General features: G+C 39.8%; 4 protein-coding genes and 1 long non-coding RNA gene across 5 annotated transcripts; 1 reads left to right on the plus strand and 4 right to left on the minus strand.

Annotated features, from left to right (window-relative positions):
* The first annotated feature begins 7,920 nt into the window (after positions 1 to 7,920).
* On the plus strand, positions 7,921 to 10,960 carry LOC115920346. The gene is made up of 3 exons (XR_004062357.1): positions 7,921 to 8,387; positions 9,431 to 9,721; positions 9,973 to 10,960. It is a non-coding gene; the product is annotated as an uncharacterized LOC115920346 (long non-coding RNA).
* A 17,912-nt stretch (positions 10,961 to 28,872) lies between these two features.
* Positions 28,873 to 61,040, minus strand: LOC105436448 (NFX1-type zinc finger-containing protein 1-like). Its single transcript, XM_030975675.1, has 7 exons — positions 60,565 to 61,040; positions 52,788 to 56,271; positions 51,107 to 51,192; positions 43,181 to 43,540; positions 30,918 to 35,225; positions 30,561 to 30,669; positions 28,873 to 30,178 (listed from the first exon to the last, which is right to left on the minus strand). Exons 1-7 carry the CDS (start codon positions 61,038 to 61,040, stop codon positions 29,225 to 29,227), a joined length of 9,777 nt encoding a protein of 3,258 aa, XP_030831535.1. The 3' UTR covers positions 28,873 to 29,224.
* Positions 61,041 to 85,282: 24,242 nt separating this feature from the next.
* Positions 85,283 to 93,185, minus strand: LOC115920261 (NFX1-type zinc finger-containing protein 1-like). Its single transcript, XM_030975677.1, has 4 exons — positions 92,770 to 93,185; positions 87,046 to 91,755; positions 86,523 to 86,631; positions 85,283 to 86,188 (listed from the first exon to the last, which is right to left on the minus strand). Exons 1-4 carry the CDS (start codon positions 93,183 to 93,185, stop codon positions 85,283 to 85,285), a joined length of 6,141 nt encoding a protein of 2,046 aa, XP_030831537.1.
* A 21,420-nt stretch (positions 93,186 to 114,605) lies between these two features.
* LOC105443121 (NFX1-type zinc finger-containing protein 1-like) lies at positions 114,606 to 123,869 on the minus strand. The gene is made up of 4 exons (XM_030975678.1): positions 123,391 to 123,869; positions 118,232 to 122,935; positions 117,701 to 117,809; positions 114,606 to 117,420 (listed from the first exon to the last, which is right to left on the minus strand). Exons 1-4 carry the CDS (start codon positions 123,867 to 123,869, stop codon positions 116,524 to 116,526), a joined length of 6,189 nt encoding a protein of 2,062 aa, XP_030831538.1. The 3' UTR covers positions 114,606 to 116,523.
* A 10,862-nt stretch (positions 123,870 to 134,731) lies between these two features.
* LOC753001 (NFX1-type zinc finger-containing protein 1-like) lies at positions 134,732 to 144,161 on the minus strand. The gene is made up of 4 exons (XM_030976008.1): positions 143,797 to 144,161; positions 136,780 to 141,090; positions 136,427 to 136,535; positions 134,732 to 136,037 (listed from the first exon to the last, which is right to left on the minus strand). Exons 2-4 carry the CDS (start codon positions 140,841 to 140,843, stop codon positions 135,093 to 135,095), a joined length of 5,118 nt encoding a protein of 1,705 aa, XP_030831868.1. The 5' UTR covers positions 140,844 to 141,090; positions 143,797 to 144,161; the 3' UTR covers positions 134,732 to 135,092.
* Positions 144,162 to 144,179: the final 18 nt, after the last annotated feature.

Below are 144,179 nucleotides of genomic sequence, written 5' to 3' on the forward strand. Positions count from 1 at the left end.
TATGAGCTGCGCACGGAGGGCCGGGCTTCAGGATAAAAAATAAATAAAACGAACTTGATTATTTCTTCATACAATAATATCAATTCAATGGTTTGCACACACAAAAATAGTCAACTTGCAATAGTTTTGCACAACCTCAAACATTTCCCATCTCATTAAAATATGGTATTCTACAAAAAACAGTCAATATTGAGATGACGAAAAAGACAAAAAGACGTTATTATTATTTTTTTTTTTTAAGTGAATACCATACAGTAGGCTTTCGATGAAGTGAATACTAGTTATCGATTTTTAACTATATAATCAACAAATCTCCAGTGACTTCCTTAACACCATCGAGACAGTACATCAGACAGAAGGAGAACAAGTAAAGTGCATACAGTGGCGGATCCAGGGGGAGGCCCCGGGGCCCGACACCCCCCCCCCCCCCCCTCGCGGAAAAAAAGGTAAAAACACGTTAGTTTTACCTTTTTTTGGAGATGGGCCCCCCCCCCCCCCGACGCCCAAGGGGGGGATGGGTGCGATTTTTCAAATTTTCGAGGGCCGAAAAAAAAATAGCGCTCACTGTCTCCCCCCCCCCCCCCCTCCACTGAGCGAATTATCAACCGCCTTATTTTCAAATTTCTGCACACTAAATTTCAAATTGATTTCAAATATGGGCACCCCCCCCCCCTAAGAAATCCTGGATCCGCGCCTGACATAATCCCGAGTATCAATTTTTTGAATAACCGGTTATGTTGGTTGATTTGGGGTTGATTGTGAATGGGTCATTAATAATGTTTCCGGTTGGGATTCACACATCCATGAAATCCTATCATAATATGTTGTTATAGTGATTCTAGGGGGCGTTACTAGGATAACCGACACCCACACTCCTCCGTTTAAAATGTAAAAGTACATATTGACTGTGTGCGCAAGATATACTCTGTAAACACTGAAGGTTGTGTTAATGATTAAAAACCGAGAAAAGCAAATGGTTCCAAAACAAATTGCTTCATATGCCACCCCTTCAAATGGCTAAATCAGAATCAGAAAGAGAGAGTTAGTGATAGTGATGGTGATTTTTTTACCTGACTGCTTAGAAAGCATGAATGCTTGTTAGTAAGCAACCAGACGGCCGACGGCTTTAGGTCCTCTCCGAGGGACCTGGTAATGAGGATTAATGCCTTATCAAAGGGCACTAGCGCATCGACTTGGTTTCGAACCCGGGTCACCGGATTACGAGACCATTGTTCTACGGATTGAGCTATCGCGCCTCCTCAGAGATGGTAAAAAGAGGGTGAATGGAACATGAAAAAGAGACGGCAAAGAACCCCATATCCTCCGTTTAATCAATGGCCTTGGATTCCGCATTTCATCCATCAATATGATATTTAGCAGTTTTCCCTACTAACCTTGACTTTTTAACAGACAAAGAAACTTTTTATGAAAATTCAGACAATGATAAAGAGTCGAAAACGATAAAATGGAATCGTCTTCTTTCTCTAAAAATTCAATGAACCGCCCCCCCCCCCTAAAATAAAATCCTAGCCACGCGCCTGATAGTTCGTAGGAAATATAATTTAGCCCCCGCCACCGGGTTTATAGGGTTAAATTTGTAGACATTGGGACATTGGCATTAATATAGGTGTCGGTAATTGGTGGCTAGTTTTGTCGGCAATCGGTAGGCTCTACATCCCCCCCCCCCACTGGAAGAGGTCTAGCGACGCCCCTGCTCATCAGTACTGCTAAAAAAAATCATAGTATTACCCAGTACATTTCGCTCCAGTATTTGTTTTTGTTTTGTTAATTCCTTCACACTTTTCCTCAATAATATTCGAGAATACAGTTGATTACTGATTAAAATCTGTTCCGTTCATTTAGCAAATCGGTCTTAATCCTTAGAGAAAAATATTAAAAGCAATATTATTATACGCTCTCGGGAAGGTTACAATTGGGCTATTGCCCTCGGCATGCCTCGGGCAATAGCACAATTGTAACCTTCCCTTGAGCGAAAGAACTATTTCTCTCAAAGCAGTCATTAATACTATACTATCATACTCACCAATCACCAATACTCTGATGACATCAGGAGTATGCTCCCTTCTGATTCCACACTGGCATCAGGGGGAATATCGAGCATCAGTTCAAGCGGCGATTTCCGTAGCCCCGTGATTCACAGTTAGGGCTATAACTCTAAAAACCGATGTTACTCGCTCCTTATATAACAGCTTTTTCGGTCAAACGAATATTCTGTAGTCATTAAATTAAAGATATTAGAAGCCTACAGTTAATCAGAGTAGGTGAGTTATACGTACTGTTGGACATATGGACGAAGTGGTGTGACATGAGAATAGGAGTGTAACCGTTTGTCTGATCTGTGCCGTGTCTAGCGTATCAAAGACACGCTTTATTATTAGACTTGGGGAATTCCACGTCTCAAGTCCCCGGTGTATGTAGGCCTATGTCAATACCAGTAGTCATCACGAAATAATCTTTAAGCATAAAGGCTGTTCACAATAAAAATTTCACATAATATCATGTCAGTATGTCTAAATATAGTTTGGTCTTGTCAATTCCACTTGCAATTAATCAAATATGACTAACACAAATAATGATAAAATAAGTAATGAATGAGAATAACAAAGAAGAGGATTTTTTTTTTTAATATTGTACCCATTTACCCCTAGGTTTAAGAGTGGCATGTGTGGATTAATATCTAGCCAAAGGACGTTAGTGCTGGGCTGGGATTCGAACCCTAGGACTGAGAGCCGAGTGAATGAACCATTATACCACAACACCTCCACAGTATATGGAGGTGACGTAATTTAAAAAGAAATGATAGTAGCCTATAAAGATCAATTCAATAGGCCAAACATGATTTATATATTATGAATGATGTAATAACTTCTTTGTCACCCCAACTTCTCTTTGTTCTTGAAAGTGTACTTATTCTACTTTTGCGTTTTCAAAGGTTTTACTTTTGTATTGATATTTCTTTATTTTAAATGCAATACAGATGTGTATACATTCCGCTTAGTATTTACTGTTATGAAATTTGTATTTTCTTGGAAATGAACATAACTGAATGAATTGAATATGAAATTATGTACCACTAGTGAAGCAAAGACGTAACTTAATTTACATAATGCATATGTTTTTATTTTGATTTGTTCCAAACACCGTGAGGTCCTTCTGTTTCCACCGTCCGAGAAATCTTTTAATCTTGCTTAAAATCTCCTAATAATTCAACTCCTCTCTTATTCTGACGTCAAACGCAAAATGCACTGCCAAAGTCTTAATTTCTTTAACCAAATTCTCGAAGGGCATTTTTATGCCTCCGCCACCGAAGGTGGTGCCGGAGGCATCATGTTTTCGGGTTGTCCGTCCGTACGTCCGTCCGTCCGTACGTCCCGTTTGACCGTTATCACAATATCTCAAGAACCATTTAAGATTTAAACTTAAGACTCGGGAATAGTATTTATCACCATAGGAAGACGATCTGATTAGATTTTGGAGTACGTAGGTCAAAGGTCACAGGTCACAGAGGTCAACTTATGAAATTCCTTGTATTGAGTTTGTTAGCGCGATATCTCAACAACCATTTGAGATTTAAACTTCAAACTTAAGGATAGTATGTATCACCATAGGAAAACGATCTGAATAGATTTTGGAGCACGTATGTCAAAGGTAAAGGGTCACAGAGGTCAACTTATGAAATTCCATACATTGAGATTGTTATCATGATATCTCAAGAACCACTGGAGATTTAGACTTCAAACTTAGTGATAGTGTGTATCACTATAGGAAAACAATCTGATTACATTTTGGAGCACGTAGGTCAAAGGTCAAAGGTCACAGGGCTCATTATATATGCAAAAACAGCTTGTGATCGCATTATCATTAGAACCGATTGATGGATTCCTGCCAAACTTTGGTCATGTATGTATCTTGCAGAGCTGATGAACTGATTAGATTTTGGGGTCACGAGGTCAAAGGTCAAAGGTCACAGGGCTCATTATGTATGCAAAAACAGCTTGTGATCGCGTTATCTGAAGAACCGATTGATGGATTCCTGCCAAATTTTGGTCATGTATGTATCTTGCAAAGCCAATGAACTGATTAGATTTTGGGGTCACGAGGTCAAAGGTCACAGCGCACATTGTGTATGCAAAAACAGCTCGTGATCGCCTTATCTCAAGAACCGATTGATGGATTCCTGCCAAACTTAGGTCATGTATGTTACTTGCAGAGCTGATGAACTGATTAGATTTTGGGGTCATGAGGTAAAGGTCAAGGTCATGCGGCTCATTATGTATGCAAAAATAGCTTGTGATCGTATTATCATTAGAACAGATTGATGGATTCCTGCCAAACTTAGATCATTTATGTATCTTGCAGAGCCAATGAATGGTTCATAAGATCAAAGGTCATGGGCTCATTATGTATGCAAAAATAGCTTGTGGACGCATTCTCATTAGAACTGACAGATGGATTACTATTAAACTCATGAAATCTTGCAGAGCCAATGAACTGAGTAGATTTTAGGGTCATGAGGTCAAAGATCAAAGGGTCATATATGTATATGAGAAATTGCTTGTAATCACGATATTCTGAGAACATGTTAATGGATTACATTTGAACTTGAATTTGAAAAATTTCTTCCGTTTCGGTTTGTAAAATTGCTCTATGACGGAGGCATCATTTTCGACTGCGCGCAGTCGAATTCCATCTAGTTTCTGATTAGTCTCTGTTTTGCCCAGTTTCATGATATTAGTTTTTTTCGCATTATCCCGTAAACCACTTATTTTCTTGAATAACATAAAAATGTCATTTTACTCATTCTACAGATTCTTCCCTTACAAAAAAAATCTATGATATTCCTATGGTACGGCTCTATGGTGAATGGTATTTCTATGATATATTATATGGTAGAATATATTTCTATGGTATACCACACAATTTCTGAATGGTGGAGTTCTATGGTCAATGGTATATCATTGATGCCGTCCTATGGTGTATGGTATTTCTATGATATATTTTATGGTAGACTATATTTCTATGGTATTTCTGTTGAATGGTATCCCTATGGTGGAGGATATTTCAGTGGTAGCTCTATGGTGGATGATGACTTTATGGTATATCTATGGTGGTTATGTGACTCTATGGTGGCTCTAAAGTGAATGGTAGATCTATGATAGCTCTATGGTGGCTGTATGGTGTATGGTATTTCTACGGTATGTTATATGGTAGAATATATTTCTATGGTATTTCTGTTGAATGGTATCCCTATGGTGGAGGATATTTCAGTGGTAGCTCTATGGTGGATGATGACTTTATGGTATATCTATGGTGGTTATGTGACTCTATGGTAGCTCTAAAGTGAATGGTAGATCTATGGTAGCTCTATGGTGGCTGTATGGTGTATGGTATTTCTACGGTATGTTATATGGTAGAATATATTTCTATGGTATTTCTGTTGAATGGTATCCCTATGGTGGAGGATATTTCAGTGGTAGCTCTATGGTGGATGATGACTTTATGGTATATCTATGGTAGTTATGTGACTCTATGTCAGCTCTAAAGTGAATGGTAGATCTATGGTAGCTCTATGGTGGCTGTATGGTGTATGGTATTTCTACGGTATGTTATATGGTAGAATATATTTCTATGGTATTTCTGTTGAATGGTATCCCTATGGTGGAGGATATTTCAGTGGTAGCTCTATGGTGGATGATGACTTTATGGTATATCTATGGTGGTTATGTGACTCTATGGTGGCTCTAAAGTGAATGGTAGATCTATGGTAGCTCTATGGTGGCTGTATGGTGTATGGTATTTCTACGGTATGTTATATGGTTGAATATATTTCTATGGTATTTCTGTTGAATAGTATCCCTATGGTGGAGGATATTTCATTGGTAGCTCTATGGTGGATGATGACTTTATGGTATATTAATGGTGGTTAGTGACTCTATGGTGGCTCTAAAGTGAATGGTAGATCTATGGTAGCTCTATGGTGGCTGTATGGTGCCCGGCCCCCACTCAGGGGTCGGAATGACCGCATGCGTGTTGCCAAAATGTCCGGTAAAGGGGTACTTTTCGTGCGACAAAGTCCGGCCCGAGAATAGTAAAAAAAAGTGGTGTATTTGACTTTTCACCCGGAGATTTCTTTAAAAAGGGGGTGTTTTTTCTTTTTTTCTCTTATCTCTTTGGACTCCTGAGAAATTATTCCGAATTTAGGGGGGTACTTTGAGCATTTTTCCTGATTTAGGGGGGTCTCCAAGGCAGGAAAAGCCCGCGAAAAGCCCGCGAAAAGCCCGCGAAAAGCCCGCGAAAGGGGGGTTCGAAAATGTTGGCAGTCCTCAGATAGGGGGTGCTTTCAAAAAGAGGGAACGAGCATATGCGTACCCTAAATAACACTGAGTGGGGGGGGGGGCCGGGTATGGTGTATGGTATTTCTACGGCATGATATATGGTAGAGTATATTATATGGTATTTCTGTTGAATGGTATATCCCTGTGGTGTAAGATATTTTAGCAGTAGCTCTATGGTGGATGATGATTTTATGATATATTTCTAGTGGTTAGTGACTCCATGATGGCTCTAGCGTGGCACTTTTTACATAAAAAGGGCCCCTTTACTTTAAAAAGTGCCCCTTTTATTTTTTTTAAAGTGCCCCTTTTCCTTCGATAAGTTCCGGTTTTCCTTTGCAATAAGTGTCCATTTTCCATTCTCATAAGTGCCCTTTTTCCATCTCTAGTAAGTGCCCCTTTTCAGATACGAGAAGTGCCCCTTTTCACTTTTGATAAGTGCCCCATTCACCTCTGATAATTTCCCTATTCAAATCTGAGAGGGGCCTTTCCCCTTTTAATAACTACCCCTTGTTTAACTCGGATAAGCGCACCTTATATTTTCACATGTGCCCCCTTTCCTTTCTAACAAGTGCCCCCATTTAAAAGAGAGCCCCTTCCCTTTATCATAAATGCCCCCTTTTCATCTATGAAAACAGTTACTTTTCATTCTTAAGTCCCTCTTCATTCTCATAGTCCCGTTCCATCTCTGGTAAATGACCCTATTAAATTCTGAGAGGTACTCGTTTTATTTTGACAAGTGTCCCTTTTCCTCCTGATAAGTGCTCTTTTCATCTTCAATAACTGCCCCTTTTATTTTGCCCCATTTAAAAGAGAGCCCCTTCCCTTTATCATAAATGCCCCCTTTCCTTCCTAATAAATGCTCTTTTTCCTACTTTTAATGCCCCATCCCCTTCCCATAATTACCCCCTTTTCATCTCTCATAAGTGCCCCGTTTATCTTGACATGTGCCTCTTTTCTTTTTAATAATAGCCTGCACTTCCCCCTTCTCATAAATCCCCCCTTCCCCTCGTATTAAATGCCCCTATTAAAAACTGATCATAAGTGCCCCTTTTCTTTTCACCTCGGATAATTACCCTTTAACAATGATACGTGCCCCATTTTCACCTTCTGATAATTATCCGTTGTAATTTGACATGTGCTCCTTTTTTTTCTTCTAATAAGTGTCACCCTTTTCGATAAGTGTCCCCTTTTCCTCTCATCACGTGCCCCTAATTTCCAGCTACTAAGAGCAATATCACCCAAAGCACACTCGCATTTCTAGATGTTATAATTATGGTACTTATCAAAGGTCTTTTCAGTCTTCTGTTATGATAATGTAATAAACCCATCAGGATTGGTTTTTTCTTCTTTATAATTGATGTAATTTTTCGCACTGCGACCTCACAAATCTTATTTATAAAGATTAAAAAAATAGTGAAATCATCCCTGATAATGTAATCACAATATAGGGGGTATATACAATTTTTTTTTTTTTTAAATATATATTTTCGCTTTGAGATTTCCCTTTGTAGGTGCCCTATTTATTTTCTCCAGAAAGTGCCCTTTTTTGTTGGTGCCCCCCCCCCCCACTTTGGAAGTCGCTCCACTGCCTCTGTTTGCACTCAATTAGTCTCAATCAATTAAAGAAATCATTAAATAAAAAATTCTAAACCAAATTGTAACAAGTAATGTATATCAGCAGAAAGTAGATAACAAGGGCTGTTTGCTGCCACCTTGTGCCCAAGATTTGAATAACTCTTCTAGCCGTTGGTCTCCAATTTCTACTCACTGAAAATGCTTCGCAAAACTCCAAAATATGTGAGGAAGAGGAAGGTGTTCAAAGGAGATCAATACCAGATATTACAGAAGAGTAACATGAATGCTGGAGAGGTGCCAGAAGAACTAACAGCTAATTCAGAGATCGAGGAAGCTTTCCCTGAATAAGTGTTAGGACAGCCCTATTTTTGGCCCTGGTCCCACATGTGAAGATCCGCGTCATTAGTGGCCCACAACTTGCAGCTGCTTTGCAAAAGGCTCACGTGTGTCTGGGAGGTATGTACTTACTATCAGACAATATTTTTAGTTTGCAAACTGTTACTTTGAGATTGTATTGCATGCTCAAGGGGTGAATGGCTTAAAAAGCCAAATCAAATGATTAAGAATAGAGTAAAGGAGGGGGTAATCGACCATCACCAATTTTCGGCCGATCCGTTGGATGCATGGTAAAAATCCCTTTAAAATCCATCGCATAACAGCATATCATATATCCCACACATATACCATACCATGCCAGAGTCACTGAAGAACCACATTTGCAATGGAAAATATATCCTAAAATATCACATTTTAGCGATGTAATTGGCGGTCCCGCTCCCCGAATCTGAAAAATTAAGTATTCTTATGCGTGTAAGAAATATGGGTACCATAAAATGAGCTTTATTTCAAGTATTTTTCAGATTTAGAGTCCGATTTTGTGTGAGTCGCAAGCTCAAAAGTATCTCATCGCATGTATTTAATCAATGCAGCCGGATACCGCAGCGCACACACGATATCTCTGTCCGATTCAGATTCCAATTTCTGATCACCGCAGAGGTAGTTTTCGGCACGGGAAGCTCCGGCTTGGGATACCTGCTCCGGCCGCTAGTGCTATAGATCAGTGGGGAAACGCATGACGCGCTTGCTTGCTTCCTATTGACTTTGTAAATGCGGCCGAAAACTGCCTCGCTAGGCCGAAAACTACCTCCGAAACAGTGAAAATGGAAATGAATGTTGTCATGGCAATTCATGATTTTTTTTCTGGGATTCTTTCTTTGTTTAAATAATAGTATTTGCTTCATGATTTGAACAAGGAATGATACTAAATAGAAAGTAAAGAGTCCAAAAAATAGGATTTTGTCTTAAGTGGCCGAAAAACCCCTCCTTTACTCTATGGTGAATCGAAGTGGGGGCATCGGAATTGTCGTGAAATCTGTGAAAATGTGTATTTGTGTAATATACTACATGTATGTCATAACTAGCACTTTGTTATTATTTGGGGATTGTGCTTTTCCAAATATTTTCCCTGTTCCATAAAGTGTTTTGGATATCTTTTACAGGGCATCTCATTCCTCTGGAGAATTTGTCAAAGAGGAATGGGTTGAACTGCGCCATGGTCCTTGGTTGCTTCATTTGCAAGAAGGAGAAGGACATTCTCTTCATCAGAAAATGAATGCGAAGGACGTGGAAAGTCTGCAGAAAAAAACCGCAGAGCTACTCTGGCAGCAACGGAGGTTGGTTTGGCACGGGATAGCTTGTGCGACTTGCTGACCATCCTCGGAACAGCCCCACTAGTCGAAGCCCCTAGCTACAACAGGCACATAGCCACTTTATCTTCCTTATCCCAAGAGGTTAGTCACCAGCCTTGTGTTTTCTTCATTACATTATCTTAGCTGTACGTACATTTAATCCAAACATATTTTTATTTCTTAGTTATGGTCGATAGACAGTATAATACATGTACATCAATATCCCTTCTTATCAAATCGAGGGATGAAAATTAATCAAATCTAAATATTTGTAATAGGGTCTAATAAGTAAGGGGCCTGAGGGAACTTGAAATTTACTTGTTATCTATTACAAACTCTTTTTTTTTCTGCAGACCAGTAAGGATCAGAAGAAGAAGGTGGCAGCATGCCTACGTCAAAGGGCCATGGACAAGGATCTGACCATCAGGGAAAATTATGTGGACGTGGCAGTGCCCTACGATGAAACATGGCATAGACGAGGTTACACATCGAATCATGGGGTGGGGGTAGTGATACCGATCGATACAGGGGAGATTGTTTTACACAGAGGGTCTATCAAAATCATGTAAACAGTTTGAGTATAGAAAGGGTTGGGTCTTCAGTGTTCTCAGCCAGAGGGACCTTGATCGCCTTCAGAGACTCCAAAAATGAGCAGCAAGGCTTGTCTTTTCTGCTCCTCTTCGAACTCACATACAACCTCTTTGACTTGAACTTCATTGTACATGTTTATACAATGTTTTAGAACATTTCTGTGCTGCAACTCAGTGCCTTAGTTTTTATTGTACATGTTTATATATTTTTAACTTGCCTTTCATTTTAGTCATGTTTACATACACACTATATATGACATTTTAGATATTTAGAGGAACTAGGGTGATATATATGTGGGTATTTATTACACCTTAGTAGAATAAGTCCAAGTAATATGTGTTGCAATTATGAACTTGCCTTTCATTTGAGTTTTTATTGTACATGTTTATACAATGTTTTAGAACAATCCTGTGCTGCAACTCAGTGCCTTAGTTTTTATTGTACATGTTTATATATTTTCAACTTGCCTTTCATTTTAGTCATGTTTACGTACACACTGTATATGACATATTAGTTGTTTCTTTTTAACTTGCCGATTATTTAGAGGAACTAGGGTGATATATATGTGGGTATTTATTACATCTTAGTAGAATAAGTCCAAGTAATATGTGTTGCAATTACGAACTTGCCTTTCATTTTAGTTTGTAGTATGTGATATATTTTTTACTTGCCTTTTATTTTAGTTTTTAGCATATGTACATGCATACAACTTTTGATATAAACCAAATACATCCTGCCACTTTCATTCAATTCATTTTTTTAATAAGCATCATGTGTGTATTGTAAGTTAACATTTAAGTTTAGATTTCTCAAAAATTCAATATATTATAGTCACCATTCTGTGTACTATAGAACGCACTACAGCCACCATTCTGCTTAAACCATAGATCAAGATCCAAACTACCATTCTGAATATACCATTTCAAAATGCTACAATTAAGCGTAACATTTTGTTGCATATTTTGAATGGTAGTGAATGGTAAATGAATGGTGGCTCTATGGTAGATGAATGGTGGCTCTATGGTAGATGAATGGTGGCTCTATGGTAGATGAATGGTGGCTCTATGGTAGATAAATGGTGGCTCTATGGTAGATGAATGGTGACTCTATGGTAGATGAATGGTGGCTCTATGGTAGATGAATGGTGGCTCTATGGTAGATGAATGGTGGCTCTATGGTAGATGAATGGTGGCTCTATGGTAGATGAATGGTGGCTCTATGGTAGATGAATGGTGGCTCTATGGTAGATGAATGGTGGCTCTATGGTAGATGAGTGGTGACTCTATGGTAGATGAATGGTGGCTCTATGGTAGATAAATGGTGGCTCTATGGTAGATGAATGGTGACTCTATGGTAGATGAATGGTGGCTCTATGGTAGATGAATGATGGCTCTATGGTAGATGAATGGTGGCTCTATGGTAGATGAATGGTGGCTCTGTGGTAGATGAATGGTGGTTCTATGGTAGATGAATGGTGGCTCTATGGTAGATGAATGATGGCTCTATGGTAGATGAATGATGACTCTATGGTGGCTCTATAGTATATGAATGGTGGCTCTATGGTAGAATATGTAGGTGTGGCCTAATTTGAATAAATGAATAAATTTGTCCCAATTATTTTAATTAGTTCTATGGTAAATGAATGGTAGATCTATGGTAGATTTGCTATGGTGTTTGTATGGTAATCTATGGTAGATTTGCTATGGTGTTTGTATGGTGTACCATAGAGATTTTTTTTTTGTAAGGGTTTATTTCTATCAAATATTTTCAAATCATCTTCATATAAAACTTGTTTGACTTCAATTCCTCCAATATTAAATATACTATGTCCCTTTAAGCAGCCAACATCAAATTCTGTAGAACTGTGCATGAATTATGAATATGTCATGTATGTCCTATCTGTGAATTTAAATGTTAGCAGTGTCCTGATATTCAAATTATGCAAGGAAACCCGTTTACTTGTTAGACTACTGTCAGACACTATTGAGTGACTGACTGGCTTTTGTCTTCTTTGGTAATAACATACATAAAATGAGCATTAAAGGGTACATGAGCATTTGTCTACATCAATAACATGAGAGTAATTTTAATAGTTTCATACTATTAATTAAATGTATTGTTAACTGTAACTGTATAATTGTTTTAAATGGGGGCACGCTACAAGAGTCCTATCTCGCACCCCGGGGCAACGTGTCTGACACGGCCGGTTGTAGCAACTACTCCGAAGATCAAGATTACAGTAATCTTGATCTAAGGAGACACGAACGAACGAATAACCCACTTCTTGTACTGACCAAAATTAAACTGATTGAATCTTTGCGCAGCTCAAAACGTAGGACCTTTCGGTACAATGAAAATCAGACTATTACTTACTGGCTCTTATGTCGATTCGACAACAAATAGTCGTTATTTTCCCACTTAAAGACACTTTCAAGCCCCCTTTTTTTACGGAAGTTCTAAATTAGTATATCTTTCAAATGCCGTTGGAATTTAACGTTTCCTTCTTTTTTTGGCCTGCAAATGGGACATAGTACCTTTAACGCCTTTAATAACCTCATCATTCCTCACTACTGTTGCTATTTTAATAGCGAGAAAAAATAGGGCGAGAGTGGATCTTCTTGCCTCAAAACCTCGCTTAATATCAAAATAACCTGTAGCAAAACCCCCATTCATGACACAATTGCTTATGCCTAGGTCATATTTGCCGCGGCGGCCGTGCGGTCTTAAATATCTACAGTCTATAGCAATTATAGGGCCGACACAGCATTCCCACGGTCACATATGTAAGGGTAGCCGCACGGCCTTAGGGCGTCCCTGCGGCAGCCGTAGGTTTTTGACAAATGATAAGGCAGACGCAAGGTACCCGCAAGGTACCCGCAAGCCGGCCGAATGGGGACCATACGGCCAGACTGATGCTACTGCTTCACCCCTTGCAGGCGCGTACAAAGGGGGGGGGGGGTTGAACCCCCCCCCCCTTTGGTATTTTTCTGTGTGTATTTTTAGGAAAACCCCCCTAAACCTGCCCCCCCCCCCCCAACGAAGAAAAATTTCAAATTTCAAATTTCGAGACCCCCCCCCCCCCCAAAAAAAAGGGACCTCTTACCCCCCCCCCTTCCCCCCCCCCCCCCCCCCCCCCCCCCCCCCTTATTCAGCGGCTGACTGAGTCGTTGCGAAATTTTCGGCCCGATTTCAAAATGTTAAACCCCCCCCCCCCCCTTGAAAAAATCATGCGTACGCTACTGACCCCTTGAGTATATAAAACGAAGGCCACCGTACGCTCGACGTACGGTCGCCGTGGGACCGCTTTATGGCATGGCTTCGGCGTGTCTAATCGCTACGGAGAACCTAGAAATGAAAATAATAATAATAATAAACAATATTTATAAGGCGCTTAATACTGGTGTCTCTAAGCGCACCATATTCTGACTAAACAATTATTTACCAAAACGTATAATAAACACACAACTTATACATCTGTTCTTTATTCAATAAATCATGCATATATAATAATAAAAAATAAGATAAGAGTGAGATCAAACATACATACAAGAGGTCAAACATAGGATCAAACATAGGATCGAACAAACAAAAAATAAGACGGTGTGCACCTCCTTTAACCGACTCACAACTGCAGAATATTATTTATGAATTAAAAAGGTGCGTTTTCAGCAAGGACTTGAATTGGTCGAGAGAATGAATATTATGAAAGTGCGCTGGTAATTTGTTCCAAAGGATAGGGGCATTTACTGAGAAAGCTCGATCGCCATATTTTGTAACGGTACGAGGTCCGAGGGTTAGGCGCCTTGGATCAATTCGAGTGGCAGTCATCACGCGGCTTTATGCAACGCGGCCTAGTTTGCGTGAAAGCCACAACTGTCCGAAACTCTCTATTGAGAAGACGCCATGCGAAATTCCGCACAAAAGGGCGTACGGTCCAACGACTTTAGAACAGTGTGCGACGTTCTCATATTGCTTCCAACTCATACCAGTCGACCGCCCTCTATAGGCCATGTAACTCTCAAACTATGCAGGGGCCGCGGAGGCGGGTGGCTGAGTTTTTTTTTTTTAGTAGACACGTTTCATAAAAGCTCCGAAAAAGGGGTTTATAGATTGTTCGCATGCTCAGACCTCCCCCCCCCCCCCTACTCTCAAAAACGCTCCGCGGTCCCTGTTATTTATGGTCAGAATTCAGATTCGTTTCCTCAAAGGGATAACTTATTAAGAAAAATTATTTATCACACATTTATACAAGTCATACATTAATGCTTTTTCTTCCTTTAATATGTTTCGCTTTGTTATAGCTTCATTTGTCTCGTTTTCGTTTCCAAACTTCATTAATCTGTGTTGGGTTATCTTAAACAATATTTGACTTCTGGAACATTTATAAACTTATGGGCAATACGCTTGACTAATCATGAAAAGATTGTTTAATAGTTATAAATGAATGGCGCAAAATGAAAGCGCCGTAAAAAAAAGTAACAACAACAACAGCAGCAGCCTTCATTTTTTCTTTTATCCTCAAGCGAGGTTTTTATTTCCATCATTTCAATACATATTTACATTATTAACTCAATGATTGAGTGAAACGAGTGAAAAATAACATAAACATTAAAGTATATACAACAATTCTACCAGCTTAGTATTATTTTCTTTGATTGCACAATCATGCCTAAAAAAACTCTTACCAACGACCCAGACTAGACAATCGTTTTAACGTAACATTTTATCAACGAAGAAAATGGATATTACATTTAGAGTTCAGAAATAAACAATATGAAATGAAACAATAGGAGTGATCGAGAGGAAGGAAAAAGAGAGGTACTGAGGAGATGAATTAAGACAAAACAATAGAAAAAAAATCGTGGGAGAGAATTCAATAACACAATCAAAGGCTTGTCCCCAGGTATATGAAATGAAAAGAATCTAACACAGTAACACGGGTAATAAACAAATTAAAAATAAGTGGTGAAGTGTGACGTCGTCAATAATCTATGTTTTGAATTTCTCAATTTTTTCTTTATTTTTCGAAGGAGCATCAAAAATAATGTCCTAATATTGATAACAATTGAATATGTGAAGTATTGGCTAAGATATGACCATCTGAATAAATATATTTCCTATAGGAACTCAGTGTTATTTGCTCTGGCTCCTAATGACTTTATCTTGGACATTCAACTTTGCCCAACTCCGCGCATTAAACAGTAGTTTATTGATCGGATGTCACGAACAATACACGGGTTGACGCTTCCCTTTTGTTCCTAGACCCCCCCCCCCCCTTCCCTTCCCCTCTCCCCTCTCTATCAAACTCACCGTGAAAGGAGAGACAACATAGCATAATAATAAATAAATACAGTACAGACTATATACCGATGCGCCCAACTTTCCCTCCCTCTCTCTCTCTCTGTCTGTCTGTCTGTCTGTCTTCCTCTCTCTGTCTCTCTCTTGTTTTGTTCTTCTTTCTCCTCCGCATCTTTTCTTTATTCTTCTCACTCTTATTTCCCCTTCTTTTTCTTCTTCTTCTTGTTCTTCTTCTTGCTGTTCTTCTTCGTCTTCTCCCTCTTCTTCTTCTTCATCTCTTTTTATTTAGATACTCAATTTTATGGGAAAAATACACAATATATAAAATGTAAAAGATTTGTATGTAAATCTCTGTTGCATCAAATTAATATGAAATAGTTTATCAGCCTAAATTGACGGTTATAATATATGTCGGACATGAAACTAAAGAAGAATCCAGAACGGGGGGGGGGGGGGTGAAAGGAGAGACAAAATAGCATAATACTGTACAGACTATACGATGCACCCAACTTTCTCTCTCTCTCTCTCTCTATATATATATATATATATATGTGTGTCTATCTGTCTGTCTTTCTCTGTCTTTCTCTCTCTTTCTCTCTATTTCGCTCTCTAAAAAGATGATATAGGGAAAACGAAATAGTTTGTAAGTATTGCTTGGAGAGCAAAATAATTAGTTTTTTTTAATTTACTAATGTAAAAAGCGTTTTGAGCATGCTTATGTAAAGGTGCTATTTGAATATATTGCCAAGTTTTGACAATTATAGTTTTTAAGTATATGTATTGACAAAGTACATACACATAAAACCGACACAGAAATGTCTGCAAGTATTTGGGACCTATATAGAATATGCGAAAAGAGCTATGTCTTTGTCTTCGGCCCATGATCCCACAGCTTAGTTACGTAAGAGGAACAATTAAAGTTGTGGAGGTAGGTCGTTGTCATGGTCGTTATCAACTCCTACAATAGAAGAGCGGAAGTAAGGTAAGGGTATAATTGAATGACAATGAACTGATCCTTGTATGTACTACATGTATGACCCTGTTCTCTTTTTGAGGGGGGGGGGGTAGGGGATCTTGTTGTTTTTGCAGTTGTCGTTGCTGTTTTTTAAATTTGTTAATGGGATCACGTTCCGACATACTCATAAATATCTGAAACAATCATTCAAAGACAACAATCATGCACGATAAAGGAATGGACAAGAATATGTAATAAGATAGAATTTCACAGACAAATAGATAATTATAAGAAATGATTTTTCTCTCTATTTATGTGTGTGTGTGTGTGTCTCTCTCTCTCCTCTCCCTCTACCTCTCGCTCGGTTGCTTTCTCTGTATGTCTGTCTCTCTGTCTATCTTCCAATGTTGTTCCACCATTTGCTTGTTTGCCGGCACCATTCCTTCTTTGAGATAAATTATCATAACATAATGATGATGTACACAATTTATGAAACCTTATATTTATTATAGGGAGCGAAATAGAAAACGAGCGGCTGACAATGTCGAAATGCGAAGAATATTTATACTGTACAATCATTATATTTACAAAGTAAAACTTTTTAATGAAAATCTCTGTTGCATCAAATTAATATAAAAAATGTTTATTATGCTATATTGACAATGCTATTATATGTCGGACATTATAATTCAGCAAAAAGATATCTATTTAAAAAAAGGACAGACTAAAGGGGGGAATCAGAGCTGGGGGGGGGGGGGGTGATCGGAGAGACAAATATATAAATAAATATAGGACGGACTACGTCCAACTTTCTATCTCTCCCGCCCCCCCCCCCCCATCACTCTCTCTCTCTCTCTCTCTCCCTCTTTCTCTCTTTCTCTCTCTCTTTCCCTCTCTCTCTCTCTCTATCTCTGTCACTCTATCTGGCAATGTCGTTTTCCATCTTCACCTTTTTTGATAATGTTTTCTATTCCGCCATTTGCTTGTACACCGGCAGCATCTCTTCCTTGAGATTAATTATTATAGGATTTTCCGGCGAAATTCGCTAGTTTGTCATTTGAATTCATTTACTTTGCATTTAAGTTAGCTCAGATCGGCTTTGCCATGCCAATTATCATTCAATTTTCCCGTTTTGGTATTCAATTTAGAATTTTGGTCGAAGGGTTTGATAGATCTGTCATTCAATTTAGAAACTGCTCAACTAGCATTCAAATTAATCGTCACTTGTCGAGACGTCATTTTTATCATTCAAATTAGCACCTGTCATTCGTATTCGAATTATGTTTATTCAAATTAGGAATGTTAGGGGGAAGAAATGCAACACACGTTTACAGTTTGAAGAAGGGTCTTTTCTGTTAGGCCAAATAAAAAACGGTTTCGTTTTTTCCGAAAAATAGGACGGAGGAGGCCCCTTTTTATTTATTTTTTCCTTCAAAATGGCCGCTTAAAATGGCCGCTCGGTACATTTTCCCTGACAGTCGGGCTATTTTTCAAGATCGCCAACGACATTTTTTATTTTTATTTTTTTAAATCACTGAGATATAGATCCATTTTAGCAGTGTTTTTATGTTTTTTTTCTTGAAAAAAAAAATAGGAGGCGACCCCCAAAAAGGAAGCGGGCGGGGACCTTAGCCCAAAGATATAAACAAACAAAACAACAAAATGGAAAGAAAAAATCTGAGCTGGGGGGGGGGGGGGAGTCAGTCAGAAAAATATGATAATATAGGATTTCCCGCGGGCCAAATTCGCGAGTTTGTCATTCAAATTAATTTGTCTTGCGTTCAAATTCGACGGTTTTAGTGCAGTCAAGTATATCTCGGGTTTATATTCCCTTTTCTAGTTTTCAAATCTATGGAATTTTCGTTAGAATCTACGTATGTTTCATTCAAATTAATGAACAATGTGCTTCTTTCGCTATTTGGTCGTTCGATTTGGCGCAACACGATTTTCTGACAACGCGACGGTGTACTTTTAGCATTCTAATTCATAATTTGTAGCATTCAAATTAGCACTTTGTGCACCTAAATTGATGGTCAATATACATTTCTCGTTTATTACACACTTTTTATAGCTCATTCTTTTTCTTTCAAGATTGTTTTTTCATGTGTATTTCATCATATTTCATTTTCTTGCATTTATACACTTATACTTATTAGATTTGTCTGATATTCATCAGCATTTAAGTTTGATTGTTAAGAAGAAAAAAACGACTTGCATCTACGGACCTGATGGTCTCAGTATATTTGTAAATGTTCATGTAAGGAAGTTGTTTGTCTTTTGTTTCATCATAAATTTATCATACTTTCATCATAATTAAATTATGGAAGAAGGGTACAATATTGTGACTGGGGTAGGAACTAGAGTCAAGAATTGGAACATGATTCATTATTTAGCCATGTCTTTAGCCATCGATCTGATTGCGGGCAAGTAAACTATGAAACTCTTTAAGAAAAACAGAGGGGTGTGCTGGGTATAAGAGACGATGTGAATTACTTTTGTAAAATTCTGAGTCTGTAGTAAAAAGGGGCGATAGAGGGTACCCCCTTTCCCGGGTATATGAACATGTCCGTGCAGAAATGCCATATCCCTTGATTTCGCCCCTTCTTTACTTAATGTCTGACTACACCCATCTGCATTGTCCTGAAAATAAATAAATGGAATAACAGCTAATAGACCCCAATGGCAAAGCATGCATTTTAACTGCATTATTTAAAAACTATAAAAGTTTGTTGCAATTATTCCCCCTAACATTCCTAACTTGACTAACAATATTACGAATACGAATGACAGGTGTTAATTTGAATAATAAAAATTACGCTTCGACAAGTGAATATTAATTTGAATGCTAGTTGAGCAGTTTCTAAATTGAATGACAGATCTATGAAACCCTTCGACCAAAATCCTAAATCAAATACAAAAACTGGAAAATTGAATGATAATTGGCATGGCAAAGCCGATCTGCGCTAACTTAAATGCAAAGTAAATGAATTCGAATGACAAACACGCGAATTTGACCGGAAAATCCTATAATAAGAACAGTACAGACTACGTCCAACTTTCTATCTCCTCCCCCCCCCCCCCTCTCTCTCTCTCTCTCTCTCTGTCCATCTGTCTCTCTGTCTATGTCGTTTTCCATCATCTTTCATAATGTTGTCTATTCCGCCATTTGTTTGTATGCCGACACCATCCCTTCCTTGAGATTAATTATTATAACATAAACTTGACGTTATACTTTAGCAAAAAGATATAATCAAACAAAAAAGAGACAAACTAAAGAAAGAATCAGAGCTGGGGGGGGGATACTATCTTACATAGATAAAGAGCAGTTATAAGCAAAGAATTGAGAACTAATTTGTGCAACCAACTATCATGAAAATCAAAAAGCTGTACTCAATAGTAAAACTCCGACACTTTATAGCACGATAAGTAAATAAAGCCGACAATCTTGAATTGAAACAATGGGATGGACTATATCGAGACTAGCTAATCTCCTCAATAATAGGCCGACCTGGTACCCTGTATACGTACGCATGAGTGACCTGAGCTGAGAGCGCTAGGTCGAGCGAGACTCTACTATATACTATATAAGCTTTTCAATAATAGGCCCGTTCCATGAATAGGCGTCAATGACCATATAAGGTCAAGGCTCATGCATCGTACGGTGTACCCGCGCGTGCCGTGTACAAAGGTTTTAAATGAGATCACAATTCGACGTACTCCTAAATAAAAATAAAAATCTCTGTTGCATCAAAATAAAATTATACGTTCATTGTATGTTATTGACAGAAGTAATATACATCGGACATTATACTAAAGCACAACAGGGTTATCTATAGAAGAAGGTGGACAACATTATAAGAGAAAGAATAACAATTTCTCTTTTATTTATACAAAAATTAACAGCATAAATACCCTTACAAAAACAGAAGAAATCTTGAAGAGAGAGAGACAAGAAAAATGTGAAAAGGACCCAACAAATAAAAAATAAATAAATGATAGGATTCTAGAGCGGAAGATGATAGGGTAAACGTAATAGTTTATTAGTATTAGCAAATTTGACAATAATAGTTTGTAAGTAAATTGACAAAGTATATACAAACAAAAACGACACAAAATATTTGAAAGCATTTTAGAACTACCGGTATATAGAATGAATATACGAAAAGAGTTATGTCTGAGGCCTATCTAGATCTATGTTACGTAAGAGGAACAATGAACTTGGCCAAAGGTAGAGTTCGTTGTCATGGTTATAAACTCGAACAATAGAAGGGCGGATTATGAGGTACTAGGGTGCCTGCCGTCATGTGATTTCTTCAGGGCGAGCGCGGATTACGCTGCTCCCAATGAAGTACCATTAGTATCAGAATTTCATGTGAAAGAAAAATGGACATGCTTATGAAGAACAAAAAAACGATTATAAGGAATAATATGAAAGTACAACAAACAGGAGCAATTGAGAATGTTAGTTTATATTTTGCACGATTGGAGAAATAAAGTATCATAAATCGTAATCTTGAATCTTGTGCAAGAGTATTGATTTATCTTGATTTTTTTTGTGATGTGAGCAAAATAAACGCAAATTTCTAAACGAATGTCAATCAATGATTTGTTACCTTCCTTCCATTACCCCCACCTAACAAACAAACAAAAGGCAGGAGACACATTACTATACTTGGGGGAGGGAGGAAGACAAAAAATGTATAATAAGTGCAGTTTTCACATTTTAATGAGATTTATTGAATGGAAGAGTAAAATCAACCCAAATTTTTAAACGATTATAAACGAATTTTTATTAATTGCTTTCCTTTCATTATTCATCACCCTCCCCATCTAAATAATGATAATATTAATAATATGATGATGATTATAATGATAATAATAAGCCGGAGAAACACTATCGTACGGGGGAGGGGGGGGGGGCACGGGGCAGAATGCGGATAGGGAGGCAGACTGCACCCATAATGGGTGGCCAGTGAAGAAACAAAAGAGAGAGTGGGGAGAAGAGAGGGAGGAAAAGAGATGAACAGGAACAAGAAAAAATGTTTTCTTTGGAGAGGGCTTTATACCAAGTTCAAAGAAAAAATAATATTTAAAAACTTTCGTAAAATGTGTTTTGCATCTATGAGTTACATGACAATGGAATAGCATAGTCTCCAAACAAGAATTCATGAATCGACACATTGGCTTTATGGCGAGCACGCAATTGTTTATACCGGCGAGAGAGAAAAAAAACACTAGTCTTTATTTCCATTAATGGCTGGAGAATTAAATTTGAATGGGGCTCCCATAATGTGTCTAGATTGACACCTCCAAGTTACCTCCCCGAAAAAAATCTACTTTTTAAAAATTCATTCGGTTATATATACACAGATAAAACGTAATTGTTTAAAATGCTAACAGTTCATTACAATACAACAGCTTGTTGAATTTTTTAAATAGGTCTTATTACTTGTAAACAACCCTTTTAAACGGTGTTCTTATTGTGCATAATGATCCATTCCAAACATACAGAGTACAGTGTTAATTAGACACGAACTCAAGCTAAGCTAAATAACTAAGTTTAGCCGCAGAGGGAGCTAAACAAGTATTACGAATCTTTCAATGGGTTGACAATTTTCTGGCTTGAAAAGGACGTCACGGTGTTCGGACACACACAATGCGTCTTCTCGTGGGCAAATCGTGCATCCGGGATTAACTCCGACAGCTTTGATGCATGCGCTCTCAGGTTAATATGCCGCGTGTTTACTGCCACTCGAATTAATCCAAGGCGCCTTAATTGCAAGGTTGATGATGATCGAAGAGGTCTTAAAGAACTAGAAGAACGTAAGGAAATCAAATCTGAAAGATATTTAGGGGCTTGGCCATGGAGAATTTGTATGTAAGAAGAAGAACTTTAAATGTTATACGATGGTGTATGGGAAGCCAATGAAGAGAACGCAATATTGGGGTTATGTGCTCAAACTTTCTCGAGAGAGTAACAAGCCTTGCAGCAGTATTCTGAATTCTTTGAAGTGGAAGTAGGGACGAATGCGGAAGACCAGAAAAAATTGAATTACAATAATCAAGGTGGGAGGATACAAATGCATGGGTTAATTTTGCAGTTGTGGGCCGGTCAAGTAGTTTCCTAATTTTCCCAATTTTGAAGATTCCAAAAGATGCCGATTTACATACGTTTTTAATGTGCTGTTGAAATGTAAGATTTTTGTCGATTAAAACACCCAGGTCTCGAACGTATTCACTACCCTTCAGTGAACCATCTCCGGTAACCAAGTCGGGGAAGGAATCGGTGTTTCTGAATTTGGAAGTAATGTGGATGATCATTTCAGATTTTCGTTCATTAAGGCAAAGTTTATTGTTAGAAGACCAGAACCTAATGTCTTCAAGGCAACTGCTGAGTTTCCGAGTCGCATCATCCTTCCCGTTAGGCTTAAGAGTTATATAAATCTGAGTGTCGTCAGCGTACATCGCATGTTGAATCCCCTGGTGAGAGTTAATGACCTTAGACAGTGGGCTGGTGTAGAGAACGAAGAGAAGTGGGCCGATTACGGAACCTTGAGGAACGCCGCAGATCAGTGGAAATGTTGCAGAAGGCGTGTCGTTGATGATCACACGTTGACTGCGATTGTGGAGATATGAGCGTATCCAATCAAGCACAGTTCCGGTGATGAAAAAGTCATTTTCCAGGCGATGAAGTAACAGGGTATGGTCGATGGTGTCAAATGCAGCCGTATAATCCAGGAGGATGAGCACGGCTTCATTACCCTTGTCTATGGCCAGGAGAAGATCGTTCAGGACTTTAACCGTAGCAGTTTCTGTTGAATGGTGGTTCCTGTAAGCAGATTGATGAACAGGAAGCATGCCAAATCTCTCGAGGTGGGCCTTCAGCTGAGCAGCCACAATCCTCTCCAAGACCTTATCTAGGAAGGGTAGATTTGCAATGGGCCTGTAGTTGTTCAGTCCATTTGGATCAAGGTTCGGCTTCTTGAGAAGAGGAAGGAGTAGGGATGTTTTAAATGATCCTGGGACATGACCAGAAGACAAGGAGAGATTAAACATCTTGGTGATAACAGGGAGGAGTTCGTCAAGGGTGTCCTTCAAGAGCCACGTGGGAATTGGATCCAATTTACAGTGTTTAGATGGTAGTGATTTGATGAGCTTCCTGACTTCCGAATCAGATACAAGACAGAATTGGGAAAGTTCATGATCAGACGACGGAGCGCAATATGTGACTGCTGGCACCAGAACTGAGTCAGTGAAGGAAGATACCAAATTGGATACCTTCTCGCTGAAGAACCTAGCAAACCTGTTGGCAAGTTCACTGTCAGATGAGTGATCCGGAATAATTGATGATTGATTTGGTGATGAGAGTGACTTTATGCTGAACAGTTGTTTGGTGTCAGCATCTGCAATAAGATTCTTGAGATACGTTGACCTAGCACTGTAGATGCATTCGTAGTAAGAATCGCATTCTCGACGATACAGTTCCCTGTCAACACAAAGCCCTGACTTGATCATACAGCGTTCCGCCCGGCGCCTTCGTCTCTTTGCCTCCCGCACGTCTTCGGTAAACCAAGGCGCTTTAGGTCTAATTGTGACGGTTTTGACTTGAAGAGGAGCATGCCTATCAATCAAAGTACCCCAAAAGTGGATGGAAGATCAGTTTAATGTCGTTGCGTAGAGAGTCCATATTGATGCTTCGAAATTTTCTGAAGCTCACTTCCTTCTTCGGGTTCTGGGGCCTGGTGAGGCTAACTGTAGCAACTAGTGCACAATGATCGGAAGGGAGTGAAGACAACAGCTTCACATGGTCGATGTCGTCTGAATCTCTGGTGAATAATAGGTTAAGGGTATGGCCTGCTCGATGAGTAGGTTCATGGACATGCTGCTTAAACCCAAGAGAATCAACTCCGCCCATGAAGGATTTTGCAAAATTATCATTGGGATCGTCAACATGTACGTTAAAATCACCTAAGAGTAGAGGGAAGTGATCGGTTACAGCAGCACCTTCAAGAAGGGTTAAAAATTCCTCCCGAAAGGTGCTGTTAGAGACATTGTTACTTGTGGAGGGAGGACGATAAATAAAGTACAATCTAGCAGCAGAAGATGGGGTAAGGTTGATTATTAAATCAAGTAATTCAAAGGAAGAAAAATCATTATTGGAATTTACAGTACAACGAGCTGTGGATCTATAAAGTACAAAAATGCCACCACCCCGAGAAGACTTACGGGGTCGGTGAGTAAAATCATGAATAAAAACAGTTATAACTCCGCGTTATAATCACATGGCGACCCGTACGGGCTGTTAAAGATAAACTTTAGTACTGGTAATGCGATTGCATTGTGAAAGAAAAAGTGTGGAAAGGATCAGAAGCAGTTGATCATGTAGCATGTAAGTATTGGTGTGCACTGCAAGGTTCTGGAGTCATCAAAATCATAATAAATTTGACCGAGTCTTGGTAAAGTAACAAGCACATACACAGAAAGCTATGTATGGGACAACACGCATGGTGTCGGGGTTGGTACTACCTTGATTCCTTGTCTTTCTATGCTCATTACTCAGCCAGTATACATTTTCTTCCAAAATTGTTTGGCACATGTCATTTATTTGTAATCTTGAACATTCAGTGTAAGTTTCGTTTGATTCTGTGAGAAATAATTTTCTTTTTTTTACCAGTACTCAAGTTTATCTTTAAGATAGGGATACGCCCTAGGGTGACCCTGAGGCCACCGTAGATTCTCTACGGCCGCCGCAAATATCTCTCGATTTCGGGGGCGTACGGCCGCCGTCTCCTAGCCGTAGAGCAAATGTGACCTAAGCATTATATTAGTTATTACTGTAAATAGTTTTTACCCATGAACACACGCACAGCTCTTATTTCTCTCTCTCTCTCTCTCTCATTTACACAAATCTTCTCTCTATCTCTCACACATACAAACACTCATATTAAATTCCTAGATTTACACTTGAACAGATACACATATTATGCCTATCACTGTTTTTTAATGACATGCACCTGCACACTGTTGCCCATGATCTCTTGATCTCTTTTTTAATGAAATAATTCTGAAAATATGATTTATTATTTATAGATGAAGATAAAGTTTACATATTCTCAAAGTTTTAAAGATCGTAGAGATTAAGCAGATATAAATTTTATCAAGAGAAAAATTTCATAATTATTTTTAATGAAAGGAGGTAAAAGCAAAATCTTCCAAACTTATCGGCAACGTTGTATGCATTACTAAAAAAAAATCGTTCCAATGCATCTTCATCTCTATATCTCTCCCTCTTTTCTGTGTTGCCTTCCTGTGACTATCATTAAGGGAAATAATACATGAATATATAATAGTGGTTTATCAAAAGGTAATTTTATGATAATAATGACACAAAAACGATAATAGTTTTAAACTATTGATTGATAAGACGCAACCGTGTGACATACTTTTTGAGTAAATGGAACATACTCGATCACTGTGCAATGAATTTTGTTAATCTTTGATTTCCAACTTTAATTCAGACATACAATACAATACAACGTATTCTTGTTTTAATTTCAAAGTCAACCAAGCTATTTCCCGTTCACAGCTTTCATATCCATTCAAGCAATGCAGTGTGATAGATTTCACATCTTTGCATGTACATGAACGATGACCTCAGGATTTAAGACTAACAATACAATAACTACAATAAAGTCTACAAATTGGTTTTGAAATGACTTAATTATTTGATAAGTGATAAGTATAACGTCTCTATTATGACAACGGAAAGCTGTGATGCACTATATATAAAGTGATGTCATATTTTATCTAGCAGTTGGCAAACAATTAACAAATCTTGTTCACAATCATTTGCAAACACTTGCTTGCATTCCGATGTGTAAGATATTACCTCCTGATCTTTAATAGGAGTACGATCAAACATATCAGTAATATTTATGCGATGGTCGCCGAAATTATACCCCAAGAAAAATATATCACACGTACAATAATTGCAGTTTACTAACTGATAATCAATAATATACTTTTTTATTTATTTACTCGTTAAATATATCTATAATGCACTTATAGTTAACGCAATAGTATTATACATTTGACCCAACCCCGCCCCGGTTCGATTGGCAGCAAATGCGAAATTTGACCCAATATGGGCGGTTTTCTGCTCTTATAACATACAATGAATGAGTTATATGAAATGTAAAATTTACAGCATTTTCCATAAGAGTGGTAACATAATACAATACACGATCAAAACGGGAAAAAAATACTCGCAGCTAATCCAATGCAACGATTTCAGTAGCTTATAACAGTTATTGTAACTTTTAATAAGCTCAATAACACGGATGTGACGTGGGGATGACGTATGGCTCTATTGAATGTGTAAATACCTTCGGTTCAAAGTTGGTTCTCATTGTCTTGTTTGTTTATAGTTCGATAAACTATAAGGTTATTCCATGCATTGTGTTCCTTTCGACTTTGAACATTTATCCAATTATTTCTTTTACAAATAAAAATATCTTAATATGACTTTTGACCATTAGCTCTTTCTGGTATCATCACGTTTATGAAATGGTCATATCTGGATGTTTTTTTAATTTTTGAATGAAATTAAATGGGAAAGGGCATTTAGGAGACACACTATTTAAAAAAAGGTTTTCATTGGTCAATTCTAGATTATTTACTAATTCATTCATCAAATCGCAGAAAGTTATTTAATATTAAACATAAACTCTAACTTACATGTGAAGCGGTATACTACATATACACAAAATTATTCCAAGAATAAGTATGTCTGAATGATACAAGTTCTATCGATGAATGTACAAAAAAAAGTCCCGTATATATACATTTTTTTTTACTGCTTGATCGTTTTGTACGTTGAAGCAACAATGGTTTATTTTCTCAATTTAACAGTTAGGCCTACTGTATTTTGGATTCTTGATTAGGATAATCGAGGACGAATTCAAACACAAACTAGATGGATCTTCGACTGCGATGCCTCCACCACGAAACAATTTTACAAACCAAAACAGAAGCAATTTTAAAAATTTGATTTGATTGTAATCCATTAAAGGTACTATGTCCCTTTTGCAGCCAACCTCAAATGCTGTAGAACTTTGCAGGAATTATGAATATGTCATGTACGTCCTATCTGTGAAATTTAAACGTTAGCAGTGTCCTCATATTCAAATTATGCAAGGAAACCCGTTTACTTCCTAGTCTTCACTGTCAGACACACTGAGTGACTGACTGGCTTTTTTTCTTCTTTGGTAATAACATACATGAAAAGAGTTGTAAAGGGTACATGAGCATTTGTCTACATCAATAACCCACTTCTTGTGATGGTCAAGATTAAACTGATTGAATCTTTGCGCAGCATAAAACGTATGACCATTCGGTACAATTGTCTGAAAATCAAGACTATTACTTTTGGGCTCTATAGCCCTAAAGTCGATTTGACAACTAATAGTCGTTATTTTCCCACTTGAAGACATTTTTAAAGGTAAAGACCAGTATTGGAAACGCCCCAATTTCAAAAAATGAAATGGAAGTCTCATTACCAATCATGTGAAAGAATATGTTTTGACTAATACATGATGATAAAAAATTTGCTGGGGAAATCGCCTACTAATTCATATATTTGGTAAATGTGTTTCTCTCATGGTCTGTGAGAGATATAGGGTAGTCCCATATACATCTTTCTGTGTATAGTGCTTGTACCTTTACGAAGAATGGGCCAAATTTCTTATCATTTTGATGATTCCAGAACCTTGCAGATGCTAGATGCTAGATGATCAACCTTTTCTGATCGATTCCACAACGTTTCTTTCACAATGCAATCGCATGACCATAACTGGTCTTTACCTTTAAGCCCCAACTTTTTAGGGAAGTTCTAAATTAGTATTATCTTTCAAATGCAGTTGGAATTTAACTTTTTCATTTTTTGGCCTGTAAATGGGACATAGTACCTTTAACAGGTTCTCAGAATATCATGATTACAATTGTTCACATACATGTTTGACCCTTTGACCTTAGACCTTTGACACTAAATTCTAAACAGTTCATTGTCTCTACAAGATACATACATGTCCTATTGAAAATTGACAAGTTTTGTATAAATGAGCCCCTCAAGACCTTTGACCTTTGACCTAATGACCCCAAAATCCAATCAGTTCATTGAATCTGCAAGATACATACATGACACAAGTTTGGCGGTAATCCATCAATCGGTTCTTGAGATAACGCGATCACGAGCTTTTTTTGCATACATAATGAGCCCTGTGACATTCGACCTTTGACCTCGTGACCCCAAAATCTAATCAGCTCATTGGCTCTGCAAGATACATACACGACCTAAGTTTGGCGGGAATCAATCAATCAGTTCTTGGGATAACGCGATTACGAGAACGGGACGTACGGAAGGACGGACAACCCAAACACAAAATGCCTTCAGCTACTTTGTAGCGAAGGCATCACAAATTAAATGATTTCAAATAATTAAATTTACAATGTGTGTTTCTTTCTGATAACATCAGCACGGCATCTCTATTGAAAATATCATGAGAAATTACGTCAAGAGAAGGTGTAGTTGATTTCTACTTCATATAATGTTCGACGGTATACATGTCGACAGTTGGTAATGAAATGCCGAACATCTTAAATATGAAAAGTGAATGAAAGGACTACCGGAGAAGGGAAATAAAGTTGTCTGCGATAATATTAGGACAGCCTGTATGCTCACCAAATGCTATCAAGTTTCAATTCTAATGCAAATCATTCAGGTTGAAATTCGCCATGTTATTAGCTTCTTCCGACCATGCTGCATATCGCGCCCCGTCCATCTCTGAAGCAACCCTATTGCCATCTGTCAGACGGTGATTGGTGCCCCCAATTCCTTGACCACAGTCAGGGCACTTGCCCGTCTGTGAGGCCCCACCGCATCCCCCAATGGCGTACAAATGCCCGTTGGGGCATTTAAACCAATGACCTTTGGCCAGACCCATGGCGGCGACTATATCCTTCCTCTCTTTCTCGCTAATTCCCAACCCACCGGACTTGGAAACGATCATCTTGAGTAGACTTTTGACCTCATCTGCACGCTGGGCAGTCATGGCCTTCCCGTCAAAGAGTTGAAGCTCGGCGGCCTTTACCTGTTGGCTGGCTTTGTCATGAGCAGCTGGTTTCTGGACCAGGATCCGGAAGAAATTCAGGGCTAGGTGGAGCCTCTTTGCTTCTCTGTTGGCGTCATCGGTCTGCTGCTGGGACATCCTGTTGATGGGTTCTTGGCACAACCAAGTCTGCAGGACAACTATCTCACTCTTCATCTGATTAACGTACTGCTGATTTAGGGATGGAGATCGCAGCGATCGCAATGCTTCAGCCACGTCTCTCATTTCCTCCAGAAAACGGACTCTATTTTTCAAAGCGGTGATTTGTCCATGGCTCAACGCAGACGTCGAACTGACCATGCCGTGGAATCGGCGGGCATCCATCGTTTGAAGGAACAGTTTCTCATCGCTTGCGATGGCGAAAAAATCCATGTTCTCCTCAACTTCTCGAAGTTTTTCTTGTAGGTTTCGACGGAGATAGTGGATTGTGTTTTCGTCGCCGAAGATATTTCTTTTAACAGCATTTATATCATTCAGTGCTTGTTTGATGAGGTTTCCGAATCGCAGATTACGTCTGATCGGCGTTGTGCACCATGGACACTCTTTTAGCTTCCAAATGAAACAAAAAGATTAAGATTTTTTTTAGTATGATAAAGCATTGTCGTTTCAATTCCTCTTAAATGTAGCATTTACTTGCGTTTTGAAAAATAAGTCGGGATAGACATTGTCATCTACTTGTGCTTCTTTCTTTTTCTGTTTTTATTGAAGCAATGAAACCAAGATTAATTAGATTACGTGAAAATATCTTAGGCTAAAGATGCAAACTCTAATTATTTTTAAATTGTGCAAATACAAAATAGAAAGTCGTCAAAAATTTCCTTTAATCAAAATTATTTTCCAAAGTGTTCTCAGTGTAAATGTATACAGATGACATGAGTCTTCGAAGGAGCTGAAGAAAGAAGTTATTAAACGACAAACACTTCTTGGCTACCTTAATGGAGGTCGCCTCTGACGTTTCCTTGCTTCCACTATCCGTCTTCATCCATTGGTCCAGGGCATTCGCTTCAATCACGTGTTTACAGTCCTCTAACTCCACAAACCTAAACAGGAGAGATGATATGGACGAACCGTCTTATTTACGTGACTGATGTATTTCAATTCATTTGTCACCACTAAAAAAACAAATTGTGTTAAATCATTGAAATCTGTAAATTGATAGCACACGTAACTAAAGAGTAAAGGTTAGATTTGTGTATTATACGTGTGTTGTCGTTAGTTATCATCATTCTCTCTTTTTTATCTTTTTTGTTGCTTATCGACAAAGCAAGCATTTGCAAGTAAATCTCACCGAGCATTATCGTCGTCTTCGTCGCCAAAGAGGATCATAGTAACTTCCTCCTTATCACAGATTCTGCACTTCTTGGGGCATGGTTCACCACAGAGTCCGATGCAAGGGTGACCACACTTCAGCAGGAGTGTACAAGGGTCATTACAAGCACGTCTGTCGCATGGTTTTCCACATTGTGCCCCACAGCGAAAATGTTGACATCGCCAGATGCACCTCTCTGCACACGGGACACAAGGTTCTCCACAATTTTTCTTGCATTTGCTATGTTGACATCTGTTCTCGCACTTCCTTGAGCACGGTGGACAATCCGCAGCACATGTCGACCGGCAAGGGTGACCACAGATGAGTGTACGACCACATTTTTCTCGGCAGAATGCATGAAGACGTCCTTGGTGGCACTTGCCGCATGAGCCCTTGCATGGATGTTCACAGCTCAGAATCTTATCACATGGTTCCGAACAGGACTCGGGGCCAGCAGAGCATTTGACGAGGACATTATGGCCACAAGGAAAGTCAGATCGACGAATTCTTTCTTCGCAAAACATTGTACAGCTCTTTCCACAGGGCTCCTTGCATTCATGCCCGCAATCCAGTCTCCTGCTGCATGGAGATTCACAAATTACTTCTGAGCTGCTGTTGTAGCAAGGCACTTTCTGAAGGTGACCACAAGGCAGTGTCTTATCGACAGATTTTTTGCACTGCGTGTCACAAGGCTGGTAGCACTGTTTCATGCATCGATGACCTAAGGGGCAAATTGTCCGAGTACACTTTTGACGGCACTTGTGGTTCTCATGTTTCATGTCAGTAGTGTGGCATGGCATTCGGCAAACATGACCACATGTAAGACGTGCCTCACATGGTAAGGAACAACCTCCTTCTGGGACTTTTGAGAAATCCGCCTCACTTGATACCTCATTTTGTGTCCCAATGTGATTTCTGCACTGAAGCACAAGGGATTTTCCGATGGTACCATAGATGTTAGCGTCCTTCACGATTTCCCTCCACAAGTTTGGCCCACTTGGGTTTTGTTGTGCGAGTAGTTTGAAATTTCCGATGCAGTAGAGACCCTTTTTTGCTCTCGAGAGCGCTACGCAGATTCTGTTGTCGATCTTTAAGAAACCAATACTTCCCTCCTTGTTGCTGCGAACGAGAGAGAGTAGAATTATGTCGTTTTCCTCTCCCTGGAAGTTATCAACTGTTGCAACTCGGACACCTTCAAAGTCACTCTTTTTCATCCTACTCTTGAAGGCAAAGAGTTGACCGGAATAGGTAGTCAAGATGGTGATCTGCTCTGGAAGGTAGCCCTGCTGCAAGAAGTACCTACAAAGTCCTACCAAGAACTTGGCCTCGTGAATGTTGGAGTGACTCTTAATTTCATCCACAAAGTCTTCTGCTATTTCATGATGAATGAAGAAGATGTTCTTCATAACCCCATGGATATCATCAAACACCCTCACAGAGTCATCATCTTGGAGATATGGGTACAATCTTTCCATCCTCATGAGTCGAGAAATTTCAGGCCTCATCCTATGCTGTATGATCAAGCGCTGATGAGGAACCCCATTGTTGATCATACGTTCAAACAGAGATATGTCCAGGTTATACTGCGTAGCTAATTTGAAGACCGTAGGACTTGGCCGAAGTTGTTGGTGATCTCCGATCAATATCAGATGTTGACATGACTCAGTCAATGCAGTCACAATATGGGCTTCTAAGACCTCTGCAGCTTCCTCGACCACCACAATTCTCGGCTGGATTCTCTGAAGTAGCATATGGAACTTTGCAGCTCCAGTCGTTGTCATTCCAACGACCGAGGCATTTTTGAGGATCTCAAAATCTTCTTGACTGCGTGCCTCGCGTAGCTCCTGACAAACATTTGTGAATTGCCGTTGCATATCCACGAGCTGACGATGAGACTCCTGGCGATGTAAATGAGCCCAATATCTGTATAATCTCCATCGCTTATCTTCTCCAAGACCCCAGACGTCCCTAACGGTGTTTGCCTCTTTGTCGGACATTCTTTCATTACTCCTGAGCTTTCTTTCCAAGTTGTGCTTCCTATTGCTGAGCTCCCGTTTGTCTTGGTGCCACCCTCCGACATCCAAGTTGTCAAGATCGTCAAGTCGAAAAGCCAAAGTGTCATCATCGGAATTAGCATTCGCATCGCCTGTGAATAGTCTATCTCGTGTGTAGTCAACGTCCAGGCGTCTTATCTCGTCAAGAACATCCGCCTCCTCTAAGATATTGAGCTCTCCTTCTCCTTCGTTTTTTTCTTCTTCATTTGGTGGTTCGTTATCTTCAGGTACATCAAGCTCCTCAGATGGAAATGTCATCTGAATATCACCGAGGAGCCAATGGACAAGGAATGATTTGCCACCTTCTTCAAAGATGTTTCCTTGGTTAAGGCTGGTTTCTTGTGCGTCAGTCATGTGCTTCATAAGTACTCTTTCATGAAGTAGGCCCTTCTTCGTATGGTTAAGCTTGTTCTGAAGGCCTTTGACTTCTCTCCCAAGACTTTCGATTTCTCCATGAACCTCCCCAATTCTACGTCTCACGTGTCGAGGTGTCTCTTCTCGAAGCTTTGAGCTCCTGAGTGAATTGAGGTTGAACCGCTTCAGAACCTCGCTAGAAATTCGGCCACCAACTCTCACGATACCTTCACTGTTATAATCTGCAACTCCTTCCAGAAACTGATCTAAAGCATGGTTTGTATAGCAGACGAGTAGGATTGGTTTGTTTGAACGGTCTGCGTGTCCGGCCAGTCCTAGAACTTGAGCTTCTTTCCAAATGCGCTTGTTTTCGAGAAGAGTGTGAACTATCTTCAACCCGATGTAGGTTTTTCCAGTGCCAGGTGGGCCTTGTATGACCGTCATCTCTTGAGTAAGTGCTGCTTTCACGGCGCTAAGCTGGGACTCGTCAAGACCAGTGTTCCCTAGTCTCGTCCATTCACGATCATCGAGAATTCTCACGGTCTTTATACGCATTGCAGTTTGCTTTGCGTTTGGAACATCACCAGAGACGATGGGTGATAGGTCATATTCAACGGAGCGATCGTTCCGGATGTAGGCAGGTGGACGAATATTTGGTGAAGCAGAGATGATGTAGTCAGCTAGGGGCATTGATTGCTCAGTGACATGTTGTATGCGGCTCAGGACATGTCGGTAAGCTTCGAAGTATGCTGAAGACTCTGCCATGATGAATGTCTTTTCAGTGAAGATCTCTGCAATTTCTTCGTCCCTCTCGAGCTTGATTTCAATGAAGCCTTTGGCCAAATCATCAAGCTTTCGGTTTGCAACTGTGCCGAAGACGAGGGTCTTGAAATCATCAGGTGACAAGATGACGAGTGAACCATAGATCAGTCGCTTCGACGATTGCCAACGAACGCCTTTGAGTTTAGACTCATCGAAGTGAATCCTGAAAGTAACTCCACTTTGTGAGTACAGTGGTTCATCCAGTGTTACATCATAATATATACGAACGTCTTCGTAGCGTTTGTCGTGCTTTCCTGGTCGAGCTGTTGATATATATTCACTAATGCCTTTTCTAAGTGGGCGGACAAAGTCTTCTCGAAGAAGTCGAAATTGGACGTCAAGATAATGTTCGACACTTTCATACTTTCCCTTTTTAATGTTTGCTCGAAGGTAAGGACGAAAGGAATCTGTCAGTTCATTGGAGTTTGGAAACACACTATGCTCACGGAAATTATCTGGAGGAGGTGGTGTGGGTTCGATGTCCGCATAAGGCTTCTTCAGCATTTCCTGTTGGATTGTCTCATGAAATTTCACAAGTTGGCGTACCTCTTCTTGAATTGTCTCATTGACAAGTATTTTTCTTTTCTCTGCGTATCTGACAGCATCTTTTAGGAGTGTCGCAGCAACTTCAACATCTGTCAAGTACCTTGGAAGGCGTTGCTGTAGCTGTGACAGGACATTTGCGATGTCATGAATGCATCTAGGCATAACCCGCAGTCTTGTGTCGCTTCTCTCGGTCCTCATCGCAATGAGATGGAGGGTGAGATGCCTGCTGATGAAGTGGTTCCTTCCGAGCATACCTAACAGCATGTTGATAGTTTCATTAGACACCTGCGCCTGGCAGACATGGTGAAAAACCTGAAACAATAGCGAGATCAGGTCATAGCGTATATCCGTCATTTCTAGAAGCTTGCCCAGACCTTGCTTGAGAGAACCTAACTCTTGTACTGCGTCGTCGGGGTCTTTTGAAAGGAGCTGTTCCAGTGTTTTATAGCCTAGAGGACGAACCACACGAGGGCCCCTTGCTTGGTTGTGGTGAGGTTCGCCGCGTCGATTCCTACATATTTGAAAATTTAATAAAGAGCAAACACAAGTAATCACCAACGTTTATATTCTACGTATTTAGAAGAATGAAAAGTCAATTGTATATTCTCTCCAGAAAATATTGGTTAATGAGAAAATATCAGATTTTTATTGACATTTCAATTCCATGCGAAATGAAAATTTCTCACTACTTGTGTCATAATTTTGCTATTCTTTGAACTTAGCTTCATGTTCTTATTCTTTGTTTCCCGCTCCTGAGTCTGATACGGGTTGTTCCCAAACAAATGCGAGGAGATATTAATTGGTAACATATCAAAATAACACTACCATCCTCAATTAAATTTCGTAGACCATGATGTAGAAGTGTTTCATGAACTAGATGTGGATTTCACAACGTTTTATGCTACAACTGCACAGTTATGACTGTTTTGGTAAGATATACGAATGGAAAACCAGACAAAATAAACCGTAAAACAATAATTGGAGACTATGTAGACGGAGGTCTGAGAATGATACATTTACCCTCAATTAATTCAGGCTTAACTCTTTATGCGCCACTTAAAAAACCCCCCTGTGCCACATTCTTTTAGGGTCACACATTTCGAGGGAATCTTTATTGACTCTGCTGAATCAAGAGGCTATAACTCTTCACTGGATGATCATGATGAAAAATATTGTGCAGCAAAGTTGTAGACCGGAAAACGTGCTTTTCGATGAACCGTCATTTGTTATATTTTGAATTATCATTTTTATAATAATCATAATTATATAATGTTTAATTTTTCTTATTTACGGCAGTTTTTTATCCCTCTAGAATTTCTTATTTAGCAATGATAAGACATCTTCAAATCGAATCTATTAGAAAGGTGGACTTCTTACCTTTCTTTACATACCTTGCTCAAGTATTCTAACAATTCAGAAGGTTAGTATTTAGGTTGTTGAAGAAAAGAAGTTCAATAGGGAGAGACTTGAAAGTACCCCGCTCAGCCACCCTTGACAATGGGCTAATCTGCCCATTGAAATCCCTATTACCCCAGGTTATTGTCAATGTCCGGTTTAGCGGGGCATGAAAAGGGACGTCGTGGGGATGTTTTTCTTTGTTGTGCCATGATAAGTCAATAAGAAATAAGAGAATGTTATTGATTTTGCCCACTGGTATGAGCATGTAAAAATGGTATAGGCATAATATATTATATGTGATATACATGACATAATCAGCATCTTATTGAAATGTCTCATTATGAATGTTCACCGCATCTGTTCTCTCACCTTCTTTACCCCTCAATAAAATTGATTTCAAGTACATTTATCACAGCCATAGATATACAAAGAAAGAATGAATCAATCTTAAAATATAAACTATATTGCATTGTTTTCCATTTACTTTATTGTGAGAGAGCTTATTATCAGAAATGATTGACGAGTGGAGTATGCAATGAATAAAATATGGAGAACGGACGTGAGAGACATTATGAGAGAGAAATAGTGATATGAAATGAAAGGACTTTACTGTGAATAAAGATTATAAGAGAAAGAGATAAAGATGACGGCAAGACAGGATACATATTGATACGAAAATAACAATAATAATGAGATAGAGATGACGGAAAGAAAGAGAGTAAACACTGATAGCATAAGAATGAATAAAGATAATAAGAGAAAGATATAGAGATGACGGCAAGACATAGGGTACATATAGATAGGAAAATGATAATAATAATAAGATAGAGATGACGGAAAGAAAGAGAGTAAACACTGATAGCATAAGAATGAATAAAGATAATAAGAGAAAGATATAGAGATGACGGCAAGACATAGGGTACATATAGATAGGAAAATGATAATAATAAAAAGATAGAGATGACGGAAAGAAAGAGAGTAAACACTGATAGCACAAGAATGAATAAAGATAATAAGAGAAATATATAGAGATGACGGCAAGACATAGGATACATATTGATAGGAAAATAATAATAATAATAAGATAGAGATGACGGCAAGAAAGAGAGTAAACACTGATAGCATAAGAATGAATAAAGATAATAAGAGAAAGATATACAGATGACGGCAAGACATAGGGTACATATAGATAGGAAAATGATAATAATAATAAGATAGAGATGACGGCAAGAAAGAGAGTAAACACTGATAGCATAAGAATGAATAAAGATAATAAGAGAAAGATATACAGATGACGGCAAGACATAGGGTACATATAGATAGGAAAATGATAATAATAATAAGATAGAGATGACGGCAAGAAAGAGAGTAAACACTGATAGCATAAGAATGAATAAAGATAATAAGAGAAAGATATAGAGATGACGGCAAGACATAGGGTACATAATTATAGATAGGAAAAGGATAATAATAATAAGATAGAGATGACGGAAAGAAAGAGAGTAAACACTGATAGCATAAGAATGAATAAAGATAATAAGAGAAAGATATAGAGATGACGGCAAGACATAGGGTACATATAGATAGGAAAATGATAATAATAATGAGATAGAGATGACGGCAAGAAAGAGAGTATTACACTCATAGCATAATAATGAATAAAGATAATAAGAAAAAGATATACAGATGACGGCAAGACATAGGGTACATATAGATAGGAAAATGATAATAATAATAAGATAGAGATGACGGAAAGAAAGAGAGTAAACACTGATAGCATAAGAATGAATAAAGATAATAAAAGAAAGATATAAAGATGACGGCAAGACAGGATACATCTTTCTTTCATTAGTTTTATTCATTCTTATTCTATCACTGTCTACTCTCTTTCTTGCTGTCATCTCTAGCTCTTTCATTAATTTTTATTCATTCTTATTCTATCAGTCTACTCTCTTTCTTGCTGTCATCTCTATCTCTTTCTTTCATTATTTTTATTCATTCTTATTCTATCACTGTCTACTCTCTTTCTTGCTGTCATCTCTATCTCCTTCTTTCATTTTTTTTATTCATTCTTATTCTATCAGTCTACTCTCTTTCTTGCTGTCATCTCTAGCTCTTTCATTAATTTTTATTCATTCTTATTCTATCAGTCTACTCTCAGGGAACACTTTTATCACTAGAGTCTTCGTCACTGCTCGATTCGTCGGAATCAGAGTCCATGCTCCATGCTTCCATAGTAACAAGATCTCGAGCCTCCTCTACACTAAACACACGTTGACGTTTTCCAGCAGGTGCCATCGTAACATCAGTAAAAAAAATCCAAAGAAAACAGCTAAATACACGGTAATTTCGAATGTAACACTATGAAGAAAAACATTTTACTGGAAAGTGTGCGATGTATACAATGTAAACAATAGTAAACGCAACGCGTGGCTACACACTGTGAGCGGTATTATGAATGTCTAATTGACTCGTATACATCTGTGCAAAAATGCGAAGTTGGCACGCCTACGTCCGTGCAAATCGGCGAACAAAGCAAACAAAGAGTTAAGGATTGCCTGGGTAAAACGTCTGCTTGACGATAGTAATGTTGGGCAATGGAAATGTTTTTATGAAGTTTGTTTGGCTCCATTTGGAGGAAATCTTTGTTGGTATAGTAATATTAATAAAAACGATTCTAGCATATTGTCGATAAAAAACATTTTTATTCGGGAAGTTGCCCAGTCATGGGCCACTTTAACACTCGATACGGAAATCGATCCTTCCCATATCAGACGAAAAAATATATGGAACAAAACTATGATTCGTGGAATCCCAAAAGTATTATTCATAAAGTCATGGTATGACAAAGGTATAATTAAATTATCGGATCTTCTTGACGAAAATGGTAATATTTTTACCTTCTTTCAATTTAGAAACAAATATAAGTTTGAATACAATGTTGTAGAATTTTATTCTGTGAAAACGGCTATTCCCCATAATTAGAAAAATAATATCCCTAAAGGTTCAGAGGCAGACCTAATAGCTCAAGAAGAAATGATTAAAAATATAATGAAGGTAACGAAGATATGTCGCTATATTCATAATTTAATTGTTCAACAGGTTTTAATCCCCCTAAATCAATAGATAAATGGAATTCTCTGTTTAATATACCAAACATAGACTGGGATAAAATTTTCTTAGTTCCTTTTAGGTCATGTTTATCTTCACGGATCCGTTATTTTCAGTTTAAGATAATACATCGTATACTTGGTGTTAATAAATATCTTAAATTATTAAATATTTCGCAGTCAGACCTATGTTCATTTTGTCGTATCAGGACAATTACCCTCTGGGCAATCACCCCCCGGGCAATTACCCCCCGGAAAACTACCCCCGTAGGACGATTACCCCCCGGAAAATAACCCCCCGGAAAATTACCCCCCGATGAAAATTACCCCCCGCGGACAATTACCCCCCGCGGACAATTACCCCCCGAGGACAACTACCCCCGAGGACAATTAACCCCCGAGTACAATTACCCCCAAGGACAACTACCCCCCGAGGACAATTACCCCCCATGGACACTACTGGGCATGGTGGCTCAGTGGTTAGAGCGCCCGCCTCATGAACGGGAGGTCGTGAGTTCGAACCCCGGCCGAGTCATACCAAAGACTTATAACAATGGGACCTTCTGCCTTCTACCTAGGCGCTCAGCATTTTAGATTGGAGAAGGGTAGTAATAACATATTATGTTATGCAGGGCCCGCTGGAAGAGCATTTTCATAACTGAAGTGGCTACCCTGGGTAAATAAAACGTTATTATTATTATTTTTATTATTATAACCCTTTGAGGACCACTATCCCCCAGGAAAACTACCCCCGAGGACGATTACCCCCGAGGACAACTACCCCTCCCCCCCCCCTTCGAGGACAATAACCCCTGGAGGACAACTACCCCCAATGACAATCACCCCTGAGGAATTAATAACACTGTGACGTAGAACGCAAGCTTCTCTCCAAATTGCTATTTACAGAAAATTACATAAACCTTCATTTTCTTTGTAATTTATGAAGTTCATTTCAGTCTTTTCAAATTATTCAATTCGATATGGGGGGTGGAGGTTGCCCAATTCCCCTGTAGTTTTGCTACCGAGTAAAGAACAGAAGTTTCATTTCTGAAAAATTGAACAATAACATTGCGCGCAGATGAGTACGCGTTACAGCTTCCCTCACCATCAATGGCACAATAAAGAAATTAGGATGTAAGATTTCCTTTATGCATCCTCTGTAACTTTTTTAATCAGCTGATCGTGTATTTGTCTCTGTATGTATAATGGGCCCTCATCCATGCCATGATCCATAATTAAGGTTTTCTTCACGTCATCTATTATTTCTGTTGACATGCTGAAGTGTAATATGTTTTCGTGTACGTTAAATTATTTTGAAATAGAAATTGCCTTCAAGTTATATGTACGGTGCCATGTCAAAAGAAAATAAATATCCGCTCACTGGTAATTTATCTCGTTTGATTTTGTAACGCCAGCACAGCGTTTTTCAACCGGGGTGCCGCAAGAGAATGATTTGGAAAACATTGATTTTGTAAAAATCATCGAATACCAGAACCGGTTAAAATATGTAATTGCATGAGAAAATGAAATTGTTGAAGATACTAAAGTGTCTTCCTTCCTTGCTCGGTGACAATATTTTGACAGCAAGCTAAATAAGGGCAACAAGTGGCCCGAATATCCTCAAATTCGTGTATCAAGATCATAACCGAATATGTCACTTTTTATTTATGTACATTTGGCGGCAAAGTGCCCGCATACAGTATTTTAAATAGTTTCTAGTGTGTGGATTACAAACTAATTTTTTACCAATTTGAAAATGCCTTCTCCTTTTTATTCTTAAATGTGCATAGCACTTGACGAGAGCCAGAGTCATGCAATATTTATAATCTGTGAAGACTTTGGGATTTGGGAGCAACTTTTTAAAAGAGGGTACCGTGACTAACAAAAAGTTAAAATAACGCTGCTCCAGAGAAATGTATTTCTATACATTTTGAAAAGCGCTGGACAATTACCTAACACTTACATCCTTCGTGGAAATTAACAACCGCACTGGCGTTGCATAAATTATAATAAAAGGGAAATGTGTAGTAATGAGGAAGACAACGTGATATAGTATTTGAAAGAATATGGGTTCATGCAGGGGATCTTATGGGCTCGTAGCCATCTCTCAATGTGTCAGATCGTCTTTTGCTATTGAATCCTGATTGTCCACGGGGGTAGTTGTCCTCGGGGGTAATTATCCTCGGGGGTTATTGTCCTCGGGGGTAATTGTCCTCGGGGTAATTGTCTTAGGGTGTAATTGTCCTGGGGGGGTTTGTCCTCGGGGGGTAATTGTCCTCGGGGGGTAATTCCCCGGGGGTAATTCCCCGGGGGGGGGGTAATTTTCCGGTGGGGGGGGGGGTAATTGTCCTTGGGGGGTAGTTGTCCTCGGGGGGTGATTCTCCGGGGGGTAATATTCCAGGGGGTAATTGTCCTTTGGGAGTAGTTTTCCGGGGGGTAAAGTTACTTTTAATGAAATTAATTTCATATTTGGGTTTTATGGAAACGTTGGAGTTCAATTTAATTTTGTTATTTTATATGCCAAATACTATATATCTTCCAACTAATGCAAAAATATCGTACTCTCACTAAATTCTTTTAAATTTATGTTAAGGTATTATCGTTCTCTTCAACAATACATTTATGTTAAAAATAACAAATTTGTATCATTTGATAATAGGTGGAAAAACAATGTGTAGCTTTCAAAAAAAAATTATCTTGTATAATCAGCTATATTCTTGTTGTTGATTCTATTGGTTATATTATGTATGTATATTCATATATGTTCTGTTATGTTTTGTAAAGTTGAAAGCAATATTGAATAAAGATGATGTTATTAAACCGACCGGTGACCGAGGGAAATCGACAGGTCACCACCCAGGCATCGCTTGGGCTCTACAGCCTGCTCGACTTCTCCAAAAAAAAAAAATCGCTGGGCGATGCCTAAATTCCAGCGGCGACCAAGCAGGCTACTAATCTGGCGGTCGCCGCTCTGACTTGTGACCATAGCTTAAAGGTACTATGTCCCATTTGCAGGCCAACAAAAATAAAATTCCAACTGCATTTGAAAGATAATACTAATTTAGAACTTCCCTAAAAAAAGTGGGGCTTGAAAATGTCTTCAAGTGGGAAAATAACGACTATTAGTTGTCAAATCGACTTTAGGGCTATAGAGCCCAAAAGTAATAGTCTTGATTTTCAGACAATTGTACCGAATGGTCATACGTTTTATGCTGCGCAAAGATTCAATCAGTTTAATCTTGGCCATCACAAGAAGTGGGTTATTGATGTAGACAAATGCTCATGTACCCTTTACGGCTCTTTTCATGTATGTTATTACCAAAGAAGAAAAAAGCCAGTCAGTCACTCAATAGTGTATGACAGTAAAGTCTAGCAAGTAAACGGGTTTCCTTGCATAATTTGAATATGAGGACACTGCTAACGTTTAAATTTCACAGATAGGACATACATGACATATTCATAATTCCTGCAAAGTTCTACAGCATTTGAGGTTGGCTGCAAAAGGGACATAGTACCTTTAAGGGTGCAACATTCATTCAATTATCCCTTGTAAGGTCTATATTTTCTATAAACATTTAATCATTTCAGATAAAGGAACACCACCAAGAAAAAGTCAATAATATGCTTTGATTGCACAAAGCCTCGCAAACTTTAAGTTTAATTCTGCGACGGGGGAATAACAATGTCGTCAATTGTCCCAAAAGTTATTTATGAAATAAACGTCACTTTCATAAAGGTCTGTAGCCATTTTCAGGAAATACATTTTGCGTTTTATGATTCATGTATACCTCAGTCATACTGTCCGCAAACGACATCAACAAATAAATTCTTGACCATTCAGTGTAAAATGCTTTCTATACATGCGTCTACCGTAATTTCTTTGTGTTCTATTGTCCTTCTGGAGTCGGTCTTGTCAGTGTGACTGAGGTAACAGAGGTCATTTCAATTCGCGGCTTACCCATTTCCCTGAGCTCCAGCATCGTCATGTTCCTGTTCTTCTCCTCTGGGGCGGTTGCCTATTCCTCCTTCCCTTGCTCCCTGTTCGCCTCTTCTCCGATGGGGATCTTTTCCGTCTTCCTCCTTATCCCTTCTCCATCCCCCCGCTCCACAGTCACCTGCTTTGGCATCCCTTCCGTCTCTCCATCTTCCTGTTTCTTCCACTCTCCTATCTCGACGTCCTCCGCCTTCGTCCCTGTCTCTCCTCCATCCTGCCCTGTCATCTCCTCGCCCCCCTCTTTCTTTGCCACCTTGGTAGCCGACCCGATGTCCACCTCTCCCATGTTCTATCCTCCAAGGTGTGTTCTTTATTTTACGTCTTCTAGAACAGAACATAAACAACAGTATGATTTACCGAGAGAACAATGACCACTTGGTATATATATATATATGTATGGTTTTATATAAATAATTGCATTATATTCATTGCACATCCGTTGTCTTGCAGAACACCCTATTTCATCAACAAAGCAAGTCTCGGTTAACACCTAATGTTTACGATTCAATGTTAATGATTCGTAATACTCTATTAGGCCTTCCCAATAAATCCAGAGACGGTGGTAATGATGGAGTTTCCAATCAGTCGTTAGGCTCGACTAGCTAAGGTGTTTGGGTTCCATGAAACATACTTCGGCCCCAAGGGCTCCTCGGTCAACTTCTTACAACAACCAAACTCGTAGCTTCAACCATGTCCCTAACACTATGCCTAACCCGACACCTAACGCTAAATATTATCTTGGATAAAATAAGAATCTGGAGCAAAGGTTGCCGGAGCACTACCGGGATAATCTTGTATCTGGAATTTATCAAATGGAATCATTATTGTCCAAGGAAGCTTATATTTTTAGAGACGATGATGTTTTAGGGGTCGTTGTCCGATGTTACTTGTCCAGCTAAAGGCGGCTGATCTCCGATAGTTATGTGAGGAGGCTGAAGGATGCAATTTTTGCCTCCGGTTTGAATTTATGTTTCATTTGGCGGTTCATTACAGAGCATAAACTATACATACTTATCGACATTTTCTCGTTAGTACGCCTATTATTTATTTAGTCCGCTGTTTTTCTTTCCCTTTACAAGACTAATCAGCGGAACACTCACTGCAACACCCATCAGCAACCTGCCAATATTATCTGGCATACCACCAGCTCAGCTCAGGCGAGATGCGCAGTACACTAAGCTTGCCCAAAAGCATGACAGAGATAAATGCCTTGTTCCTAACCCTCTGCCTTTGAAGGACAGCGTCTCCCTAGAAGACACTTTGCAACACAGGCTGCTGAGCTGCGGCCTGAGAAGCCCCACTCCACCTTAGCCACTTGGATAGCAAAACACTGGTCAGACCAGTGGAATTCGTCCACTACTAACCTGAAGGAGTTCATCCCAAAGCCCTGTGCAAAACCAAGTGGCAGCGACTTCCCAAGAAAAGCCTGGGTCAACCTAAACCGTATCAGAACTGGAGTTAACCGTACGCAATATTTCCTACCTAAAATTGGAGCTGAATCATCACCAAACTGCGCCTGTGGAGAGATCCAAACTATGGATCATGTCATTGATGTTTTTCCGATCTACAAATCCCCCCACGGCGCTTCCGGACTTCGTGAGCTCAATGATGAGACAATCTGTTGGCTTAATAAGGATCTTCCTATCTAGATGATGTACTCCCTGATATTCTTTGCACGAACGAACGAAGCGTAAAAAAAGCCGTTTGTTATATATTTAGTGAGTGCACGGCACACAAGAAACCCGCGTTTAATTACCAATGATTGGCATAGACCAGACAAAATTTATTAATTATTGAATATAAATTCGGTATTTGTACTTTGTTCAAAATAATATTACTTCCGAACGCTCATATTTTACTATGCATTCTGGGATGAAATTTCTATATTGCATGAAATTGACATCATATATAAACTGTGGTATAAAAGGCGAAGGCAGCTGTAGCACCCACCCCCCCCCCCCCCCTCCAGCGGCTTCCCATGTTCGCATCATCATATAAACTAAATACTTACACAGTTAAAAACATTTAAAACAAACATATTTTTTTGTTTAAATGGAAACCTATTTATTACTCGATATCAACAAATCATATATTCACGATATTCAGAATAAGCAATAGTAATATAATGATTGACGAAAGTCGGTACAAGAAAATAACGCTAATAGATATGATATGCCGCCTTTTGTAAAACTGACGTAGAGAATGAAATACACTTCCTAATAAAATATTTACTCACTTAAAATATTCCAGATATTACAAAAAAATGCTCTTAACTCATTACAATAAAGTTTCAGACTTTCAAAACCTAAACAACTACAAGAAATTCAAACTAATAATGTCTCATGACAAAACCGACATAAAATAAGCGAATAGCCCCACTGAAAAAGAATTAATCTGTATAAACTAAACACCCCCCCCCCCCCCCGTTAAAAAAAAATAACCGAAAAAAGATATATCCGTCCTATTTCTCTAATCCAATTGGTCTTATGTATGTCAAGCGGAACGTATTTCAAGTTCAAGTCTGATCCCGTTTTTTCTTTCCTTTGCTCATTTACATTGCTTTTTTTTCCTATTAATATATTTTGACTTTGCATTATCAACTCTTTTATAAGATAGAGGTACCACCATTTAATAAATCAATATATTATTGTTTGTTTTGTTGGTGTTGTAGTTGGGGGGCTCCATTCATATGAAATATCAACTATTATTATATTATTAATCTTGCTGAAATTTAGTATTGTAAAAAGTATTGTAGAAAAGGATTAATTTATCGTCATCCCATGTTCACTGTTTCATCTCGTGTGAAGGGGTTGGGGAGGGAGAACAAACAGTGTTTCATGCTGGTTTGTATGCAACGATGTATTATATTCCTGAAAAGGCCCGTGGTCGTACGTTTATTTTCTGGGCCATTTCTGTTTATTGTAATTTGATACTTGTACTATAACATGTTTGTTAACTATATTGATAAAATATACCTTTGATTGTCATTATCGTTCGTTGAAATAATATCGAGAATGACCCTACACGCTTGGATCTTAAGGAACAAAATGGAATTCGAATTTGAATTTGAAGACACACTCACACACGAATATATAGATATGTGTGCGTGTGTGGGTTGTGTGTGTAATCAAATGTTATTGATTATAATCCAAACGAATTGGATCATCCTCATTTTTTGTTTAATATCAATGGATAACTAAAGTCAAAAGTATAATGTAACAAAGATAATCGGGTGCAAATGTCAAAATTACAATAACAGAGGAATATCAAAATTAACGTAATTCCACATGTCTTTTTGAGAATAATTTTTGTTTCCTTCATTCCATCCCATTTTTCTCTTTTCCCCCTTATTTGTAAAGCGAGAAAGAGAAAGAAAAGAAAAAAAAAGAAAAAAGACCCCACACACAATTTGACAGTAAAACACTATATAGTGTTGGTCTTGTAGGCAGTCGGACTGCTGTAGCGGCATAGACGCCCTGTTTTACAAAATTATGAGATTGGTATGAATCATCTTTTTTTTGTTTTCTTTCTTTGAGCGGGAGGTGAGGATCTTCTCACATACATCAGCATGTTACTGCCGTATCAGCCTCTTTTCATAGTCATACAAAGACTACTATACGAGTGACTTCGCGAGGCATGTGTCATACAACCTCGCAGTGGCGTATCCAGACATTGATAAAAAGATGTAGGAAATTTACGTCAGTTTCCCAAATGTCCATTGTCTGAAGACAGGTTCCCAAAAGAAAAGTGAAATATATTTATGTGCACTTCTGTCCGTTGTTTTTAGACGTCCACTGACATCAAGATTGGATTGGGTTTTTATAAATGATTTCTGAGCCTCAAAACGGGGCGGCGTATCGAATCCAACACCCTCGTTTCCATGATTATAAATAATCAAATATTTGATTTTTGTATTGCTTTATACTCAAAATACTCGCAGGATTGTCTGGGGTGCAAGGTCCACCAGCTCCATATATGATGTATTTGTTATTTTGCGGATAATTCAACTTTCCTTTCCGTTCTACCATTCATCTTCAACAATAGAATGTTTCAGCACCGCGGGTCTTTGGTAATTCCTATCCAGTTCTCATGCATGTTCAATCAATATTGCGCAATGTCACCATGCAGGTGTGACGTGTCGGGATGGTCTTGCACAATCCGCTAACATTCTTCATCATGCAATATGCTGTTAATGTGGGGCACTGTCATTATTTGAGGCCAGTGGTCTTATTTGGTGGCTGGCATGCGAATAGACCACTTCGTAGTTAGCACATGGGTCAAATGACCCCAACATTTCCACAGATCTTTTACTCATGGAGAAGTCCCACTTTATGTATTTTAGAATAATCAATGCTAAAGTCATGTATGTGCTTAATGAAAAACTTTCGTTTGCCCTCTTGTATCATAGAATGTACCGTAGGTGCACACATTAATAATAGGGACTTTTAGATTGAGTGGACGAGAACACGACGAACGCCGACTGATCATGCGTGTCAACGTACTTAACTGCCCATGTTGACTACAATTAGAAATCTTTTAGATTGCACTTGACGATATACATGCATGCAGGAAGTAACACGATGAACATCACGGACAAAGAAAGTTCATCATTCTACCCTCAACAAAAGAACATCCCTTCACTGCTATTATGTAAAAAAAAAAAAAATGTGTAGAACGGGTGAATATGCATGTGACACCTGTTCTACACATTTTTACATAATAGCAGGGAAGGGATGTTCCTTTGTCTACCTGAGGAACTGTATATTTTACGCGTAAAGGCGTAAAGGCGCTACATAAATACCAAAATGTATGTATGTACTAGATTTACGAAAATCAAGGTTGACGCATTCTCGATCGCCGACTGAGACGACGTAACGCATGCGCAATGCCTTAAAATGACGTCACACGTTGCAGTCAAAGCTGTCGACGTGCAAATCTAAAAGTCCCTAATGATTATATAACATGAGCACGTATTCCTGTCGGTGGGTTTTACAATTTTATCAGAAATTACCTTTATCTGCCCATGCGCAGATAGTATTTACGAAATCGCACCCGCCCCTTTCGCTCTCTCTCTCTCTCTCTCTCTCCCTCTCTCTCTCCCTCTCTCTCTCTCTCTTTATTTCCTCTAAGATTCGACTGAGGAACCCCCCCCCCCGTAGACTTATAAAGACTACGCAAACAAATGAGTACCCGGAACCCCATACACTGATTCTTTGATTCATCACCTCTCAAGTTTTGACTGAAAGTAAACTCAATGCAAATTATATCCACGATGTTTGACAGCAGCACCCCGATTCCACATCCCCCAAAACCCAACCTACACATTAACCATTGAATCCCTTTTTTCATTAATTACTAGTTCTGCCTTTGTGTTTTTATCTTTATTGTTATACCTCTGTCATTATTTTCATTATCACACCTATCACAACTTATTTATCATAAAGATATTAATTATCATGTCAGATCAATAGCACATTGTAGATTTGTTCTGAAAGGTACAATTGGTTATCCATGATGAGAATGAGAAAAAGACTACCTCACATCGTGAATATGAGGTGATAATTGACAGAATATTTGGTAGTTGGACACACACATACTGACAAACACATTAATTGTCTCGTATGTATGATGGATACTATTATAGATGGATCGACGCCCCTGCAAATGAGGGAAACCACTGACTCGATACACAGTACAAATACCACTGTGGTAAAAGTAGAACAAAGTTCGGAGATAAGCTTCATCAGTTTATTCTGATTCGTTCGAAACGATCAAAATAAAAATAAATTGGATCAATATTGTTGAAAATCACAAGCACCGCAAACGAAAAGGAGATCATTGGACTCCACACACATATGGCATAAAAGGTTGGTCCAAACGAAAAAAGGGAGATTTGTTTCGCTGTTCTGTTTCATTAACACGTGTGAGTTTAATCCTAGGTTGAATAAATCTCCGTTATAAAATTGTATACCTGTGATTCATGCAATTATAATAAACGACCGTGAGGATACAAAATCAATATTATACTATAATGTCAACCTTTCTTCCCGGATTCTGATAAAAAGAGTAATTTCTCAATATTTTAGTACTTGTCATCAGCAAATATTCTTCAATTTGGAAGTATATTCTTTCATCGGCTTTCATCTAATACACTGCTCTTCTTTTTTTTTAACCTCAACAACGTTAATAGTAGATCACCGGTATTAGATGATAGAAATTTATTCTACATGTAATGAAGAATTTCACAAACCTTTAATGAAAATCTTGATATCTATACAATCAATACGCTACACAAAATAACCTTCATGCACATCAATTTTCTATTTACATCTTGGGGGATATAATGGGTAAATCGTGATTTTTAACAATGCTTCATTTTCTTAGGAGGATTGTGGTTCATGTAATTCCAACCAAGAGACAAAATTCACATGTAAATCCTTATAATTCACCTTTCACAGACACCGTTAAGAGTAGCCTACTGTTAATTGCACAGCATCATCTCACGGTCAACTTGCCAACACTGTACAACAAAATAATGGATTTCCACTTTGCTGCGAGAACCAACGACACCATACTGCTACAGTTGACTTGACATGGCACTAGAAGGGATATTGCGGTAGGGCTTCTAGTAAAATATGGCACTAAAACAACTTTGAATCGTTTGGAAACGATCAATATTTTTTAAAAGTTCAATTTTTGTCCGATTGTGATACTCTAATCCTGCTTGATGTCTTAAAAAGACATATATCTGTCCGTGTTCTTCTATTCTATATGGTACTATTCAAGTATCAAACAGGGAAAAGGCGCGTTAAAAAAAAAACACATATCTTTCTGCGCCGGTATAGGATTGAAAAAATCCGCACCTAAAAAGTACAAATTGTGTGATAGCATGGATAGCGGAGGAATATAATTTTTTCATAAAGTCGAGTGATTTTTTAGTATTCGGAGGGCAGCAAAGCCAAGTGTTATAGAGCAAATGATCCACTTGAAATAAAAACAGAAAATATAAATAATATTTACATAGGTTATGAAACGACTAAGTATACATCACAAAGCGCATGCAATAATGATGGTTGACATGTACTTTGATGCTGTCTCTTAAACTAGCATTTCTCTGCTCAGGCCAATGTTATGCCCCTTAAGAGTAGCCATTGCTCACTTGGTCAATACCAATTGTTTCGGTTTCTTACAATTGTAATCCTTTAAATGACACATAAAATACTTGTTCTTGTTGTTGTGCATATTGTAGTCTAGTAGGTCTTGCATATCTTCCAAAAGCCCTTAAAGACCGTCAATACTACTGGGCCAGAAGGGATTAGAACACAAAGCGAGGTCACTGACAGGTGGTTATCTCATTAACTCAGCTCTTAACTAAAGAGGATCATGGGTGACCAACAGGCACCGATTGGGAAAGTTTTCTAAATAGAGGGAGCAAGTAGCTACACGTAGGACAGTGGGGCTTTAAAACAAATAATGAAAGTTAATTCCAATGAAGGATACTGAAACCGAAATATTATAAACAGATTAAAAAGACCTTGGCCAATCAGTGTACTACGAATTCGTTATCAATTTATTCCTAACGCGTTATACATCTCAATAAACTCAATAACAGCTTAAATAAATCAATTACAATCTTTCAATGCAGCACATCTGGGTAACATCAAAGTTACGAAGGTCAGTAGAATTCATAAACCGTGTTTTATATTGAATGTAAACATATTCCTGCAAAATGTCTAGCAATATTTGATGTACGAAGATTCTGATCGCATATTCAGGCATGAAACGGGACATAGACTCGTTGGTGGACTCCTCTGCGACCACCCCTTCTACCTCGACCTCTTCTTCCACGTCCTCGTCCCCTCCCCCGCTAGTGTTGCTGACCACCTATACCTCGCTGACCAGGCAGAAGTCTCTGAGCGGGCTCTCTCCTGCTCAGCCTTCTCTAAGTCGCAGTCCTCGCACGGGCCCTTCTTCAGCTGATGATTCGAAACAGGATGTCCTTTGGCACAAGTAAACCACATGGTTACGTCGAAGGAAAGACGCGGAGGGCGTTTAAAAGTCAGTAGGCCACTGCCAGTATGGCTGATCCCATTAGCACTGCTAATTCCTTTGAGGATGACATGCTAATGTCATATTCCTATCCCGGCCTATATGGAGAAGTCTGGTTACTTCTTTTGATTCTGTTGCTCCTCCCCTCAGTACTTCGGCCAAATCAAACATGAGCGTCACTCGATTCATCTCAATCCAGAGGTCTTTCGCGCGCTGATTTACGAGTGCATTCAGTGAAAACATGCTTTGTCTGTGCAGTTCCTCTGTTGATGCCTGGAGTAGTTCATGAAGTTTGTCCAAAAGAATTATAAGTTCTCCCAATGCCCCAAAGTAAAACAGCGTTGATTAAATCTCTGTTGTTGATTATAGTGGCAAAAGCCGAATGGTTTCCCTTGCCAACATGACGGATGAGTTGACTCTAATCAGGAGGTGCTCGTTCTCAATTCTATTGCGAGCATATTGTAGCTTTTCCACGATTCGCGGCTTATTCGCTTAAGATTCTGTCAAGAGATTATTGTAGCGATGAATCGACTGGATTGGTTTTTGCATCCTGGGCAAGTTTTTACCTTGAAAAAGATTTTTTTTTTTACAGGAAATACATGGTGCACCATGGCAGGGCGCATTCGTGGCCGCACACCAGTTTTGTCTGACAAGTCTCAATGCAGGGGTGATGGAAACGACCTTGTGAGCATTTTCCACAGATCCATTTGCACTTGTGCCCACATATCAAGATCTTCTCACAAGCAATGTAGCATGCGTCGCTTTCATCGCAGCATTTAACGATTACCTCATGACCACATGGCCAGTCATTTCTTGAGATCATCTCTGTGCAGTTCTCAGTGCAATCCACCCCGCACCATTCCTTGCAAATGTGGCCACATGGAAGCTGCTTACTGCACCTTGCTTTGCATACTACTGTTTCTACTTCGATCGAACAAATTATCTTCATTCTGTGACCGCAAGGCAAGGTTTTCTCTACAAGTTCGGAACATTTACTTTTGTGACAGCACTTTTCTATTACTTCGTGTCCACATGAACGATTTTTTATTGTAATAGTGTTGCACAGAAGATTGACAATACTTGTGGAACAAAGAAGAGTATGTGTATGTCCACATGGCAGGGTTTTCTCAACGTTTTCCTTGCATCTGATGTTCTTTGGATCTCTATGGCACGCTGCTTGGCAGGTATGGTTACATCCCAGAACTTTCGAGATTATCTCATCACATCGTCCACTTCCGTTACATTTCTCCGTCTTTCTGTGGCCGCACTGCAGTTCCTTGTTGATGATGACCTCGCACTTTTTTTCAAGTCCCGCCGTTGACATGTGGCAAGGAACAGATTGGAAATGTGAGCAACTTAAAGTTTTTTCTATCTTTTCCTCGCACATGATGGACTGAATGTCGGTCTTACACTCCGTTTTACAGACATGACGGCAGGGCAGAATCTTTTCCACAATGACTGAACAAAAGGGGCAAGGATCTGAGCAGAGCATTGGACATTTGTGGTTTCTCTCACAGATAACCTTGGAGCAAGGATCCTTGCACTTGTAGATGAGATGCTTTAGATCCGTTGGGTGACACTTTAATCGACAAGCGTGTCCACAGTCAAGCATGGTATCACAGTCTCTACTACATCCTCCTAATGGTACCTTCTTGAAGTCATCGTCAGTTTTCACCGCTGTCCCCTCTTCTGGATGATTGGTGCATTGCAGCGTAAGGGAATCTCCGATAGATCGCATTGCTTCTAGATCTTTTACTATGCCCTTCCATAGCTCACTCTTTTCTGCAAAGAGGGTGAAGTTTCCAACGCAGTAGAGCCCTATCTTCGCTCTTGACAAGGAGACACAGACTCGGTTCGAAATCCCCAAGAATCCAATTTGACCATGACTGTTGCTCCTCACATAGGACAGAATAATGATATCATTCTCTTCTCCTTGGTAGTTGTCTATTGAATTAACGTTGACTCCCTCAAACTGGCTACGATCCATCATCTGCTTGATTTTCAGTAGCTGACCTGTATAAGCTGTGAGGATTGTAACCTTATCAGGTTCATACCCCTGCTGCAGGAAGTAGTAACACAACGCTACTACGAGTCTGGCCTCATGGAGATTGTAGTGGCTCTGAGTATCTTCCATGTCATCTTCTGGTTCCGCGTGATCTAGAAAGAAGATATCGTTTTTAACTGCTTTCACACTTTCGTATCGCTTCACCGTGTCATGATCATGAAGGCTGTCGTAGAAGTTCCTTCTCATCAGATCCGACAGCTCGATACGCATCCGATATTGCAGCTTAAGTTTTGAGTAAGGAAATTCATTTTTGATTAGTCTTTCAAACAATGAAACGTCCAGATGATACTTCTTGGCCAGGTAGTACACGTTCGGTTTCGGTCGAAGTTGTTGATGATCACCGATGAGAATGAGCTGTTGACATGATGCATTTAATGCCGTGATGATGTGTGCCTCCAGGACCTCAGCTGCTTCCTCTACTACTACGATCTTTGGGCGGACTCTATGCAAAACCTTCTGGTGATTGGCTGCTCCAGTTGTAGTCATACCGATTATAGTTGCCTGTCGAAGGACTTGGTATTTCTGTACGTGTTTTGCTTCATCTAACTGACCACAAAGTTGCTTGAATTTAAGCACATTTGCTGGAAGTTTCCCTTTCAACTGTTGCAGATAGTTGTGCAACCAAACATGGTAAAGTGCCCATCGATCATTTGGACGCATACTCCAGACATCCATTAATTGAAGAGCACGTGGATCGATGACATCTTTGCCAGACATCTTCCTTTGGACGAACCTCCGCAAGTTACCGTCCTCTGCTTTGTTCAGATCATCTAAGTTAAGGCCAAGGAAAGGGTAGCCTTCGTTTTCCTCTTCATCAGAACCTTCCTCACCATATTCGTCATCAAACATTCTGTCAGACTCGATGGCACTTCGTTCATATTCTACCTCGACTGTTGCTCTGTTTGCCACAGGATAATGCTTTGTGATTTTTCCACTCTCTTCTTCTTGCTGATTATTTCTCTGTTCTAGTGTATCCTGTTTTGCTTTCTGGTTCCAATCCCTGTCATATTGACATTCACAGAGAAGCCACTCTACGAGCCAGGAGTTTAACTGTTTCAAATGGGAAAAACGCAGGAGGCTGTTGTAATGCTGCCGTGACATGAAAGGGTCTAGTTCGTACTCGCTGATGATCCCATTTCTTGCACCCTCTATCCTGGCTTGCGTTCTCTCCACACGCCTTTTTGCGGCGCCAACTTCTTTCTTGACATGACGAATCCTTCGTTGAACGTACTCTTCATCGTGTATTCCCCACCGACCAACCATCCGATTAAGGTTGAAGGACTGCAACTTCTCACTCTTGCTACGGCTTCCAACTCGTACGATGCCAGTGGGATGGAATGTTAAGATCCCCTCCAGAAACTGATCTAGCGCATGATTTGTGTAGCACACGAGTAAGATAGGGCTTGGGTTTTCTTTACTTGACCAGACTTCTCTGTTAAGGAGAAGAGTCTCTATGATCTTCAGACCTATGTGCGTCTTGCCGGTACCTGGTGGACCCTGTATGACAGAGAGTTCTTTGGTGAGAGCTGTCTTGGCAGCTTCATATTGTGATTGGTCGAGCTGTACATCGTCGATATCGGGCCAAGCACCATCGTCAAGCACGTCAATTGTTGGAGAGCATCCTTCTATGTCTTTCAGCAAAGGTGAGATATCGATACTACATGAATTGATGAACATTTCACCGTCTTCAGTTACCGTCCGATCTTGGAGATACCTGGGTGGCTTTACATCATGACACATGCTCAAAGTGTATTGGGAAAACGGCAAGCATGGACCAGACATTCGCTGGAGACCCAGGAGAACTGGGCGATAAGCTTCAAAGAAGACAGATGACTCTGCAATCACAAAACTTTTATTCAGTAGACATGATTCATCTTCATCTTCTCGGTCGACCAATGCTATGGCTACCATTCCCTTTTCTAGATCTTCTACGTCCCGATTGGCCACTGTAGCAAATATGAAAGACTTGAAATCATCCGTTGATAGGATGAGCAATGATCCGTACATGAGTCGTTTTGTCGAATGCCATCGGACATGGGGTAACTTCTTGAAAGCCATGTAATGTGAAATTCCGGAGAAATCAAGGACAGATTTTATGTAGTGAGCTTCCTCGTAGATTCGGACATCCTGAAGTTTGGCCCTTCTGTCAGGGTTGGCCTTCTTAAAAGTTAAGTACTCTGATATCCCATTGCGAAGAGGATAGCTGAAGTCTTCCTTCAGGAGTCTGAACTGAACATCCAGGTAGTGATCTGCATCGGCATATACACCCCTAGTCAGATGAGGGCGGAGAAACGGCTGATATCCGGGTTGCAATTCCTTGACAGTGGGAAGAATGTCTTGCTGGCGGAAGTCGTCAGGGGGTGGGTTCTTAGAAATGCGGTCCATCTGTCTTTTTGTATCCCTTTCTTTTTCAATGTCCTCAATGTGATTACTCACAGACTTAATTGACTTCATGATGTCATCACGTTTGTCGTCTTTATCCATGTCTGATACAGCATCGGACATGAGAGTAACAGCAACTTTGAGATCTGAAGCACGGCTTGGTAAACTTTGCATGGCTGAGAGGAAGACAATGGTGACATTCTTCAAAAGGTTTAACCGCCTTTCGTCGATTTTCTCTTCTGGACGCCTGACTTTGGTCAAAAACGTGAGTAAATGCTGACGACAGAGTTTGGAATCCATGGTCATTGTCAGCAGCATGATCACTGTTTGTTCTGCACCTAGAGCTCCGCACATAAATGCTAGAGCATCCCAAAAGAGATGTTGTCGTACCTCATCCATCGAGTCTTCATTGAGACCGGCTTGAAGGTTTCCTTTCAGGGACCCAAGTTCTGTAGCGGCCTCAGAAGGGTCTTTCTCAAGTATTTCGATGAGCAGTCTGGAACTTAGTGGTCCGAAGTTACCTTGGTTCTTACGGTATCTTCCTTGGGTCTGTCCATATCTGAAATGGTAGAATTGAAATGAGGTGCACCCGATACCAATACAGTCACAGTAAAAAATGATACAGTAATAACTAAGCCATATTATTAATCTGAAAAACAGATTACAAAGGTGCAACAGTAATGTACTGTAACTATTTGTCAGCTGTGTTATAGCTAAGTCACAGTGTTTTACTGTGCGTAATTTGTCGTAATTTTGCGCATTGGCAGGACAATGGTCTGTCACAGTGGCGGATCCAGGAATTTTTTACCGGGGGGGGGGCACAAAATTGCATGGGGTGAAATCAGTAGCGTACACATGATTTTTTTCAAGGGGGGGGGGGTAACAATTTTAAATCGGGGAGAAAATTTCGCAACTACTCAGCCAGCCGCTGAATAAGTGGTGGGGGGGGGGGGAGACATTTATATTTATTTTTTGGGGCCCCAAAAAAATTGCAGGGGGGGAGGGGGGGTAAGAGCACATTTTTTTTTTTTTTTTTTTTGGCCGGGGGGACGTGCCCCCTAGATCCGCCCCTGTGTTAGTTTTCTCTAAACCAGACTACATTTTGTCTTTATTTTTACAAATCTCGTTTTCTGTTTCTTTTTAATTCCCTAACCCTATGCCCCTATCTTTTTGTATCCCTTCTCCATTACTACTCACCATAGATGCTATCCCCTCCCCGTCTCCAATCTTTGACCGTAGTCCATTCCCCTCTCCCATCCTTTTCTCTACCTGTCCTATCGCAGCTTCGTCTGCCTCTACTTCGTTCCTCCCTCCACCCAATTCTCCCAAACATTTCCATTCCCCTCTCCCTCTCACATTCCCTCTCACATTCCCTCTCACAGCTCCCCACATCTCTCTTTCTCTACCATCCGTTTTCTGATTCCCTGCATTTTCCTTTCCTCCATTCCCTCCTTTCTTCCCTACTCCCCCTCTCCACACCCCTATCTACTCTCCTTTTTGTCCCTCCCTTCCCCCTCTTCCCTCCCTCTCCCTCCCTTTCCCTCTTCTCTGTATTCCTTATCCCCGCTCCCTGCCACCCCTCTCCTAACTCATTAATTCTGTATTTCCTCCGACATTGTCTCCACATTTCCTTCACTAGAACTCCTCCTTTCTCCCCTTCTCCACTTTCTCCCTACTCCACCCGTCTCTACTTCCCCTTCCTTCCCTCCTTGCCCCTTGTCCCCTCCCTTTACCCTCGATTGTCCTCCCTGTATTCTACTCTCTCCTCCTCGCATCTCCCCCTATGTCTTTCCCATCACGTCTCTCTCTCTCTCTCTCTCCATCACCTCTCTCTCTCTCCCTTCTTAATAACAATAATAATAATAATAATATTAATAATATATGAGACAAGCAGGACCCGCGAAAATCCACGGGATTCTAGGGGGGATATAAATAGATATATAAATTGAAACCATCAAGAACTTCATTTGCCATTCTGAGGACACCATAAGTTCCCAATCTAGCTTTCGTTGGTATTCACATTGATTTCTCACGATTTCAAGGGTAAATCATGATTAGAACAGGACCCACGGAAAATCCGCGGGATTCTAGGGGGGGGGGGGGGGTTGAAATAGATATAGAGACTTTCTAAATTAAAATCATCAGCAATAACTGTATTTGCAAATTAGAGCAAACCATAAGTTCCACACCCAACTTTATTTGCCATTTAAAGGACACCATAAGTTCCCGATCCAACTCTAGTTATTCTTTAAGCCCCGTATTAATGACAACAATTGTTGCTTCGGCGTAGTTCCTGGGTAAGTTATGAATAGGCAGGCATACGATGGCAAATTACTGTGCATATAGGCACCACGTACCTACAGCGTATGCAATTGGCGTACCTAAGCATACGATTGCGTATAACAGGCGTAGGTTTGCGTACGTTTACGTAGGCCTGCTGTACAGGTTTGCTTACGGTTGCTCACTGTGTGCACAATTAAAGCTTTTACTGCTTCGTCGATCTGGCGTAGGGTAGCGTACTGTTGCGTAGGCATGGCGTACAGTAGAGTTGCGTAAAAAAGGCATACTTTCTGCGTCAAGTGTTTACGCCGAAAGTACGCGAAAAAATTAAGCATGTTTAATTTTTTGCGTCCATCTCGCGTACCCCTTTGCGTCCCTCAGCATATAGTAACGTAGGCCAGCGTAGGGCAGTGTACGCTCAGCGTAGTCGGTACGCAACACTACGCAACTCTACGTATGGACCCCATGCCATTTAGTAACCTGCCAGTGTCTATGCTGGCTGGAAAAAGAAGTGGATTTCAGCTGCAATCATATTAATATGTTGGTAGACCTCCAACCAGACATTTCCCCCTCAGAGTGTAAATTGATGAAAATGTCTGGAAGAAATTGAGTTATAACAGATCCCTAACTGTTTCACACCATAACTCTGAATGGAAAATATATTTGAGTCTATACGTGCTGTAATTTAGAATAATACTTTGAAAAAATCTTCCATCTAATTGACACAAAGCATTCTATTCATGCAATTGATTTTAACAAGAAATCAATCTTCTTCGTCGTTTTACCCTAGAAGGACCCGTTGTCTTTATACAAAAATTAATCGCTATTTACGATCAAATAAAGATGTTTCAAGCCAATTTGAGAGGAAGTCTTTTTATTTTCCATCAAACTAAGCGAGAAGCAAACTCAAAAATATCTTTCATTTGAGAATTACGACACACAAAATGTGGGGTCCGTCTTGCCAGGCGTGTAGCTCCCCCTCCCCCCCCAAAAAAAAAAAAGCACAAGAAGAAAAAAAAAAGAGATGGAAAAAGTGGGGAAAGAGATAATTTTTATGAGTTTAAGGAGAAAGGAAAACATGAAAGAGAATTAAACAACGATAGAAGAGAGGTGCATACATTCGAGATAATTTTGCAAGTACTACTGGTGAAGTACCAGACCCCCGTCGTTGTGCTTTGTGCAGCAATGAAGCGTATACAACGTCTCGCGACGTGACAGATCACTTTTCTCTAACTTCTTACCAATTAGAAGGCCTCGTTTTTTTTTCTCCATGAAGTACCGGTGGACATTAATGCGCCAAATGTGGTTCTCAAATTGCAAAAGATCTCAGTGGCGCATCTACGGGGGGATTTAGGGGGTTTACCCCCCCCCCTCCCCCCCCCCCCCTCCCCCCCCCCCCTTGGGGCTGCTAAGTGAAAATGTGATGTTCATAGAAAACGCCATCATGTGTCCAGACCCACACAGTATCCGCATTGTCATTGGGTCATACCCCACCTAAACTCTTACTTGATTTAAAAGACGTTATCACGCACTGCTTTTTATGGTCTCCATTGTGTTAGTATACAGATGCCAAGAAAAACATCACTTTACGGGGGTTCAAAATAGCAAAAAAATATTGCCTCGTCGCTACGCGGCTCGTGGATGAAGCTCGGCATCGTCATTGGGTCAGCCCCCCCCCCAACCTTAATTGATTAAAAAGACGTTATCATGCAATGCTTTTTATGGTCTCCATTTAGTTGATGCCAGGAAAACATCAATTACGGAGGTTCAAAATAGCAACAACAATAAAATCGCCTCGCCGCTTCTCTGTATCGTCATTGGGTCAAATCCCCCCCCCCCCCCTCCTTAGCAAAAAGGTAATTCCGCCCCTGGATCCCTACTCTTTGAGGGGGAAGAAGAAAGCAATTTTACGTCATAATTATTACTCCAGGAACTGCCTGAAAATGCGCCTAATATGGTTCTAAAATTGCAAATGCTTCCTACTCACGGAGGGGGTTCCGCACCAGAATTCCACGGTGTGACGACGAAATATACAGTAGCGAAGTAGCGCGGGCGCGCGCGACGGATGACATTTTGTTCATTAGATTACTGTGGCCTACTAATAACCTAGATGACAAATAGAAACAGTATGATACTCATGGGATCTTATAACCTGGATGATAAGAATATTATCTGGTACAGAAACTACTGGGCACTTTTAAGTAATTTTCTACATTAGGTTAGCGTGTCGATATTTAGAATCAGGTGTGAAGTGAATCTATTTATATTGATTCATATTCATGTCATAAAAATCTTTTATTCAATTTTACCTATTCCCTTTCATAAATTTAAAGACTGATACAAACCTATTTTTAACTCAACGTTATACAAATGTGTCGCCATTTAAAAATATATATATTGACTTATTTAGCTGTTACAGATATATTCATATTTCAACGCATTATCATGCCTAAGAGAATAGCGGTTCAAATAGGCCTATGGAAAGAAAACATGCAAAGCAGTCTTTATTGAAGAAAGGTAGTGTATCCCTTTTCAGCAACGGTACTCACTCCTTCACGATTTTGTACTATACCTATTATTTTCCTGTGTCCGATAGTCCTCTCTTCTAGATCTAGCTGCGTTCTGATCCACGTGGTCCCCTCTTTGGCAGCGGCCTCTAGCCCGAGCGCCTCGCTGTCCGTCGTGTTGCCTGTTGTAGCGCTGGCGGAATGGGCCTCCTCTGGTACCGTCTCTCTCGTCTCTAACTTCCCTTTGAGCTCCCCTATCTCCATCATTCCCCCCTTTTCTCTCAACTTCTGTGTCACTTCCTCGTCTTTGGAGGTTTTCTCCCCTAAATCTTTTAGCCATCATGGGGTCTCCTCTATCATGACTTCCTTCCCTCTTCTGTCTTCTCCATATAACGTTGTCTCGACACGTTGCAGCTCCTCTTCCTTGTCCTCTGGTCCCATCCCTTCGAAATTCTCTTCGTCTACCCCTCCCAAGGTCATCTCCCGAGTAAGGACGAGACGCAAAACGGCCTCCGTTGTCATCACCATCATCACCCCACATCTTTGTCAACTTCTAGATATCTGGAGTATACAGAGAAACATATGATTCTATAAGAACATATGGATTAGGTTTTATAACATATTTGATTTTATTTGAATTGAATTAATCTACTGGCTTATATATTAATTCAAACAAACATACCCATGCCCATTATTATGACATTGATACTACTTGTTTGGGCGTCCTCTGCGGAGATGGCATGATGTGTGTTAAAGAGTGAGTGGAGCCGCTCTTTAAAAATTGACTAAAATTGGCCTAAAATACTTCTTTTGATTTCAAGTTGACACTATATTATTTATAGTATAGTATACAAGTATATACAAACCATCATGTGTGGATTTTTAGAGACATAGACAATCCAATTCTCGCTACCCCAAATAGCGATTCTGCCGAGATCCGGGAAAATCCTGAAAACGCGCGTTGCATTATGGGATAGCTTTTCGACATTACAGCTTCCTGTGCCGTCCTCCACAACAACACAGCGTCGCTTTCGCTCGGAAAGTTCGTGATCACAACCCTCTCTTTCACGGTAGAGTTTAACGGCCTTTTGTGCTAAAGTCACTAATTCTGCCTGAAGCTTTCCATTGCATGGTATTCCTCTGTCCGTTAAGATTTTTTTAAGTTCCGAAACTGTTTTTTTATCCATTTTGTGGTCGACGAGAAATACATGAACTGAGTGTTGTCTCTACACTGTTTACTGTATCGTCTGCTCGTGATTGTGACGCTGGTCGCTACATGCACAATTTTACGACAATTATTTTTTTTTACTTTTAGATTAACAGAAAAAAAACATTGAATAAAAATAAAATCTTTCCTGTAAACTATTTTTTGCTTTTTATTGTATATTCAAATTGAATAAAAACAAACTAAATTTAATGCATATATTATAATCTGTACAAATTACACTGATTGGCATCGATTTTAGCGTGCGTGAAAACTCTGCACAGCGAACACAGGCGCTAGTGCCAGCGGGATGGGACTCTATACCGGAAGTTGTAGTGACGACCCGAGAGAGTGAAAATTACCTCGTCTCGCGAATTTCGAGATTTTCGTACCTATTTAGGGTAGCGAGAATTCGGAAGACATTCCAGAAATTGATCCATCAAGTGGAGCATATAGCCACTTCCTACATGAAACTCATGAGTTACGTTCAATCATGTCAGATAACATTGAATCTATGTTACTTGACATGTTTAGTACAATTGCAGTGCTTGATGCTATATGTGCAAGAAAGTATACATCTTTACTGAGAAAATTATAAAAATTGAATCAAAGCTCGAATGTCTGGATACAAAGCATTCGGATCCTGAGAATGGAACTGGTTTTCTAGAAACAGACATCAGTCAGAGGTTGAGAATGTAAAAGCAACTAAAGCAGATTATTGATATGTAAATGAGCTGAGAAAGAACACCGCCGATCTAGTAAATAGAACTAAGCATAACAAAGTCATCATTCACGGCATACCAGCAGGATTAGAAGATTCCGTATAAACCAAAGATCGCGCACAATAAATGAGTCCATGGTTTTTTGACCAGAACCATCCACGTAGAGCGCTTCGCTTCACTGATCCCGCGTCAATACTAAAGGGGCTTTCACACCGGGCCTTGCGTAGAGTTGCGTAGTGTTGAGTACCGACTACGCCGATCGTATGCAACCCTACGCCGATCCTACGCAACCATACGCCGGCCTACGTAACTGTACGCGGAAGGACGCAAATGGGTACGCGAGCTGGACGTACAAAAATTAACATGTTTAATTTTTTTTCGCGTACCTTCGGCGTTGACACTATACGCAGAAAGTACGCAGAAAGTACGCAAGTCTACGCAACGCTACGCTACTGTACGCCATCCCTACGCAACACTACGCTACCCTACGCCAGTCCGACCACAGCACACAAGTGAATGCTGATGGTGAATGATAATATGGGTTTATATGAACTGTGAATCATAAGAAATTTTTAATCGGTGTTTCAGGGTGATGAAATACTGTTATTGTTGCTGTGATTTTTAATGTATGATAACATGCATCTTGTGATTATGTTCATGTATAATAACATGTCAAAGTCCTGTTAAATTACACACTTTAATTTTCAGAGTGTCAGCAGGAGTTTATTGTTAATTTTTAGACTGTTTTTATCATTATGGTAATCATTACTTCGTGATTCAGAAGAACTAATGTAATTTGTGTTGGTTATTTCCATTTAAACTTCACGGTTTAAATTTCACAGTGTTATAGCAGGAGTTTAAAAGTCAGATTTTTTTTTCCCGACAGTCATTATTACTGAAATTATAACTTAATTCACGATCAAGTTATCTGGTAATTATGTTCATGTCTAATAACATGTAAACGTCTTTTAAATGTCACAATTGTCTAACTGATTTTATTAAAGCATTCATTACCTCATGATAAAATTATCGTTGCGTAACAATATGCAAACGTTTTTGTAAATCCAGAGTGTCAGCAGGAATGTGCTTGATACACTTCTTGTTATACAAAACTGTACATTAGTGAATTCAAGTTGTAGTATTTACAAGAATATCAGTCATGTTAATTTCTTCCACATCTAGGTGAAATTTTATTTGATCGATTTCTTTTTCTGTTTACAAATAATCTCGCCCTTTTAGTAATTTGGTTTTGAAATCAGCATCAATATTTTGTAATACTTGAATGTTTAATATTTTTGTTTACATGTGTGCGTTCTCACATTTATTTTTTTCATCAAGAAAAGGTGTTTCTTTGACTTTATTTTGTATTCTTAATATTAAAAGGTATTTCTGCCTGACATGTTTTGCTTTGTTATGGTTTATTCAATTTGTGATTTTTATATCTCAAGGGGGGGAGATAAGATTCACAAACGGATGCCTCACGCGAAATGTTATTATGTTTTGTGAAAATCTGTATGTATTTGTGTGGGTTCATTTGCTCGTGTGTACGTTTGTGGAACTGTTATTATGTTTGTAATATAATTTTGTTTGATTGTGGGGACTACACCGAAGCATCATTATATTCATGAATACGCAGCCTAACTTCGGCGTAGTCGGTACGCAACACTACGCAACTATACGCAGATCCGATGTACAAGGGGCTTAATGCCCGTGTCACACTATACCGAAGTTGACATAAGATGGACACACGATGAAGGAACATTCTAAATTCGGCTCTGATCGTAAACACATCGGGCCATATCGGGCCATTCGTGAGGGCATCAGAGGCAATCGTATCACTGCCGGTCGATTTGTCAGGCTCCGGCAGCAGCTTCGTGAGCGGTGGCAAAATCTTTGGCGTGCCAATATTCGTGTTGTATTCGTGAGTCCGTGTTGCCCTTCGTAGGGTCATCGTGAGGGCATCTTGTCAAATCGTGTCATCTTCGTAATTACTTCGTGTGATCATCGGTGTCATCGGGCTCTTATCGCCTCACGAAGACAATACGAAGGAAACAAGAACCTGCCCGAATGTCTTCGGAAGGCAACACGACTACGTGAAACCCTCGCATTGCCATCTTGAAGCCATCGTATTATAGTACGATGACATCCAGATGGGACAACGGTGTCGCCGAAGACACCGAATTTAAGTAGCTCAAGCGTTTCCCATGTGTCATGGTAACGTGGACATATGTTGCAATAAGCTATAATTCTCGTATCTATACTGATTTGTTTTTCAGATTCAATATAGCATGTTATGCAATGTTTTATATTACATTATGTGTTTTTAATTTTGCTTGTAAACTTTTGTTATTCGGCTAAACGTCGCGATGAAAGCTTTATTTGAAATAAACCATTTTGAATGAATGAATAAATGAATATAAAAAGCCAGCCTCATAGCCAGAGGCTTTTTCAAGTACCCCAAAAGTGCCCTTTCTTACGTAGGAAAGTGCCCCTATAACTTCACAAGAAGTGCCATTTTTTACAGAGCAAAAGGGCCCATTTTACCAATAAAAAGTGCCCATTTCACTTTTGACAAGTGCCCCTTTACACCTCTGATAATTACCCTGTTCAAAGTTGAGAGGTGCCCCTTTTACTTTGACCAATGCTTCTTTTCCTTTGTAGGAAGTGCCTCTTCCCATTTTAATAACTACCCACTTTAACTACCATATAGCACAGCTTTTATTTTCACGTGTGCCCCTTTTCCAATCTAATAAGTGACATCTTTTCCGTATGATAAGTACCCCCATTAAAACAAAAGAGCTCTTTCCCCTTCTCATAAATGCCCCCCTTTTAACCTAATAAAAGTGTCCCTTTTCATTCTCATAAGTACCCCCTTTCCATATCTAGTCAGTGCCTCTTTTTAGGGGCCATAAATGCGCCTTTACACCTCTGACAATTTCCTTTTTAACAATGATACGTGCTCTTTTTCCTTTCTAATATAAGTGGCCTATCCCCTTTTCATTAATTCCTATCTTCAACTCTTATGAATGCCTCTATCAAAATCTGATGGGTGCCCCAATTCAGTCGACAAATTCCCATTTACCATTCTCAAGTGCCTTTTTAATGGTTCCATGACATTTGCTCCGCGAAATTTCCTCCGACGTCAAATGCTCTGCCGACACTTGCTCCGCCAACAATTTTTTTATCACGGGTTATTTTGGTTTCTTTTTTTCTTCATTTTCTGAATGCATTTCATGAAATAATGTAGATGAAATGAAATGAATGAATGTTGATGATGTGGGAAGAAAAAGGAGTTACCTAAAAGGAATTTCGAATATACTGAAATAACTTTCCATTTATCACTTAACGTCCCATATAATGTACACTCACACTCATTACATGTCGTGGGAAGTTTTTAAAAAAAGTGGAGCAGCAAGCCACATTCCCCAATACGCGCATACCTCCTAGTTAATTTCAAACAGCTCATCAATATGTAAAGGCCCGGTCACACAGGGGGGACGCATGGGGAACGCATGGCCAGCGCATTGGAAATTTGCAATTTTGGCCAGTGCGTTGTCGTGCGCCCAACTTTTGTCGAAGCTACAGCGAGCTGACACCAAATGCATAGCGTGTTGCTAGCGCGCTGAGCGCATACAGGGCGCATACAGTGTGCCTACAGATCGTACACAGAGCGCACATGATAACAACTTCCACGAATGCACAGCGTGTTGCTAGCGCGCTGGACGAATGGTCCACGAATGCACCGCGTCTCAACAGAGGTGGTCACACATAGACGACGCACGGCCCGCGCATTGGAAATCGGAAAAGGCCGTGTGCCTAAGTTTTGTCATGATTTTGGAAAAGCTAGCGAGCTGACACAAAATGCACAGCGTGTAGCTAGCGCGCTGTGCGCATACAGGGCGTGTGCTCCGCGTATGTCTGGCGCTGGTCTAGCGCGCTCCACGCATGTCTGGCGTGCCTTTGGCGTGTACATTCATGCGTCGAGATCCGCGCACACTTTTGAGCATGCTAAAAAAAATCCCGACGCACACAACGAATGACGACGAATGCATAGCGTGGGTCCAGCACGCTCGACGAACGAGTAACGAATGATGACGCACGCCTAGCGAACGACAACGCACTGGCCCAAATTGCAAATTTCCAATGCGCTGGCCGTGCGTCCCCCATGCGTCCCCTCTGTGTGACCGGGCCTTAAGACCTGACCTCAATGTAAGCAAACACATGCAACTTACTAGGTAAGTAAAGCATTATACAATGTACTAGGTCATCATAGAAGTTCTAGAAAACAACAGGGGAGGGATCAAAATAAGCTTTGAAGGGTACTTATACGTAAAGAAGAGAACTCATTCAGACGGGAAAATTTGATGGCAGCCTCTCTGCTTATTCCATTTTATACAAATCATTTTGTTGCAGTTTGATGTTAGTTCTTCATGATAAGCCAATTGCTCTTCTTCCGGTAGTTCCGTGAGTCCCTTAAAGTCAGTGAAAACAAAGTACTCGAATGAGATGGGGTGTTTTACACACTAATATATATATATATATATATAGTAAAGCACTTAACTGAAGGAAAGGAACCTATAGAAAACGGACTGGATATTATTGAAAATACTATTCTAAACAAAAATGTACTTCATGTACTACATTACGTTACAATTTCACGAGAGAAATAGAACTCGAGAGGGGGAGAAGAGAAGAAGTGATGAAAATGAAAGAAGACTAATAGCATGAAAGGAAAGAAAAGAGCTAAGAAGACAAGAAAAGGGTGTGAAAAGGAAAAGGAGGATCAAGAGAGAGAGAAAGATAGCCTTGAAGCTTTGGATCAGCTAATGAGTAATACTTGAAACAGATTTTAAGCGGAGTAATTATCTTTCGCCGGAGAACTTGCTTAAACGTGCCCCTAATTCAAAGTGATTATTAGGGCGATTTCTCCCAAAGCTCGCTCGCTACACTCACTCCCATTGATTTCATAGATTATATAATTATGTTACTTATAAGGTCTTTTCAATCTTCCGTTATGAGAATGTGAGTATAACCCCATCAGTATTGGATTTAGTTCTCTTTATAAGATGTAATTTTTTGCACTACGACCTCACAAATCTTAACATCTTTCCTCGCTCTCATATGAATATTCAGACCATCATACCCAACTGCAAAATAGGATGCTTAAACAATATCTTGTATGATGAACAAAGAGAAATATATATTGAAAGCATCCCTGTCAATGTAACCACAATGTATAGGGGTGCATACCAATGTCTAACAAATTGTATATTTACGATTTGAGATTTCCCTTTGTAGGTGCCCTTTTTTGTTGATCCCATCCCCCAATTTGGAAGTCGCTCCGACGCCCCTGCTCTGAGCATCATTAATTTCCGATCAGCAATTGAATTTCCCACCGTCGGTCGGAGATTTTATACCATCGGGGGGTCACATGACGCCTTCGTGACCTAGTTGGAACGCATCGTACTCTCAATACGACGTCGTGTAGCCATTGTGTGGCCTTCGTGTGGCCTGCGGGTACACTTCTTATTACAAATTCACATCTTCGTGCTGCCTTCGTGAGTGCATCGGGTGCCATCGTGTGACTTTCTGTAGGCATCGTACTTGTTTCGGATTTAGGTTGGCTGTTGACCAAGTTCGGGGCCATCTTCGTGCGAAGTTTATATTTTCTTCATCGTGTGTCCATTTTATGTCAATTTCAGGACAGTGTGACGTGGGCATTGTACAGCCCGGCACTAAAAATGTTCGAATCCGTTGTGTAAAGGTGGGAATCAGCGACGATGTTAAACCAGATACGTGAAATACACACAAACGGCTAATAACGAAAGTCAGGCAATTACGAGATGAAAATAAGTTTACGTTCATCCTAAACCCTGCACCGAGGGTGATTAGTTTTAAAATTGTCCCCAAAGATGCCCCACGATCCCTAAAAACGCTCTGATCTTTAAATCTTCTTACCAATGGCAAAGAAGATGACACTAATGAATGTTAACATGTTGAAACAATAACTTCACCAAAAATATGAACTCGGCAATCGTCAACGAAATTTGTCTTTACTTTGGTACAAAGAAATGGGGCAGGGGCGACCGAGAATTGTCGAAAAATATATTTTGACTGTTGTTTACTTTGTTCTGTTTCGTGTCACCTTAGCTACGATCCGTGTACTTGTGTTTATTTAAGGCCTAATATGTGTAGTTAAGATTGCTCCAATTATACTCTGACTAACGACATTAGACAGACAATCCAAGAAAGGGGTTGTTCATGTTGTCCACTGAGCGAAAATAAGTATTAAGTATTAAGTATTTCGTGACAACCTCATAATGACCTTGGAACTCATAATACGAAAATGCATATTCTAACGTATAATTAAATTATCGGATCTTCTTGACGAAAATGGTAATATCTTTTAACCTTCTTTCAATTTAGAAACAAATATAAGTTTGAATACAAGTTTGTAGAATTTTATTCTGTGAAAACGGCTATTCCCCATATCCCTAAAGGTTCAGAGGCAGACCTAACAGCTCAAGAGGAAATGATTAAAAATATAATGAAGGTAGCGAAGATATTTCGCTATATTCATAATTTAATTGTTCAACAGGTTTTAATCCCCCTAAATCAATAGATAAATGGAATTCTCTGTTTAATATCCCAGACATGGACTGATCTTTTTAAAAAATAGTTCCTGTTAGGTCATGTTTATCTACACGGATCCGTTATTTTCAGCTTAAGATAATACATCGTATAGTTGGTGTTAATAAATATCTTAAATTATTAAATATAGTTGATGTTAATAAATATCTTGAATTATTAAATATTTCGCAGTCAGACTTATGTTCATTTCGTTATAGCTCCGTGGAATCTATAGAACATTTATTTTGGTTTTGCCCAATCATTAGAAGGTTTATTGCGGATGTTCAATATTTCATTTTAGAGGATAAAGTTACTTTGAATAAAATTAATTTCCTTTTTTGGTTTTATGGAAACGTTGTAGTTCAATTTAATTTTATTATTTTGTATGCCAAATACTATATATTTTCCAACAAGTGCAAAAATAGCGTACTCTTACTTGAACACTACATTTTTGTCAAAAATAAAAAAATTGTATCATTTTATAATAGGTGGAAAAACATTGTGTTGCTTTAGGAAAAAAAATGTACCACGTCTTGTATAATTCAGCTATATTCTTGTTGATTCTATCGGTTATATTATGTATGTATATTCATATATGTTTTATTATGTTTTGCAAAGTCGAAAGCAATATTGAATAAAGATGATTTTATTAAAGAAAAACAAATATTCTGACGTCAGCATATTATGGAAAATGGTAAATGTTGATTGATTTTCTTCCAAATATGATATGTTGTAGCTTTGACAAATTTCTCCAAACTTAGTGATCACTATTTGCAATGACGAATATCGTCATTGCCTTGTTTTCGTTCACATTCTGCCCCATTAATATTCTTCTTCTCCATGTTTTCCGTGTTGTTTTCGTCAGGAAATCACATTCGTTTTGCACGTAGTGATTGTTATCACTAGTTATGCCCTTTTCTCATGTCCGTTTCCTTTCAAATTTTGTAGGCATATTTTCTAGCAACTCATCCAGGTCACTACATTCTTCGATTTACGAAATCACTCATGCATAAGCGTCCAGGCGCCATTTTGTCCGTTTCTGGCCCGTTTTAAGGTCTTTCTTTCTTCCTTCATATCTCCATTATCCTAGATCCTACAGAGTTCTAACAAATTCCTTTAAATAGTCTATGATATGTTCTTTCATCTGCGACGCATAACCTGACCTTCAAAATGCCATCTTTGCTCTGCAAACTCAAATCCGAAACCGACTCCGTGAAAAATCTCATAAAAAATAGGAAAATTGCCATAACTTTCTCATACCATTTCCGTTTCGTCTCATTTTCTAGCAGTATCTTTATATCATAATTACACAAAGCCATGCTGAATATAACGCTTCAATAAATATGCAGAAAATAAATAGCGGCCTCTAAAGTTCTTGGAATTGGCGTTCATTCTTTGGCCGTATCTCCATCGTTTCTGGCCAAACCCGTACCCTTTTTTGGATTTTGATACTTGAAGATATGCCCTTTCCAGCCAAGTTCAAAATTAAATACCCTTACGCTGACCAAATTTGAGAAAATTGCCCTCCAATTATGCAGTTTTCAGGAAAATTACGAAATAACTTCAACTTGCTCTAAAATGACGATCAATATACCTACATCAATGGGCGGCTGTTAGTGCCACAGCACGCGTCACCACATGTTCACCATGCACTAAATCCCATTGGTTTTGCACGCAGTGCTTGCGAGCCCTTTCTAGGTCCCTTCCTCTATTCCAATTCCCTCCAAACTTCGTAGGCATAGTCTCTAGCATCCTTTCAAGGTCACTGTATTCTTCGTTCTCAAGAATCCCTCATGCGTTACCGTCCAATCGCCATTTTTTCCGTTTCGGGCCGTTTTAGTGGTCTTTCTTTCGCCCTATCTCCACTATCACAGAAGCTACATACTTACAAATTGCTCTGGGTATTTCGAGAGAAGCTCTTTCGTTTGAACCGTAGAAACACGTGCGTCATTACACGCGCATCGTTGTGACACGATTGCATGTCTAGATTTCATTTTGATCATAGTGAACATTTCAATGTCAGAATGTTCTTAATTTGCGTGTTATGCCTATGGAAGGTGAATTCGTTTACATCATGAATCTATATGACATTGTTCTTTCAGCAGTATTTCCCTTATTTTTGCTTTTTTTTCTCCCAAATTTGAGTATGTTATAGCTCAGACTATGCGCTATCGCAAATCTGCCTTTTTAGATGTTGCGATCATGTCGAAATTTTCAATTGAAAGTTGAAATTGCGACTATGCCAAGGCTGTTTGTCAGCTTTGCATATACTGTCTATGAGACATATTTTGGTATATTGGTTAAAGCACTCGACTCCTATTCCGGTGACCCAGGTTTGATTCCTGGTGGGTCAATTTTGCCTTCATTTTTTTTTTTTTTGCTTTCATTTTATGTTTGATTGTATCATCGTCTTCGACTACTATAACATATCATATATAATCACAAACAATGTGATAAAATGCCTTAGTTTGGTACAACCCTATGGGTACGGCCATGCATTATGGGCGCACAGATGATTTTTTTTTCTGTTGGGGACCGGGGGGAATTTAATTAATTATTGATAATTCATTGCATGTTTTTTGTTTTTTTTATTTGTAGGAACTGCCCCCTATCCTAGCCCCCGCTACGTACAGTCATGGTTCAGTGGCAAAGCAATGGCCTAGTAACTGTGAGGCCCCAGGATCAAAACCATGCCCTTTTGTGGAGCATTAATCCTCATTACTGTCATTTATGACTTAAGGGCGTAGGTCCCCTAGTTGAGAAGCATAGTAGCAATACACATGCTTAAGCAGTGACGCAAAACAAACACTGGCAAATTATTATTCAATACAATTTGAGAATGTATACTATTGAATCCATGACACATGCTCCGCCGACGATTGCTCCGCCGATAAATGCTCCGCAAAAAGCGACAATTCCTCCGCGACATTTGCTCCGACGTCAAATGCTCCGCCGACATTTGCTCCGCCGACAATTGCTCCGCCGACATTTGCTCCGCCGACATTTGCTCTGCCGACAATTGCTCCGCCGACAATTGCTCCGCCGACATTTGCTCCGCCGACATTTGCTCCGCCGACAATTGCTCCGCCGACAATATTGCTCCTCCGACAGCTCCGCCAAAAAATTGCCCTGTAAAATTCAAATGCTCCAACAATGCTCCTTCCTCAAAGTACCCCGTTGAAGACAAATGCTCCGCCGCCGTAGCAGAAGTGCTCCGTAAAAGACAAATGCTCCCTTTTGTAGCGAAAAAAAAGATAGGAAGAACGGAAAAGAAAAGAAAAGAAAAGGACAAGAAAACATGGAAAAGAAATGGTTAAGAAAAGAAAAGGCTAAAGACAAGCAAAAAGGGACACAAAATAGATAGAGGAAGATTTAATTTCAATAGTTTTGCATTGGCCAACAACTTTGTGTCGGAACGGTGTCGGTATAATATAAAATGACGGTGAATTCTGCCGGCACGACGTCGCGACACGTCTGGGAAAATGATAAATAAAATGGTGTATGAAATATAGGCCTACATACTCGTGAAATAATCATTGATTAAGAAAAGGGGCGGTAGGCAGGCAGATGGTTTTCAGTTATTTTGAAAAGGATAAAATTCTCTTGCTTGCTATGAAGCTAATATGTTCGTATTACATTTTGTACATCAGTGATTTAAAAGCGATGCTATTTCAATCACTATTTGTTGAAAAAAGGTCGAATCAAGGTTGACAAAAGTTTATACATTACTTAAAAGCTTCTGCACCTCCAACCCCCCCCCCCCCCCGAAAAAAAGGATTGCGTCTTTCGTAAAGGTTTATCATTTTTTCCAATCAGTGTCTCCTGATTGGGGAATTAAAATGCACCCCCATCTCAAAATGCTTTCTACGACCCTGAATAACAACAACAAAATAAAAACAATAACACATGAAAGAAATATTGTCGGCAGAGCAAATATCGGCGGAGCAATTGTCGGCGGAGAAAATGTCGGCGGAGCAATTGTCTGCGGAGCAAATGTCGGTGGAGCAATTATCGTCGGAGCAAATGTCGTCGGAGCAAATGTCGGCGGAGCAATTGTCGGCGGAGCTGCCGGAGCAACTGTCGGCGGATTAATTGTCGCTTTTTGCGGAGCATTTGTCAGCGGAGTAATCGTCGCCGGAGCAGGTGTCGGGTTACCATACTATTATCTAGATCTATTAGTAAAAAATCATTGTCAAAATAATTCCATAAATTGGGGTAAAAAAAATATTCCAACTTTACGTGCAACAGTGTATATCTATATTTTTGTTTTCATAGGTTTTTATTCATATCTCTCAAAGAAAAATTGTACATTTATAACATTGGATACAAAATAACAAAATAATTTAAAGGTAAAGACCAGTTATGGTCATGCGATTGCATTGTGAAAGAAACGTTGTGGAATCGATCAGAAAAGGTTGATCATCTAGCATCTAGCATCTGCAAGGTTCTGGAATCATCAAAATGATAAGAAATTTGGCCCATTCTTTGTAAAGTTACAAGCACTATACACAGAAAGATGTATATGGGACTACCCTATATCTCTCACAGACCATGAGAGAAACAAATTTACCAAATATATCAATTAGTAGGCGGTTTCCCGGCAAATTTTTTATCATCATGTATTAGTCAAAACATATTCTTTCACATGATTGGTAATGAGAGCTTCCATTTCATTTTTTGAAATTGGGGCGTTTCCAATACTGGTCTTTACCTTTAACATAGGTCTTTATAAATTTACCAATGATCTTTTACATTTACATACAAAAGTTACACCTATTCATTTTCCTTTGGAGACAACAAAATTATATATATATATATATATATATATATAAAAAAAAGAGAAAAAGCTACAAAACACCTACTACCCCCCCCCCCCCCCCCACACAACATTTAAACACATAACATGTACAACAGTATACAAAACACACACTAACATAGAACGAACAAACAAACAAAAGTAGAGGGAAAAAAAAAGAGAGAGAAGAGAGGAGGGTCAGGAAGTTGTATATTGAGAAAAAAAAAACTGAAAACATTTATTCTAAACTTTCCAAAGCTTCCCATTTCCTTAAATGAATTGAAAGTGTGTCTCTTTCCATTGAAAGTTTTTTCTCTTCATTTCTATTTTCCAACAATCTATATTCTATTTCTTTTGCTTTTGGAGGGTTTCCCTTCTCTCTACTGTGGAAAATCTATATGGTTGATGTCCAAAGTCTGCTACAATATCAAATCGTCCCATTTCTATGACGCTAGTCTCCTTCCAAGACGTTTATATTTGTCCCATCATTCAGCCCAGGTATGTGCAATGTTTACGTTTCTCCCAAAGACCAGGGATCTCCCTGCACAGACATAAAACTGTTTACACGTATATACAGTGCGTCCCAGGAAAAACGAAACCGAGAATTATCGATGTTTTATCATAACTTAATCGCAATTATAATTAATAAATGACACATATTTGTAAAACTTAGATCCTCCTTTTTCATTTGATGCAACTCACATGATGCATATTTCATGAATGAGTAATTGAAATCGATTTGTACAGAGGAAACCAAAAAGTCATTTGGCGGGCGGTATCTGAATTTCAAAGGGAAAATCACATTTCTAGAAAGTTCAATTTTTGCCCTTTCATATGACACCTCAATCAGGAAAAATGAGCTAGGACTAACAAAGTTCTGCTTGTTTAAATTAATGCTTGCGTTTCCATAATTTGATCAAACGAGTTCCTTTTCACTGGCTGCCTGCCGTAGCAACAAACAGAGTCGACAAAAGACTTAACTCCGTTTCGTTGACGATCAGCCATGCATCAAGTCTTTCGTCTCCTTTTTGGGGGGACGCACTGTATAACTTTTGTCTTTCTCTATACAGTGCGTGCCAGAAAAACGAAACCGAGGATTAGCGATGTTTTATCAATCAAAAATATAATTAATAAATTACACACATTTGTAAAGCTTAGATCCTCTTCTTTCGGTTGATGCGACTCATAATGTTGACGATCAGCCATGCACAAAGAAGACGAAAGACTGGATGCATGGCTCATCGTCAACAAAACGGAGTTAAGTCTTTTGTCAACTCTGTTTGTTGCGACGGCAAATGAAAACGAATTCGTTAAATCAAATTATGGAAATGCAAGCATTACTTTAATTCAACAGAACTTTGTTATTCCTGGCTCATTTTTCCTGATTGAGGTTTCATATGAAAGAGCAGAAAATGAACTTTTTAGAATGTGATTTTCTTTAAAATTTCAAAATTTGTTTTACATATATTTCCAAATTCCATATTTAAAAAAAATGGAACGTTTGTGAGAAGGGAGAGAGGCCAACTGCTATTTGAATGCCTGGTATGCGGCTACGTATCAGTCGCCCTTTTTCTCTCCCTCTCTCCCTCTCTCTCTCTCTCTCTCTCTCTCTCTCTCTTTTAAGTGTATTAGAACAGATGTTTATTTGAAAAACTGATGAGCCATTTCCGAAACTACTAGGATAAAGTGCATAAATAGTACTTTATGGGGTTAAAATCCGCAAAAAATATCGTTGCTTTGCTCCCGGGCAGTTTAGTATCAACATGATTAGAGGTGGGGGAGTTTTCCAAGTGCATCATGATCTCATCGGCTCTTGGTCGTGTAGGCAGACGGACTTGAGAGCTAAAGCTGGCATATATTAGTGCCATGGTTACAGAATAGTTATATTCCATTGATATGAATTATATTATTTTGGAGGGCGTGGGGGAATCTTCCCACGTGCATCAGTATTTTACTGCCGCATACAGCCTCTTTTCATCGTCATACATAAACGAGTTTCAGTGATTAATCAAATATGTTATTATTGTATTCCTTTACTTTCAAAATTATCAAACGATTGTCTGGATTGCAAGGTGCCTCACCCCCCCCCCCCCTACCTGCCCCATATGCTGTAAGTGTTATTTTGCGGATAACACCACTTTCCGTTCTAACATTCATCTTTAAAGGGACTATGTCCCATTTGCAGGCCCAAAAAATGAAAAAGTTAAATTCCAACTGCATTGAAAGATAATACTAATTTAGAACTTCCCTAAAAAAGGTGGGGCTTAAAAATGTCTTTAAGTGGGAAAATAACGACTATTAGTTGTCAAATCGACTTTAGGGCTATAGAGCCCAAAAGTAATAGTCTCGATTTTCAGACAATTGTACCAAATGGTCATACGCTTTATGCTGCGCTAAGATTCAATCAGTTTAATCTTGGCCATCACAAGAAGTGAGTTATTGATGTAGACATATACTCATGTACCCTTTACAGCTATTTTCATGTATGTTATTACCAAAGAAGAAAAAAAAGCCAGTCAGTCACTCAATAGTGTCTGACAGTGGAGTCCAGCAAGTAAACGGTTTTCCTTGCATAATTTGAATATGAGGACACTGCTAACGTTTAAATTTCACAGATAGGACAAACATGACATATTCATAATTCCTGCAAAGTTCTACAGCATTTGAGGTTGGCTGCAAAAGGGACATAGTACCTTTAAGAATATAATGTGTCATCACCGTAGGTTTTTGGTATTAATCCATATCCTGTTCTCATGCATGTTCAGTAGGTATTGCGCAATGTCACCATCAGATGTGACGTGTCGGGATGGTCTTGCGCAATCAGCTTACATTCTGCATCACTTAGTGAACATATTGCAATTTTACGTTAATGTGGGCACTCATGTTAAATGTAGATGAGACTAAAAACATTTTTTTTAATGTGGCGTTGCTAATCTTAAAAGAAAAAGTTCCTTAGTGAGTGAGATACTCAACTCATATTAGGTACTGTCAATCCAGTAGTCAAAAGAGAAGAGGTGGTTGAGTTTAGTGGGGTGTTAAAAATATAATGGGTGGCTTCAGAATTTGGTAAAAGGGGGGTAGGGGCAATTACGAAATAATTGTGACAAGCATATCAATTATAAAACAAACACACAATGGTCCTCTTCAGCCAAGCTTAAAAGTGGGGTAGAGATGCCTGTGACTCACCCATCCTACCTCCCCCTTTCGGAATTTGCTCTTGCTTTGGTCCAGTAAATAAGGGGCACTCCCATAATTTTGGAGCCAACGATCTTACTTGGTGGATGGAATACGAATTAAAACGTGTAACAAATGGTAAAGGGTGTCGAGAAGTGTCATATCATCTTCTTTTCACCGAACACCCCCCCCCTCTCTCTCTTTGTCTCTCTCTCTCTTCATTGTCTATGCTATTCGACTGGGATAATGCCCCCCTCCTCCGTATACTCCTAAAGACTACTGCACCTGTTGAGTTCTTTGTTGCGCCCTCGCCCACATTATGGAACCCATTACAATAATACTATGATTTATAATGTCTCAAGATTTGAAAAAAAATAAAACTCAATACAAATTCGACAGGAGCCCCCCCCCCCCCCCCTCAAGGAAAAAAGAAAAAATTGTATGTACAGAGCAAATTGGATAGAAGCTCGCGAGATATGTCACAGTGTGGCCATTTTTTGTTTGATTGATCGAAAATTCACATATTCATAACTTGATCATTTTTAATCGGAATTTGCTCAACCTTTCACTGCCCTGTTCCTTAATTTTCTGTTTCTATAAAAATAAAATTAATATCAGGAAGGACTGCCCCTTTAGTAATAGCTTCGCGTCATTTCAATTAAAGTACCGTTGTGCTGTTGAAAGTTGTTCCCTAAAACTTGAATTTCAAACATGATAACGCTAAATTTTCCCTACCCTGGGAAGGAGGAGACAAGGGATTAGGGATTTACAGTGGGTATGAGAATACCATGGTTTTAGCACAAGTAATACACAGAAGCAGTAGTGAAGTTATAGATAACCAAAGTTGCATAATAGTAACAAATAAAATCAGTCAAAACTTGGCCAGGCATTCAGAGAAATCATTTGTATGATTTTTTAAGCAAAGGTCCCCATTTGCATAGTTACTCAAAGATTGTTTTGAATAAAGGGAAGAAAAGAGAGGGGGAAATGGTGCATGCAGGCCAACAAATGTCTCGTCAAAGAATAGACCAGACTCGTGAATACATAAAAGTATTACTTCACATGCAGTATGCATACCTTATCTAGGATTCCCAAATCTGCCAACGTAGTTCAAAATGCATTCCCACTGCAATTTAGCCGGGATGTTGATTGAACATTTCAATTTCAACAGTAGTAATTTGTATGCATATACCTTGTTCAAGATGTTAGTATGTAACGAAAACGAAAGAAGTCACAATCTCGGCAATCACACTTGATAATTATTGACTTTTAACAGTCAGGTTATGACACGATCACGAAATCACTTTAAAATGTAACATGGGCTTGACATACAGAGTTGACTTAGTATCGTTCCCGCGCATGCGCAATAGCAAGCTGGGAATTCCAAAGATTTAAGGGCTTGTTTTCAGAGATTCACTCATTGAAATACGTCATAGATATTAAACATATTCAACGTGGTGGGTGGGGGAGGGGAGGGGCAGTCACGAACACCCCCTCCCCTTTCGAAACAGAGCACCGTCGACCCTCCCCGCTCATTGTGTAGTATTCAATCTTTTGCATTCTACATAATTTCCTGATGATATTTGATTAGCATATCTTTCAAAATGTCTGTATTTCAAATTAAAATTGAACATCTGGGAGAGGGGAGAGAGGCTAACCTCTTTTTTAATGCCTAGTAGGCCCCCTCTCGCTCTCGCTCTCTCTCTCTCTCTCTCTCTCTCTCTCTCTTACTATTACTACTAATACTACTAGAATAAAGTGCATGAATAGCATTTTATTGGGTTGAAATCCGAAGAAAAAAATCTTGTTGCTTTGCTCCCAAGCTTATAAGTTTCAACATGATCTCATCGGCTCTTCGTCTTGTGGGTAGACTGGCTCGAGAGCTATAGCTGGCATAGATGCCATGTCTTACAACATAATTATATGCGATAGGTACAAATTTATCATATTTTTCTTATTTTTTAGGAGGATGGGGGTGTCTTCTCACGTGCATCGGTTTGTTACTGCCGCATTTAGCCTCTTGTCACCGTCATACAAAGACCACTATACGAGTGACTTCCTGAGGTATTACACCCTCGCAGTGGCGTATCCAGACATTGATTACAATTGCCCATGCTTCAGGAAGAAAAGTGAAATATGTGCACCATTGTCCTCCGTTTGTCCACTGCTTCCTATATATTGGGGGTGTTTCCGTGATGAATCAAATATTGTGTTATTGTCTTGCTTTACACTCAAAATTACCATAGGATCGTCTGGGGTGCAAGGTGTCTCCCCCCCCCCCCCCCCGCCATGCTCCATATATATGTTTAGTGTTATTTTGCGGAAGATACCGCTTTCCGTTCTAACATTCATCTTCAACAATAGAATGTGTCAGCACCGTAGGTCTTTGGTAATTCATTTCCTGTGTTCATGCATGTTCAATAAGTATTGCGCAATGTCACCATGCAGATGTGACGAATCGGATTGGTCTTGCGCAATCCGCTTACATTCTGCATCAAATACAGAACATATTGCAATATTTTGTTAATATAATGTGGAGTAATCATGTAACAGATAAATGACAAATAAAGTAAAAGCATTTAAGGCGTTGCTGATCTAAAAACAAAATGTTCTTTAGTGAGTAAGTTTCTCAACTCGTAATAGGTACTGTCAATCCAGTAGTCAAACTATAATAGGTGGTTAAGTTTAGTGGCGTGTTGAAGGTGGAATGGGCGGCTCCAGAATTTGTAAAAGAGGGGGAGGGGCAATTAAGATATATGTATAATTGTGATAGCCAAATAAATGTTAAAAACACCCAGTGGTCCACTTTAGCCAAGCCGAAAAGTGGAGTACAGACGTATCCGGGTTGTCCCTCTTTCTCCCCAGAATTCGACCCTGGATGGGTCTATTAAATAAGGGGTACTGTCATTTTTCTGGGCCAGTGGCCAATAGCAACTGAGAAAGGGTGTGGAGAAGTGTGATATCACATTCCAAGTTCACCCAATCCATCCCCCTTTTCTCTCTGTCTCTCTTTATGTTCACTAACACTTGACTGGGTAAATCCCTCGTACACTTCTAAAAACTACCTGATATGCCCTTTTTCCTTTAATTGCTAGTACTGCATTTTTTTTGCATTTTTTTTTTGTAGGCCTAATACATTTGTCATTATTTTCATCATCACGCCTATCACAACTTATTTACCGTACAGATATTAATAATCATGTCAGATCAGGGGGTGTTTCACAAAGACTACATTGCCTTTAAGTTGGACTTAACTTTGGCAGGCTGTTCTTGCCATTGTTTTCTCTCATCGTTATAGATATATCACCTTTAGATGTTATATTTTCCTTTTATAATAATGAATTATTAAAAAAATGTAATTTCTGTAGATTGTGACCATGATTTGTATGTCCTTAAATGAAACCAATGCCAGTTAATGGTGATAGCATACTGTGGCATGAATGGGCTGCCAAAGTTACGTCCAACTTAAAGTCGATCTATTTGTTCTGCAAGGTAGAATTGGTAATCCATGATGCAAATGAGAAAGAGTCTACCTCGCTTCGTGAATATAAGATGACAGTTGACAGAATATTTGGAAGTTTTCATGTTGGAATGAGGTGAGGCCTCTAAGATTCCCTCCCCCAATCACACACACACACATACACGCACATACAGATAAAGTCATGTATTGCCTCCTATGTATAATGTCCCCCCCCCCCACCCCCCTACTGTACATGGATCAACGCCCCTGCAAATGAGGACAACCACTGACTCGATGAAACAGTACAGATACCATGTGGTAAAACAATGTTCGGAGATAATAAGCGTAACAAGTTTATTTATATTGTGATTCGTTACATGGTTCTGAACAACAACAAACTTGAGTTCTGTAGTCATGTTATACCATTCTATCGTATTGTGAATAAAACCTGAAATGATTATGTAGCACATATGACTTGATATATGCTGTGAGGTTTGAAACGATCAAAATGTGACTAAATATTGTTGAAAATCACAAGAACCGCGTACGAAAATGAGTACATGACACTGCACACATATCTGGCATGAAAGTTAGGTCCAAACGAAAAGTAGTAAACATAACGAATTTTAAAAAGACATTTGTTTTCATTGTTCTATTTCATGACCATTGGTGAGTTTCCACCTAAATTGAATCAATCTCCATCATAAAATTGAACACCAATTATACATGCTATTATAATAAAGGACCGTGAGGATATAAAGTCAGTATTATAATATAATGTCAACCTTTCTTCCCGAATTCTGACAAGAGTAATTTCTCCATAATTAAGTACATGTCACTTATAAATATTATTCAATTCGGAAGTACATTATTTGATCGACTTTCATCTAATACACTGCTCTTCCTCTTCAAACCGTAACAACGTTACTAGTAGATTATTGGTATTTTATGATGAAAATTGATACATGTAATGAAGAATTCCACAAAACCTTTAACGGAAATCGTGATATTTATACATAATAAAAAATATTGATATTGTTTACATTTTGTAGCGCTTATATCAACCAATAAAAGTGCTAAAATTACTACCTATGTGTCCCGATTCTATATCATATTTGAATAGATACGAAATATATTTTTCACTAACTGGATGACCTAGAGTATATATATTTATTTGTTTGTATCTTTATTTTTTATTTTTCCCCTCCCATTGGGTTCCTTTATCAAATGATATCATTCATTTTTGTATACAAGAAGAGATATATACATGCATGTAGAATTTCTAAATGATATTCTTGGCCATTTAAAATATGATAAAGAACAAACATTTATAGATATCAGTTAATGCAAATTGCAATTCATTTTTTTAAATATCATCGATTTACTTGGCAACAAAATTTAGAAAAAAATAAACAATCAGAAACACTTTGTAAAAGGGAACTACTTTTACATAAATTTCTTTTCTTTTCAGATCTATACTTTTCCATATCATAATAACTCTTTATCGCTGATATTATGTGTTCAAAAACTGGCAAACACTGTTTGCATTTGGCTGCAACAATTGCTTTCCTTACTTTAATCACAATACAGTTGAGGGCACTGTTGTTATTTCCATGAAACTCAAACAATTTAATTTGATTTTTAAACGTAATATGTACATAATTTGAGACAGCCAATGCTCAAGTTTTAACCTTATTTCGTTTGAATAAATACCGTAACAAAATATTTGTATAGGGTAAGTGTAGGGGATTGGAGACCATCAAGCTTGAACCCATCACTGTCTGTCCGTGTTTGCTTCAATATTGCTATAGAGCCATCTATGGCCTTTAACCCGTTGACTACTGAATTCTCTCATTGCCATAGGCTTAATACAGGGACCACCCGGTTCCAGTAGGCAATGGGTTAACACTACTGCATAATATATCCAATTCATTTCGAAGACTAAAATGCGTTCTTTCTCCGAGAAAATTGGCAAAATTGACCAGGGTAAGCAATTTTGATCGTAAAATTTTGCTCTGATATAAAAACACAATTTTCACTGAATTGTGGTGTAAGCAGATATTTAGAGGTGGCACTTACAAATTAGTTTTAAAAGGAAGCTTATGAAGTGTGCCAACCATGACAGAAAACTTATGGCCATTGTGTGTTGTGAATGGGTGTTGCAATGCACATTATGAATGGTGTCTGATCAGAAATATGTGCAGGCAATGGGGGATACCAGGTCCAAGATGGGGATCGTTTGTTGTGAATGTCGAGTATGCCGTGGACAGTCAATGACCCGATGCTGGTTGGTTAAATGTCCATGTACAGAAATATTTTGGACCACATTTGATTTATTTATTTTTGTTTGGTTTTCTTTTTCTTTTGCATTTTCACAAATATATAACAAACAAAACATTGCAAATTTTACACATTTCAAAAGAATATGATGTGGAATACAGTAACTAATCGAAAACATCAAACAGGAGGGTTGACAAAGTAAGCAAAGCTTGATAGCATTACTACTCTCAATGGATACATAATAATACGAATATGGTGAAAAAAAATATTGGTAAAAGGGGAAAGAGAGAGAGGGAAAAAAAGAGGGGGTGTACATCAAGATTCACAGATGTATGTGGTACAAAGTAGTTGGATTTCAATTTGATATATGAAGATAAAAAAAGAAGATGCACATTTGAATATTGGGTGGCCAACTATAGATGTATTATAGAATGAGAAGACTCATGAGGTTTCTGGACAATATGAATAAAAAAAATGTGAGATCTGCGAGCTGGTTTATATAGACTGTAAACCTTTGTGTGTATACAAAACAGGTTTTGGGAGTATCCCAAGTAGGCCACATTGTTTTAAAATCGTTTCAAAATTACAGTAAGTTCATTGGCTGCATGTATCTCTTTCAAAAAGTGTTTGAACTAACTATAACAACCCCATTTCCATTCAAATTGTACTTAAGATGTATTGATTTGTAACTGTCCCTTATTACCTACACATGTAGGTAATGAGAGACCTTTGGTGATGACGTCATTAATAATTGTTATCTTATTAATCAGTTACATCATGACCACAATTTTGTTACCAAATAAAGAGAAGAAGTTTCTTAAGAGAATACAAAACTTTCTGTATGTGTAACATTTGTCATGTTTATGTAATTTATGCAAATGTGCTTAAGGGTCTCCAATTCCCTACACCTACCCATCTTCTTTATCGTAACAATATCATCGCTTCTCATTAAACCTATCGAATACAAAAAAAGTATGAGTACTATTTAAATAACCTTTAAACATGATACGTGAAGCGTGACTGCATGAAGCACTGATCTAGAAGAAATAACCTTCATGTGCATCTATTTTTCTATTTACATCTTGTAGGTATGATAGGAAAATCGTTATTTTTAACAAGGCTTCATTTTCTGAGTAGAATGGTAGTTCATACCAAGCAAGAGACAAAATGCACATGTTAATTCTCCTAATTCGCCCGTCATTACACGGGTAAAAGTACATACTGTTCAACCTTATCAACATTTCATATTAAACACAACAGCATTTTCACATGTCTGCCAACTTAAGGCGATACTGAACTGATGAACTTTGTGGCTTAACATACTGTTAATTATACATCGCCATCTCACGGTCAACTTGCCAACACTGTGTAACCAAATAAATAATTTCCACTTCGCAGACAGAGGACTCGATGCGAAAACCAACAGCGCTGCTATAAAAGCAGCGAGTTACGAGACCATACTGCTACAGTTGACCTGATTTGGCGCTAGAAGGGCTTTTGCGGTAGGGCTCCTAGTACAGTTTGGCTTTAAAGCAACTTTGAATCGTTTGGATACGACCAATGTTGTTAAAGTTCCAAGTTTTTCTCCAATTGTGATACTCTACTCCTGCTGGATGTAAACTAAGGTACGCCTAAGTGCAGGTAAATTTTAAGATCAGGAAAGTAGAGATCTATTTACAACATATTGATACGACTTTGTATTCTTATAAGGACATATATTTTGCTGCGTTCTTCTATATTTTTACAGTACTTTCAAGTATCGAACAGGGACAGTGCGCGGAAAAACATATCTTTATGCGCTGGTAGGGTTGACAAAAAATCAGCACTGAAAAGGTACCGATTGTCTGATCTCATGGACAGCGGGAGAATATCATTGTTTGATAAAGTCGAGTGATGTTTTAGTATTCTGCGGGAAGCGAAACGAAGGGATATAGAGCAAATGATCCGATTGAAATAAAAACAGAAATATAAAGAATATTTACATATGTTACGACACGATTATTCATAATTCACAAAGCACATGAAATAATGATGATTGACATGCACTTTGATGCAGTCTCAGGCCAATGTTATGCTCCGTCAGAATAGCCAGTGCTCATTTCGTCAATACAAATTGTATCGATATCTTACAATTTCAATCCTGTAAATGACACATCGAATACTTTCTCCTCTTGTAGTGCACATTGTAGTCTTTAAAATAAAAAAAGTCCTTACAATAATTAAAGAAAAATAATTTCAAAAAAGAATACTAAAACCAATACATTCTAAACACATTAAAAAGACTTCGGCAAATCAGTGTACTACGAATTCGTTATCAATTTATTCTCCGCGCGTTATTCATCTCATTGAACAATATAATAGCTTGGATCAATTAACAATCTTTCAATACAGCATATCTGGATGAACATTTATGATACGAAGGTCAGTGGAATTCATAGACCGTGTTTGATATTGATTTTTTACATCTTCCTGCAAAATGTCTAGCAATATCTTATGTAAGAAGATTATGATCGCATATTCAGGTATAAAATCCGCGATAATTTCTTTGGTAGCCTCTCTTGCGACCACCCCTTCCACCTCGACCTCTTCTCCCACGTCCTCGTCCCCTATCCCGCTGGCCTTGTTGACCACCATCGCCTCGATGACTGGGCACATTCTGTATATGGTCACCTGGTTGTCCTACAGCCGCAGAAGCCTCGGAGCGGACTCTCTCCTGCTCAGCCAAGACGCAGTCCTCGCACACGCCCTTCTTTGGCTGATGGTTCGAAACGGGATGTCCTTTGGCACAAGTAAGCCACATGGTTACTTCTAAGGAAAGACGCGGAGGGCGTTTGAAAGTCGGTAGGCCACTGCCAGTATGGCTGATTCCATTAGCAGTGCGGATTCCATTGAGGAGGACATGTGCTAATGTCATATTCCTATTCTGGCCCAGGATTTTGAGAAGTCTGGGTACTTCGGTTGTTTCTGTTGCTCCGCCCCTCAGTACTTCGGCCAAGTCGTACATGATTGTCACTCGATTCATCTCATTCCAGAGGTCGTTCGCGTGCTGATCTACGAGTTCATTCGGTGATGACTTGCTATGTCTGTCCAGTTCCTCTATTGATGCCAGGAGTAGTTCACGAAGCTTGTCCAAATATGGCCGGTTCACCGTTGACTTTCTACTCTCTGCCAATGACCCTAATCGTGATAATCGCAAGTATCTACGCAACGCTAGTGGTGATTTGGGTGACAAAAGCCGAATGGTTTTTCTCGCCGACATGACGGCTGAGTTGACTTTACGGAGGAGGTGTTTGTCTTCATTGCTATTGCGAGCATCCTGTAGCTTTTCCACGATTCGCGGCTTAATCGCTGAAGATTCTCTCAGAAGATTACTGTAGCGACGACTTAACTGGATGGGTTTCTCGCATCTAGGACAGGTTTTTACCTTAAAAATGATTCAAAATAAAAACCTATATTAATTTCACAGTGTCACAGTGATCAATGAAGCCCAAATTGACTGATACATCAAACACTTTAGGTGTCAAAAGAATGTATTATTTTTACATGAGTTATATGAATTATGCCAAGTTATTTTTCTTCAACTTTTAACACGTTTACACATACATCTACTTCTTGATTTAGAGGTTTGTCTTTTTTCTATGAGTATATAATATATATCTACAACAAAGCGTACTAAAAGTATTGCGATATGATACGAGTGATAAGAGTGAAAGAACAAATCAATTGATATTTAATGAAAACAAATGTTGTAGTATTACCGATAATTTGGTAAATATTTCTGCACCGTCGGATTTTGTGCCGAGTCCAAGGAACTTGTCAAGTCCTTCTACCTCAAAGTAATGTCCACAGTCTTCTAGTTGAATATACCTATAGACGTAGCAAAAGAAAATTTGTTAAATCATGCATCTAACTCTGCTTTTGGCTTATTCTCATACAGTTTTAAAGAAAGATTTTTAATGGTTCTACTTCTTTTCTAATAATTCGAGTTTATCTTTCAAGGAGCATGACGAGCAATATAAATCTAGATGTATTATCGAAGTACTAAAAGGGTATTTTGTTCCATTGAGATCTAGTTTTTGTTTTACATAGACATGTAATGGTAATGACAAAATGACAAAATGTAAGCAGGAGAATTCCACAGGTTAACCTTTATATTGTATAGTTTAGTTTTTTTAACATGAAGCAGAATGAGATTATTCAAAGTCATCTCTTTTCATATGTCTTGTAGGCGTCTTCCGTGATTTATTTTCTAAAAGGATGGTTCTATAGAATTCAGCTCACCTTGCCGTCTGGATATCTTCAGTCCCAAAGAAGCGTTGCTCCAAATCTTCTTTGTCGCAGATGCGACATTTATTGGGGCAGATCTCACCACATAGACCGATGCAAGGGTGACCGCATTTCCGTTTCTTCGAACAGGGCTTGTTGCATGGGGGTCTGTCACAAGGTTCGCAGCACAACGTCTTGCACTCGTGATGCTCACATTTCCAGTTGCAACGTTTCATACAAACATCACATGGCTCACTGCACGGATGCTTGCACTGCGAGTGACGACAACGCCGCAGACATTTCTTTTTACAGGAAAGACATGGTGCATCGCAATTGAGGGCGCATGCGTGTCCGCACACAAGCATTCTCTTACATGTCTCAATGCAAGGATGGTGATAAAGACCTAGTGAGCATTTTCCACAGGTCCCTTTGCACTTGTGCCCACATATCAAGATCTCCTCACAGGCGATGTAGCATGCGTCGCTTTCATCGCAGCATTTAACGGTTACCTCATGACCACATGGCCAGTCATCTCTGGTGATCATCTCTATGCAGTACTCAGTGCAATCCACCCCACACCTTTCCTTGCAAATGTGGCCACATGGAAGCTCCTTACTGCACCTTGCTTTGCATTTTACTGTTCCTACTTTGGTCGAACAAATCTTCTTCAATTTGTGACCGCAAGGCAAGGTTTTTTCTACAAGTTCACAACATTTACTGTTAAGACAGCACTTCTCTATGATATCGTGTCCACATGAACGACTTTTTCTAGTAATCGTGTTGCACCTAACATTGTCAATACTTGCGGAACAGAGAAGAGTATGCGTATGTTCACATGGCAGGGTTTTCTCAACATTTTCCTTGCATCTGATGTCCTTTGGATCTTGATGGCATGCTGCTTGGCAGGTATGGTTACATCCCAGAACTTGTAAGACTATCTCATCACATCGACCACTTCCATTACACTTCTCTGTCTTACTGTGGCCGCACTGCAGTTCCTTGTTGATGATGACCTCGCACTCTTTTTCAAGTCCCGCCGTTGACATGTGGCAAGGAAGAGATTGGACGTGTGAGCAACTTAAAGTTTTGTCAACCTTTTCCTCGCACTTGATGGACCGAATGTCGGTCTTACACTCCCTTTTACAGACATGACGGCAGGGCAGAATCATTTCCACAATGACTGAGCAAAAGGGGCAAGGATCTGAACAGAGCATTGGACATTTGTGGTTTCTCTCACAGATAACCTCGGAGCACGGAGCCTTGCACTTATAGACGAGATGCTTTAGATCCGTTGGGTGACACTTTAATGGACACACATGTCCACAGTCAAGCCTTGTCAAACAGTCTCTACTACATCCTCCTAGTGGTACCTTCTTGAAATCATCGACAGTTTTCACCGCTGTCTTCTCTTCTGGATGATTGGTGCATTGCAGCGTTAGGGAATCTCCGATAGATCCCATTGATTCTAGATCTTTTACTATTCCCTTCCATAGATCACTCTTTTCTGCAAAGAGGGTGAAGTTTCCAACGCAGTAGAGTCCTTTCTTTGCTCTTGACAATGAGACACAGACTCGGTTCGAAATCCCCAAGAATCCAATGCGCCCATGATTGTTGCTCCTCACAAAGGACAAGAGAATGATATCATTCTCTTCTCCCTGGTAGTTGTCTATTGAGGTAACTTTGACTCCCTCAAACTTGCTACGATCCATCATGTGCTTGATTTTCAGTAGCTGACCTGTATAAGCTGTGAGGATTGTAATCTTATCAGGTCCATACCCCTGCTGCATGAAGTAGTAACACAACGCTACTACGAGTCCGGCTTCATGGAGATTGTAGTGACTCTGTGTATCTTCCATTTCATTTTCTGGTTCTGCGTGATCTAGAAAGAAGATATCCTTTTGAACTGCTTTCACACTTTCGTATCGCTTCACCGTTTCATGGTCGCGAAGGTTGTCGTAGAAGTGCCTTCTCATCAGACCCGAAAGCTCGATACGCATCCGATGTTGCAACTCAAGCTGTGAGTAGGGAAATTCATTGTTGATAAGTCTTTCAAACAATGAAACGTCCAGATGATACTTCTTTGCCAGGAGGTACACGTTCGGTTTCGGTCGAAGTTGTTGATGATCTCCAATGAGAATGAGCTGTTGACATGACGCATTTAATGCCGTGATGATGTGTGCCTCCAGTACCTCAGCTGCTTCCTCTACTACCACGATCTTTGGCCGGACTCTCTGCAAAACTTGCTGATGATTAGCTGCTCCAGTTGTAGTCATACCGATTATAGTTGCCTGTCGAAGGATTTGGTATTTCTCTATGTCTTTAGCCTCATCTAGCTGACCACAAAGTTGCTTAAATTTGAGGTCATATGCTGCCAGTTTTCCTTTCAACTGTTGTAGGTAGTTGTGCAACCAAATATGGTAGAGTGCCCATCGATCATTTGGATGCAGACGCCAAACATCCATAATTGATTGAAGAGCACGTGGATCGATGACATCTTTGCCAGACATCTTGCATTGGATGAACCTCCGCAAGATACCGTCCTCTGCTTTGTTCAGATCATTTAGGTCAAGGCCTAGGAAAGGGTAGTCCCCGTCTTCCTCTTCATCAGAATCTTCCTCACCAAATTCGTCGTCAATCATTCTTTCAGACTCGATGGCACTTCGTTCAAATTCTACTTCGACTGTTGCCTCAATCGCTACAGGATCATTCTTTGTACCTTGCTCCTTCTTTTCACCTAGCAGGTTATCCCTCTGTTCTAGTGTATCCTGTTTCTCTTGCTGGTTCCAATCCCTGTCATATTGACATTCACAGAGAAGCCACTGTACGAGCCAGGAGTTTAATTGTTTCAAATGAGAAAGACGCAGGAGGCTGTTGTAATGCTGCCATGACATGAACGGGCCTAGTTCGTACTCGTTGATGATCCCATTTCTTGCACCCTCTATTCTGGCTTGCGTTCTCTCCACACGTCTCTTAGTAGCTTCAACTTCTTTCTTGACATGGCGAACTCTTCGTTGAACGTACTCTTCGTCGTGTATTCCCCTCCGACCAACCATCCGATTAAGGTTGAAGGACTGCAACTGTTCACTCTTGCTACGGCTTCCAACTCGTACCATGCCAGTGCGATGGAATGTTAAGATCCCCTCCAGAAATTGATCCAGTGCATGATTTGTGTAGCACACAAGTAAGATTGGGCTAGGGTTGTCTTCACTTGACCAGAATTCTCTGTTGAGAAGAAGAGTCTCTACGATCTTCAGACCTATGTACGTCTTGCCGGTACCTGGTGGACCCTGTATAACAGAGAATTCTTTGGTGAGAGCTGTCTTGGCAGCTTCATATTGTGATTGGTCGAGCTGAATAGCGTCAATATCGGGCCAAGCACTATCATCAAGTACGTCGATTATCGGAGAGCATCGTCGTATACCCTTCAGCAAAGGTGAGATATCAATACTACATGGATTGATGGACATTTCACCGTCTTCAGTTACCGTCCGATCTTGGAGATACCTGGGTGGCTTTACATCATGAAACATGCTTAAGGTATATCGGGAAAACGGCAAGCATGGACCAGACATTCGCTGGAGACCCAGTAGAACTGGGCGATAAGCTTCGAAGAAGACGGATGACTCTGCCATTACAAAACTCTTATTCAGTAGACACGATGCTTCTTCTCGGTCGACCAATGCTATGGCTACCATTCCTTTTTCTAGATCTTCTACGTCCCGTTTGGCCACTGTAGCAAATATGTAGGACTTGAAATCATCCGTTGATAGGATGAGCAATGATCCGTAGATGAGTCGTTTTGTCGATTGCCATCGGACATGAGGTAACATCTTAAAAGCCATGTAATGTGAAATTCCGGAGAAATCACGGACAGATTTTTCGTAGTGAACTTCCTCGTAGATTCGCACATCCTGAACTTTGGCCTTTCTGTCAGGGTTGGCCTTCTTGAAAGTTAGGTACTCTGATATCCCATTGCGAAGAGGATAGATGAAGTCTTCTTTCAGGAGTCTGAACTGAACATCCAGGTAGTGATCTGCATCAGCATATACACCTCTCGCCAGATGAGGACGGAGAAACGGCTGATATCCAGGTTGCAATTCCTTGACAGTGGGAAGAATGTCTTGCTGGCGGAAGTCGTCAGGGGGTGGGTTCCTAGAAATGCAGTCCATCTGTCTTTTTCTTTCCCTTTCTTTTTCAATGTCCTCGATGTGACTACTCAATGACTTTATTGACTCCATGATGTCATCACGTTTGTCTTCTTGATCCATGTCTGCTACAGCATCGGAGATGAGAGTGACAGCAACTTTGAGATCTGAAGCACGGCTTGGTAAACGTTGCATGGCTGACTGGAAAGCAGTGATGACATTCTTCAAAAGATTACATCGCCTCTCGCTGATGTTCTCTCCTGGACGCCTGAGATTGGTTAAAAACGTGAGCAAATGCTGACGACAGAGTTTGGAGTCCAGTGTCATTGTCAGGAGCATGATCACTGTTTGTTCTGCACCTAGAGCTCCGCAAATAAATGCTAGAGCCTCCCAAATGAGATGTTGTCGTACCTCATCCATCGAGTCTTCATTGAGACCGGCTTGAAGGTTTCCTGTCAGGGACCCAAGTTCTGTAGCGGCCTCGGAAGGGTCTTTATCAAGTATTTCGATGAGAAGTCTGGAACTTAGTGGTCTAAAGTTACCTTGGTTCTTTTGGTATTTGCCTTGGGTCTGTCCATATCTGAAATGGTAGCAATGAAATAATGTAAAAGTATTCGTATTGATTCATGTTCATGTCATGAACATCTTGTATTCACTTGTTACTTCTTCATTTTATGAATTTCAAGATTGATACAAACTGTAATTTTCTTCTTATATTTAACTCACCGTTATGTCAACTCACTGGACAAGTAGAGTATACAACATTTACGGGGCTAATCATGTACAATTTCTAATAAATTGACTAATTTCTACTATATTACAGGTAGGTGTCATCATAAAAACAAAGATATACCTCTCTTTAGTATGTTGAAATAAATCTAGTCATCTGAATGGTCGATAATGGGAGGTCGTAATTTTAGCTATACCCGCCTACCAGTCAATATAATTTTTTAAAGATGCCCTTTGTCCAGGGTAACGGGCCGCATAAATAAATGTTGCTAAGATCCCCGTTTGTTTACGTGTAAAGAGTTTCTTTGTGCGAGCGCGGATACCATACAGTGCTTTGTGTCTGTGATTCCCGAATGATCGTAACAGTCAGGCAATTTTCCAGCGAAGGTTTACAGTCAGTGTCTCAGATTTTCTGCCACTTGTTAACCAGTCGTTGCTCATGAAAAGGATAAGGTAAGAATTCTTTGTAGATTTGTATGTAAATTCGATATATCGACTGCTTTAATATTCGAAGCATAGCTGTTTCTATACCGGGACGTTAAACTCGGATACTACCCCCTCAGCGCGCCGGGGCGCAGGATGTAACGTCACATTGAGCCTATAGAAACAGCGATGCCTCTCATAGCAGTCAATATATCTGTAATATTGACCTATTCAGCTGTTAGAGACATATTTATTGCAACGCATTATCATGTGTAAGAGAATATCGGTTCATATCGGCATATGGAAACAAAACATGCAAAGCGATCTGTCTTGAAGAAAGGTAGTGTTTCCATTTTCAGCAATGGTACTCACTCCTTCATGGTTTTGTACTATACCTAGTATTTTCCTGTGTCCGATAACTCTCTCTTGTTGATCTACCTACGTCCTGATCCATGGGGCCTCCTCTTTGACCGCGGCCTCTTGCCAGAACGCCTCGCTGTCCGTCTTGTTGCCTTTCGTTGTAGCGCTGGCGGAATGGGCCTCCTCTGTTACCGCCTCTTTCGCCTCCAACTTTCCTTCCATCTCCCCTCTCTCCATCATGTCCCCTTCCTCTCGCTCCTTCAGTGTCCCTTCCTCCTCTTTGGAAGTTATCTCCCCTGAATCTGTCAGCCATCGTGGCGTCTCCTCTATCACGACTTCCTTCCCTCCTGTTCTCTCTTCTCCACATGGCGTTATCTCCACCCGGTGCATCTCCTCTGCCTTGTCCTCTGGTACCACCCCTTCGAAACTGTCTTTGGCTACCCCTCCCACGATCATCTCTCGAGTTAGGACGAGACGCAAAACGTCCTCCGTGGTCATCATCATCTTCTTCACCCCACATCTTTGTCAACTTCCAGATATCTAGAGTATACAGACAAAACATATAATTAAGTTCTATAAGAAAATATGAATTAGGTTATAAACATATTCGAATTTTGTTCAATTAAATTTTATGTGGCTTATAGTGGAACCTGTCTTTAAAGACCACCAAAGGGAGAAAATAAAGTGGTGTTTACAGACCGGTGGTCTTCAAGTACAGGTTCCTTTAGTACATGTTTTAATGTACGACAATGTACGGTATGTAATTGATAGCCCATCTGTAAACTCATTCAAATCCAACCTCGAAAAAGCATGGAGAGCTAAATATGACATGTACAACCCTAAAGAAATGTTTCCTTGCTATTGCATTGTCTGAAGCTCCGGCATAGGCGCAACCCCCAGTACATACATACATTACTCCTGCTACAGAGGGGCATATAAGTAATTATACGTAAATCAAGGTAAAATTAGAAGCCATTTTCAAAGGAAACACAAAATGTCGCCTTTGTAGCCAGGCGGTAGCTTAAACTAGGTTTGACTGTATATATATTCAAACATGCATACTCATGCCCATTAATGTGACATTGGCACTACCTTTTGTTTGTGGCAATATAGTATGTAGGCCTACGTAGGAATTTTTTTCCCCTTCAATTAAAGCTTGCATGCTGAACGCATTAAATTGGTAAACAAATAAGAAAGGAAGCTAGTGACTGGCAAAGTAATATTGAGAAAGAAGAAGAGCGCTATTATTTTAATTACTATAATCGCCATACTTGTCCATACGATTTGATTTCATTTCATTCATTTATTTAAGTACGGCAAAAGGCCTGGGAGTGGTACCATATAGAATTCCCTCCACGTATTTCCTGCGAGTCGTAAACTGCGACTAAAATGGACTGCATTGGGAAGCAGCGATGCAGTGAGAGTTCAGGCGGCTGATCTTATCAGGGACAACGGCGTCTCTCAGAACTGGTGTTCACATGAAGACATTCATGGTCACTACACTGCGGTGAGGAAGTCAACGCGAAACCACCTTCACTATTCTTCCCAAGGTACACTATGGAAAGACACAATTCAAAGTCAAAGATGAACGGCGTGGAGGAAACCTCTGGTTTTAGAGATGCCTCGCTCGGTAGGTTTTCCCATGTGCGACAGGTGGGACCTGATCGTCTTCGAATCTGTCTGCAACCGTAATATCATGCACATCGGCACCTGGAATGTAAGTACTCTCTACCAGAAGGGGAAATTGGACAACGTCGTGCAAAAAATGAACAGGATTAGAAAAAACATTTTAGGAATTAGTGAAACAAGATGGCTTGGCAGTGGAGAATTCACAGTTAGAAAAACATAAGATGATCTATTCAGGAGGAGTAAGACATGAAAGAGGTGTAGGGGTGCTTCTCGATCCATTCACAGCTAACTGTGTTCTGTGCTTTTGGGAAGTCAGCGACAGAGTGTTATTGATCAAATTACAAGGGGAACCTTTCAACGTGGTGATAATAGTGGTTTATGCACCCACAGCGGAAAGCACAGATGAAGCGATTGACATTTTCTATGATAAATTAGAAGCACCCAAATCACAATGTAAATCAAGTGAAATTGTAATTGCCATGGGTGACATGAACGCCAAGGTGGTAAGAGACAGATATGGTACAACAGTAGGGCCATATGGTATTGGAGACAAAAATGAAAGAGATAACAGATGGGTAGAGTGGTGTTAGGCCAAAGGAATGTTCATTGTTAATACATGGTTCAAGGAACATCCCAGAAGGATATATACTTGGAAAAGCCATGAGGATCGTGTAAGAAATCAGATTGATTACATCACAATAAATTAACGATTTAGAAGAGGTGCAAAGCAAGCTAAAAAGTATCCGGATGCAGACTGTAGGAGTGATCACATTCATGTTGTGGCAACTCTGCAATGTTAGCCAAAGAAAATAACAAAAGCCAAGTCAATCCAGAAGGTAGATTTCGAACAGTTACAGAATCGAGATGTTCGCCTCCGATATCCTATCAAAGAATAAAACAGATTTGATAGTCTCACCGACCAGGAAGAGATTTTCGAGGCATTGGAGAACTATGGTCTCATGAAACTTACTGAAGTCAACAATAAGATCTATGATGATGGAAAGTTTCCAGATGACCAGTGCAAATCAATATTTATTGCACTTTCCAAGAAACCTGGAGCCACATCACAAAGATCATTTTGCGAGTTCTACTTGAAAGAGCAAGGAATCACCTAACTCCAGAAATCCGTTATGTGCAGTTTGGTTTTGTCAAGTGTGCTGGAACTAGAACTAGAACCCGCCCCACTCCCCCCCCCCCACCTCAGTTTTATTTAGGGTACGCATATCCATGTTCCCAGCACAGCATCCCCCCCCCCCCCCTTTCAGCATAAGTCCGGTGTGTAAAGTCAATACGGGTAGACCTTTTTCCTTTGTTATACGAGCCTCTTCAGCACCCCCCCTTTCAGCATTAGTCCGGTGTGTAAAGTCAATACGGGTAGACCTTTTTCTTTTGTTACGAGCCGGAGATTCTGGGAACACGCATGCGGCCCCTCCGTTCCCGGAGTGGGGGGGGGGGGCGGGAACTAGAAATGCTGTTTGTTCTGCAGTCTACAGCGGAAAGGGCCGTAGAAATGCAAAAAGACGTCCTCCCGTAAAGTTATTGTAAAATCTGTATTGGGAGCAAACAGCATGTGTAAGTCTAGAGTGGAAACATAATTAAGTGACTACATTTACATTAACATTAGGAGGGGATTCAGCAAGGATGTGTCATGTTTCCAAATCTCTTCAATTATTACAGTGAGTTGATACTTAGAAACCTGGAACAGGAAAGAAGATTAAAGGTAGAAGGACATAATATATATCACAAACATACGGTATGTAGATATCATATTAATCGCATAATCAGAGAAGGACCTGCAGCGACCTTTGGATGTTGTCGTCAGAGAAAGTGGCTTTCTCCAAGTTAGAAAACATCTTAAAGAATAAGAAGCTGAAGATGAAGACGAGACTCCGCGTACGCAATTGCTATGTGTATCCAGTTCTGATGTATGGATGTAAGACGTAAGAAAGCGACTCGAAATTTGGGAAGTTTGCTTCCTGAGAAGGTTGCTTAGAATTTCATGGACAGAAAGAGTTTCTAATAATGAGGTATTTGCCATGGCAGGAACAAGATGAAAGCTTCTGAATTAAATAAGAGGTCGACAACTGAGCTTCTTGGGTCATGTTATTCGAAAGAATAGTTTGGAAAATCTTACGCAGACTGGAAGAATCGAGGGGAGGAGGAATAGGGGTAGAAGGAGGATTCTGTGGAGGAGTAGCTTAAGAAGTGGGAATTCTGGAAGTGCAATTGATCTCGGGGAGAATGAGTTACTTCATAGTATATGGGACGGAGGGTTGTGGCATTCCATGGTCGCAAACGTCTCAGGACATGGCACGTAAAGGAGAAGAAAAACCCAGTTCAGCTTATTAGGTGGTTAACAATGGGGCCGTACAATACATTTAACAACAATTTACAGCAAATTCTAAAATAGACATACACTGTTAAATTATTAAAAGACAATCATAATATATAGGTAAAGAAATAAGAAAGTTATACAAGTTTACGCTATATATATATATATATATATATATATTAGTTTATAAGATGCGGGAATAAAACAAAACATATGAATAATCAACCAAACAAACAGTATATCAAATAAAATCAACTGAGATCATAATGATCCGTATCCGGACACGTATCCTCTGGACATCCACCCCCCGGATAACCACTCCCAGTCAAATACCCCCTAGGACAACTACCCCCTAGGACAACCACCCTCTAGGACTACTACCCCCAGGACAACTACCCCCGAACAACTACCCACCAGAAAACTACCCCCAAGGACAACTACCCTCGAGGAAAATTGTCCGGGGGAAGTTGTCTTAGAGGATGGTTGTCGTAGGGGTAGTTGTTTGGGGGTAGATGTTCGGGAGTAGTTGTCCGGGGAGTTATTGTCCGAGAGAATGGTTGTCGTAGGGGATAGTAGTCCGGGGGTAGTTGTCCTAGGGGGAGATGTCCTGGGGATAGTCGTACGGGGGAGTTGACCGGGGGAAGTTGTTCGGGGTTAGTTGTCCGGGGGTAGTTGTCTGGGGTTAGTTGTCCGGGGGTAGTCGCCCTAGAGGGTGGTTGTCCTAGGTATATGGAAACGTTTGCTTGGATTTGTCTCATAAAAGAAGTTGACCACAAACTGGCTTCATCGGGCAGGTAGTTCCATGTGAATGAGTAAATTAATATGACACATCGAGGGGAGAGGCACTTAACATGTTCAATATGGACACACATGTTGTTGTTATTGTGCAGAACATAGTGTTTATTTGATTTACTTATTGAATGAAACCTCGGAATGAAACTATGAAAACAAAATGAAAATTGCGTTCTTGCAATTGGAGTACAAAGACTAATAGCTGGTGAATGACATGCTTTAACACCACACACACCTGAGAAGGAACCCGGGGAGGGAACCATCAATAAATTTGAATACATTTAGTTGATATCGACTCTGCATATGGACGTTTAGTGGAGCAGAAAGCAGTGAATTCTTTAAAAAAACAAAACTTATTATTAATGGGGCTTTCACATATACAGTCCGGGGCCCGTACGGCGAGTAAAAACAGACTTTTGGGGAATGTTCAGTCGGTGCCCAGCCGGCTACCGTACAGTTCCTACGGGCGCCGGGACATCTTTCACCAGACGTGCGGGTGCCGTGGTGCTGGGTTGAATGCTCCCAATTCTCCCGGCGTTCTCATCTGACCGTTAGGCCGTAGAAGGCCCGTTAAGGGCACGTGGGCACCGTACGGGCTTCAGACGGTGCCCGGACGGCCCCTCACGATTTTCTTTCCGTTAATTCTCAATGTACAACGCAGCTTTAAATAAAGGAAGCACGGATGTCAGAGGACACATGGTTCATAACCGCATGGCCAGGGGCCGCGACGAGCTCGGCCGGACCCCTGGAGCCATGGGGTGCACCTGTTAATCGGAAGGAGCCCGAAAGCTTACCTGTCGGCACCCGGCCAGCACCCTTACGGGCGCTTTGCATTTTCACTCGACTAAAGCTATGGTTACAAACCAGAGCGGCGACCAACCGATCTGTAGCCTGCTCGGTCGCCGCTGGAATTTAGACATCGCCCATCGTTTTTTGGAGAAGTCGAGCAGGATATAGAGCCCCAGCGATGCCTGGGCGGTGCCCTGACGATTTCCGTCGGTCGTCGGACGATTTTAGGTAAAAACTGGGTGAAATTGGGAAGCTTCTCCGGGCGGCGTCCCGGTAGTGACCGACTGATGACCCACCGATTCCCGAGCGGTCTCCCACCGGCCACCGACTGAGTTTAAAGAAATTGCCCGGCGGCCGGCCGGTGATCGGCGGGGCACCCAAATACGCTCGGTTCCCGGGCGGTCACCGTCCAGACACCGACCTAATCGAACATTTGCCGTCGAGCGATTTAGGTCAAAATTCAAAGCCGCTAGGTCAAAGGTTTCTGACCGATTTTGAACTCGCCGCCAAGTGAGCGACTGATCTCCCAGCGGCGAACGGGCAGGGACCGGGCGGCGAACGCTCAGCAGCCTTTGACTTCGCGGCTTCGATTTTTGACCTAAATCGCTCAACGGCGAACGCTCGATTAGGTCTGTGCCCGGACGGCGATCGACCGGGCGTCGAGTGGAAGTGAGCAGACGCCGCCCGAATTTTAACTCCGCGCTAAAACTTCAGCAGCAACAGAGCAATGCCCTAAAAACAAGTGGTGCCCGGGCGGCTGCCGCTCTGTGGCCGGGCGAAATTGGCTCAAAATTTGCCGTCCGGCCACCGAGCCCTTTTGGGGGTTGTGACCATAGCTTTAGTTTCACTGGGCACCTCCCGGTCGCCGCAAGAAATGTGACCACACATGCCGTATAAATATCAAAAGGGTCCCGTACGGTCTCTAAAATCGACGGCAGGCCGCCGGGTAGGGAAAACCGTACGGGGCCCTTTATTTGGGGGCATTTTCTCGATAAAAAGACAAGTTTTTCAAAATGTTCGGTATTTTCAAGTGTTTACATGGCAAACACCCGAATATTTTGAAATGAAGACAAAACGGAACCATTTTTAATGGTATTTTTGTTAAAAGTAGGATTAAGAGTCGAGAACGGTCCAACGTATTGTCTTCTTTCTCTAATTATTTATGAAACGTCAAAGCTTCCGCGGGAGTGGGGGAGACTGAATTCAGACCAGGATTAAGAGTCGTTTGAGAATGGTACAACGAATCGTCTTCTTGCATTAATATTCTAATGAAACGTCAGAGCTTCCGCGCTACGCGCGGAGGAAGTGGAACTTGTTTCAAACAAGGATTAAGAGTCGAGGACGGTACAACGAATCGTCTTCTTTCTCTAATTAAACGTCAAAAAAAACTGAATAAAGGATGAAGCGTCGAGAACGGTCCTACGAATCGTCTTCTTTCTCTAATAATGCAATGAAAAATCAAAACATCCCTGCACCCTGCCCCCCTAGGGAGCGCGATACGCGCGCTCTGTAAGTGATTCGCACGCTACGCGTGCTCACTACCGCCCCCCTTAAATGAAATCCTGGCTACGCGCTTGCTAACGATTAGTATATTCATTAGCCGCTCACCCAAAAAGCACCTGACCACAATGGAACGAGTGAGAGCTTGCGAGAGCGACCAAAGTGTGACTGAAACTAGCTACTTTGCCTTTCTCCCATGCAAAAAGAGAAGACATTGTGCTGGATTTCTATGTTTTTTTCTGACAAATGTCAGACAAATTGCATATTATTTTTTTATTTTGTACTTTTTGAAAGGTTACCCAAGTGCCTACCGGGCATCCCAATGCTGGAAAGAAACGCACATTTTAGAAAACTTCACTTTTTCATGCAAAAATGCTTATTTGCTCTATTGCACGTAAGTCAGATTGAGCGGATGATACAACGTTTCCGTATGGGTAGTTGACTGGGGGTGGTTATCCGGGGTGGATGTCCAGGGGGTAAGTGTCCTAGAACCCATACGATCAAATAAAACTGAAATTACTGTAATAAACAGAGTAAAAATGGCAATTAAAAGAATATGCCTAAATAATCAAAAGTCATAATTAGTATAACTAGATATGACAGATTTTAATTAGTTTGATGGTAAGCCCTAGAAAATACTACATAAATGGATAAATGGACATACATGTAAATAGTGAATAGACAGTTTGTATCATAGAAAAGCTGTACCTAACTTTGATAGCTAGTGATTAAAAAGTCATCGTCAGAAGAGAATAAAATAAATTTCGCTTGTAAATGAGTCCTTTTTAGTTTGAGTTGACATTATAACTTTTCTATTCAAGGGATCAAAATCAATGCGAATAATTTGGTACAAGATGTTGTTGTTAGACTATGTTTCAAGGCAATTCAGTCAAAACTGACTATTTATGCCTACAAGAGGATTTTAGCAACACTTTTAAACGGCTGCTGATCAGTCATCAGTACCAACCGAGTTTTAACAAAGTTATCATCAAACATAATATAAGCTAATCTTTAAAAATAAATATATAATTCCACGTCCCACAGGGTATAACCCTGAAAAAAGAATTTAACAAAGTTTAATAAATATACTGTTTTTTGCATTTAGGGTGATGATGTGACGACCTTGGTGTTATTCTTTTTTTGTGTTGTTTCGTTTTGTTTTACACTTCATCGATTATAAATCCACAGAAAAGAAAAATTGAATCGTCGTGGGTGGATCCAGGTGGCGTGGGGGTGTACGGTGGTTTGGGGACGTTGGGGGCGCACGCTAACCCCCTTTTCTTTTCCTTTCGAAAAAAAGCAGGATACAGAGCTCTACGGAGAGAGGGATCGACTCACATAGTGAAGAAAAAAGAGAGAGAGGCATAATAAATAGTCAGACTGTAGCCTACTAGGATAAGTTGCACATGCTGTTGATCGACGGACGTGATGCCGTAGGGTCTTGTTTCTTGTCTCTGATTGGTCAGTGGTGGCTTTTACGAATCGCACCGTCTGGCCACAATTGGAATTGGAAAATAGATGATCAGACTTCGCCATTGTTTAACTTGTTATTTTTATTAATTTTTTTGGAGAAATGCATGAAAAAAAGCTCAATATTCACACAGGAAAACAAAATATTCACATAAATGCCTCAGAATGTACCATCCAATCCAATCCAAAAGATATTTGATGTAGCGCCTTTTCCTTGGAGTTGCAAAGCGCTGCACACACGCTCCACAATGTTTGGGCCACTTAAAAACAAAAGTTAGACACTTCTCAGAGATCAGTAAAGTATATGTAGGCTGATAATAAAGTAATTTCTAGCAGAAATAGATGTGACTTGAGTATCTTATTGTTTAACATTTTCCAGGGGCCATAAAGCAGGCCTCGGATCCCACGACTTCTACCACAATTTCGTAAATTTCACGCCCCCTACCCCTTGGAATATCCTCGATCCGCCACTGATATGATGACTGATACGTGATTATTGTTTGACCTCACGCTCTCATTAAGTGGTTATCTGAAGCTGATTATGTTTCTGGGTATAAAGGTCAATTACATCGGTTAACTACATACAAGCTACTATATGAGCGGTGCACGGAAGGCCGGGCTTCAGGATAAAAAAAAAACGGACTTGATTATTTCTTCATACAATAATATCAATTCAATGGTTTGCACACACAAAAAAAGTCAACTTGCAATAGTTTTGCACAACCTCAACCATTTCCCATCTCATAAAAATATGGTATTTTACAAAAAACAGTCAATATTGAGATGACGAAAAAGACATGAAGGCGTTACATATGTATTTTAAAAAACAAGTGAATACCATATAGTAGGCTTTCGATGAAGTGAATACTAGTTATCGATTTGAACTATATAATCACCAAATCTCCAGTGACTTCCTTACGCTAACACATTTTCGTTAAAATCATCGAGACAGTACATCAGAGAGAAGGAGAACAAGAAAGTGCATACAGTGGCGGATCCAGGGCCCCCCCCCCCCCCGGGGAAAAAACGTGTAAAAACACGTTAGTTTTACCCTTTTTTTAAGATGCCCTCCCCCCCCCCCACCCTTAATGCTCAAAGGGGGTAGCGATTTTTCAAATTTCGAGGGCCGAAAAAAATATTGGGCTCACTGTCTCCCCCTCCCCCCACTGAGCTAATTATCGACCGTCTCGATTTTCAAATTTCTGCACACTAAATTTCAAATTGATTTCAAATTTGGGCACCCCCTCCCCCCCCCCCCCCTAAGAAATCCTGGATCCGCGCCTGACATAATCCCGAGTAGCAATTTTTTGAATAACCGGTTATGTTGGTTGATTTGGGGTCAATTGTGAATGGGTCATTAATAATGTTTCCGGTGGGGATTCCCACATCCATGAAATCCTATCATTTGTTATAGTGATTCTAGGGGGCGTTACTAGGATAACCGACACCCACAATCCTCCGTTTAAAAATGTAAAAGTACACATTGACTGTGTTTGCAAGATATACTCTGTAAACACTGACGGTTGTGTTTATGATTGAAAACCGAGAAAAGCAAATGGTTCCAAAACAAATTGCTTCATATCCCACCCCTTCAAAATGGCTAAATAAAAATCAGTAAGCGTGAGTCAGTGGTAGTGATAGTGATGATGGTTATTTTACCTGACTGCTAAGAAAGCATAAATGCTTGTACATGTAAGTAAGCAACCAGACGGCCGATGGCTTTAGGTCCTCTCCGAGAAACCTGGTAATAAGGATAAATGCCTTACCAAAGGGCACTAGCGCATCGACTTGGTTTCGAACCCGGGTCATCGGACTACGAGAACACTGCTCTACCGACTGAGCTATCGCGCCTCCTCAGAGATGGTAAAAGGAGGGTGAATGGAACATGTTAAAAAGAGACGGTAAAGGACCCCATATCCTCCGTTCAATCAATGGCCTTGGAGTCCGCATCACATCCATCAATTTGAAATTTTGAAATTTATTTGATTTCCAGGTACATGTATAAACAAAATAGAAATGACAACACAGAGCATATAACATTAAGAGATACAAGACAGTGAAAAAGCCACCAGCGGACGCCTGAGGATTACCTAAAAGAATTTCCATTCTGTCATCATGAGGTTCTCCACATCCACTGGTGTTACATATAAATAGATTTAAGAAGTAACGGTAAAATAACATAACATAACATAATTCAAGTTCATCCATCAAGCATAATAACTAACAGAATGATTGCATGTTTGTTGATCTTTGAGGCATGAAGAAAATAACAATCATGTACGGCATGTAACGGTAAAATAAAATAACATAATTCAAGTTCATTCATCAAGCAGACAAGTGAGCAGACGCCGCCCGAATTTTAACTCCGCGCTAAAACTTCAGCAGCCACAGAGCGATGCCCTATAACAAGTGGTGCCCTAGCGGCTGCCGCTCTGTGACGGGCGAAATTGGCTCAAAACTCGCCGTCCGGCCACCGAGCACTTTTGGGGGTTGTGACCATAGCTTCAGTTTCACCGGGCACCTCCCGGTCGCCGAAGAAAATGTGACCACACATGCCGTAGAAATATCAAAAGCATGGGTGTCGATCCTTACGTAATACCTATTCATCAGGGGGGATGAATGAATAGATCATCCCCCCCTGATGAATAGGTATCAGTTACGGATCGACACCCATGATCAAAAGGGTCCCGTACGGTCTCTAAAATCGACGGCAAGCCGCCGGGTAGGGAAAACCGTACGGGGCCCTTTATTTGGGGGCATTTTCGCGATAAAAAGACAATTTTTTTCAAAATTTCGGGTGTTTTCAAGTGTTTACATGGCAAACACCCAAAATTTTTGAAATGAAGACAAAACGGACCCATTTTTAATGGTATTTTTGTTAAAAGTGGGATCCATAATCAGGGATTTTTTTGTGAAAATGTTACCCTTTAGAGCGGCACACCCCCGTATGTCTTAATATGTTAGCACCCCCCCCCCCCCCGCCTGGGGGGGGGGCAGAATGTCGGTACGTTGGAAAATGCATCTTTCTACCCTGCGACTTCAATGGTACAATCCAGTGCATCAAAAGAGTAAAAACGCTATTATTTAAAAATTACTCATTAAATAAAACCCAAAACTTTAGTGGTATCAGAAAAAATAATGTTATATTTTGTTGATAATTTAACATTGTGAAAATGTAGCATTTTACAATACAAGACGCCAATTAGCGATGATGACGCTGAAGGTTATTTGTCAAGCTTTTATGTTTCCTTTATTCCAAAACAAATACCAGACGAAAGCTAACGATCAGGTGCGTAGCCAGGGTGGGCGGTGGGGGCGGTCGCCCCCAAAAAAGCCGGCCAAAAAAAAGGGGGGGAGAGGACATAGAAAGAAAAGGGATTAAGAGTCGAGAACGGTCCAACGTATTGTCCTCTTTCTCTAATTATTTATAAAACATCAAAGCTTCCGCGTCAGTGGGGGAAACTGAATTCAGACCAGGATTAAGAGTCGTTTGAGAATGGTACAACGAATCGTCTTCTTTCATTAATATTCTAGTGAAACGTCAGAGCTTCCGCGCTACGCGCGGAGGAAGGAGAACTTGTTTCAAACAAAGATTACGAGTCGAGGACGGTACAACGAATCGTCTTCTTTCTCTAATGAAACGTCAAAAGAAACTGAATTTAAATAAGGATAAGAGTCGAGAACGGTCCAACGAATCGTCTTCTTTCTCTAATTAAACGTCAAAAGAAACTGAATTTAAATAAGGATTAAGTGTCGAGAACGGTCCTACGAAGCGTCTTCTTTCTCTAATAATGCAATCAAAAATAAAAACATCCCTGCACCCACCCCCCCCCCCCCCCCCCCCCCCAGGGAGCGCGCTACGCGCGCTCTGTAAGTGATTCGCACGCTACGCGTGCTCACTACCGCCCCTCCCCTCTTAAATGAAATCCTGGCTACGCGCTTGCTAACGATTAGTATATTCATTAGCCGCTCACCCAAAAAGCACCTGACCACAATGGAACGAGTGAGAGCTTGCATGAGCGACCAAAGTGAGACTGAAACTAGCTACTTTGCTTTTCTCCCATGCAAAAAGAGAAGACATTGTGCTGGATTTCTATGTTTTTTTCTGACAAATGTCAGACAAATTGCACAATATTTTTTTATTTTGTACTTTTTGAAAGGTTACCCAAGTGCCTACCGGGCATCCCAATGCTGGAAAGAAACGCACATTTTAGAAAACTTCACTTTTTCATGCAAAAATGCTTATTTGCTCTATGCACGTAAGTCAGATTGAGCGGATGATACAACGTTTCCATATGGGTAGTTGACTGGGGGTGGTTATCCGGGGTGGATGTCCAGGGGGTAAGTGTCCTAGAACCCATACGATCAAATAAAACTGAAATTACTGTAATAAACAGAGTAAAAATGGCAATTAAAAGAATATGCCTAAATAATCAAAAGTCATAATTAGTATAACTAGATACGACATGGCAGATTTTCATTAGTTTGATGGTAAGTCCTAGAAAATACTAGATAAATGGATAAATGGACATACATGTAAATAGTGAATAGTCAGTTTGTATCATAGAAAAGCTGTACCTAACTTTGATAGCTAGTGATTAAAAAGTCATCGTCAGAAGAGAATAAAATAAATTTCGCTTTTCTATTCAAGGGATCAAAATCAATGCGAATAATTTGGTACAAGATGTTGTTGTTAGACAATGTTTCAAGGCAATTCAGTCAAAACTGACTATTTATGCCTACAAGAGGATTTTAGCAACACTTTTAAACGGCTGCTGATCAGTCATCAGTAGCAGCCGAGTTTTAAAAAAGTTATCATCAGACAGAATATAAGCTAATCTTTAAAAATAAATATATAATTCCACGGACCACAGGCTATAACCCTGAAATGAGAATTTAACAAAGTTTAATAGGTATACTGTTTTTGTATAAGCATTTAGGGTGATGATGTGACGACCTTGGTGTTATTCTTGTTTTGTTTTGTTTCGTTTTGTTTTGCACTACATCGATTATAAATCCACAGAAAAGAAAAATTGAATCGTCATGGGCGGATCCAGGTGGCGTTGGGGTGAAGGGTGGTTTGGGGACGTTGGGGGCGCACGCACACCCCCTTTTTTTCCTTTCGAAAAAAAAGCAGAATACAGAGCTCTACGGAGAGAGGGATCGACTCACTTAGTGAAGAAAAAAGAGAGAGAGGCATAATAAATAGTCAGACTGTAGCCTACTAGGATTAGTTGCACATGCTGTTGATCGACGGACGTGATGCCGTAGGGTCTTGTTTCTTGTCTCTGATTGGTCAGTGGTGGCTTTTACGGATCGCACCGTCTGGCCACAACTTGCCTTTACCAATTTACTGCTTGGTACATTTCACGGCCGCCCCCGCCTCCCTTTAATTAGAAAATAGATGATCAGACTTCGCCATTGTTTAACTTGTTATTTTTATTGATTTTTTTGGAGAAATGCATGAACAAAAGCTCAATATTCACACAGGAAAACAAAATATTCACATAAATGCCTCAGAATGTACCATCCAATCCAATCCAAAAGATATTTGCTATAGCACCTTTTCCTTGCAGTTGCAAATCGCTGCACACACGCTCCACAATGTTTGGGCCACTTAAAAACAAAAGTTAGACACTTCTCGGAGATCAGTAAAGTATATGTAGGCTGGTAATAAAGTAATTTCTAGCAGAAATAGATGTGACTTGAGTATCTTATTGTTTAACATTTTCCAGGGGGTATAAAGCAGGCCTTTGACCCCACGACTTTTACCACAATTTCGTAAATTTCACGCCCCCTACCCCTTGGAATATCCTCGATCCACCACTGATATGATGACTGGTACGTGATTATTGTTTGACCTCACGCTCTCATTAAGTGGTTATCTGAAGCTGATTATGTTTCTGGGTATAAAGGTCAATTACATCGGTTAACTACATACAAGCTACTATATGAGCGGTGCACGGAAGGTCGGGCTTCAGGATAAAAAAAAAAAAACGGACTTGATTATTTCTTCATACAATAATATCAATTCAATGGTTTGCACACACAAAAAAATCAACTTGCAATAGTTTTGCACATCCTCAAACATTTCCCATCTCATTAAAATATGGTATTTTACAAAAAACAGTTATTATTGAGATGACAAAAAAGACATAAAGACGTTAAATATGTATTTAAAAAAACAAGTGAATACCATACAGTAGGCTTTCGATGAAGTGAATACTAGTTATCGATTTTGAACTATATAATCAACAAATCTCCAGTGACTTCCTTACGCTAACACATTTTCGTTAACATCATCGAGACAGTACATCAGACAGAAGGAGAACCAGAAAGTGCATACAGTGGCGGATCCTGGGCCCGCCCCCCCCCCCCCCCCCGGGGAAAAAAAACTTTTTTTTTTAGATGCCCTCCCCCACCCTTGACGCTCAAAGGGGGTAGCGATTTTTCAAATTTCGAGGGCCGAAACAAATATTGGTCTCACTGTGTTCCCCCCCCCCCCTCCCCCCACTGAGCGAATTATCGACCGCCGCTATTTTCAAATTTCTGTGCACTAAATTTCAAATTGATTTCAAATTTGGGCACCCCCCCCCCCCCCCCTCTCAAGAAATCCTGGATCCGCGCCTGACATAATCCCGAGTAGCAATTTTTTGAATAACCGGTTATGTCGGTTGATTTGGGGTCAATTGTGAATGGGTCATTAATAATGTTTCCGGTGGGGATTCCCACATCCATGAAATCCTATCATTTGTTATAGCGATTCTAGGGGGCGTTTCTAGGATAACCGACACCAACAATCCTCTGTTTAAAAATGTAAAAGTACATATTGACTGTGTTTGCAAGATATACTCTGTAAACACTGAAGGTTGTGTTTATGATTGAAAACCGAGAAAAGCAAATGGTTCCAAAACAAACTGCCTCATATCCCACCCCTTCAAATGGCTAAATCAGAATCAGTAAGCGCGAGTCAGTGGTAGTGATAGTGATGATGGTTATTTTACCTGACTGCTAAGAAAGCATAAATGCTTGTAAGTAAGCAACCAGACGGCCGATGGCTTTACGTCCTCTCCGAGGAACCTGGTAATGAGGATAAATGCCTTACCAAAGGGCACTAGCGCATCGACTTGGTTTCGAACCCGGGTCATCGGACTACGAGAACACTGCTGAGCTATCGCGCCTCCTCAGAGATGGTAAAAGGAGGGTGAATGGAACATGTTAAAAAGAGACGGTAAAGGACCCCATATCCTCCGTTCAATCAATGGCCTTGGAGTCCGCATCACATCCATCAATTTGAAATTTTGAAATTTATTTGATTTCCAGGTACATGTATAAACAAAATAGAAATGACAACACAGAGCATATAACATTAAGAGATACAAGACAGTGAAAAAGCCACCAGCGGACGCCTGAGGATTACCTAAAAGAATTTCCATTCTGTCATGAGGTTCTCCACATCCACTGGTGTTACATATAAGTAGATTTAAGAAGTGACGGTAAAATAACATAACATAATTCAAGTTCATCCATCAAGCATAATAACTAATAGAATGATTGCATGTTTCTTGAACTTTGTGGCATGAGGAAAATAACAATCATGTACGGCATGTAACGGTAAAATAAAATAACATAATTCAAGTTCATTCATCAAGCATAATAACTTTAATGGCATGATTGCATGTATGTTGAACTTTGTGGCATGAAGAAAATAATAATCATGTACGGCATGTAACGGTAAAATAAAATAACATAATTCAAGTTCATTCATCAAGCATAATAGAAGGATTGCATGTATGTTGAACTTTGTAGCATGAAGAAAATAACAATCATGTACGGCATGTAACGGTAAAATAAAATAACATAATTCAAGTTCATTCATCAAGCATAATAACTTATAGAATGATTGCATGTATGTTGAACTACAATATAATATGTAGCAGTTTTCCCTACTAACCTTGACTTTTTAACAGACAAAGAAACTTTTTTGAAAATTCAGACAATGATTAAGAGTCGAAAACGATAAAACAGAATCGTCTTCTTTCTCTAAAAATTCAATGGAACGTCAAACTTTACGCGCTTTGCGCGGGGGGGAGGCAAAAATGAATTCAGACAAGGATTAAAAGTAATAATTTAATGAAAAGTCAAAGCTTTGGCGCAAAAAGGGGGGAAGCTGAGTTCAGAGAAGGATTAAGAGTCGAGAACGGTACAACGAATCGTCTTCCTTCTCTAATAAATTGATGAAACAACAAAGCTAACTGTATGCAACGGGCGCTAGAGTACGTCGACGCCCCCACAAAAACAAAAAAACAAAGAAAATGCAATAAATTTTCAATATATCATTGCATTTTCCCCCAGTCCCCGACAGGAAAAATTCCTCCGTAGGGCTAGGTCTTATGGTTCAAGGCATGCCCACATAGAAGATTTTATTTTGGGGGGTTCGGGGCAAAATGCAATGAATTATTGAAAATTTATTGCATTTTCTTAGTTTTTTTGTTTTTGTGGGGGCGTCAACTTACCCTAGCGCCCGCTGCGTACAGTCATGATTCTTTGGCTAAGCAATAGCCTCATTACTGTGAGCCCCCAGGATCAAAACCGTGTCGATGTGCTATATTAGTGCCCATTTATGAGGTATTAATCCCCATTACTGTCAGTTATGACTTAAGGACGTAGGTCCCCTAGTTGATTAGCATTGTAGCACACACATGCTTTAACAGTCACGCAAAACAAACACTCCCCAATTGTCGTTCAATAAAATCTGAGAATGAATAGTATTATCTAGATCTATTAGGGATAAATCATTGTCAAAATCATTCAATAAATTGGGGAAAAAATAATTATTCAACCATTATGACCAACAGTGTAGGTGTCGGTAATTGGCTAGTTTTGTTGGTAATCGGTGGGCTCTAAACCCTCCCCCCACTGGAAGAGGTCTAGCGACGCCCTGCTCATCAGTACTGCTCAAAATCATAGTATTACCCCGTACATATCGCACCAGTATTTTATTTCGTTTTGTTAATTCCTTCACAATATTCCTTTAGTAATATTAGAAAATATTTAGAAAACAACAGATTATTGATTAAAAATCTGTCCTGTTCATGTACCGAGTCGGTGTTAATCCTTAGAGCAAATGATTAAAAACAACTATCAAACTCACCGATCACCAATACTCTGATGACATCAGGAGTATCCTCCCATTTGATTCCACGCTGGCATCAGGGGGAAATATCGAGCAACAGTTCGAAATATCGAGCAACAGTTCAAGCGGCGATTTCCCCGTAGCGCCGTGAATAACAGTAAGGGCGATACCTCTGAAAACTGATGTAAGTTGCCCCTTATGACGGCTTTTTCGGTCAAACGAATATTCTGTAGTCATTGAATTTAAATTATTAGAAGCCTACCATTCAGAGTCATTGACTTCTACGGACTGTTGGACATAATATAAAAAAGACGTCAATCAACGAAGTGGTTTGACATGAGAATGGGAGTGTTATCGTCTGTCTGATCTGGGCCGTGTCTAGCGTATCAAAGAGGCTGTTCACACCGGCAGAGATAGCGCGCGCTAGACCGCGCTATCTCCGCGGTTTGGAAGGTACAACGTCGTTTCGGTCCGCCCAACAGCGAGTCACGGCGAGCCAACACTGGAGCACCTCTTGGGGGTGGTCCACGAGAGATAGCGCGGGCTAGCGCGCGCTAGAAAAAAGGGGGTGCTACGATAGACCGCGCTATCTCATTGCGGTGTGAACAGCCTCAAAGACACACTTTATTATTAGACCTAGGGAATTCAACGTATCAAAAATCCCCAGTGACTGTATGCATGCCAATAGTCACGAAATAGGTGTAAAGCGTGAAGGCTGTTCATAATTAGTCATTTCACATAATATCATGTCATCGCAATGTCTAAAAATAGCTTGGCCTTGATAATTCTACTTAGATTCATAGCCATTAACTAATGACTATTAAAATTATAATAACAACAGTAAGAAGAAGAGGAAAGAGAAGAGGAAGAAATAAATTATAAAATATTGTACCCATTTGCCCATATAGGTGGAGAGTGGCATGTGTGGATTAATATCTTGCCAAAAGACATTAGTGCTGGGCTGGGATTCGAACCCTACGACAAGTCACTGAGAGTTGAGTGAACGAACCACTATACCACAACACCTCCACAGTACAGGAGCTGTCATAATTTTACGGACGTCAATTTAATAGGCCTACCAAGATTTATATATTATGAATGATATAATGAATGGTCTGTCACCCAAACTCCTCTTTGTTCTTGAGGTGTACTTTTTCCACTTTTCTTTTACAAAGCTGTTTTTATTGATATTTCTTTATTTCAAATGCGATACTGTTGTGTATAAATTCTGCATGGCATTTATTATTATGATTTTTCTTTTAAATCCCTCCCCGCCCCCCCCCCCCCCCACTCTCCATAAGAACAGTGTTTCAATGAATTTAAGCAAAAAATGTACAGCGTGGTTTCATGATTGCAATTGAAAACTATACAACAATCTACAAGTATGCTTGTATTCATTTGCGTGTAATCATTATCTGGTATTCCAACAGAGCACGCCCTACATGCAGTATTAGGGACTTTTAGATTGAGTGAACGAGAACACGACGAACGCCGACTGATCATGCGTGTCAACATACTTAACTGCCCATGTTGACTACAATTAGAAATCTTTTAGATTGCACTCGACGATACATGCATGCAGGAAGTAACACTATGAACATCACGGACAAAGAAAGAGTACAAAGTAAACAGTTCCTCATTCTACCCTCAACAAAAGAACATCCCTTCACTGCTATTATGTAAAAATGTGTAGAAGAGGTGAATATGCATGTGACACCTGTTCTACACATTTTTACATAATAGCAGGGAAGGGATGTTCCTTTGTCTACCTGAGGAACTGTATATTTTATGCGCTCGCGACATACTAGTACCTTGAGCATGTAAAGGCGCTATACAAATACCAATATGTATGTATGTACTAGATTTAGGAAAATCAAGGTTGACGCATTCTCGATCGCCGACTGAGACGACGCAATGCATGCGCAGTGCCTTAAAATGACGTCACACGTTGCAGTCAAAGATGTCGACGTGCAAATCTAAAAGTCCCTATTGTTATGTGTCGCGTGATGTCTGACGCGATTCACCCGGAATTGAAAGACCATGACCTTTCGCGATTAGTTCGCTTATGTCATCATTAACGTATGCTTGCATCGAGGCTGAATTTATTTATACCATGCTTTGATCAGAATACAGTATAGTCAACCTTACACCAGGGAGTTTCCTGCTTACACAGTTTACAGAACAAAGTTAACATAATACAGTATATTTTTCAGGTTTATGCAATAATGACGCATGTACAAGCATAATGTAAAAGTCTCTCTTATAATTAGAGCGTACACTTACAAAGTGAAAAATCATGATGAACACCCTTCTCTGAGCAGTCAAATTAATTTATTTAAACTCTATGTAATTCTCTCATCAAAATGAAATTTTGCTATCGCACTTCCTTTATTATTTTTTAGTACGTTTCTTCATTTCTATTCCCCCATTCCAAATATAATTATTGCGTTTATGTCGGTTTCGTCATTGGACATCATTTGTTTAAATTTCTTATGGTCGTTTAGGTTTTTAAAGTCCGGAACTATATTGTTAATTTTAGAGCATATTTTTAATCTGGGATCTTCTAAGTGAGTACATTTTATTTTGAAGTGTATTTCAACCTCTACTTCAGTTTAAAAAAGGGCATAACCTAAGATTAGCGTTATTTTCTTATACCGACCTTCTTCAATCACGAGGCTACTATTGTTTATTATGATTTCCGTGTATTTAGCTATTATGTGATTTGTCGATATCGAGTAATACATAGGTTTCCAATTTGTAATTTAGGTATATGTTATGTATAAGTTTTAATTTTGTTAAGTATTCAGTATCATGATGTGATTATGGGAAGCCGCGGGGGGGGGGGGGGGGAATGCTGCAGCTGCCTCCGCCTCGTTTGCCAAAGCCTATACTATTTATATATGATGTCAATTTCATACAGTATACAACTTTTATCCCAGAATGCATTGTAAAATATGAGCGTTCGGAAGTAATATTATTTTGGTCAAAGTCCAAATACCGAATTTATATTCCATGATTTATGAATGTTGCCTTGCTCTACCTATCAATGGTAAATAAACGAGGGTTTCTTGTGTGCCGTGCACCCACTAAAATAATATATACGGTTTATTCTTACGCTTGTCAAAGGGAAAAGAAAAACTGCGGAATAACTTAATAAATAAGCGTACTAACGAAAAATCTCGATAAATAAGCATAGTTAATGATTTGTGTGCCTCATCGGGCAACTATCGAAGATCAACCGCCATCGGGCAAGTAACATCGCACAAGTTGGCACAACTACCCCCTAAACATCATCGTCTATGAGAAAATAAGCTTCCTTGGACAATAATTATTCCCTTTAAAAAAATCCCAGATAAGATAATCCCGGCAGTGTTCCGCCAACCTTTGCTCCAGATGCTTATTTTATCCCAGATAATATTAAGTGTAAGGTATCGGGTTAGGCATAATGTTGGGGAAGTGGTCGAAGCTACGAGTTTGGTTGTTGTATTTACTTGGTGGAAGGCATGCGGATTATAACGTCAAGCGATTGAGAAAGAGTGTGGAGAAGTGTCACATCACCTTCTTTTCACCACATGCACCCCCCCCCCCTTCATTCTCTTCGTCCCTCTCTCTCTCTCTTTTTTTATTTCCTCTATTATTCGACTGAGGGAAATCCCCCGTACACCTCTGAAAACTACGCAAACCAATGAGTCCCCTGTTCAGCACCTGTCCGTCATCCAGGATTCCTATACAATAATATTATGATTTATCATCTCTCCAGTTTTGACTGAAAGAAGACTCAATGCAAATTATATCCACGATGTTTGAAATCACCATTCCGATCCCCACCCCCTCAAATGAGAAAGAAACCACCTCGCTTTGTGAGTTTGAGATGACAGTTGAAAGAATATTTGGTAGTTTCCATGTTGAAATGAGCTGAAGCCTCTAAGATTCCCCACCCCCAACAACAACAAAAACACAAACAGACAAAAACAGTTATTGCATCGTATGTATGATGTTCCCTCCCACAATACAAAATAAAAGTAGAGAAATGTTCGGAGAGAGGTATAACAAGTTTATTTATTTTGTGATTCGTTACCTGATTCTTAACAACAGCAACAAAAATGAAATCCTGAGTTCTATAGTCATGTGAACGAAACTGCCGAGAAGCAATCGGAAATGAAATTGATCATGCATTACATATGACTTGATGTATGCTGTCAAGTTCGAAACGATAAAAATGAAAAGAAATTGGATTCAACATTGTTGAAAAGTCACAAGCACCGCAAACAAAAATGAGTACATGGGACTCCACACATATCAAACATGAAAGGTTGGTGCAAACAAAAAAAGGGAGATTATATTGTTTTACTGTTCCGTTTCATGAACACTTGGGAGTTTAAACCTAGGTTGCATAAATCTCATTATAAAATTGCAATTATAATAAACGACCGTGAGGATAGAAAATCAATATAATGTACAGTAATGTTAACCTTTATTCCCAAATTCTGATAATGAGAGTAATTTTTCAATATTTTAGTACTTGTCATCAGCAAAAATTCTTCAATTTAGAAGTATATTCTTTGATCGGCTATCATCTAATACGTTGCTTTTCTTTTCTTAACCTCAACAACGCTAATTATAGTAGATCACCAGTATGAGATGATGGAAATTTATGTAGTGAAGAATGTCACAAAACCTTAAATGAAAATCTTGATATCTATACATAATAAAAAAAATATTGTTATTCTATATATTTTTTAGTGCTTATATCTACCAATACAATTTATTAAAGCAGTACCAATGTGTCACGATTCTTTCTAATATTTCTAAAGATACGATACATATTTGTCAACTGCTGAATGACCAAGGAGTATACATAACTCTTTTATCTTAACAGTATTATTGATTCTAATTAAATCTATCAATTACAAAAAAAGCATGAGTAGTCAAATAAACTTTATACATGAAAACTAACTGCATGAATCAATGATTTACACAAAATAACCTTCATGTAAATCAATTTTCTATTTACATCTTGAGGGATAAAATGGGAAAGTCGTGATTTTTAACAATGCTTTACAATGCGTTTTCTTAGTAGGATGGTGGTTCATGTAATACCAACCAATAGTGAAATTCATATGTTAAATTTCATAATTCGCCTTTCTCAGACACAATTAAGTGTACAGACTGTTCAGCCTTATCAACATTGCATATTAAACACAACAACATGTTCCCATGTGTGCCATCTTAACTTAAAGCTATCCTGAATTGATGAACTTTCTGTTCTAGCATACTAGTAATTGCACAGAACCTTCTCACGGTCAACTTGCCAACGGTGTATAATCAAATAATTGATTTCCACTTCGCTGCGAGAACCAACGACACCATACTGCTACCGTTGACTTGACATGGCACTAAAAGGGATTCTGCGGTAGGGCTTCTAGTACAGTATTGCATTAAAACAACTTTGAACTGTTGGATACGATCAATATATTTCAAAAATTCAAATTCTTAAACTAGTGTACACCTAAGTGCATCTTGATTGAAGATCAAGAAAGTGAAGATCTATTTACAACATATTGATACGAATTTGTATTCTTATACAGACATGTACTTTTTCTGCGTTCTTCTATATTTCTACCATACTATTCAAGTATTAATAGCGCTTAGAGACGGCGGTGGTAAGCGCTTTATAAGTAACTTTTTTATTATTATTTAATATCATTAAACAGGGAAAAGGTGGGGTTAAACAATTGGTCCAATTAAAATAAAAACAGAAAATATAAAGAATATTTACATACGTTACGAAACGATTATTTATACCTCACAAAGCACATGGAATATCTTTCATAAGTTCTTTTCTTTCATATATTTCATATTTGTCATAAGTCCTTAAAATAATTCATGAAAAATAATTTGAATAAAGTATACTGAAACCAATACATTCTAAACAGATTAAAAAGACTTCGGCAAATCAGTATACTTCGAATTCGTTATCAATTTATTGCTCAGGCGTTATTCATCTCAATGAAAAATATTATACATGTAGCTCGAATCAATTACGATCTTTCAATAAAGCATATCTGGGTAAAACATCTTTCATACGAAGGTCAGTAGGATTCATAAACCGTGATTTATATCGATTATATACATCTTCCTGCAAAATGTCTAGCAATATCTTATGTACGAACATTCTGATCGCATATTCAGGCATAAAACGGGCCATAGTTTCTTTGGTAGTCTCTCTTGTGACCACCCCTTCCACCTCGACCTCTTCTTACACGTCCTCGTCCCCTACCCCGCTGGCCTTGCTGACTACCGACACCTCGATGACTGGGCACATTCTGTCTTTGGTCATCCGGTTGTCCTACAGCTGCAGAAACCTCGGAGCGGGGTCTTTCCTGCTCATCCTTCTCCAAGACGCAGTCCTCGCACGCGTCCTCCTTGAGCTGATCATTCGAAACGGGATGTCCTTTGGCACAAGTAAACCACATGTTTACGTCGAAGGAAAGACGAGAAGGGCGTTTAGAAGTCCGTAGGCTACTGCCAGTATGGCTCATCCCATTTACAGTGCGAATTTCGTTAAGGATGACATGTCCTGATGTCATATTCCTGTCCTGGTCTAGGATATTGAGAAGTCTGGGTACTTCGGTTGATTCTGTTGCTCCTTCCCTCAATACTTCGGCCAAGTCACACATGATAGTCACTCGATTCATCTCATTCCAGAGATCGTTTGCGCGTTGATCTACGAGCACATTCGGTGACGACTCGCTATGCCTGTGCAGTTCCTCTGTTGATACCTGGAGAAGTTCATGAAGCTTGTTCAAAAATGGCCGGTTTATCATTTTTCTACTCTCTACCAATGCCCCAAATTGCGTTGAGTAGATCGCTGTTGACGATTGGAGTGACAAAATTTGAATGGTTTGTCTCGCCGACATGACGGCTAAGTTGACTTCATGGAGGAGGTGTTTGTCTTCATTGCTATTGCGAGCATCCTGTAGCTTTTCCACGATTCGCGGCTTAATCGCTGAAGATTCTCTCAGGATATTACTGTAGCGACGACTGAACTGAATGGGTTTTTCGCATCTTGGACAGGTTTTTACCTTTAAAATGAAACAAAATAAAAACCAATATTAATTTCAGTGTCACAGTAATCAATTAACACCGAAGTGACTGAAACATCAACAAATTTAGGAGTTAAAAGAATAATTCTTACTGCACGTGTTATATGAATTAGGCCAAATCCTTGTTAGTCTACTTTTAACACATTTACACATGCATGTACTTTTTAGATTAGAGGTGTGTCGTAATCAACGATAAAGCGACCCAAATTCAAAAGAAAAATTAATTAATAATTAATACAAACAAATGTTGTAGTATTACCGATAATTTGGTAAATGTTCCTGCACCGTCGGATTGTGTGCTTAGTCCAAGGAACTTGTCAAGCTCTCCTACCTCAAAGTAATGTCCACAGTCTTCTAGTTGAATGTACCTTTAGACGTAGCAAAAGAAATTTTGAAATGTGTGAAAGCACGGATCTAGCTCTGCTGTTGGCATATTCTCATATAGTTTTAAGGAATGGTTTTTAATGGTTCTAATTCTTTTCCAATACTTTAATTTTATCCTCCAAGGAGCATGAAGAGCAATATGAATCTAGACGAATTATCGAAGTACTGCAATGATATCTTATTCCATTGACATTCAATAGTCTTTCTTGTACAGAGGCATGTAGTGGTAATGATGAAATTAAGCAGGAAATTTACAAGGGGGTTCCTCTATATTGTGAAATGCAGTTTCTATGAAAAACGTAGCAATTAAAATATTCAACGTCATCTCTTTACATATGTGTTGTATGTTGTAGGCGTCTTCCTTGATTTATTTGCTAAAAGGATAGTTCTATAAAATTCAGCTCACCTTGCCGTCTGGATATCTTCGGTCCCAAAGAAACGTTGCTCCAAATCTTCTTCGTCGCAGATGCGACATTTATTGGGACAGATCTCACCACATAAGCCGATGCAAGGGTGACCACATTTCCGTTTCTTTGGACAGGGCTTGTTGCATGGGGGTCTGTCACAAGGTTCGCAGCACAACGTCTTACACTCGTAATGCTTACATTTCCAGTTGCATCGTTTCGTACAAACATCACATGGTTCACTACACGGATGCTTGCACTGCGAGTGGCGACAACGCCGAGGACATTTCTTTTCACATGAAAGACATGGTGCACCGCAATTGAGGGCGCATTCATGTCCGCACACCAGCTTTTTCTTACACGTCTCAATGCAGGGGTGGTGATAACGACCTTGTGAGCATTTTCCACAGGTCCCTTTGCACTTGTGACCACACATCAAGATCTCCTCACAGGCGATGTAGCATGCGTCGCTTTCATCACAACATTTAACGGTTACCTTATGACCGCATGGCCAGTCCTCTCTGGTGATCATCTCTGTGCAGTTCTCAGTGCAATCCACCCCACACCTTTGCTTGCAAGTGTGGTCACATGGAAGCTGCTTACCGCACTTTGCTTCGCATACTACTGTTTCAACTTCGGTCGAACACTTCATCTCAAATTTATGACCGCAAAGCAAGGTTTTCTCTACAAGTTCGGAACATTTACTGTTATGGCAGCACTTCTCCATGATTTCATGTCCACATGAACGATTTTTTCTGGTAATTGTATTGCACCTAAAATTGTCAATACTTTCGGAACAGAGAAGAGCATGCATATGTCCACATGGTAGGGTTTTCTCAACATTTTCCTCGCATCTGATGTTCTTTGGATCTTTATGGCACGCTGCTTGGCAGGTATGGTTACATCCCAGAACTTGTAAGACTATCTCATCACATCGACCACTTCCATTACATTTCTCTGTCTTTCTGTGGCCGCACTGCAGTTCCTTGTTGATGATGACCTCGCACTCTTTTTCAAGTCCCGCCGTTGACATGTGGCAAGGAAGAGATTGGACGTGTGAGCAACTTAAGGTTTTGTCAACCTTTTCCTCGCACATAATGACCTGAATGTCGGTATTACACTCCCTTTTGCAGACATGACGGCAGGGCAGAATCTTCTCCACAATAACTGAACAAGAGGTCGAGCAAAGATCTGAGCATAGCATTGGACATTTGTGGTTTTTCTCACAGATAACCTCGGAGCAAGGAGCCTTGCACTTGTAAACGAGATGATTTAGATCCGCTGAGTGACACTTTAATCGACAAACGTGTCCACAATCAAGCCTGGTATCACAGTCTCTACTACATCCTCCTAGTGGTACCTTCTTGAAGTCATCGGCAGTTTTCACCGCTGTCTTCTCTTCTGGATGATTGGTGCATTGCAGCGTAAGGGAATCTCCGATAGATCCCATTGATTTTAGATCTTTCACTATTCCCTTCCATAGATCACTCTTTTCTGCAAAGAGGGTGAAGTTTCCAACGCAGTAGAGCCCTTTCTTTGCTCTTGACAATGAGACACAGACTCGGTTCGAAATCCCCAAGAATCCAATGCGCCCATGATTGTTGCTCCTCACAAATGACAGAAGAATGATATCATTCTCTTCACCCTGGTAGCTGTCTATTGAGGTAACTTTGACTCCCTCAAAGTTGCTACGATCCATCATGTGTTTGATTTTCAGTAGCTGACCTGTATAAGCTGTGAGGATTGTAACCTTATCAGGTTCATACCCCTGCTGCAGGAAGTATTTACACAACGCTACTACGAGTCTGGCTTCATGGAGATTGTAGTGACTCTGTGTATCTTCCATTTCATATTCTGGTTCCGCGTGATCTAGAAAGAAGATATCTTTTTGAACTGCTTTCAAACTTTCGTATCGCTTCACCGTTTCATGGTCGCGAAGGTTGCTGTAGAAGTGCCTTCTCATCAGATTCGACAGTTCGATACGCATCCGATGTTGCAGCTCAAGCTGTGAGTAAGGAAATTCATTGTTGATAAGTCTTTCAAACAATGAAACGTCCAGATGATAGTTCTCGGCCAGGTGGTACACGTTCGGTTTTGGTCTAAGTTGTTGATGATCTCCAATGAGAATGAGCTGTTGACAGAATGCATTTAATGCCGTGATGATGTGTGCCTCCAGTACCTCAGCTGCCTCCTCAACTACTACAATCTTTGGCCGGACTCTCTGCAAAACCTGCTGGTGATTAGCTGCTCCAGTTGTAGTCATACCGATTATAGTTGCCTGTCGAAGGATTTGGTATTTCTCTACGTCTTTAGCTTCACCAAGCTGACCACAAGATTTCTTGAATTGGAGTTCATAGGCTGGCAGTTTTCCTTTCAACTGTTGAAGGTAGTTATGCAACCAAATATGGTAGAGTGCCCAGCGGTCATTTGAACACATACTCCAAATATCCATTATTGATTGAAGAGCACCTGGATCGAGAACATCTTTGCCAGACATCTTCCTTTGGATGAACCTCCGCAAGATACCGTCCTCTGCTTTGTTCAGATCATTTAAGTCAAGGCCTAGGAAAGGGTAGTCTTCGTCTTCCTCTTCATCAGAATCTTCCTTACCATATTCGCCATCAATCATTCTTTCAGACTCGATGGCACTTCGTTCGGATTCTACCTTAACTGTTGCTTCATTTGGCACAGGATCAGGCTTTGTGCTTTCTATCCTCTCTTCTCCTTGCTGGTTATTTCTCTGTTCTAGTGTATCCTGTCTTGCTTGCTGGTTCCAATCCCTGTCATATTCACAGTCACAGAGAAGCCACTTTACGAGCCAGGAGTTTAACTGTTTCAAATGAGAAAGACGCAGGAGGCTGTTGTAATGCTGCCATGACATGAACGGGCCTAGTTCGTACTCGTTGATGATCCCATTTCTTGCACCCTCTATTCTGGCTTGCGTTCTCTCCACACGTCTCTTTGTAGCGTCAACTTCTTTCTTGACATGACGAATCCTTCGTTGAACGTACTCTTCACCATGTAGTCCCCTCCGACCAACCATCCGTTTAAGGTTCAACGACTGCAACCGCTCACTCTTGCTACGGCCTCCAACTCGTACGATGCCAGAGCAATTTAATGTTAAGATCCCCTCCAGAAATTGATCCAGTGCATGATTTGTGCAGCACACAAGTAATATTGGGCTAGGTTTCTCTTCACTTGACCAGATTTCTCTGTTGAGGAGAAGGGTCTCTACAATTTTCAGACCTATGAAAGTCTTGCCAGTACCTGGGGGACCCTGTATGACAGAAAGTTCTTTGGTGAGAGCAGTCTTGGCAGCTTCATATTGTGATTGGTCGAGCTGTACATCGTCAATATCAGGCCAAGCACCATCGCCAGGCACATCAACTAGTGGAGAGCATCGTGGTATGCCTTTCAGCAGAGGTGAGATATCAATACTACATGGAATTTCACCGTCTTCAGTTACCATCAAATCTTGGAGATACCTGGGTGGCTTTACATCATGGAACATGCTCAAGGTGTATTGGGAAAACGGCAAGTATGGGCCAGACATTCGCTGGAGACCCAGGAGAACTGGGCGATAAGCTCCAAAGAAGACAGAGGACTCTGCCATCACAAAACTCTTATTATGTAGACATGATGCATCTTCTTGGTCGACCAATGCTATAGCTACCATTCCCTTTTCTAATTCTTCTACGTCCCGTTTGGCCACTGTAGCAAATACGTAGGACTTAAAATCATCCGTTGATAGGATGAGCAATGATCCGTACATGAGTCGTTTTGTCGATTGCCATCGGACACGAGGTAACTTCTTAAAGGCCATGTAATGTGAAATTCCGGAGAAATCACGGACAGATTTTACGTAATGGGCTTCCTCGTAGATTCGCACATCCTGAAGTTTGGCCCTTCTTTCAGGGTTCGCCTTCTTGAAAGTTAAGTACTCTGATATCCCATTGCGAAGAGGGTAGACGAAGTCTTCTTTCAGGAGTCTGAACTGAACATCCAGGTAGTGGTCTGCATCGGCATATACACCCCTAGTCAGATGAGGACGGAGAAACGGCTTATATCCGGGTTGCAATTCCTTGACAGTGGGAAGAATGTCTTGCTGGCGGAAGTCGTCAGGAGGTGGGTTCTCAGAAATGTGGTCCATCTGTCTCTTTCTTTCCCTTTCTTTTTCAATGTCCTCATTGTGACTACTCAACGACTTTATTGACTCCATGATGTCATCACGTTTGTCGTCTTCATCCATGTCTGCTACAGCATCGGAGATGAGAGTGACTGCAACTTTGAGATCTGAAGCACGGCTTGGCAAACTTTGCATGGCTGAGTGGAAGACAGTGATGACATTCTTCAAAAGGTTTAACCGTCTTCCGTCGATGTTCTCTCTTGGACGCCTGAGATTGGTCAAAAACGTGAGTAAATGCTGACGACAGAGTTTGGACTCGAGGGCCATTGTCAGGAGCATGATCACTGTTTGTTCTGTACCTAGAGCTCCGCAAATAAATGCTAGAGCCCCCCAAAGACGATGCTGTTGTACCTCATTCATCAAGTCTTCATTGAGACTGGCTTGAAGGCTTCCTTTTAGGGACCCAAGTTCTGTAGCGGCCTCGGAAGGGTCTTTTTCAAGTATTTCGATGAGAAGTGTGGAACTTAGTGGTCTGAAGTTACTTTGGATATTTGGGTATTTTCCTTGGGTCTGTCCATATCTGAAATGGTAGAAATAAATGATGTGAATATATTTAGATTGATTCATATTCATGTCACGAAGAGCTTTTTTTTCTTACTTTTACCTACCGCCTTTCATACATTTCAAGACTGACACAAAGTTTAAGTGTTATTTTTTCAACTCACCGTTAAACAAATGTGTCAACTCGCTGAAAAAAAGTACTGAATACAACATTTACGGGGATTTGTATGTACAATTTCTACTAAACTGACTAATTTCTACTTTATTACAAGTAGGTCTAGGTGTCGTCATAAACAAATATTTTAACCTATTTACCTGTTACAAAAATATTCATTGCAACGTATTATAATGTGTAAAAGAATATCGGTTCATAGAGGCCTAAGGAAGCAAAACATGCAAAGCGATCTATCTTGAAGAAAGGAAGTGAATCCTTTTCAGCAATGTTACTCACTCCTTTAAGATTTTGTACTTTACCTAGTATTTTCCCGTGTCCGATAGCCTTCTCTTCTAGATCTAGCTGCGTTCTGAGCCACGTTGTCCCCTCTTTGGCAGCGGCCTCTAGGCCGAACGCCTCGCTGTCCGTCGTGTTGCCTGTCGTAGCGCTGGCGGAATGGGCCTCCTCTGTTACCGCCTCTTTGGCCTCCAACTTCCCTTCCAGCTCCTCTCTCTCCATCATGTCCCCTTCCTCTCGCTCCTTCTGTGTCCCTTCCTTTTCGGAAGTTATCTCCCCTGAATCTTTTAGCCTTCATGGCGTCTTCTCTATCACGACTTACTTCCCTCCTCTTCTGTCTTCCCCACATGACGTTATCTCCACCCGTTACACCTCCTCTGCCTTGTCCTCTGGTCCCATCCCTTCGAAATCCACTTCGTCTTCTCTTCTCACGGTCATCTCTCGAGTTAGGACGATACGCAAAACGGCTTCCGTTGTCATCATCATCATCATCACCCCACATCTTTGTCAGCTTCGAGACATCTAGAATATACAGAGAAACATATGATTACGTTATATAAGAAAATATGAATTAGGTTATATAAACATATTTTGTTATTTTTAATTAAATTTATTTATTGGTTTATATATCTTTATAAACAAACAAACTCATCCCCATTAATGCGACATTGACATTACCTTTGGGGGGCAATAGAGTACATAATTATGCTTGCGTAGGATTTTTTTTTTAATTCATAGGTTGCATGCTGAATGCATAGAACATCAGCATAAATTTGATATAGGAGGGGTTGCAACGTTAGCTTAATGTCATTTCGGCCCTAAGTTTAAATTGGTGAACAAAGAAAAAAGGAAGAGAGTGACTGGCAAAGAAAGATTAAGAAAGGAGAAGAGCGCTGGTATTTTAAATGCCATAAACGCCATACGTGTCGATGTGACATGGCAGAGGTACATGCAGGGGCGTCACCAAAGGGTGGTGTGGAGGTGCGACACCCCCACCTGTCAGGATATTGTCAGTAAAATTGCGCTGCCGTCGGGAAAAGAGAGAAAAGGGGGAGGGGGAAAAGAGAGGGAAAGGGAAAGAAAAGAAGAAAAAAAAGAAAAGGAAAAGAAAAGGAAAAGAAAAGAAAAGAAGAAAAGGAAAAGAAAGGAAAGAAAGGGAAGAAAAGAGAAGAAAGAAAGAGAAAAAAAGAGGGAGGAGAGGAAAGAAAGGAAAAGAAAGAAAAGAAAGAAACGGAAAAAAGAAGGAAAATTAAAAAGGGAAACAAAAGAAACGGGGGGGTGAAAGCAAGGAGAGAGAGGGGAGGTAAGAGCCTGAGAGAAAAGGAGTGGGAGTAAAAGAGAGAGGGGGTTGTTGGGTGGAGTCGTCTCGTCGAGGGAGCAACAAAGACACGGATAAATATGTTGCTGTGTCGGGTCAGCTGTGTCGGTTTTCTTGGTCGATATATCAATGCAGAAGTTTGAAGTCGGTGAGATGTATATTGTCGGTCAGCCGACAAGTTTTTTTTCCCTACGAACTGTGACTTTGTATCCTCTGTGACGACTTTGAGAGTGACTACAACTACAATACTTGTATTTTCTCAAAGTTTCACATTCCTATAATATCAGCTAAAGAAATCAGAGGTTTAAAACTTTCGAGGAAACTAAATTCAAACAAGGATTAAGAGTCAACAACGGTACGATGAATCGTCTTCCTTTCTCTATAATATTTTGATGAAACGCCAAAAATTAGGGGGGGGAACTGAATTCAGACAAATATGGCTTATTAAGATTTGAAAACGGTACAACGAATCGTCTTCTTTCTCTATATTTTGATGGGAAAAAAAAGGAAAAAATTCCGCGCTTCAAGCGGGAGGGGAAAACTACATTTGGACGACTCGAGAACGGTACAACGAATCGTCTTCTTTCTATAATAATTAAATCAAACGTCTAAGCTTTTCGCGCTTCGCGCGAAGAGGAGGAAACTGAATTCAGACAAGGGTTGAGGGTCAAAAACGGTACAACGAATCGTCTGCTTTCTCTAATAATTAAAGGAAACGTCAAAGCTTTCGCGCTAAAGGGGGAAACTGAATTCAGACAATTAGGGCTTATTTAAGAGTCGAAAACGGTACAATGAATGGACTTCTTTCTTTAATTAAATAAAAAATGTCAACATTTCCGCGCTTGGCGCGGGAGGGGAAGAAAACTGGATTCAGAGGAGGATTAAGAGTCGAGCACGGTTCAACGAATCGTCAACTTTCTCTAATAATTTAATGAAACGCTAGAAACTTACACGCTTCGCGCGGCAGGGGGAGAACTGAATTCAGATAAGGAACAGTATTCGACTGAATTCAGTCGAGAAGAGTACACCGAATCGTCTGCTTTTTCTCATAATTTAATGAAACGTCAAAGCTTTCGCGCTTCGCGCGGAGGGAGGGGGGGGGGGAGCTTCATTCAGCAATGATTAACAGTCGAAAACGGTACAATAAATCGTCTTCTTTTCCTAATATTTTAAGGAAACGTCTAAGCTTCCGCGCTTCGCGCGCTCTTTAAGTGATTCGCTGTTCACTACCGCCCTCCCTAAAATAAGATCCTAGCTGCGCGCCTGCATTAGAATATATAGCTATGATGCTGACTAAGTTGACGAAATAATTCGTATATTTATGTCGTCGACGAAAATGACAATTTGCGCATACGCAAGTCCTATAGATAGTCCATAGAAAAAACAATTTAGCCTTCTGCCCCGGGTTTATAGGGTTAAATTTGTAGATATTGGGACATTTAATTTTGTCGGTTATTGGTGGCTAGTTTTGTCGGTAATCGTTGGCCTCTACATGCCTCCCCCCCCAACCCCCCCCCCCCCCCCCCTCCCTGGGAAAAAGGTCTAGCGACGCCCCTGGGTACATGATGGCAAGTCCTAAAAGATACTGGCTAAATGAACATATTATATGTAAATATTGATTATTCAGTGCGTATCAAGGAAAAGTATACCCAATTTTAATAGCTTATAATGAAAAAGTCGTTGTCAATGTGACTTTGGAATCTATTTTCACGGTAAAGAGTTTTATGATACCCTATGCATATTTTTCCTGCCACTGTTGACAGAGCATCAAGTACCGTCAAAATCTCCTTGTACCAAGGTTAGAAGGTTACACCGAAAGTGCGTCTATTCATATACATGCGTTACACTGTTATTCAAGTCATTTTAAAAGTTCTATTCTGTTTTATTTGTTTTTGATTCATTGTGTAATGTGATTGAATATATCTTAGCTTTCATAGGATAACCTTTCAATTATCTTTTACAGCCTAATACTATTGTCTCGTCATATTTTCATGCACTTCTTACTTGCCCATTACTTCATTTCAGGTGCATACGATGCATAAGGTATCCTCAAAGATTCAGTAAAACGCAAGAAATAAATATGATATCTACAAAAGCTATTGACAAAAGAAGATTAGTCGGGGTGTAAGGGATATTTGTGTTCAGATTGTTCCAAAAGCACCAAATTTGGCCAAAATGTTGACTATGACATACTATCTATATTGTGTAATTTTACTATTTCATGAGACAGGCATTTTGATTTTACCAAAATCGTGACACCGGGGGGCACCCTTCTTGACACCAAATAGCTGAAATAACAACAGAACTGCATTCTCTATACCTGTTAACCCCATATTTATAGCAAATTTAATTATTCTAGAGCTTCTAGATTAAAAAAAATACAAATGAATTGAAGCTCATCTGCATATTGCTCCGGTTGTCTCATTTTCGCTCACTGGACGTTTATAGCAGACGACAATCGCCGGATTAGACGACACTTGGTGGTGAATTTGTATGTGAAATTGCTTTGCTATATATAAAATACAAGAACATTTTCCATATCTTTAAACTATCATTAATATCTGATGATTAAACAGTTATTAAAATAAACCTACCAAACTACAAAATACAATGAAATACTTCACTTAAAGTAGGGGAGTTTGATGTGGTGCACGGGGTGGTGCACAATTGCACCCCTCTGTAAATAATCGTAAATAATCGTAACGTACCCGGCTAGGTAGCATCCCACGTAAACTTTATCCATTTTGGATGACTCAATTACAAGACTTGCCTTAAACAAGGAGTGCGAGAAGAGAATAAGATAATGTTTGCTTGTAAATGATTCTTTTCTTTTTTTTTAGTCTTAGGTGGCATTATAACTTTTCTATTCAAGGGCTCAAAATCAATGAGAATAAATTGGTAAAAGAGGATTTAGACGACACTCGATTGTTAATCCATGATTATTGTTTGACTTTATACTCTCATTTAATTGGTTATGAAGCTGATAGTTTTAGGGGTATACAAGTTAATTATGCCTGGTAATTGCATACAAGCTACTATGAGCTCAGGATGAGCAGAGGATTGGGCTTATGTCTTTAAAATGACAGAATAATATAAACATAAAACGGACTTAGTTATTTATCCATACAGTAGTACCAGTGTAATGGTTTGCCAAAAAATCTAGTCAACTAGCAATAATTCTGGACAACCTCAAATATTTTGTATTTATCTACTTTCCTTTTATTCTACGTTATTTCCAGGAACACGAAGAATTACATCAATACAACAGAGTATAAGAAAACGAATTAAAATTACAAATACAATAACAACTAATTCTCATTAGAATATTGTACACTGTCTAAAAATAAATTAAAATTAAGATGACGAAAAAAAACATACAGACGTGAAATATGTATTTTTCAAACAATTGAATATTAATTATCGAGTGTTAAGTACATACCCAACACATTTCCAGTGATTTGCTTACGCTATTACGCACGACCAGTATTCAACATTTTAAGTAACACTGCCGAGACACTACATCATTGGTGATTTGGAGTCGATTGGAATAGGGTCATCGATGTTTCCGGTGGGGATTTTCCACAGCCATGAAATCCAATCATAATGCATCGATCTGGGCTTAATTAGGATAACCAAAACCCACTCTCCTCCTTATAAAATGTTAAAAGCATGTTAGTAAAACATATTGACAGTTTCCGCATAAAATACTCTCAGGCCCGAATTCTCCAAGAAGGTTTGTAGACAAACCTAGGTTTATGTGCGTCATATGACGCGTTTTGACGCGTTTCAGACCAAGGTTTGTTTCGAAACGCGTCATATGACGCACATAAACCTAGGTTTGTCGACAAATCCCTTTGTACATTCGAGCCTGAAAGATGCGGTTATGATTGATAAACACGAAAAGCAAACGGCTCCAAAACAAATTGAAGTATAGGGAGCACGTGCTCCACGTACCACACCCCTTCGAACGGCTAAATCGGAAGAGGGTCACAGAGAGAGAGAGAGAGATGGTTAAAAGAGGGGGAAAGTGATGATGAAAGAAAATGAAAAGGAGACGATAAAGGACCCCACATATCTCCTTTAATCAATGGCCTTGGTTTCCGTATTTATCCATCAAGTAATATATGAAATGATGACGAAATTAATGAATTCACGAAAGTCAGGTTACTTAATATATCATTGTCATAGGGATACTACTTATATGTCCTTTTTACCCATTGTTAACTCAGTACTGTTCGCCTTAAGTGCCCTGCAATCATGGTATAACCCCGTAAATTTTACTCCAGTGTTTTTTTGTTTTTTTTCCTCAACACCATTCCTTCAGTTATATTCAAGAATACAACTGATTACTGATTAAAATATGTTTACTTCATTTTTCAAATAGGTCTTAAACCTTAGAGAAAATGATTAAAACCAACTTTCATACTCACCAATCACCAATACTCTGATGAAATCAGCAGCACTCCCCCTTTTGATTCCACACTGGTATCAGGGGGAACTATCAAGCAACAGTTCAAGCGGCGATTTCCGTGGTGCCGTGAATCACAGTAAGGGCAATATAACTCTGAAAACCGATGTAACTCGCTCCATATAACAGCTTCTTCTGTCAAACGAATATTCTGTAGTCAGTGAATTAAAGATATTAGGAGCCTCTAATTCAGAGTCAGTGAGTTATACATACTGTTAGACATATCAATCGACGAAGTGTTGTGATATGAGAATGGGAGTGTAACCGTCTGTCTGATCTGTGCCGTGTCTAACGTATCAAAGCCACGCTTTATAGAGTACCGAAGTGTGACGTCATATTAGCCAAGTTGTCAAGGTAGCTCCTTCCAAACAATTTGGTGCTAAACAATGGCGTAGTAATCACACCAGCGCCAAACCTGTCTCGATGTCACGTCGAACCTCGTGCGCAGGCTCTGTTGTTTGGAACCAGTAAACGAGACGACGAGCGAGTATGACGTTAGCACTTCGGTCCTCTATTATTAGGCCTGGGGAATTCCACGTCTCAAAAATTCCCAGTGTATGCGTGTCAATAGTCACGAAATAGGATTAAAGCATGAATGCTGTTCGCAATAATAATTTCACATAATATCATGTCATTATATTAAAAAATAGCTTGGTCTAGTTTAATAATTCTACTTAGATTCAGAGCAGTTGATCAAACAAATTATAATAAACACAGTTGAAGAAGAAGAAAAAGAAGAGGGAAAATAAATTATAAAATATTGTATCCTATTTGCCCATATAGGTTGAGAGTGGAATGTGTGGATTAATATCTAGCCAAAGGACGTTAGCGCTGGGCTGAGATTCGAACCCTATGACTGAGAGCCGAGTGAATGAACCATTATACCACAACACCTCCACAGTATATGGAGGTGTCGTAATAAAAAAAAAACATCAATTAAATGAGCCTACTACGATTCAGATATTATGAATGATATAATATATGCTCTGTCACCCGAACTCCTCTTTGTTTTTAAAGTATACTTATTCTACTTTTGCTTTCTCAAGAGTATTGCTTCTTCTGCAATGCTGTGTATAAATTCTACATAATACTTATTATTATAAAATTTATATTTTCTTGGATATGAAAATAACTGAATGACAATAAACTGACGCGATTCACCCAGAAATGAAAGAGCGTGACCTTTGGCGATTAGTTAGCTTGTGTCATCATCAACGTATGCTTGCATTGAGGCTGAATTGATTTATATCTTGCTTTGATCAGAATACAGCAGTATATCTTACAGATTATACAGAACAAAGTATACATAATACAGTATAGTTTTCAAGTTACTGCAATAATGACGCATGTACAAGCATAATGCAAATGTAAAAGTAGCGTCAACTGATACACAGTGAATAGTCATGAGCACCCTTTTCTGAGAAGTCAAATTCATTCATTCCAACTGAATCTTGGGATAACAGCAATTTCGGTCATTTTATCAACGTGCTATCTAGCTTTTAAATGCTGAATAGTTTACTTACCGAGACATTCATTTTGCAAATAAGGCGAGCCATGAAGGGGTTTTGTTTCAGGAGTATATTGGGCTTCTGATTTATGTTCGAAAACAACTGCCCCGTACTCCGACGATTTCACTGCATGTAGTTAAATTGATCTATATCCCATCAAGGGAGTTACATCAGACTTTCAATCGTAGGCCCATATTTATGATGATTGATGAATTATGATTTTGTTCCCTTCAAACGGGTTGACAAACTATATACAGGTAGTAATTTGTATTGTTTGGTGTCAATATTTGAAATCAATATCGTGAATTCGTAAAGCTGGAAGACAAACACTATGTTCAAATAATGTATGCCTTGGCCTAGATATGGTATTTGTAAATGAATAAAAGCTGCTCTGACATTGTCTACATGCTATAGCGCAACATATGTCTGGATAAAGTGCACATAATTATACGGGCATTGCGAAATAATAAAAAAAGCGTTCGTATTCGATGCGAGAAATCGCATGGTCGCATGGTTTACACACCCCCCCCCCCCCCCGCACACACACACACACACACCTACGTTTTTTTTTTTTTTTTTTTTTTTTTTTTTCAATAGTTTTTTTTTATTGATTCCAAACAATACAAATTAACTTTAGAAATAAAATACAGTTGTTTTTCCTTGACATGAATGCAAAACATTTTTATTACACGAATTGTACGATTGATGAATACAAAAATGAAATCAGCTGAAACATAAAACAAAAATGAAATCAGCTGTAACATAAAACAAACAAAAAACATCCAACAAACACACAAATTATTAAAAAAAAGGAAAGAAAATGCAATACATTTTCAATAATTCATTGCGTTTTACCCCGGTCCCCAATATTAAAATAATCCTCTCTGTGCCCATGCCTTGAACTATAATGCATGGCCGTACAGAGGATTTTCTTTTTTTATGTTAGGGACAGGGGGATTTCAATGAATGATTGAAAAATTATTGCATTTTCTTTGTGTGTTTTTTAAACATGGGCCCTCCTCAATGTTGTTTCCACTGCTCTTCTACCTCTACTGTAATATATGTTTCTTGTAAAAAAATTATACTTTTCTTTTTACTTTTGCACCATTCAAAAATATTCACTCTTTTTAACCTCTTATTCCTCTAACATTTAGTGTCATGAAAATTAATTTCACTGCCATTTTATTTATTTATAATTGTATCCCTAACCTTACATCCATAAACTCTAAAGAAATTACCACATAAAGTGTTTCCCCCGTAAGCAATTTTTTTAAAAATATCTTAAGCCAAATATACATGTAAACTAATCCTCAATTATTTGTTAGAGTAAGCAGACTCCACCCCGTACCACACAACACATGCGAACCACTCCCCTCCAGCCAACTACCATCATCGAGAACTTTTAAAAGAACGTACTGAAACCGGCTTCTCCGCTCCCGCTAAAACACAAACAAAAACTAACAAAAAATAAAATATTATCAAGCCTTAGCGAATACCCTTCCTTTTTACACCTTCCTAGTTAAATCTACATGACCGATTCAAATACATCATGCACAGTAACGACTACTATATCAATACGAATGAACATTTTCTTTCCCTAATACAAAAAACAAAACAAATAACACAATTGAAATAGAGCAGGCACATGATCTCTACAGCCTATTCAGTGGACCTGTTCACAAGACATCTATACAATAGACCACCATGCCAACATAATCAAACACATTTATAGATTGCCTGTACTGTAACACAAAGCCCACAAGAGGCACGCTCCACATAGCAGCGAGCAAGCAAGCTAGAAAGATCCTAAACAGACAGTAAAAAAAAAACACTTTAATCCCAATTGATTCTTAATGACCACTCCAGATCAAATAAAAAATTCCATTTAGGTACTCAAAGCCACTGATTTCTTAAGTGCTTTCCTAAATGTAATGGTTGCTATAACCTGGCATAACATAAACAAAACGTTGTACTTCCACTGAGAATCTTCACAACCTGCCGCATTAAACATACTTACATACTCAAAAGCTAATGAGGACATGTTTATACAATCATCCTACAGTACCCTTAAATAAATCATCACCAAAAATTTCTTCAATATATCACCACTGCCCTTTTTTCCATTCAAACCAACTACGGCAAAAAGGGAGACTATTTTGTCATCCCATAAAGCTCTAAAGTATAATACAAACGGGTAATATTATATCTAACTATTCAAATAATGCGTTCGTATCCCAAGCCCGCCAGAAGCTCGCTCCACATAGCAAGCAAGGCAGATCCTAAACAAACAAGAAGAAAAAAACACAAACAATCCCAATTATTTCTTAAGCCTCGGTCACAAATGTCATTACGAACTGCTACGAACGCCGGACGAACGATTTTCAAACAATGGAAATTCGGACAGACAATTGAAAAACGGGGAGATTCGTACGAAATCATCGTTCGTACGAACCTTTGTGACCGTAGCATTAATGATCACATATCTTCTCTCTCTCACACACACACACACACACATTCAAAATCCTAGATTCACACTTGAACAGACACATATTTCGCCTGTTACTGTTTGTCAATGACATGGTAGAAAAGAAACACACCCGTGTACTGTTGCCCATGAAGTTGAAATACTTTTTCTCGACCTCTTTTCAGGAAATAATTGTGAAAATATGATTTATTATTTATAGATGAAGATACAAATCTTTAGATTTTTATAGTTGTATAGATCCAAACGGCGGTAGAGAGTGATCAATAAAGCTCAAAGAAGATGTAAACTTTATCAAGATAAGTGTTACAATTAATTTTAATTAAAGGAGGTAAACAAAACTATTCCAGTGTATGGGTAACATTGCATGCACTACTACAAATCGTTTCAATGCGTCTTCATTTCTATATTTCTCCATTTTGTTTATGTTTTGCTTTTCTCTGCATATCATAAATGGAAAATGTACCATGCATATACAGTGGCTTATTAAAATAAAATAAAAAAAATTACGAATCAAAAACAAAAACAGTTTTTAAATTTTTAATTAATAACACACAACTCTGTGACATATCCTTTAAGTAAATGGAACACACTCGATCATTGGGCTATGAGTTTTTCAATCTTTGAATTCAACTTTAATTCAGACATACAATATAACATATTCTTGATTTAATTTTAAAATAGATATTCATTGATTTTAAAAACTAAATTTATTTTCATTATTGCAAAGTTGAAACTTTGATTCGACAAGGTTATCAAAAATCAATGCTTGGAAACATTCGAAGTAATGATTAATATAAATTACAAAACGCTTGAATACAGCTCCGGCATAGCACCTGAAGAGCTCTCCGAACGCTGCTGAGATGTGTGAGATCACAGTATGGACATGATTTGCACAAGCAGACGATGTCCCATGACATCTAACACATTTCCAGTGCCTGTGTTTTCATCTTCTCTTGAGTTCTTTCTCTTACTTCACTACAGTCAGGCTAAATGTATAATCTAATGCCTCACTCTAAACCCCGTGCATGGTTTTATTTTGATGACAAATGCAGCGAAACAATAATAAAGGAATCTGTCGCTTGTAAACGAATTTAGACGCCATTGTATATTCAGATGCACACACCGCGGTATGTTCGGCGTTTCAAGAGGAAACAAATGCCGTCCTCAATATCATTCCGGGGGGGGGGGTTTCAATTTGAAAGTCCTGTTTCTTTTATTGTTAATTAACCCCTATCCTGTGTATTTACAAGCAAGATATTTTAGTTATCAGAATCGGGTCATATCCCCTTTTGAATGGGTTGATATGCCATTACATTTATATACACTAAACTCATTATAATTTGACAAATAATAGCTTTGAAATTATGTTCATTCTCTATGGAATGTCGTCTGCTTGGGTAGTATTGGTCCATATAGTGACGTCATTAAAACATCGTCATTTTTCCGGCGAATCTCTCGTATATCCCAGCTGCTATAGAGGTGGTTGTATTTGTACTTTTATAAAATCACCCGATATGTAGTTGACCTGAAACTTTTACGATGGCCATCTGTTAGCTTATCAGTTTCTAGTGATACATTAGTTGACATATTTGTGATTTTCTTTCAATTTCACCTTTAAAGTCAACAAAGCTTTTACACGTTTACAGTTTTCATAACCTTTCAAGTCATGAAGTGTGATAAATTACACATCTTTGAATGTTCATGAACAAGACCTCAGGATTTCAGACTGGCAATACAATAACTGGAAATCACGTCACGAGAAAGTGTAGTTGATTTCTTAAAGTTTGACGGTATACCTGTCGAAAACTGGTTATAAAATGCCGAACTTCTTAAATATTTAAACTGCATGAGAGGAATATCGGAGGAAGAAGGGGGGAGTTGCCTACGAGACATAGAATATTAGGACAGCCTGTCACCAAAATGTTATCAAGTATTGTGTTCTAATGCTAATTAATCAGGTCGAAATTATCCATGTTATTAGCTTCTTCAGACCAAGCTGGATATTGCGCCCCGTCCATCTCTGAAGCAACCATATTGCCCTCTGTCAGTCGGTGTTGGGTGCCCCCAATCCCCAGACCACACTCAGGGCAACTGCCCGTCTCTGTGGCCCCACCACATTCCCCGATGGCGTAGACATGCCCTCTGGGGCATTTATACCAATGACCTTTGGTCAGACCTATGGCGGCGACTATTTCCTTCCTCTCTTGTTCGCTAATTCCCAACCCACCGGACTTGGAATCAATTTTCTTGAGTAGACTTTTGACCTCATCTGCTCGCTGGGCAGTCATGACCTTCCCGCCAAAGAGTTGAAGCTCGGCGGCCTTCACCTCTTGGCTGGCTTTGTCATGAGCAGCTGGTTTCTCGACCAGGGTCCGGAAGAGATTCAGGGCTAGGTGGAGCCTCTTTGCTTCCCTGTTGGCGTCATCAGTCTGCTGCTGGGACATCCTGTTGATGGGCTCCTGGCACAACCACGTCTGCAGGATAAATATATCATTCTTCATCTGCTTCACGTACTGCTGATTTAGGGATGGAGATCGCAGCGATTGCAATGCTTCAGCCCGGTCTCTTATTTCCTCGAGAAAACGGACTCGATTTTTCAAAGCGGTGATTTGTCCATGGCTCAACGCAGACGTCGAACTGACCATGTCGTAGAAGCGGCGGGCATCCATCGTTTGAAGGAAAAGTTTCTCATCGCTTGCGATGTCGAACATATCCATGTTCTCAACTTCTTGAAGTTTTTCTTGTAGGTTCCGACGGAGATGGTGGATTGTGTTTTCGTCGCCGAAGATATTTCTTTTAACAGCATTTATATCATCCAGTGCTTGTTTGATGAGGTTTCCGAATCGCAGATTACGTCTGATCGGTGTTGTGCACCATGGACACTCTTTCAGCTTTCAAATGAAACAAAAAGATTCAGATTTTTGTTAGTATACTAAAGCATTGTCGTTTCAATTCCTCTCAAATGTATCACTTACTTGCGTTTTGAAAAATATGTTGGGATAGAATATGTCATCTTCAAATTACTTGAACCTCTTTCTTTTTCTGTTTTTATTGAAGCAATGAAACCAAGATTATTTAGATCACGTGAAAATATCTTAGGCTAAAGAGGCAAACTCTAATTATTCTAAAATTGTGCCAATCCAAAAATGAAAAGTCGTCAAAAATTTCCTTTAATCAAAATTATTTTCCAGCGCGTTCTCAGTGTAAATGTATACAGATCACATAAGTCTTCGAAGGAGCTGAAGAAATAAATTAAAGACCAAGCATTATTCTTGGCTACCTTAATGGAGATCGTTTCTGACGAGTCCTTGCTTCCACTATCCGTCTTCATCCATTGGTCCAGGCCTTTTGCTTCAATCACATGCTTACAGTCCTCTAACTCCACAAACCTGAACAGGAGAGATGATGTGGACGGAAAGCTTATTTCCCTGATTAATCTATTTCAATTCATATGTCACCACTAAAGTAATTTGTGTTAAATCATTGACATTTTTAAATTGATGGCACACGTAATTAAAAATTATAGGTAAGATTTGTATAATATACATGTTTTGTCGTTATTTATCGTCATTCTCTCTTTTTTATCTTTTTTGTTGCTTATCAACACAGCAAGCATTTGCAAGTAAATCTCACCGAGCATTATCGTCGTCTTCATCGCCAAAGAGGATCATAGTAACTTCCTCCTTATCACAGATTCTGCACTTCTTGGGGCATGGTTCACCACAGAGTCCGATGCAAGGGTGGCCACACTTTAGCAGGAGTGTACAAGGGTCATCACACGCACGTCTGTCGCATGGTTTTCCACATTGTGCCCCACAGCGAAAATGTTGACATCGCCAGATGCACCTCTCTGCACACGGGACACAAGTTTCTCCACAATTTTTCTTGCATTTGCTATGTTGACATCTGTTCTCGCACTTCCTTGAGCACGGTGGACAATCCACAGCACATGTCGACCGGCATGGGTGACCGCAAACGAGTGTACGACCACAACTTTCTTGGCAGAATACATGAAGACGCCCTTGGTGGCACTTGCCGCATGAACCCTTGCAGGAATGTTCACAACTCAAAATCTTATTACATGGTTCCGAACAGGACTCAGGACCAGCAGAGCATTTGGCGAGGACATTATGGCCACAAGGAAAGTCAGACCGACGAATTATTTCCTCGCAGAACATTGTACAGATCTTTCCACACGACTCCTTGCATTCATGCCCGCAATCCAGTCTCCTGCTGCATGGAGATTCGCAAATTACTTCTGAGCTGCTGTTGTAGCAAGGCACTTTCTGAAGGTGACCACAAGGCAGTGTCTGATCGGCAGATTTTTTGCACTGCGTGTCACAAGGCTGGTAGCACTGTTTCATGCATCGATGACCTGAGGGGCAAATTGTCCGAGTACACTTTTGACGGCACTTGTGGTTCTCATGTTTCATGTCGGTAGTGTGGCAAGGCATTCGGCAAACATGACCACAGGTAAGACGTGCCTCACATGGTAAGGAACAACCGCCTTCTGGGACTTTTGAGAAATCCGCCTCACTTGATACCTCATTTTGTGTCCCAATGTGATTTCTGCACTGAAGCACAAGGGATTTACCGATGGTGCCATAGGTTTCAGCTTCCTTCACGATTTCCCTCCACAAGTTTGGCCCACTTGGGTTTTGTTGTGCGAGGAGTTTGAAATTTCCGATGCAGTAGAGACCCTTTCTTGCTCTCGAGAGCGCTACGCAGATTCTGTTGTCGATCTTCAAGAAGCCAGCACTTCCCTCCTTGTTGCTGCGAACGAGAGAGAGTAAAATTATGTCGTTTTCTTCTCCCTGGAAGTTGTCAACTGTAGCAACTCGGACACCTTCAAAGTCACTCTTTTTCATCCTACTCTTGAAGGCAAAGAGTTGACCGGAATAAGTAGTCAATATGGTGATCTGCTCTGGAAGGTAGCCCTGCTGCAAGAAGTACCTACAAAGTCCTACCAAGAACTTGGCCTCGTGAATGTTGGAGTGACTCTTCATTTCATCCACAGAATCTTCTTCCATTTCATGATGAATGAAGAAGATGTTCTTCATAACTCCGTGGATATCATCAAACACCCTCACAGATTCGTCATCTTGGAGATATGGGTACAGTCTTTCCATCCTCATGAGTCGAGAAATTTCAGGCCTCATCCTATGCTGTAGGATCAAGCGCTGGTGAGGAACACCATTGTTTATCATACGTTCAAACAGAGATATGTCCAGGTTATACTGCGTAGCTAATTTGAAGACCGTAGGACTTGGCCGAAGTTGTTGGTGATCTCCAATCAATATCAGATGTTGACATGACTCAGTCAATGCAGTCACAATATGGGCTTCTAGGACCTCTGCAGCTTCCTCGACCACCATAATCCTCGGCTGGATTCTCTGAAGTAGCATATGGAACTTTGCAGCTCCAGTTGTTGTCATTCCAACGACCGAGGCATTTTTGAGGATCTCATAATCTTCTTGACTGCGTGCCTCTCGTAGCTCCTGACAAACATTTGTGAATTGCCGTTGCATCTCCACGAGCTGACGATGAGATTCTTGGCGATGTAAATGAGCCCAATACCGGTATAATCTCCATCGCTTTCCTTCTCCAAGACCCCAGACGTCCCTAACAGTGTTTGCCTCTTGGTCGGACATTCTTTCATTACTCCTGAGCTTTCTCTCCAAGTTGTGCTTCCTATGGCTGAGCTCCCGTTTGTCTTGTTGACACCCTCCCACATCCAAGTTGTCAAGATCGTCAATTCGAAAAGCCAAAGTGCCATCATCAGAGTTAGCATTCGCATCGCCTGTGAATATTCTATCTCGTGTGTAGTCAACGTCCAGGCGTCTCATCTCGTCAAGAACATCCGCCTCCTCTAAGATATTGAGCTCTTCTTCTCCTTCGTTTTTTTCTTCTTCTTCATTTGGTGGTCCGTTATCTTCAGGAACATCAAGCTCCTCAGGTGGAAATGTCATCCGAATATCACCAAGGAGCCAATGGACAAGGAATGATTTGCCACCTTCTTCAAAGATATTTCCTTGGTTAAGGCTGGATTCTTGTGCGTCAGTCATGTGCTTCATAAGTACTCGTTCATGTAGTAGGCCCTTCTTCGTATGATTAAGCTTGTTCTGAAGGCCTTTGACTTCTCTCCCAAGACTTTCGATTTCTCCATGAACCTCTCCAATTCTACGTCTCACGTGTCGAGGTGTCTCTTCTCGAAGCTTTGAGCTTCTGAGTGAATTGAGGTTGAACCGCTTCAGAGCCTCGCTAGAACTTCGGCCACCAACTCTCACGATACCTTCACTGTTATAAGTTGCAACTCCTTCCAGAAACTGATCTAAAGCATGGTTTGTACAGCAGACGAGTAGGATTGGTTTGTTCGCACGGCCTGTACGTCCGGTCAGTCCTAGAACTTGAGCTTCTTTCCAAATACGCTTGTTTTGGAGAAGAATGTGAACTATCTTCAACCCGATGTAGGTTTTTCCAGTGCCAGGTGGGCCTTGTATGACCGTCATCTCTTGAGTAAGTGCTGCTTGCACGGCTCGAAGCTGGGACTCGTCAAGACCAGTGTTCCCTAGTCTCGTCCATTCACGATCATCGAGAATTCTCACGGTCTTTATACGCATTGCAGTTTGATTTGCGTTTGGAACATCACCAGAGACGATGGGTGATAGGTCATATTCAATGGAGCGATCGTTCCGGATGTAGGCAGGTGGACGAATATTTGGTGATGCTGAGATGATGTAATCAGTTAAGGGCATTGATTGCTCAGTGACATGTTGTATGCGACTCAGGACATGTCGGTAAGCTTCGAAGTATGCTGAAGACTCTGCCATGATGAATGTCTTTTCAGTGAAGATCTCTGCAATTTCTTCGTCCCTCTCGAGCTTGATTTCAATGAAGCCTTTAGCCAAATCATCAAGCTTTCGGTTTGCAACTGTGCCGAAGACGAGGGTCTTGAAATCATCAGGTGACAAGATGACGAGTGAACCATAGATCAGTCGCTTCGAAGATTGCCAACGAACGCCTTTGAGTTTAGACTCATCGAAGTGAATCCTGAAAGTAACTCCACTCTGTGAGTACAGTGGTTCGTCCAGTGTTACATCATAGTATATACGAATGTCTTCGTAGCGTTTGTCGTGCTTTCCTGGTCGGGCTGTTGATATATATTCACTAATGCCTTTTCTAAGTGGGCGGACAAAGTCTTCTCGAAGAAGACGAAATTGGACGTCAAGATAATGTTCGACATTTTCATACTTTCCCTTTTTAATGTTTGCTCGAAGGTAAGGACGAAAGGAATCTGTCAGTTCATTGGAGGTTGGAAACACACTATGCTTACGGAAATTTGTTGGAGGAGGTGCTATGGGTTCGATGTCCGTACGTGGCTTCTTCAGCATTTCCTGTTGGATTGTCTCATGAAATTTCACAAGTTGGCGTACCTCTTCTTGAATTGTCTCATTGACAAGTATTTTTCTTTTCTCTGCGTATCTGACAGCATCTTCAAGGAGTGTCGCAGCAACTTCAACATCTGCCAAGTACCTTGGAAGGCGTTGCTGTAGCTGTGACAGGACATTTGCGATATCCTGAATACATCTAGGCATAACTCGCAGTTTTGTGTTGCTTCTCTCGGTCCTCATCGCAATGAGATGGAGGGTGAGATGCCTGCTGATGAAGTGGTTCCTTCCGAGCATATCTAACAGCATGTTGATAGTTTCATTGGACGCCTGCGCCTGGCAGACATGGTGAAAAACCTGAAACAATAGCGAGATCAGGTCATAGCGTATATCCGTCAATTCTAGAAGCTTGCCCAAACCTTGCTTGAGAGAACCTAACTCTTGTACTGCGTCGTCGGGGTCTTTCAAAAGGAGCTGTTCCAATGTTTTATAGCCTAGAGGACGAAATACACGAGGGCCCCTTGCTTGGTTGTGGTTAGGTTCGCCCCTTCGATTCCTACATTTTTGAAAATGTAATAAAGAACAAACACAAGTAATCAGTAACGTGTATATTCTACGTATTTAGAAGAATGAAAAGTCATTTGTATATTTCCATACGGGTTGTACCCAAACTAATGCGAAGAGATATTAATTGGTAACATATCAAAATAAGACGACAATCCTCATTGAAATTTCGTAGACTATGATGTAGAAGTGTTTCCTGAACTAGATGTGGATTTCAAAAGGTTTTATGCTACAACTGCACAGTTATGACTGTTGTTGGTACAAGTTAACGTATACATTTCGCTTCTGCATTTCCCAACAAGCATTTAAATCATTCTAAATATAATTTCTTGGTGAAATCACCACTGAACGTGACGATTCCAGATTTAAAATACAGCATTCGTCAATTGTCATAAATATGAGACATAGATTTATTCATAATTCCTGCAAAGTTCTACAGAATTTGATGTTGGCTGCAAAAGAGAAATAGTATCTTTAAGACATGCATTTTCAAGAGATTCATTAACCCGTTCCTTCCGGGAACCTGGTATACCAGGCTCCCGTGGAGCCTACTCACAGACGGGAACCTGGTATACCAGGTTCCCATAATAGGCAGGTAGACGACGTCTTTACAAGCCTAAAATTGCCTTTCCCTGCCATTAATTCACTAAACTAGTGGATGTGAGGGTTTATCCAAAGTATATGCTATCATTATCCATTACTCCTGTTTTGTTTACTTTAATATTACTCATTATATTTGTACTTTTTCATAAGCATGTCAAGTTTTCTCTCACATGAAATTCGTACAGCAGCGTATTGGAGCTCCGCGATGTCTGTCCCACAGATATTGACTTTCGCTGAGACCTTCCATGCACAGAATACCAATACTGCTGGTATTTCAATTGGGAGCAGCGCAAAGCCAAAGCCTATAACGGCACGCGGCACGCGCGGAACAATGCACTTCACTGCACATGAAAGGAAAATCCAAAGGTCAGCTCTCTATTGTCAACAACAACAAGCAGTATTATAAGTCTAAAGCAAGATCGCGAGGTTGTACTCGATTTAGTCTCCGAAAACGAGTTTTGATCAGGTGTATGCTGGATTTATCATTATGACATTTTGTATCACCGACCCCCCCCCCCCCCCCCCTCCTCAAAGCTCAGAATTATTATTTAGTTTGTCTCTCTTTTTGTTTGTTTATATTTCCTGGCTAAAGTATGATGTCTGACGTATAGTAACGTCAATATAGCATAATAAACATTTTTGTATAGCAGTTTGATGTAACATAGATTTACATTCAAAAGTTTTACTTGTATAAGTATTGGACAGTAATATTCTTCTCATTTCGACTTTATCAGCCGCTCACTCTCTATAGCGTTCCCTATACTAAGGTATATGTGAGAGGAGATATAAATTATTTGAGAAAGAGGGGGAGATAGAAAGTTATCTCCGATCCCCCCCCCCCCAGCTCTGATTGTTTTTCTTTTGTGTACGTTTCTTTTTTTTGTTTGATTATTTCTTTTCGCTAAAGTATAATGTCTGACGTATAACATCAGGGATATGTTATAATAATTAATCTCAAGGAAAGGATGATGCCGGCATGCAAGTAAATGGCGGAATAGTAGACAACATCATGAAAGATGAAGATGGAAAACAACGTAGAAAGAGAGATAGAGAGAGAGAGAGAGAGAGACAGCGAGAGGGAGAGAGAGAGAGAGAGATAGGAGGGTGGGCGGGGCAGAATAGATAGAAAGTTTGACGTAGTCTGTTCTGTATTTATTATTATGATATTTTTCTCACCGACTACCCCCCCCCCCCACAAACCTCAGATTTTTTCTTTAGTTTTTCTCTTTTTTGTTTGTTTATATCTTTTGGCTAGAGCACAATGTCCGACGGATAATAGTACCGTCAATATAGCATAATAACAATTTGTTTATATCATTGATTAACATGTCTCTCCGCATTATATTTATAGGATTTGATATGACCATTATTTCTCTATATAAAGACAATGAAGACATTATTTTACCGTAATGCTTGCGTAAATTACATTAATCCTAAGACCTTGTAAAATTCACGCAAATATTAGGAGATATTACTACAACATTACCGAAGGATTTTCGCTGAGGACGGATGAGCACTTACTAAAGATGTTACCAATCAAATTCTCGTTGCATTTTTAGACACCCCATATGCTAGTCCATGTGCAAAGTTCAGTCAGTGACTTCCTTTCAAAACCTTTCAAAACCCAGCACAATTCATTTTAAGTTAGTAAAACTAATAGATATCATGCCATGTGTAAGGGTGCAACATTCATCCAATTATCCCTTGTAAGGTCTATATTTTCTATATTTATCATATTAGAAAAAGGAACACCACCAAGAAATAGTCAATAATATGCTTTGGTTGCACAAATCCTCGCAAACTTTGAGTTTAATTCTGCGACGGGGGAATAACAATGTCGTCAATTGTCCCAAAAGTTATTTATGAAATAAACGTCACTTTCATAAAGGTCTGTAGCCATTTTCGGGAAGTACATTTGGCGTTTTATGATTCATGTACCTCAGTCAAACTGTCCGCAAACGACATCAACAAATAAATTCTTGACCATTCAGTGTAAAATGCGTCTACCGTAATTTCTTTGTGTTCTATTGTCCTTCTGAAGTCGGTCTTGTCAGTGTGACTGAGGTATCAGAGGTCATTTAAAATAGCGGCTCACCCATTTCCCTGAGCTGCAGCATCGTCATGTTCCTGTTCTTCTCCTCTTGGACGGTTGCCTATTCCTCCTTCTCTTGCTCCCTGTTCTCCTCTTCTCCGATGGTGATCTTTTCCGTCTTCCTCTTTATCCCTTCTCCATCCCCCCGCTCCACGGTCACCTGCTCTGGCATCCCTTCCGTCTCTCCATCTTCCTCTTTCTTCCACTCTCCTATCTCGACGTCCTCCGTCTTCGTCCCTGTCTCTCCTCCATCCTGCCCTATCTTCTCCTCGCCCCCCTCTATCTTTGCCACCTTGGTAGCCGACCCGGTGTCCACCTCTCCCATGTTCTATCCTCCAAGGTGTGTTCTTTACGTTACGTCTTCTAGAGCAGAACATAAACAACAT

The sequence above is a fragment of the Strongylocentrotus purpuratus genome, unplaced genomic scaffold (assembly GCF_000002235.5).
Source record: "Strongylocentrotus purpuratus isolate Spur 01 unplaced genomic scaffold, Spur_5.0 spur5_scaffold_8, whole genome shotgun sequence".
In the NCBI taxonomy this organism is placed as follows: Eukaryota; Metazoa; Echinodermata; class Echinoidea; order Camarodonta; family Strongylocentrotidae; genus Strongylocentrotus; species Strongylocentrotus purpuratus.

Bases quoted from the DNA above. Each gene is read 5' to 3' on its own strand.
- LOC115920261 (XM_030975677.1), bottom strand. From the start codon at position 93,185: ATGACCACGGAGGACGTTTTGCGTCTCGTCCTAACTCGAGAGATGATC. The intron at 91,756-92,769 runs GTAGGTAGATCA...CTACCATTTCAG, and splicing joins GAGGCCCCATGGATCAGGAC to ATATGGACAGACCCAAGGCA. The intron at 86,189-86,522 runs GTAATACTACAA...ATCATTTTTAAG, and splicing joins AAATATTTACCAAATTATCG to GTAAAAACCTGTCCTAGATG.
- LOC753001 (XM_030976008.1), bottom strand. From the start codon at position 140,843: ATGCTGTTAGATATGCTCGGAAGGAACCACTTCATCAGCAGGCATCTC. The intron at 136,536-136,779 runs GTGAGATTTACT...TCTCCTGTTCAG, and splicing joins GAAGACGACGATAATGCTCG to GTTTGTGGAGTTAGAGGACT. The intron at 136,038-136,426 runs GTAGCCAAGAAT...TTCATTTGAAAG, and splicing joins CAGAAACGATCTCCATTAAG to CTGAAAGAGTGTCCATGGTG.
- LOC105443121 (XM_030975678.1), bottom strand. From the start codon at position 123,869: ATGTGGGGTGATGATGATGATGATGACAACGGAAGCCGTTTTGCGTAT. The intron at 117,810-118,231 runs GTGAGCTGAATT...CTACGTCTAAAG, and splicing joins GAAGATATCCAGACGGCAAG to GTACATTCAACTAGAAGACT. The intron at 117,421-117,700 runs GTAATACTACAA...TTCATTTTAAAG, and splicing joins GAACATTTACCAAATTATCG to GTAAAAACCTGTCCAAGATG.
- LOC105436448 (XM_030975675.1), bottom strand. From the start codon at position 61,040: ATGTGGGGTGATGATGGTGATGACAACGGAGGCCGTTTTGCGTCTCGT. The intron at 43,541-51,106 runs GTATAGGTGGTC...GTTCTGTTCTAG, and splicing joins ACTTCTGCCTGGTCAGCGAG to AAGACGTAAAATAAAGAACA. The intron at 30,179-30,560 runs GTAGCCAAGAAG...TTCATTTGGAAG, and splicing joins CAGAGGCGACCTCCATTAAG to CTAAAAGAGTGTCCATGGTG.